The sequence below is a fragment of the Ailuropoda melanoleuca genome, chromosome 11, assembly GCF_002007445.2.
Source record: "Ailuropoda melanoleuca isolate Jingjing chromosome 11, ASM200744v2, whole genome shotgun sequence".
NCBI lineage: Eukaryota > Metazoa > Chordata > Mammalia > Carnivora > Ursidae > Ailuropoda > Ailuropoda melanoleuca.
In genome coordinates, this window is record NC_048228.1 from 17,957,000 (window position 1) to 18,101,178 (window position 144,179).

Here is a 144,179-nt window from a genome sequence, read left to right on the forward strand (position 1 = left end):
TACATCAAATAGTGACAACAACAAAACAATATGAAAAACCTTCATAGTCCTAAAAGAACCACCTTCCCACCACGCTCTCATATGTATACTCCTTAGCCCTGCCTTACTATTTCAGCTTAATTACCTAATGTAGGGCGCAATCAGAAACTAGCTAAGAATCTGGCGACTAGTGTTGGTATGTTATACTGAGAAAATTAAATCTCTTGTGTGAATTTGTATCTGAGCTTCAATGCTTTACTTACCAAGCTCGAATATGGATGGCAACTCTCCTTTTTTCTCTCCTCCTTCCCGGATACCTTCACCAAGTGGGGATCTCCCATAGAATTATTTGTAACAAAGTTATAAAGTAAACATATGTACTTTTGCATTTAATCAGACTGAGTGAACACTTACAATTTTCATTTTTCTCATTAACTCACTAACCTGGTTAGGGGTTCTTCCACTGTCTAATCTTTGTCAAGGGGAGATACTAGCCAGAAATGTCTAGTTTCCTGAGAAATTGAACAAAAAAAATAAGTTTAAGTTAGTGACCCTCTGTGGTGGGGAAAAGAGAAGCTCTCCCTCAAATGCCAAGCTTTCAGTTGTTTACAAATAGCGGCAAATTTCAAAGATAACCTGAAAGCACCTTGTGTCTCTTAGCATTTTCTCTGTTCCACCCATGTCTTGCTCAGTTCAAATGTGTATACAGAGAGAGCCAATATCGTGGGGGAAAATGTGCTTATTAAAATTATGCTTAAAACCGTTCTACCTCCTTCATCCATTCCTGTGTCAAATAACCCAGCATCAATCTCAAAATTAGAAAAATACTCTTGCAAAGTGCTTAGTATAATAGGGATTCAGCAAGTATGTGTCGAATTTAGTTGTTGAATAAGTGAATGGGAAAATTCCACTAATCTGACTTTCCACATTCTAGCAAATACATGCTCCCCTTACACTTTTCCACTGTCTTGATCTCTTTTATTTTTCATTAAATTTTCCACAATAGAATTATAAGGAAAATGGGGAAAATTCACATTGCCAAATTTCACAGCACCCAAAACATTGTATGAAAGGCAAAAGGTGAACAAAAGAAAAAAAGGAATAAACTCCTTGGTTGAGATGTCCATGAAAAAAGAATACTGAAACAGATTACCTAGGGTATTAGAATCTCACACAAGTATTTTGTGTTCAATTTTGTGTTGGTTAGTGTTTTGTTTCTTTTGTTCTTGTATTTTTCCCAGTTGGCTTTGTGCAGGAGATGATCAGACGTCATACAGTCTGAATACCAGCAGGGACAGGTATCCAGGATGAGTTAGACATATGTTATGGCAGCCAGCTCCCACGTAAAGCATATAAGTAAAACAAAAACATAAGAAGTGTGATTTGTTTAAGATGAATGAGTTGATTAGCAAGAAAATTATTAATAGGTTCCACCCGAATGTCCTCACAACTAATTTAGTGCTTTTTGACTTTTTATTAATATCTTTTTTTCTGCATGGATAATAGCAAATTTCTTATTGTCTTCAAAGCAAATTCTTTGTAAAATGAAATGTTCTGGTAGAGTTAATTCATGATTGTAAAGAAGTAATTTATGATTTATTTCAAAATTCTTATCAATATGTGGTTCACTGCATTCTTTTTGTTATAAGCAAAGATAAATAAGCTTATATTTAACTTAGGTATACAAATGAATGGATTAACTCATATAACTAAAAAAATCCGGTCGCCAGTTTCAGGTACAACTGGATCCAACGATCCAGAGCCCTGCCTTGAAAGCTCCTACCCGACAGGTTCGGCAATCCTGGTGGTCTGAAAAGAGAGCTCCCTCTCTGGGCTCTCGTGCTCATCACTGAATTAACCACTGCTGGCAGGAGACGGATTCTCAGACCGCCAAGCCTGGCTCATGCGCACATCTCTGTCACTGGGGGGAAGGATTTTCCCACCAAACTATATGGAACACAACAGTAAAGAGAGTTTCCATTATCAAAAGAAGGAGGAGGTATGCTGAATATGCACACATATAAAGATGTTCCTCATGGATCTCTTCTCAATTTTTTTTTCCAATGTGGCTCTTGAACTCTCAGTCTAAACTATCATGCTTATGTGAATTTGAATAAGAATCCACTCATCCCTGTTGGGCAGTGTCCACATCGCTATCTGCTGACAGGAAAACTATAGGCGGGAGGTTCCGATTTTCACTGACAACTACGGCCTTCTAGAAATAATCATTTACACAGGCTGTGATTTAATAAACCAGCACTAATGGCTCTTTCACACTTTTTAATTGTTAAAACATATCTAATTATGAAATATTAGAAAATCAACCGAACATTGATTCCTCCCAGCTTTACCAAATTATGGAGGGAAATAACCAGTTCTCTTTAAGATGAACAACATATCTTTTATAGGTTCCTTTTAATGTCATAAATATAATTATGTATAAGCAAATGATATTTACTTAGTAATGATAGCCTGATGAACTAAGAAACAAGTATTTGCCTACAGTAAGTTTCGAATAATCAACCACAACAAAAAGACATTACACTAGGAAATTTTTAACATATTTATACAACTATGTTGATAATTGTAACACTGTTTTAAAGGGATGATATGGAGATAGGAATTTACATGAGTTAAAATCAAATGAATTCGTCAATGTGGACAACTCCTTAGAAACAGCATAAAGGACTCTTTTCTATCTCTTCAAAAAGATAAATTAGTCTCTCCATTGGATGTCAGTATTGTACACTAAAATATCACTGGGACCTTTACCTTATTAAAAAAGAACTGAATATTTTACCAAGAGACTCAAAAATGAGCCTAAGTCATTTTACCGGCAGTCCAACTAAAGATCTCATTGTTTTTGCCTGGTGTAATGCCTTTGCGATGCTTTTGTTTCCAGCAGCTACAGAGTCCTGTTGGTTCAAAAATGAATGCATTCGAAAAACGACTTGAAAATGTCACCACCGCTTTGAATAACCTTCACAACAGCTTAGAGGAGGTCAGTACTCTGTCTAGGTTGGTGCACAAGTGAGGATGATTAATTTTTTAAAAGGATAATAATTCAATTTTAAAAGATACACAGTTACTCACCTTGAGTGCAAGAACCTAGTTGTTCATTTTGGAGGTGGTTGGCAGGAAGCTACACAATGATTTCTGAAACTGCAAACGGAGGTATAGAGCATATCATAATATATTTATTAAGGACTAATGCAAACCACATTGAGTTATAGGAAGGAAAATGTATTCCCCAGGGCTTAGAATTTACTGAACATGAAGAACTCAAATGAGATTGTTTAGTGAGAAGGAGGAGGACTTTTCCATACCTACGCCCCAAACAAATAAATCACTACTTATATCCTGGGAATGTTTTCAAAGAGACTATGTTTAATGATATGAGTAGTATTAATAACTGAGTTTATATTCACATGGCTTTTCTGCTTTACTTTTCAAATGCATGCCTCAGACTAGTCCTGCAAATACCAAATTTATGTTCAGGACATAATACGAGGTATCAAGGTCAGTTATCCTTGAATTGCTCTTTTGTGTTTACGACAGCAGCAGGGCGGCTTCGCTGAATGGCCAGCTTGTATTCATCCGCGAACAGTACAGAATAATTCCGTGCAACGGCATAAGTGCATCTTTGAAAGCATCCCTATTTCATTCCAGGAATAAGGGTCAGTGGGCTACATAGAAAAAAGAAGGCTTTCTTTCCGCGATTTGCCATCTGTTCATGCCGTTTTGTTGAAACTTTTCTTTGTTTCTGAGTCAGTATCGTGTGGCTAATTGATCAAATGTTAAGTGACTCAGAAATATGCAGCTATGTAGCTTTTATTGGAAACAGCGAGGCATCAAAGGAAGGAAGCAGGGTTTCCAGAGGTTCCCACATGATACATCTGAGATCAGACGTATTTAGGAGACATTTAAACAAAATTGCTTTGAAATGAGCAAAGGAACAAAATGTAAAAGACAGATACCTAGTCTTGAGTGGGGAGCATAGGCAGAGGGGCAGAGGCAGAGGGAGAGGGAGAGAGAGAATCTTAAACAGGCTCCACACCCAGTGCAGAGCTTAACGTGGGGCTGGATCTCACATCCCCGACATCAGGACCTGAGCCGAAATCAAGAGTTGGAGGCTTAACCAACTGAGCCACCGCTCACGAGTCAGGAGATCTAAGTGCTAATTAGTTTATCAGGAGATAAAAACCTATTAAAAATTATAGCCAAATACTCATCAATGTCAGTGATGGGCAAAGCATGTCAGAGTATGAAACCTGAGCAAGAAGAAAAAGAAACCCTTTACAAGACACAAATATTGGTCCTGATAAAAACTTCCTCGTGACAAAGAAAGCACAACGAAATCAGAGTAAAGAAAGCATATAGTGAAGGGCGCTGGAATAACTGTTAATCAATTGGGGAGAAAATTAGTTCAGGCAAATATCTCATTTCAAATACTAGAGTAAATTTATATTGGCTAAAAACTAAAATATCCAAAATAAAACAATATGCAATTAAAAGAAACCAGAGCTAAAAATGTATCGACACTCCGGAGGGGACACAATTGACTTTGTAAGTCTTAAAACAAGGGAAGAACTCATAAAGGAAACGACAGATTAGGAAAAAATTGAGGTATATGCACAAACATTGAAGACAAATAATATAGTAGGAGATATATTTGCCAAAAACTACTCAAACTTTACGAAAATCTTGAAGAAAAAAATTAAAACACTTAGATAAGAAAATACATTAAAATATCTTTTTTAGTGATGAAATGAAAATTAAAATCAAACTGAGACACTTTTTACTTAGCAGACTAGCAAAATAAGGAAAAATAAGCTTATTTCCTAATAATGATACATAGTATTCAAAAAAAAAGTACTAGTGATATTGTAAACCATTGAAAGTTTTTGGAAAGCAGTTTCACAATGCTTATCAAAAGCTTATCAAAAGCTGTAAAATATCCCTATCCATTGATCAGTTGAATTTCAGTTTGAGGACTTTATCCTAATAAAATAATGAAATATTCCAAATAAAATAATGAAATATTCCAGACACAAAGATATTCCCAAAGTATGTTTCTTAACAGTAAACAATGGGAAATACACAACAAAATGTTTATTTATATAAAATATTTATTTATATAAATATAAATAAATAATGATTAAGTTATGACATATATATTTTGATAGACTAGCTCATAAAACTACAACTGATAAATATAATCCTTAGTAGAGTGGGGAAATGTATACTCTACAAGCCAGTGAAAAAAAAAGAAAAATAATATACATACACCACCATGATTACACAGATTAAAAAAAACTTAATACTTTAACGAAGACAAGAAAATGTCCTTAAAACAAAGACATTTACATTTGTAGAGTTACATACTATTTTGCTTTGTTCTGTCTCTATTTTTCTAACTTTGTTAGTTCTGGTCTCTCAACCTTTCTTAACTTCCATTTCTTTACTTGAAAATTGTGTTGTGGGAATAGCATAACCAGGGCAGAGCTAGGCACATATTAATACGCAATTAGAGTGTTGAATCTGAAGATGTCAGTTGCAGCTGTAACATCTGTATTTTGGGGGCAAGAAGACAAAAATTTGCCCACTCTTCTGGAAAACAGAAGGGCCCAAGAATCACATATGACACCAAATCAGAGAAAAATTAACTACTACAGAAGATACTCAAAAGCAAAAGTAAAGGCTTTGTTTTCCTCAACCTTGATGAACACGAAGTTGGCATTAACAATACCTTTGTATGAGCCTATAAAACTCCTGATGGCCCAGCTATAGACACTCCTTCCCATTCACCATAACATCAAGACAAACATGAATGAGAACAGCATTATTATAGAGTGACTTTGAATTTGCTCTGTTTTTTGAAAAGTAAGTCATTACTTGTGACACACATTACAACTGGTCATACCCTTGATGTCTTTTAATTCTGTCTTTGAGTGAAGCTCTCACTTTTAGTTCCTGCAAGAACCCAGACTAAAATAGCTGGAAAATCTTTGAGAGGCATCTAGAAATAGTGGATAAAATTTGCCTTTCTAATAAGCATTCTAAATTTTTTGACATCAGGGTTTCTTGTCATTATAAATTTCCATAGGATTTTATATGACTGCATTCAGTTCAAACTCTGTCAATGCCAATTTCCTCAGCTAGACTGAGTGTGTGGCCATGAAGCTTTGAGTCTACTGTTCTCCACTGTCTTCCTCAATGCAATGTACTTGGTACTTAGTAAGCACTCAGTATGTATATGTATTTTTTTCTCAATTATTTCTGTTTATTACTTAAAGATCTGCACAAATAAAATACGTTACTTAGGCATGGAACACTACATCAAAAACTAAGGATGTACTGTATGGAGACTAACATAACATAATAAAAAAATTTAAAAATAATAATAATAAATAAAATAAATAAAAAGGAAAAAGTAGAGATGTGTTTGGCACTCGGTATATATTTTTGAATGAATTAATAAAAGTAATAACTGTCCCTAAAATTTTGGTCATATATTTCAAATATTTCATTGTTTTATGATTAATGCAATGGAGCTTATCTAATGTAAAGAAGATGTGTATCTCCCCTGAGAACTATGGTAGTTTATGTTATTATGTACTCCCTTATTACTTTCCTGTCAGTTCACAGGGTTAAATCAACATGGCTTAGTGCAGACTAAACATTTAATTTAATCAATACAGACACATTAATGTAGGTAAATGAGGCTATGAAAAATTGAGTTTGGATTTAAATGCCTAAAGTAATTAAATTAACTGGATGATTAACAAAATTCCAATTCCACTTGCAATATGTGAACATGGCCTTTAAAAGTATAATTGGGATTTTTTCCCCCTACTCTTCGATAGAATTTTGTTCCAAAGAGTCAATAATGCATATAGATAGTCACAAAAATCAAAGACAGTTGGGATTGGAAAAGCTTGGAGTTTGTCAAATGTATTTCATTAGTTTATCAATATTTTCATTCCAAAAATAAGGTTCTGAAGCTTAAAGATATTAAATAATTTAACCCAATTTTTGTTAGTAGATATGCATCTGAATATAGGCTCTGTCTAGAGCAGAGGTTTTCTGCTATTGAAACATGCAGACTCAAGCTCTGAGTTCATTTGCTAAAAATGTAGATATTTTGGGGGTGCCTGGGTGGCTCAGTCGTTAAGCATCTGCCTTTGGCTCAGGATGTGATCCCAGCGTTCTGGGATCGAGCCCCACATCGGGCTTCTCTGCTGGGAGCCTGCTTCTTCCTCTCCCACTCCTCCTGCTTGTGTTCCCTCTCTCGCTGGCTGTCTCTCTCTCTAAGATTTTAAAAATCTTAAAAAAAAAAATAGATATTTTGTCCCTCACAGCCTACTAAAAATCAAAGACTTCATAGTTTGGTGAGTTACCTTGCTTAAAAAGCATATAAAATGGAATCTAGATCAACAAAATTTGCAGCCACTAATCATAAGTACATGTGTACTCCATAATCCCAAAAACATAATGGCAATAAAATACAATGAATAATGGTAGATTACAGAACATAGAAAATACATACACAGGCCCTCCTATTGGCTTCTATCTAAATTCTGTTAGAAGTTTACATCACTGGGATTCACCTCATTGGAACAAATAAATGTGTTACTTCTGCTCAGAATCAGAGCCTATCCACATAAGCTAACTATAATTGCAGAAAGAAACATATTTATAATACAAGCTGTTGAACTAATTGTTTTTACTTTTATTCCCTACACAAATTTCTCACAAGAAAATATGAAAATGTTTAGTAAAAGCTGATTCTCTTTCCTGCCTTCCCCTGTATTCTTAACCAGGTTTAAAGTATTATTTTCGGAAGAAAATAAGTTTACTAAGTTTTTCCATTTTGTTCCAATCTCCAATTTATTTCAGCCTCTCTCAAGACTATATACAACATAGGCAACTCAAAGCTTTGAAAAAAGTGAATAAATAAATCTGTATTTCACCACTAGATGGCACCAAAGATTTGTGCAAAATATTAGCGACTCAGCATTTAGTCGTCTGGCTCCTGTCAGAAAAAAACGATTTGTTCTATTTCTCACACACTATTGATACGTATATGATGTATATGATATTGTATTGTATGTATGTATGTAATAATGTATATGTAGAATATAATATTTATAATATAATATGTGTGAATATAATTTCCCTCCAGTTTCATTAGAAAATGAGCAGAGGATGCCCCTTTCACCCATGATATACCCAACTAATGTGGGAAATTAACTCTAATTCACAGTTCACAGTGTTCATATCACTATGAACATTATCATGACCAAGATGAAGAATTTGGCAATTTTACAAGTTTAATTGCTTTAAATAATTTGAATATATAATCTTCATTCCTTGAATTTATTTCTACAAGAAATAATGAAATTATTTGCTTCATAAGCTTTTATGGTAGAATTCCTTTAAAGAGAAGACTTCAATGCCACATGTATAATTTTATTTGAAAATCCAATCTAATCATCTCTTTTCTTTGTTTTGGGTGAGTACAGTGAGTTTACTGGATTTCAACCCTAAAGACACCAAGAAGGAAAAATTGATAATAAAATAATTTAAATAATGAATAAGTTATCTTAAATATAAAGTTTTTTCTTTATAATGTGTTATCAGAAATCACTCTGGGTATTAAATACTTTCCCTGGATGTGCTTTGTAGCATATCTTTTTTCAAGACATAATGTGATATAATTGATCCTATTTTGACTAAGCATTTATTTTTATCTTTCTTTAACCACTCACTAATTATAATTTGCTTCCTAGGATCTAGATGATGTTTTTTTACAGCTTTCCCACCTTAAAAAGAATCTCTATATTTTGGAGAATACATTGAATATAACCAGGATGGAGCATTTAAGTTCATATTCATCACCAACTCAGTCCTTCCAAGAAAAAGAAAAGACATTTTATACTCCAAGACTGCCATTTGTAATATCTAGTCAAAATTTTGATGTTTCTGGTATGTTGATCATTGGTTATACTGATAATTTTGCTTTAGAATGATATTCAGAAAAGGGTGGGCTTGGTATATGTTTAATTCATTACCTAATCTTCCAGCACATTTTCTGGCACATTTTAGGTACTCTGGATGTATTTGTTGAAAGAATGAATAAATGCATAAATGATACATGAGACTAATCATGAGAAGACAGATGGGGGATTTTTCTATACCAATCCCTGCTTCTGTAAATAATCTAAATGCCATATGTAATATTAATGACAGTAACATATTGGCAGAGAATTTTAACATGGGCAATATTTTATTTCTGCAAGTTCCATTTGCAAGTAGACAGTGATTATTATCAACAATTCATGAATGAAGAAAATGAGCAGTCTGAGATGAGTTAATCGATCAGCTGAGTCACTGTATTTCACAAACTTTCTTTGAAACTTTAGTGTGGATATTCCACATTGCTTGCAACCCAATAATTTTGGTATTCAAGCCTATGTTGACCAGGGGCAGGGTTTGAAGGGAATTGTTATGCTTTAAAGGTTTATTTATATTTAAGGAAAAGATAGAGAGAACATCTGGATTGCCTTTGGTTGTCCTCACCCTTTATTGGAAATACAACTTCTTAAGGCTTACACTTATTCAACAATATTTATTTACAAGGATCATGTACCAAGGACCCAGCACTGAAGATCTCCGTTCTCATAAAAGTTGCATTCCAATTGAGAGAAATAAACATAAACCACAAAGAAGCAGCAGGATGAATAAGATAGGGTTTAGATAATGATAAGCTTCATGAAGAAATTAAGAAAGACTGATGAGATAATAAATGACTAGAGGACACCTGGATAGCTCAGTCAGTTAAGTGTCTGCTTTGGGCTCAGGTCATGATCCCAGGGTCCTGGGATCAAACCCCACATGGGGCTCCCTGCTCAGGGAGAGTCTGCTTCTTCTTCTCCCTCTGCTGCTCCCCCTGCTTGTGCTCTCTCAAATAGATAAATAAAATCTTTAAAATTAAAAAAAAAGATAATAAACAACTGGAGAAGAGTGGTTTATTTTATTTTATTTTAAAGATTTTATTTATTTATTCGACAGAGATAGAGACAGCCAGCGAGAGAGGGAACACAAGCAGGGGGAGTGGGAGAGGAAGAAGCAGGCTCATAGCAGAGGAGCCTGATGTGGGGCTCGATCCCAGAACGTGGGGATTACACCCTGAGCCAAAGGCAGATGCTTAACGACCGCGCCACCCAGGCGCCCTGAGAAGAATGGTTTAAATTAAGTAATCAGGAAAATCTCTCTTAGCAGAAGGCACTTGGACAGAGGCCTTGAATGAGAAAAAGAGGCACCCCCAAGAAGATCTGAAGGAGGGGAATTCCAGCAGAAGGAATCAGTGCAAAGAACTTAGGGGAGAAATGAGCTTAGCATGTGTGAGGAACAGAAAAAGTCCTGAAGGTTGAGGCTCAGTGAGCAAAGTGGAAAGTGTGGTCCAGCTGTTTGAAAGGACAGGTGATGGCGAGACCATGTGGGACCAGGTGGGCCACAGTCAGATGTTTGGGAAGCCAGAGGGGTTTGACAGGGGGGGTGAATGGCAAGGATATATGAAGAGGACTCTAGCTGTTGAGTAGAAACTAGATATTAGAAAGCCACGAATGGGAAGCGAGAGCTCTTTCAGGAAAGCTTTACGCATTAGGGTGGTGAGAGGTCATCATGGCTGAGATGGAGAAAAATGAGGGGTTTCAGGAAAACTCCTGGTGGTACAGCCAATAGGACTTAATTGTTTGATTGGAAAATGAGAACTATAGCAATCAAGGTGTTCGAGTGGGTGTGTTTAAGTACCATATACAACACTGGAAAATCTTGGGGTAATCTAAAAATTCTGTGTTTGCCTTTTTAAATTTGAAGTGCTGTTAGACTTAAAAGTAAATATGCCACATTAACAGTTAGGGTGGGAACTCTAGGAACAGGTAAGGGCTGACAGCATAAACTTGAAACATCAACATCTGTGTAATAACGAAAGGCATGGTGCTCTGTGGGATCATAGAGGGAGGGGGTTTTGATAGGAAAGAGAAAAGGGCCCAGGACTCCAGTTATGGGAAGCTCCAACCTTTAGAGGTCTGACAGCAGAGGGGCAGCCAGGAATCAAAACTGAAGTGGTCCTTGAAATAGGAAGGGGAACAAGACAGTACATCTTAGAGAACAATACTAACTTTCAGTTATTGAGATGTATTATTTGCCAGGCACCATTCTAAACTCTGTTCATGTGCTAAGTCATTTCATCCTCACAACAACCATGTGACACAAGTCAGCACAGGTACCATTCAATTCCTCCTTTATAGAAAGGAGATTGAGAAAAAATAAGAAAATAAAGCATCTCGAGAAAGAGGGAATTATGTCAAATACGTTGAGAGGTTGAGGTCAAATAAGATAAGGTTGCAAAGGGATCCTTGAATTTGACAAGACGGAGGTCACTGGTGATCTTGGGGGGAAAATTTTCAATGGACTAGTGAGTGTGGAAGCCCAACAAAAGTGGGTTATATAAAGAATGGAGAAAACTTTTGAGAAGTTTTGCAATTAAAAGAAAAGAGAAAACATAAAGTAGCTGGAGGTAGACACTGTATTAAGAAATTTTTTGAGATGGGAGATACCAAATCATATTTTTGTTCTGTTGGAGATGCATGAGGAGAGAAACTGATAGTGGGAAAGACGGTGAGTAATTGCTGTAGTAAAACTTTGAAAAATCGGGATGGGATCCAAACTGCAAGTAGAAAAGAACTGACCTTTGATAGAAGTTGAGACACTGAATTTTAACAATTATCAATGCAAACAGAATGTGGATATAGAAGTAGGGAAGGCTGGTAGGTTTGATGGTGAGTACATAAGGAAATCCATGCCTATTTCTATTTTATGAAAAAAGTATGATGTAAATTCATCTAAACATGAGGGAGAAAAGGGACTGTGGAGAGATTAATAAAAGAAAATGTAAAAACAGCAAATCTACTAAGAAAGGGTAGAAGCGTGAGCCATGTCATGGGTCCATTTAAGTTTGGGGTTATGCATATAATGCAAGACGGGTCAGCACTGTGATGCTCTCCATCGATAGTCCCCTGCGCTGCTGCAGGTGTCGAGTGGCTGGATGGTTGGGTCATTCCAGGTGAATAAGCAGATACGGTTGGGTTTCCTCAGGGAGTTTGATGAAGATCCACACCTGGAAGTTAGTGCAACGGTTAGTCCAATGCGTAATATTCAGAAATGTGTCTTTGCTGGACCAAAGTGAGACCTTTGTCTGTGTTCACTGCCTGCCTCTGAGGTGGAGATTTCCACTTTGTATGTGTGATGCTTATAGACCCATGACTCTCACAAAGTCCAGAGCCAGAGTGGTTTTATATTTTAAAAGTTTGGGATCTCAATTTTAACTCATAAGATTTATATAGGTTCAGTGAAGTGAATCACAGCGAGTTGTCCTTTCCTACTCTCCAGGACCTCCAGAACTCCTGGGGATCTTCCATTTTTTCAGCCTCATGGGCCCTTTCAATTCATGCCACCTGATATTTGATATTTAGTCAAAATTTCTTATAGAGTTCTCCAGTGGTTAGCTGTTGCTTGGGTTCTTGAGCTATTTGGAGTCATTCTTTTTATGTTTGTCATTGTCACCACATCTGCTTTAGCAGAGAGTCAGCTGAAATTACATTTCAGAATATTAATTGTACTAGAAATCTCAACCTGGGCACTTTCTACATCACACCTCCAAAAACCTCTTGCTGTCAAGTTTATTGTTAGACAACGGAGTCTTTGTGCCAAAGACAATGTCTTATTCAACCTGGTCTCCACATCACATAGTCCTGCGCCTAGCACAGAGTGGGAGCTCAATAGATGTGTCTTTGAATGAACAAAGAAGTGAATGATTCTGCTAAGGAGTCTAGGGCACATGCACAGACCACCACTGAGTCAAGAAGGGAGAAGGAAATGAAACGTTAACCTGTGGGAATAAGCAGGCCTTTCACTGTGTTTGCAACTGAAAAGATCATGGATTCATCCTTCTGTTCCAGATCACTATGACCCAGATGATTACAGAGTCAGAGTGGTGATTTAGACCTACATTTTGTTTGCCTAGATACGCTAGAATAGTATGTGACTATTCATTTTCTCACATCTCGGACCAGGGTCACTGACTGTTTTGTTCTCTTTGAAAAAAGGTGTTCCAGAACCAACAACACAAGACCCTAAAGATGTAGTAGATTCTGAAATATTAGAAGAAAAACCCAAGATAATGATTTCATTCATAAAGAGTCTGACAGGTAAGTTTCATAATGTGATGTACAGCTAGGTGCCCACTCTTATCATCTGGAAAAGATGCAACAAGAAATACTTGTCTCCCTCCCTCCCACCAACCTTATTTTTAGCAATATATAGCCTATAAATATTAAATGTCAGATTTTAATTTTATGTACATATGCTTTTTCTTTTGCTAAACGATTCAATATATTTTTATATATTTAACTCTAAAATAACTCTGGGGCTAGGGATGACTGAAAAGTACAATTTCTGGGGCGCCTGGGTGGCACAGCAGTTAAGCGTCTGCCTTCGGCTCAGGGCGTGATCCTGGCGTTGTGGGATCGAGCCCCACATCAGGCTCCTCTGCTATGAGCCTGCTTCTTCCTCTCCCACTCCCCCTGCTTGTGTTCCCTCTCTCGCTGGCTGTCTCTATCTCTGTCGAATAAATAAATAAAATCTTAAAAAAAAAAAAAAGTACAATTTCTTCATTTTATCCTGCAGTGCTACTATGTATAGTTTGTTCTATAAAATGAAAGGAAGAATCATATAAACTTAAATGATTCATATTCAAGTTTTAGAGGCATAAAACCAAGCCACACTAATGTGGGAGTGAAACTTGTCCAATTATAAAAACTTTTGACGATTCCTCTATTACCTGGATATTTGTGAATAACATGTTAATAGTAATTCATGAAAAGATAAAGCCTTCCAAATTGGGGGAAATAGTGATTAAAGAACTTAAGAAAATGACCGTGGGATCCCTCCCTCTTTGACATGGCTAAAAGTTGTTATTCTTCTGAGCTTTCCACTTGCAAATATATTTGCATGCACTTGTATTTTTTTAAATAATATCTTCATTAAGATATAATTCTATACCATATATTATAACACATAATTATGTATACAGTGTGTAAAATCATGCTAAACATGGTATATTGAATTCACGTTTGCCAATAAACATGGAAAACCAGTGTGTGTACGCCTTAATTTGTGACACCTATAACTTAACCAGGGCAACAAAGAAGAAAGGGAACTACTACACACACAGAGAGAGTTAGAACTAAGGTGATCTTTAAAGGATCAAGAACAATGTGAACTTGGGATGTCTGGGGGGTTAGTGGGTTAAGCATTTGCTTTCGGCTCAGGTCACGATCTCAGGATCCTGGGATTGAGCCCCACGTCAGGCTTTCCCTCTGCCTCCTCCCCTCAGCTCCTGCTCTGCCTCTGTCTCTCTTAAATAAATAAATAAAATCTTATTTAAAAAAAAATAAAACACTGAACTTAAAGAAACAAAGCTTCTCCCACTCTTCCCCTAGACTTGCCCCCTGAAGGAAGCATTAATGAGTTAATTCCATAGCCTCTGTTGAGAACCCAGCCTGTGCCAGATACTGACTATACATNCAAAACACTGAACTTAAAGAAACAAAGCTTCTCCCACTCTTCCCCTAGACTTGCCCCCTGAAAGGAAGCATTAATGAGTTAATTCCATAGCCTCTGTTGAGAACCCAGCCTGTGCCAGATACTGACTATACATCATCAATGAAGAGGACTGACGTGGTTGCCACACTGGAGGAACTGAAAGCCCAGCAGAGAATAGAGGACAATAAAGATGTGCTTAGTGCTAGGAGAAAGCTAGAAAGGAGGCCTTACTTGAGACAAGTGGTCAATAGATAAAACTAAATATATTTGTCTCATCATTCATAAGTTTAGCACTATTCCCACTTCCACATTCTCATCCCAGATCCAAATGTGCTGATATGGAAGCAGTAAGGCAAAAAAGAACTAGGATGTCTTTTCATTCATTCAACAAACATCTTGTGTGTGCATTCTATGTGTCTCAGGTCTGTGCTAAGTGCTAAGAAAGCAGATGTAAAAAAAAGTAACTAATACAGTGGATTTAATTGAGAAAGTACTATGTGAACAGTTATGATCAGTGGACACAAGTACAAGAAAAAAGAGAGAGAGAGAGAGAACTTGGGGTAGGAGCCATAACTCAGACTGAGAAATCTTCATCTAAGATGTACCATTGGAGGTGAGATTTGAAAAGCTAAGTGGTAGCCAAAAAAAAAGGGTGAGGACAGAATTGGGGAGAGGTGAGGAAAAAGAAGTTAGTGGGAATGGGAGGGATGGGGGAGGCAGATAGGAAAGACAAAAAGAGAAAACAAAAGAAAGAAGCAAGCAAGCATATATTTATTGAAGAGCATAACACATATGAGAAAAGGCAAGTTGCTTGAGGTGGCTGGTGAGACAGTGTCGTAAGTGGCAAAAAGTGTTTGAGGGCGTTGCCAAGCACCAAATACTGAAAGGCCTTATATGCCAGTCTTAAGTTTTACCTTACTGTGAATAGGAAGCTACTTAAAGGCTTTAAGTGGTAAAAAGTAATATGATCGGATTTGCAGGTTTTGACAGATCTTTCTTTAAGTTGAAGGGAAATGGTGTGTAAAGAAGGAAATCTGAACGCAAGAACAATTAGAGAAGTGTGTCAATAAGTCAGGTTAAATAGCCATATAAACTAAGGAAATGGCAAAGGAGTAGACCCAAGGGATACTAGGGAGATAGAATTAACAAGAGCTTGTTAGCGGATGGAGGTGGTGAGTAAGGAAGAGGCCTGAGATGATCCCAGGGTCTATGGCGTGTGTAGGTATAAATGCTAATGTCATTAATTAGGAGAGGATGTGAGAAGGAAGAAGAGCTTAGGAAAATGGGGACAAGTTTCAACCGATATTATTGCATGTATTCTATGTGCCAGAAACTTTTCTTCTGACACAATTTGATCTTTATTTGCAACTAAAACCCAAATGGATATTTCTAGCCAGACCTTTCTTAAGTTCAGATCTGTGTATTTGAATGTCTCCTAGATATTTTTATTTGTATATTTTGATGGCATCACAAAAACTCGGAATTGCAAAGCAGAACCTAGATAATGAAATTAGATCTAAGAGGAAAAGTATGTGAATTTTGTCATTATTTTGTTAGATCATGATTTTTTCACTAAAACTATAAAAAGGAAGAAAAAGGTAAGTGTGGTGTAAATACAAATAAATTAGAAGTGGCAAAATGATGAAGGAACTCTTGCTTATGGACAGTATTGTTTTTTCAACAAAAGCAAGATCATTCACTGAAACCAATGGAGATAAATTAGCAAATTAGAAGAACTGAGGGGAAAACAGTGAAGGTTTGAAGGAGTTACGGAGAGTGAGAAAGCCAAAATGGAGCAAACGAAATGATGAGTGGGTAACACTGACAGTGCCACTAAGATGAAGATGGTATTTTTTAGTAGCATTGATCATGGGGCTGTTTGATTTTTGCCAGGATAACTTACCAATCCAGGCATGGGAATGAAGAACACAGGTGGTTGGGTTGATCCAGGATTGACTTTTGCTACATGTGTACCACAGGAAAGTAGAAACAAGTGTTTGTGAGTATAGATCATAGATTTTTAAGTTAGAGTTCAAAGGCCCAGGCTTATTATCAAAGAAAATGTCTCAGAAGGAAACTTTTAGATTGAGATGAAAAAAATGGAACCGTTATGGGATGAAATACAAATCAAATGTAGTGGAAAAGGTACTGGAATGACAGAAGACTAGCCAGAGAGTGGGATATTCGAGTAGAATGTTTCAGAAGTGGGGTCTAGGTGATAAAAACAAAAAACAAAACAAAACAAAAAACCTGTATTTGCTTGGAGATGGTGACTGAAGAGGAAGAGAAGAAAAGGTCAATGGCTTTGACAACACAAGGGAAATATGATACTAATTTGTCAGATGGTCCACCCAATATTTGGAAAAACTTTGAAGGCCACTAATCCAACTCCCTTAAACTGAAACTTAAGGTGTAACCCTCCATAAATCTTGGCCAAGTAGCTGTCTTCCTAAGCATAAAATCATGACCCATAATAGAACCTCCTCCAGGAATTATTTAACTCCTGTTCTCTAAAGTGAGTGTAAAATGAGTCAGTGATACTTTTGTTTTTTATTTAATGACTTTTTTGTGTCGTTTGTATTTTTTACTTTTTTTCTTTCTTCTTTTTTTCTTTTCTTTTCAGAAAATAGTTGACAGGATTTGGAGAGAAGGAACTTTAGATTCCCTCTCAGTCAAATCACTTGAGCGAAACTCATAGAGGGAGGAACAATGGAGGTTGTAATGAAAGTTCTCTTAGGAGACATTTAAATTCCTTTTCATTGAAGAGGCATGAAACCAATCTCAATTTTCCCACCCCACCTACTGATGCCAGCCAGCTCTGTTATCTTAAACTCCCAGGTTTGGCAGTATATCAGACAGCTAAATCTTTTTTTTTTTTTTTTTTTTTTTTTGCCCTCATATGAATGTAGCCCTGGACTTAATATGCAACCTAACATAATTCCAAATATCAATATCTAGACTTGCGAGTTTTAAATCTATTAGAAGATTACACCATTATCAGCCTCTAGTGGGAAGAAACTCAAGTCTGTGGACTTCCCCAGCCTCTTTTCCTCACTTTCTCTCCAAAAAATGAATCAAGATCAAAGAAAAAAGTTTTACTTCCCTTCATCCCCAAGTAGGAGGAGTGCTGCTTACCTCCAGCTCCAAGAATATAATGGGCCCATTGAGCTAGAACAATCTAATTGAACCTGAGTAGTAAAAGGGGTCAGAAGACAGATGCAGGGGCTCTGCGCACAAACCTGGAACTTCTCCTAAGGCTCTGTCAGGACTCACTGCCTCACTCATCAGCAGAGAGAAGTCATTGAATCTGGGAAGAGAGCTAACTATTGAACTGATAGTTGGGTATCATGATTGCTTCACTGACTGCACTTTGTTACCGCACTTGGTTTCTTCAGCCATCTGGAAGTAAAGTTTACCTAAACTTTTCCCTCCACGCTTTTGGCAAGTTTAGAAGCCAGGAGACCTGATTTGGGGACCCTGGGTTGGTGTTTGAAATGATGTATTTGTGACATGGGGATTAATAAAAACAGAGTGATACCAGCTAAAGCAGACCTCAAACCAAAACCTGTAGGAAGAGCAAGAGTTAATCGCATAGTATGCATGGCTAGATTTAAAATCTCTAAAAGTTATGTAACATTCAGTTACTGTATTTCCTGTATCTTACTCTTGTTACTATAGTAATTTCTCTTTTCTTGCCATAGACAACATTCCACTGTAATCTCTGTACTCCATTTAACCCATGACCACCAAGATAATCATAATCCTTATTCTGTCACTATTATTCTTGGGCACTCTGTCAGTCAGTATTCCTAGGCATTTAATTTTATCACGTTAAGAAAAAAAAAAGTATAAATTGTTGCTTTTGCTGAATCCTTTCATTACCAGAACATACTCTTTCACATTTTAAAATGAAAAAAAAAATTCTTATTTCTTTTACTTCAAACCAGCTAAGAAGAAGGTGGACATATTGTAAGTATTTCACAGATTTCCTAAGCCAAGCACAAGTAAATTTAAAAGTGTTATGCTTTGGTCTTTCTCTACAATTTTGCTTGATAGAAGAGCTTATGCCAAATGATTGCAATGCGAGAAGCTCGATACTAATAGTTTTGAAAGCTGTGCCTATGACTCAGGTACAGGAACAGGTGTCCTGGGGAAAGTTGCTGAATAGCTCACGCAGTGCATATCGTGTCTGACAACGATAAGATGGAGATCCAAAGGGAAGACGGTCAGTTAGAAATATGTTTCCTCAGTATGGTGGTCATGTGTCCTTCACCCCATCCATGCTCGTCATACCAAACTGCCTGCGGGTTCCTGCTGAGAGTAACTCAATGCCTTTGACCACATGTCACACCTTCTGAAAGTTACCTCCATCCACTTCTTGGCCTGGTGAACTTCTCTTCGTTCTTTACAATTCAACTAAAACAACCCCCGGGTGGAACATTCCCTCATTCTTCTGTATGCTTCAATGGCACATTGTCTATACTGCATTACAATGTATATTCCATTGCTTACGGAACTGCTTACTTGCTGGTTTTGTCTCCTTGAAATCAGGGACTATGGCTTCTTCATCCTTGCATACCCAGGATCACATACAGTGCCTGGCACTTTAGAAACACAGAAAACAATGTTTGATTGTGTTTTAATAAAGGCAGTATTTATAACAGTGAGCTCGAGAAGATAATAAGAATTCTGACAAAGGCATGTTATTTAGTGGTGTTATAAATGAAGAAACAACATTCGATTATATGTAAACTAAAATAAATTTAAGAGATGACACCCAACTTAGCATAAGAGATGTCGGTATGTTCAGAACTGACAGCAAAAAGAGTGGGCATCTTTTGACGTAAAATTAAGAAATGTTAGACAAATAGGACATAGGAAATGAATGTAGTAAGCAAGGTAAGTCAAGTACTTAGAATAGAAAGAACATTACAATTAGTCAAATGGATGTTTTTAGTAGCATTTTAGGGGAGAAATTAGATCCAATAGATATCAAAAACTGTAGTATACCTGAAGGAGAATATTCCATTAAAATGTTTAAATTAATAAATGAAGTAAATATAAAACAAGACACTGAGTTTGCAGTAAACTATTAAAACACCACGAGAACACAGATAACAGAAGGATAATTATTAAAGTGCATAATCAGATAATTCAGAGTAGAATGAAGGAGAGGATAAATTGGCTGTTAAAAGAAAGTAAAGGAAAAACTGATTTGTTGAAGAAATACACAGCAAAACCCAAAGTGGAAGGTCATGATGACCTAGGTCTGTGTGAGAAACAGAAAACAAAACAAAACAAACAAAACAACCCAATGAGGACACAGTGCTGTTCTGAAAGGCAATAGGCATTTGGGTTGACACTCAAAATCTCAGTTGAAATAAGCAGTCTTTCATTTTCATAGATCTTCAAGTGTTTTTCTATGATGCTGACAACAATGCAAATGGATATTTAACTTATGATGAAATAGAGAGTCTTCTAGGAGAAGAGACACCAGAACAGGAGCAACTGGAGCTATTTGATGCTGACAATAACAAGATGTTCTCCTACCTTGAACTAATGAGAGCATTTGGACTGACAGGTAAGGGCCTTCAGAGGCTGAAATGCCAGTGAAGGTCAGGGAAGAGATAGCCTTGAATATTGTAGCCAAAAACTAGCAAGCCACCTACAGCTTACAATTTTTAGTTTACAAGATTAGAAAACCTCAAAAGTAACAACGAACATGGCATCCCCTGCCATACACGATAAGTGGAGAGACAACACATCATTCAGCTTAACTGAATGAATGAAGAATTTAAGTCTGTTGGAGTTTAAGGAAAAGCATTAAAATCTTCCTCTGTACTTGCTTAAAGGATTTGAGGATGGCGCTCTTTTTTTTTAAACATTAGCAATTAATTTTTTTAAAAGATTTTATGTATTTATTTGAGAGAGAGAAAGAGAGAGAGCATGAGAGGGGGGAGGCTCAGAGGAAGAAGCAGACTCCCTGCTGAGTAGGGAGCCTGATGTGGGACTCTATCCTGGGACTCTAGAATCATGACCTGAGCCACGACCTGAGCCAAGGCAGTTGCTTAACCAACTGAGCCACCCAGGCGCCCGAGGATGACACTCTTAAGATGAAACCTCAGAGCCTGAGTAGTAGAAAGTGATACTGTAGAGGAAACCAGAAGGCTACCATTCATCTAATAGAATAAAAAGGTTTTTTTTTTAAAGATTTTATTTATTTATTTGACAGAGATAGAGACAGCCAGCGAGAGAGGGAACACAAGCAGGGGGAGTGGGAGGGGAAGAAGCAGGCTCATAGCAGAAGAGCCTGATGTGGGGCTCGATCCCATAACGCCGGGATCACGCCCTGAGCCGAAGGCAGACGCTTAACCGCTGTGCCACCCAGGCGCCCCTGAATAAAAAGTTAAAGCAATAGAGATGGCATTAAATCATAGGGAATCTAAAGCATCTTGTAAAATTGTACTATTTCCTCCATCTGCTTCTTTTCTATTTCATTTTCGAAGAATCTATCATGGAAGGAATTTGAAAACATCTACCATAAAAATTTAGTACTTTCTTAACCAGCGATGTGAGGAACGGTAGACAGAAATATAGATGGCTATGAAGAAGAGGTGTCTGGTAAACTGAGAAAATTTTGACACAGAAAATAAGGGAACATAATTGAATTTAAATTTAAAAAAAAGAAAAGAAAGGAACATTTTTTAGCTCTTAATTCTTTTGAAGACATACTAGAGCTGACATCTGAAACTGGTAGATTAATAGGATAAGCTCGGTCATAAAATTAAAATTCCATGTAATCAAATGCTAATTCAATCTATTTACTTTAATAATTGAAGACTAATAAATCATTGAATTGCAGTCATTTCCCTCTTATTTGAGAAAATAAGTGCTAGCCAGCAGAGATATGTTTTGCGCTTTTCCATCTTGGTGTGCGCCAATACGAGCTGACACCCCCCCCCCCCCCCCCCCCCCGGNCCCCGCCCTGCCCGGTGGGAAAACTACATCCTCAGGGATCCTATCAGCTCGTGTTGAAGCTGCACGGCTAGATTAGCTACAGCATAGTAGGCCCACAAGCTTATCGATACCTGGATATCGCCAAAGTCTTGCATTTGCCAAATCCCATCCACTTCTCTGGGTTCTATATTCAAGAACTTTAAAGGTTTTTGCTTGCCTTTGCTCCCTCCCACCTTCTCTCTGGTGGGATAAATAAATAAAGAAGTAAAATTTTAAAGAAGATGGATTGCCTTTCCAAAATACCAATCGCATGGCTGGAGAAACCCTCCATCCAATTCAGATAAGCCTCTCTGGAATATCACTGAAATATACCCAGTGGCTGAAAATGCATTGTGAAAAACAGACGAGGCATTCTGAGGCAGTTTTCTATCTGAAACTGCTGCCTCTCTCCCAGGCGGCCTTTGCTACCCACACCTTTCTGTTTGTTGCTACAAGACGCACCTGCTGCGGCCCTGGGTCGAGCTAAGTTTTGAATGGCTGCCACCTCTCAGTGCTGGGCCTTTCTCTGGCCCTACCACACGGCTGGCTGCAGTTGTAGCATCTTCTGTTAATATCAGAGTTACGAGCAATAGTAAATGAGAGTCGAGAGAATCAGAGACAAAATGCACCCTGGCGCAGATCCTTTTAGGCGCACCAGTAATGAACGTAAGAGGCTTCCCAAGGCGAAAGGTAAGGTCTCTCTTCTTACAAACCAGTTGTACAAGAATTTTGACTAACCAAGAGGGGATTAAGAAAGGGTTTCCCCCCTCTCTCTCTCTCTCTCTTTCTCTCGCTCTCTCTCTCGCTGTCTCTCTCTGTCAAATAAATACATAAAATCTTAAAAAAAAGAGAAAAAAAAAGAAAGAAAGAAGGGGTTTCAAGGCATGACAGTTTAAAGATCACTGAGCTACGCCCCAAACCAGGTCAAGGGGTCCCATAGCCAAAAGGGCCAGTCAGGGCCCTGAGGGAATGCAGTGCTCAGGAGGCCACAGCCTTCCTCTCCACACTTAAGGAAGCCCTTTCTGCATATTCATTGTTCTTGATGGACCTCACATCCTAAAGGCATTCAACTAGAGCAGACAAAAGACTTTTTTTAACATAGCTGGAGATTTTCTTAATTTAGCCTTCTGTAAATTTGGGATTCTTAGGCTTCCAATTGTGTTTCCATAGTCTGTTAAAAACAACAACAACAACAAAAGCATCATTAGATTACATAAGCACAATCCATGCACTGTGCACCTGGAAATGGTAGGGCAACTCAGAAAACACTGAACACTGGAAAACCCAGGAGAGTAAACTAAAAGCTTGGAGGAGAAAAGTAGGGGTCAGGAGGTGGGGGCAAGGGGAGGAAATCAGGTTGTGCAGTACGTAGTTTGAAATTGGGGCGCCTGGGTGGCTCAGTTGGTTAAGCGTCTGCCTTCCACTCAGGTCGTGACCCCAGAGTTCTGGGATCAAGCCCTCATAGGGCTCCTTGTTCGTGGGAAGCCCGCTTCTCCCTCTCCTCTCCGTTCATGCTCTCTCTCAAATAAATAATTAAAATCTTAGGGGAAAAAAAAGAAAAAAGAAATCTGGGACCAGAGGCTGACATACTGAGCGTTAATTGTTTTCACACATGGTAAAATCGACCCACCCATTCTCTTGGATCTATGAAGTACCTGAATAAATTTCTTCCTTGCTTTCTTCTTCTTGAGGCCCCCAATGAGGAACTGTCATGTGTCAGCTGAATTCACTATGAGAGAAAATGTTATTCATAACCAGAATCTAAATCTCAAAATATTTTTTTTTCTAGAATAAATTAGAAGATGAGAAGTTCCAGAAAGAAGATATTCAGAGCAGTGGCTTGATTTTATAACAATTTCACCCTATCTTCACAATATTTTAGCAAGAAATGTTACGGAGCCACAACTAACCTGGTTGTTAAAACTTGCTAGTTCTTTTAAACTCTGTTCAGTTTCAAAGACGTTTTTGTTTCTTGAAATAGACTTTAATTCCATATAGTGGCCTTAAAAAATAAAGAAGGAATTTTCGGTTTGAGTTAATTTTTTTGGAATCTAGTTTCTGAAGAATTGTTTGGTATAATTTAAATGCTAACTACACACACACAGAGAGTTAGTATTAACATTACATATTAATATATTTTTACCACTTTGGTATATACATTACTAATATTTGCTTTTTTTCCTATTGGCCAAGGCTTAACTCATTTTGTTCACACTGGCATTTTTAAGCACTCTAGAACTGTCTACTTATAAGCTGAACTTCTTGTTATATCCAGAGGACAGAATCAGGATCAGAAACAGAACTGACCATTTCATCATATCATAGCCTTGGGCTTTTCTAGACACCTGGTCTCTAACTGCCAGTTCCTCTGATTTGTGAACAAAATGCACTCACCCAGAAATATAATACTGCACATCATCATTAACATGAAATTTAACATTACATGTAATTTACCTAAGATATTTATCAAAACTTCCAATTTTCTGCTAAAAGTAAGTTAATAGTCATGGACTTCAGTCAAAATTTCAAAAGGGTAACTAAAGCAAAATTAGCATAACTTTTTTAAAAATTTTCCTTTCAAACATATTAGTTATTTGACATTCCAATGCAGTGCTACAGTAAGTAAAAGAGTAATAGGTCTTTCAATAGCAAAATTATCTGTTTGTATCTAAGATCTCAATAGCAAATTACTCTTGGTTACACTGTCTTTTACTTATTTCTGACCTAAATGGAAAATTGATCTCAGTATTAGGACTAAGGATCCATGGCTTAGTAGAAATTACCTTTTAAAAGTTTGGATACTATATTGAATTCAAGCTAATTCTGTCTTTGTAATAAGGAATGGTCGATTACTGCACAAACTAGGTTACTGAAAGAGTAAAAACTAATTGTAGGTAGAAACCAACATAGCAATAAAATATTTTTAGTCATATAAAATTCAGTGAGAACTTCAGGTTTTATTAGTTAATAAATGACAATGCTTTGTAATACCCGAGATCGTTAATGTTGGGGTTAGACTTGAGTAGATTTACACTATTATAATTGTTTTATTTGAATAACATAATTTTACATGTAATTCTTGTTTTTCAGTCAACTTGGATTGCATTTGCTCTGTTGAAAAAAATCTGCTGGTTTTATTACACAAACTAAGCATATTTTCAGTAATCTTGTGGACTATATGGATTCTTTCTTAAATTATGTCTTACTTACCCAAAAGCAAAGAATGTCAATTATATATAATTATTGTGTGCCTTTCAGTTTTTATATTTCGACAGATAAGAGCATCCATGCCCTTTTCCCCCTAGTCCCAGCTTAACAACCCCAACACCCAAGTGATAGGGAGCCTGAAACATTGTGCAGAATTCATAGAAAAGTGACAATATGAAGATTTTAATCACATGGATTCCTGACACTTACAACTACAATTTGTTAGAAAAATGTTTTTGCTGTCTTCTAAACATTTCACTAACATTTTTGAATGAAACATAGATTTTCAACACTTGCTGAAAATCTTACCCTTCCAGAAATAAAGAATAAGAACCCCGTATGGCATATTTTACAGAATTTTCACCAACAGAATGCATATAATTCTTAAACTTTGCCATGTAAGATTTAAAATTTTTCTATTTCAAATTTTTTTGATTATACCAGTTATAAATAAGCATTCTCTAATGTGATTTAATATTTAGATACCAGCTGAATTACTTAGAAGCAAAAATGTAAATGAATTAATGATACTCTCAGTAATAAAACAGATCACTGAACGATTCTTGAAATGGTTTTGTTGCCTTGTTTTGGTTCTCTCACTTTTAAACCTTTTCTTTTCACAGTGGAGTCACTCAATTTTAGCAGCATTGTGGCCGTTGGTGGGGAGCTGGGCTGTGAAGAGAAGACACGACAACTGTGACAGTCTAGTGCGCCACGAGCACCTCGGCCGCCACCGGGGTGAACAGAAGACTCGGGAAGGGCTTGCTGAGTGAATGAATAAAACAGTTTTTCAAACAACAACTTTCAAAACCTGAAAGTGCAGCACTGTGACCGAGGTTAGTCTATTGAGGACTAACTACCAGACGGGGGTGCTCATTTCATGCTGGCCTTTACACTACAAGTTTTACACACACACGCACACACACACGCACACAGTGTATTTAAAACATTTAGTAGAGTGGCCAGTACACAGTGTGTGTGTGAGTGTGTATGCACGATAAACCCATCCAGTAAATATCACTATGCGGGGTATTCTAGGCCACCAGTGCCTCCACAGCACTTCGCACGTGTGTCTGCTATAGCCGTCAGCACTTTACGGTACAGTTACTTAAGCGTCCGTATCTCCCACTAGATCATAAGCTCCTTGAAAGAGACACTGACCCTGTCATTTGTAAATTCCCCTGGTATCTGGCATATTATCTGGTGTATGATGGGCATTCACTAAATGTTGAAAGAATGCCACTCTGCCTCCGGAGTTCCTAAATCCTAGGATAAATATATATATATGTATTTTTTTTTAATTCACTACAGTTGGGTATTTCAGAGAAGGTGCTTACCATTTATAAATAGTAATAGTCCACAAAATGTTCTCCCAGTAAAGTGAACTTCTTTCATTTTAATTTCAGGGCATGTATTATGCTCCATAACAACTAATTACAGCGTCTAATATGCCTAATTAGGGTGCAAGGCTGGAAGCAGGACACCGAGGCAGGTTATCAGAAACGATCAGACCACTCTCGCACAAATACTCTGAAAGTCTTGGCAGAAGCAGGAAATGTGGGGGGATAAAATCCAGGATGCTGCATCTTGACTCTGGAGTGTCTGTCTCCTGGCAGGGAAGGAGGTGGCAGGGGCAGAGAGCAGATCACAGAGCAGGCTTTGTGAAGGGCAATCCTCTGAGGATCCATGGTGGTGGCTTCTCGCCCCATTGGAGAGGGGTGCTGTATATCACAGCCTACAGGTGGGGTGGTAAATATGTGGTTCGGTAACGTTCAGAGGTGATTCTTTGAGGACAGTACCTCCGAGCCTACGTTGATAAACACCAGAGAAGACCTTACCAGAAAATGATCAAGGTAGTCTGAGATTGTCCTCAAATTTTAACACAAAGTTTCTATCTTCTCAAGAAGAATCTCTAACTTTCAACTTCAATCATAAACCATTGTTTTCATCCAAACATTGGCTCCCTTCAATCCCGGACATCCAAATTCTGCCCCTATGTCTACGTGGAGGGATATTAAAAGTTATGGCTCTAAAGGTAAAATGGATCGATGTCTTAATTCTCATTTGCATTTGATAGGATGATGACCAGCTATGAAAATATTTGCAGAAGTTCTTTTCAAAAAACAAATGAATAAATACCTTCTTGAAAACTTTACTTTATTGGAGAATCTAGCCCAAATGTGGAAAATTTAAAATCACTCTATTTACCAAAACTGGCTAACAATAAGCTTACTAGAAAAAAAAAAAGAACAACAATGATCAGTAAATGCCTACACTTAACATTCTTAATCTGGGATAATTTTAAGATCCATGTTGATGTACTTATAAGATAAATCCCTCTGTTTAATAATAATAAAAAAATTCCCATGTAACATTTTGTTTTTTACACTCATATACACATATAAAAGTTGGGAGACATGTCTTAGAAACATGTTTATAATGGATATACATAATATTGTGAAATAAAATCTGAATAAAAATTTTATTCCAACAACATTTCTCTATTTTTAAATCATGTTTATTGTTTAAGTTTTTATCACAGTGGAGATTAATTTATGCTTAATCATCCAGTGAGTGCCTACTGTCAACTCATCCAATTCCAAAAAAGTAAAGTCAACTCATTCATACACTCTAAGCCTGTTCCCATCCCACCATTCATTGCCTGTGCCTTTTTTCCCTTTTAACGGCAATATAACGATAAGATTGTGAAAAGGTATAACTAATAGGCTTATATGTATAATACCATTTCTTCAAGTATTCAGAGAGCAGTACATTTGTCTGCACTGTATATTAGAAAACTATTTGTGACATTATTTCTAAGTAGAGGAGAGTGGCTCCTGGTGGGACTGTAATGAAGTTGTATGTCATAGTGTATGACAAGGATTTACAGCATTCTAGAATTTTCACAACTCTTCCCATGTTAGTGAATGTCATTAGGTGAATGCATACTTCTACTCTCAGCTGTCAGACATGGGATCTCCAACTACGAATAAATAAAGCATACACTCAACATGTGTAGTGCAAATGCTACGTAAACAGAACGACATGGAATAAACTCAGAGTTGCCAACCAGCGAACGGTTCAGCCGGGAGGCCTTGATTTTATGATGTCCGTGACGTGCATCGCTCTTCTCCAGTGAACACTGTCACTGTTCCGTGTCAGCCACAATGACTGGAAAATGCTACTGAGGTGGGGGGTGAAGAAGTGAAGAGGGAACTAGAAACTCATTTTCACAAGCGAGAGATACAATTTCTCGGTCACTTCTGTTAAAACAGGTAAAGTCTGATCTGTTCACAAGATCTCAAACCTCTCAGACAAAGAAGGTACCAATATGGAGAACTGTAAATGTCCCATTTAATTAAATGTTGGCACCTATGTAATATGGATTGTGTGGCCCAGACAACAAAAAGAATGAAGAAGATGTTTTTTAAAGTTAAACTTTGGAAATATAACACCTGAATATTCAAAGATTACAATATAAAAAGCCATCAGTTACAAAAACATTCAAATGAGGGCCCCGTTTAAAGATGCCACATAAGCAATAATCTTCAGTACTCTGAACAAGTCAGAGCTTTGTAGCTTTGTCTTAATTATGCATTTAACGCAATGTTATTCATTAAAATGAAATAGAAAAAAACTATAAAATTCTTCCAGAGGCAAATTATTGGTAGGGGGAAAACAAAAGTAATATATGACAACCAACTTATACGTTTACTTAATTGCATGTATTTCTCCCCTGGAAGTGTCCACAGCCTACAAGAAAAAGAAAACAAAAACAAAAAGCAAAACAAAACAAAAAAACACAAACAAAAAACCCCCCCAAAAGTATAAAAACGGTGTCATTTATCTTTTCATTTTCTTCCACTGCATTCAGTTTTGAGGGAAAAGTGTTCTTTCATGGTAAAGCGTTCTGTGTTCACATATATTAAATTCTAGAAAAGAAACATTTGGAGCCTGTCTTTCAAATTCATTCTTGAATGTGTTGTACCTTCGACAAATATGCCAAGCAGGCAGCTAAAAATTCTCTTAATTAGGAAACACACACACGTACACACATACACACAAACAAACAAATCTTTTTAAGAGAAAAGAAACCATTCCTCATCTGGGACACACACGTATCAAGATTCAAAACTAAGGTCTGACATGGTCACTTAATTGATTTAAATAATTAAGGCTTCTAAAAGGTTCAGTGCCAAAACTCTCTGTATCAGTATTCGAATGAAATACATTTTTGCATTTTAGGTTTGTGCTTTTTACAGCCATCTTAATTTCATAGAATTTTGTTAGTAAGATCAGATAAGGGAGTGTTAGAATTGTTTCCCGACATTTTACTTTTAGTAGGTGTTAGACTAAATTATAGGGATAAAAATTCAGTGACTGAACAGATTTGTTACTATCCTGTGCGCTGTTGGCTCATTTCACCTTCTTTTCATGTTTAATATGGCCATTTCTTTTGTACTTGCCATTGAGGATTCCATTATGGTAATGTCCATTAACCGTGCTATGCTTATTTCTAGACCACAAGCTTTTGATTTTTCTGTAGATAAATTTTGTCACCCAGGACAAGAAGAAGTAGAACAAGGCAGCACCAAGCAAAAGCACAAAGGCAATATCCAGTAAAAAGTACTGACAGAAAGAGATTTGATGGACCGCGGCACGTAGGTGATGGGCTCCGTTGTGACGAAGAATGTAATCTATCCAATAGACAGTCCGATTGACAGGGTGACCAGGTTGATCCTTGTGGATTTCTGAAAGCTTCTGGGCCCTCTGACGGTAGCTGTGGAGTGGAGAAATAGAACACAGAATGATCATGTCGATACAAGGTTCAGTATCATGACTTTCTCAATCTAAAAATGAGGAAAAGAATAAAAGCAACTATTTTTATTAAATACCTAGTAGGTGCCAAGCACTGTGTTAAGTGCTTTAAACACAGTATCTTATAAATAAATTTTAAACAAGTGAGGAAAATGGAAATCGGAGAGACTAAGTGACCTGATGTAATTACAAAGTTGAGATTCCGATCCAAGCATTTCTGACTCTAAACCCCAGTTTTGTTTTGTTTTGTGTTTTGCTATGCCATACCTCTTACCCACACATACTCCTTCTCCAGTTTTAAATACTATTAGCCAATGAGTCTCAAGCAGGAAGAGAAGTCTATTTATTAGATTCTAAAAGAAAGAGATGAGAAAAAATGCAGAATTTTGTCCCAACACCTTCTTTAAGCAATGAAATTTAACTTTGCTCTGATTTAAAATAACATTAAGTGAAGCTGTGAGGTTATTATACTTGTTCAACAGAGGAAAAGAAGTTGAGATGCACCACTATGAAGCCATCCACAGATGACATTATATGTAGTACATACATATGCGTGTGTGTGTGTGTGTATACACACACATAACCTCTTAAAAGCTTAATCTGAAACCAGAGTACTTCTGTACACTTGAAGACTGCACAACTGGGATTTAATTGCAGTGTGACCTCTGACTATAGCGTGGCCTCTGATTAGGCCCTGTTTATATCTCGAAGAACAATGACAGCGGGATTACACGTGGATAATCCAACTTTTCGCTTTTTTCTGTAGAACAAATCCAATCTCAGTAGCTCTTGCAACTATCCCCCCCCCATATACTCCACTTTAGGGCTGTATTTTGCAAACCTTCCTTAAAAAGCTTGTAAGGCATATATCATTTTTCATAAAATCATGTCTCGAAAAAACTCAACTTCAAAAGAAGAGCCATAGAACACAGACAGAGGGATCCCCATACTCAGGCACCTGGGGTCATAGAACATATTGCTCCCGGTGCCAGAGCTGTGATCAAGACACTGGATCCTTTAAGAGGTCAGAGCATGGGGGCGCCTGGGTGGCACAGCGGTTAAGCGTCTGCCTTCGACTCAGGGCGTGATCCCGGGTTATGGGATCGAGCCCCACATCGGGCTCCTCCGCTGGGAGCCTGCTTCTTCCTCTCCCACTCCCCCTGCTTGTGTTCCCTCTCTCGCTGGCTGTCTGTCTCTCTCTGTCAAATAAGTAAATAAAATCTTTAAAAAAAAAAAAAAAAAGAGGTCAGAGCATGAAGGCAGCTTCTGAGCCCACATAAGGCAGCACAATGGACCTCAGCGCACTTGAATCCAGCCTTTTATATGAAAGCTGCATCATTTTACATGAAAGAATTTTTCTTATTGTTGGTTGTTTCTTAGACTATGGCAATGTTTCTCAATCCAGTGTTAAGCCATATCCCGCAGGTATAAAGAGAAAAAGCATATAGTCCTCCAAAATCTACTGTCATATGAAATGCAAGATCAATTAAATGTCATGTAAAAATGGGGGAAACTATTATGCTGTTTTAAAACTACACAAGCCAGCTCCCTAGATGACCCTTTGAGACTCAGTGGTTAACTGGATTAACTCAAGAAATCAAATATTGGAAAAAAGTAAAGATTCTGATTAGTCATGCACCTGAGTAAATAACTTCCTGTGTTTCGGTGATACTTGTCCTAGGGAAACTTAGCACCGGTCAATACAAAGAGCACCAGCTTTGGAATCAGACAGTCCTGGTTCATATTTCTACTCTAATAGCTGTGCAACTGTGGGCAACTTACTTAAGTTCTCTGAGTTTCAAGTGCCTCATTTTTATAATGTGAATAATGAAAACAGTCATATACAGATATTATGAGTATTAAAATGAGATGAAGAACACAAAATTTGACACATTTTAAGGACCCGATAATTGTTCCCAGTGGAATTTCTCCCTCAATTTGGCAAATCCTGGTAGGATGTTATTCAAGGTCATACATGGCTGGATTGCTATCTTTATTTCTGAAATTATAGAAGACATGCAGAAGGCATTAGACAGGAATCTAGAGAATATTTCTATAATTGGTCTATTGACAACTTCTTGGTAATGATCGGTTATTGACAATATGCTGTGGTATATACATTTCATCTACTTTCATATTAATTGAAACTTACCTGGGATTATTGATAACTTCCACCAGTGCTTCATATAGCTCTCCTTCCGTCACTGTCTTCCATTCTAGCAATATCCCCATGCCTTTTGCCTGGACCCGAGTCATAGTGTCATAGTGGTCTCCAAAGAGTGGGATTCCCACTACAGGTACACCGTGATACATAGTTTCAAAAATACTATTCAAACCACCATGGCTCAGGAAGGCTTTAATATTTGAATGCCCTAAAGAAGGATTAAAAAAGAAAACAACTTACAGTACTATGTATTACTCTAAAAAGAGATTTTCCAGAAATCTCATGAAAGTCAACACTATAGTAAATATACATTTTAGATACAGGATTTTTAAAGGCGTGATTTCACTGATTCCTGCTCTACATCAATTAAAATGCTTATTACATAAATAATGAACTGATTTGTATATATTAGTTAAGAGCCATTTTTAAATAGCTAAAATTTATAGCTTTAAGGAGTATATTAACAACTTTCCCTCAAATGCAAATATCAACTGACTGGCCACATCTATTTAAGTGGCCAGTAATAAATAGGAAGTCAACGAAAGCAAGAAATGCCAAAAATACCAGGGTGCAACCACAGTCTACTAAAAATAGACATCCACTTCTGGATACCCAAGCATTTATCTCCCTATATATATTTTTTAAAGATTTTATGTATTTATTCAAGAAAGAGAGCACAGAGCGAGAGCGCATAAGCAGAGGGAGCAGAGGAGCGAGAGGGAGAAGCAGGCTCCCCACTGAGCAGGAAGCCAGATGCAGGACTCAATCTCAGGACCCTGAGATCATGACTTGAGCCAAAGGCAGACACTTAACTGACTGAGCCACCCAGGCGCCCTGGCATTTATCTATATTAATAAGTAGAACACACTTGGTTAAAAAAAAAAAAAAAAAGTTAAGACGTGGGGCTGGACTCCTAAGTCCATGAAGAGTTCATGTGCTGGAGGGACACTGTATAGAACAAAGTATTTCCGACATTTAAGTCATGTCAGCTTCCGTGCTTTACAATTTTAGGGTCCAATTTCACAGTTTAGGTATATAGACAAGTAGGGACTGACACTTATAAAAATTAGTTGTAAGCAATGGAACATCATGTAACATCTAGTTGTCTCGGGGACAAAAGAAGATGATTTATCAAAATTAATGAGGTTTTTCAAACCCCAGATCTCCTCCTGAGCAGCCCGTACTGCATAAAGAGACCGAAAGCCTCGTATAAGGAGCGTGGGACAGAGACACACGGCTCTTAGGAAGTGTGTGCCATGGTCAGAAAGGGACTACAGCTCACAGAAACGAAGTTTTGAAATATTCACACACCAGGTACACAACAGACTCTGGCTGTTAAACCTTGGTCTCACCAAGGACCATCCCACCCCATGTCTAGCGGGGTTAGTCACTCAGTGTCACCTTTGCCTACAAAGAGTTGCTCAACTTGGCCCACCTAATGGATCTGTCCTCTCAGTGCATTTCAAACTTTCTATTCAGCAGCAAAACCTTTTCTTTGAACAAACCCTTACTACCAAGCTTGGCAGTGACAAATAAGACAGTGCTGGTGGGTGGAGGGCAGGGGGTGTTGGAGGGAAGGGGGGAAAGACAAGTGGTTTTCTTGGTTTCTCCTTCTCATCCTGGAGGAATCTTCTGATCACAGTTAATACCCAAGAGAGGACCCGCAAAGTCATACCTGGCGATAAAAAGGACACTAATCTTGGCAAAGGCAGAGAACTGAGATTCTGAGGAACCTAGAAGAGCTCTGAATTTGAGGAGGCCATTGGGTGTGGACCCCTGAGTAGCTACACCGTGCTGTACGGCCTCTCAGAAAAAACCTGTGAGAACATTCCGATGTTCTCAGACGGTGGTATCACGCTGCAGCACCCTGCAAGAGCTGGCCGTCAAGAGTACCTTATTGACATTTCCTGCTTCTTTCTACCTTCTATGGAATCTGAAGTCATACTAGTAAAGACATTTAAAAAAAAAAAAAGAAAAGAAAATGAAATACAAGTATTAAGAAAGGTAAATTGCCCTGTTTCTGCTTCAATTTTGTCATTTATAGAATAATATATATATAATGAACTAGATGAAAAGGAATTACATATATAAAGAAAATTCCTCACTGTGTTTTAGTTACAAAATTCAATTTGCTGGTTTTTAGGATGGGTCATTGTAGCTTCTCAAAAATACTTTCCAATAGCCTGTTTTTAAGAATATTGTTTAAAGACACTTACATAATCTGTTAGATTTTAGTGTTACTGAACAGATGATGGTCAATATTGCCAAAACTCAATAACATTTTTATAATTTCCTTAATACCTTAAAGGATAATATGGCAGCATGTTTTCCTAGAAACTTAATGAAATTACTTTACAGTTTTACTATCTAAGCTTATTGAACAGAGTTAAATTATTTATTTCAAATATCTTAAAAGAAATGCATATAATTATTATTTTTGTTTTTAGCTGAGGATCAGAATCCCCCAAAATAAATAAATCAAGTGTTTTTTTAATAAAGCATTTCAAAAATGTCTGGTGATGTAAAGGGAAATCTAAACAGATGAACCAAATAAAAACAAGATAAACTGACTGTTTCCTTGGCCTTCTGCTTCTCTGTGGTTTCAAACAAATGAATAACTTCGAATTTTTCTGAGTTCTCAGATACATCTGTAATAAAACTGTAACACAAATCTATATTTTCACTATTTTAATTTTACTACCTTTAGCTAATTAGTCTAATCAGGTATAACTTTATTCACTGCTAGTTTATATAGCTTATTAAGTATATTTTCTAGAAAATTAAAATTAGTGACTGGTCTAAAAATTTTAATTTATAGACCCAAATGATTATACTTGACAAATTATTTTCCAGTAAATAAAGATTTGACTTGTCAGTTTGAAATCTAAGATTAGATACTGGATGACATAGTGACTCTCTCATGAACTGCACACATATTACAGAAGACGTTTAAGTGCAAAAATCACATTTACACAATTAAGATCTAAAAGCCAAGTAAGAACCTACATGTCGCAGACTTACCAAGCAGGTCATTTTGTGGTAACCATTCTATGAGCTTAGTGTTGTTTCCTAGATTCTTTGGTTTGGTTCCAGAAAACCTAAAATGTACATCAGACAATGAATCTTTCAAAAATCAAACTTTATTCCTGGTACAGACTCTGTGGTTAAATTACTAGATTTAAAATAAATGTTAAATGACCTTTTGTTGATATCTTAAGAAGGAAACCATGCTTTAATACCAACAAAATTTTGATTAAGTTTCTTTTTCACATTTTCACTGACTGAGAGAGAAATAAAAAAACAAAACAAAACAAAAAAAACAAAACAAAACACCTGGCTATATTGAGATCTATTTTCCTTCAGTTCTTCTCACCCAGTTACAGAGATGGGGGTGGGGTGGGAAGCATCCAAATTAACCTGTGCTAGAAAGTCACTCTCCAGAGAACCCGGAAGGAGAAACACGAAGAAGCAGGGAGGGCCACACTGGGCAGTGGAGAGCTCCAGTCTCTGACACCCGGGGCCTAAGGGAAGGTGTGGGAATTGAAAGAAAGCAGGAAGTACTGTTCTCTAGCTTGGCCCCAGAGAGAGGAGTTCTGTGGGGAGAAGGATAGAATTAAGTAGTTTCTTGCCTTGATCTTTGCAAGATAAACCATGAACACGCTTAATGACTGAGGGAATGGCCAGAGTCTGAACTGAGCAGACACAAACTATCCTAAATAAAGCAGCAAGGTGCTTTCTGGGTTAAGCCTAATAGAGGAAATGCAATCGAACTGCCATCCAAAGGAAAAAGTCCTCAACAGTGGGGATAAAATATGTGTCCGTTTCATAGCTCAGTCAGGAAAAGTGGGAGCTAATCTTTACACAGTTGTTATAAAGGAAAAACCCATATGACTCAGACCCTTCTTGCAATGGCTTCAGATTTCGGGGCCGACGTTGTTCACTGCTGTATCCCCGGAGCCCAACAGCAGTGGCAGGTACTAAATAAATACATGGTAAATCGTGTGCAGGTCTGATGTTTACATGGTGGGTTGGGAGTTCCAGAGACAGACACTTGTGGGCAGGTCCTCCCAAGGGAAGCTGGGGGCAATCTATGGATCTGCTCTAACCAGCATTAACTGGCAAGTGATTGTGTTTTTTAAAACCTGGTCTTTTGGATAAATGAAATAAAAAGCATTTATAAAGAACAAAAGGTTCCATGAAATATTTTACCTGTTTATTCATTCATCCATCGTTCTTTACCTCATTCCAACACTGATTTGAAGGTATATAGAATATATCTAGAAATGCATGTAATTACAATTTTTTTAAATGACAATAACTAACAGAAGCAGAAACAGGATATAAAGCTGAGGGTAACATAAAAATGCATCCAAGACAAGGATAAATCATTCTGCATCATATTTTCCTTGTAGGCTATAGGCTTGATATCTCTTTCTTTATCCATCACAGAGTCTCATAAATTAGTCCCTAAATTTCAATACACTAAGAAACAAAATGAAAAGTCAGGGGCATCCTGCTAATCTTGCCGGGGAGCCAGCGTGCTGTGCTCGACCGCGACCTGCAAGCTAAGCAAAGGGACACTGAAAATCAACAGCGAAGAAACGATTGACATTATTACCTTACCTCCAAATCACTTTTTGGGGCAATCTCCCCAGAGCTCCAGCCAGTTTGTTAGCAATGTCTTCTGACAGATACTTGACACCAGCTCCGAAAGATACCAGGACAAAGCCATGTTCGTTAGCACCATTTACCCACCTCTGGAGATCCTATAAATCAAAATGCGGCAGTCAATTTTATGAAAGACCAATAGAGTTCAAAATCAGCTTCCTCAAGAGCCCTTTTTAAAAAAACTTCAGGTAATTTTCTTAAACAATTAGGAAGTAGAGGACATACAATTTTTCTTTAAATAACTGCTTTTGTTTGAAATATTTCATCTGACAACACCAACTGCAATAAGGAGAGTGAGTGGATGGCTAATTCAGTAAGACCAACAAATGACAACAAAAAATCAGTAGCTAATGGCCTAAGACCTCAGTCAAGACATTGAAACTGATGTTGAAAGCATGGTCAGGGATAAATTTGTATGAGAAGAGCGCCTGGGTGGCTCAGCGGGTTAAGCGTCTGCCTTCGGCTCAGGTCAGGATCCCAGGGTCCTCAGATGGAGTCCCCGCATTGGACTCCCTGCTCTGCGGGGGGTCGGCTTCTCCCTCGGCCTCTGCCTGCCGCTCCCCCTGCTTGTGCTCTCTCTCTCTCAAATAAATAAAATCTTTTTAAAAATTTTGTATGAGGATGCAAGTGAAAGATGTGGACTGGACATAAAACAAAAACATTAACTACCACCCTCACCCTCACCCAGGAAGATTTGTTTTTAGAAGTGGGCTGGCTTTATCTTAGTCTAAGCTTGGTAGTTCTCATCTATAAAGAGTCATACCGTGTTATATGATAAGAAAGAGAAGGAGTTAGCCAACAGTTCCACAGAGTCATAGGCTTAAGGGGTTTTACTATTTCTCTAAATAGTTCTCCAGCTCACAGAGAACACAAATCATACATGTTCTATCATGAGGCATCCAGGGCTTCTGGAGATCTCTGAGTGGTCGCTCTCCCTCATGGTGCGGGAAAATGCTAAATTCCCAAACCTGTCTTTAGACAGGCAACAGAGGGTGGGCCACAGCAGATCTGAGGTTAAGTAGGGACAACTCTAACACTGCAGGAATCACTCATGTGGGAGGATGACACATTCACAAATTTTTGCCTGTATGGTTGATTCATACTGAAAATGAAAGCAGTTGGTTTTAAGGGATACTATCCTTGCTTTGTTTTATTCTGTAGGGCACAGACTTGTTTTTATGGTATGTCAACCCCTCGAATAAGTCTTTGTCAAAGACACCGAGCTTCAGTTTCCCATATGAAAACTAATAGAGCCACAGCACTCTGAGGAACACATAATTCCACTGTAAGGAAAACAAACGTGCTGTCCGTTGACAACACCTTTGCCATAATACAGGCATGAAAACGGGACAGACCCACTCTGTATTCATGATGTGCAGCGTGAGCTGTCTCATGGACCCTGCAGTTCTCTCATTCAGGATGAATGAGTTACTACGGTGTCACCCACGTTCTTTGCATTTCACACCCCCTTCTGGCAAACCCTGATTCACCGCAGGGGGAAGGGGGCGGTCCCTGTCCAGTAAGAAGCATCACAATAGCATCACCTCCTAGCTCAATGCCAAGTATTCATAGGGAACGTTAGCCCCCGCCCCCCATGTCCTCCTTTTCCTAGCTTTTCTCTCTTTTATCACTTAATGAGATCTGTATTAACAACTCTATTGTACTCATTTTTAGCATGGAAGAGGGGGCCACATTTTTATGTCCAAAATGAGTTAGTGAGTAGTGTCATTAGATGTCTGGGATAATGATGGAAGGAGGTATTTACCCTTCTAGCTACTCAGTGAGTGAAACAGGCTGTGATTTTTAATAAAGCTTTCAATTTACATTCAACTACATTTACCAAGAATATCACATGTACTGAAAATATAACAGTGTTATCTGTGGATTCAAAGTAAGAAACAAGACCAAACTGATTTAAAATTTTCATTTTAGATACAGTCCTAAGCCAGATGTACTTAAAACAAATATGAATGAATGCTGCACGGTAGAATGACTCTAATACTACATTTTATCCCTATGGTTTGTCTTTAAGTAATTTATCGCCTACTACCCAGTTCTCTAAAGATTAAAATTTCAGGGTCAATGCCATTTTAAAAAAGCTTACATTGATATACTAAGCCTTATGGTAATATGTTATTTAAATTTTGTTTCCCAAGGACTTAAAAGGTCTTTGAGTTTCAACTGACTCTATGCAATAAATACTTCAGCTGTTTATTCTTTGTTCTGCATGATATAAAATTAAATCCATTAACCTATTTTTCTAGATTTTTTCCCAACCATCACTCATTAACCATTTACAAGAATATATTCAAGTTTATAGCCTTTATTGATATGAAAGGGAGTAGAGAAAATTTTACTCATTATAGTTCCCTTCAGGAAAAGCACTCAGCATTTTTAGAAGGTAATACTCCAATTGGCTTAGAATGAGGCCTCAAGGTGATTTCCAAACTGCTATTCCCTGGGCTGGAGGAAGAGGGGACATGAAAGGTCAGAGAAGAAACAGTGAGCCTGACACTGGGCTCCGGGACATAAGCCCCTCCCCCATGATCTCTCATCTTCAGCCTAAATTCACAAAACGTTTGGTCTGACTGATGTTTTATGGGAACACAGAGAGGCTGGGTTTTGGGTTTGGCTGACAAGGGTGACAGGCAGCAGGAGGAGTGGCAGGTGCCAGAGGCTGAAGGGATCCCGAATTTGCTGAACTCATGGTGAAGACCCGGGAACCGGAACTTCATGAACAGTGTGCCTGGCTTTCCAAAGGGCCAGAGGCCCCAGGTAGCATCTTGCCTCTATCTATATATGCAGTATTTTCTGGAATTTAAGACCCCGCAATTACAAAGTACAAATTCATTTTTTTTTAAAGATTTTATTTATTTATTCGAAAGGGACAGAGACAGCCAGCGAGAGAGGGAGCACAAGCAGGGGGAGTGGGAGAGGAAGAAGCAGGCTCATAGCGGAGGAGCCTGATGTGGGGCTCGATCCCAGAACTCCAGGACCATGCCCGGAGCCAAAGGCAGACGCTTAACCGCTGTGCCACCCAGGCGCCCCTACAAATTGATTTAATAACAACTCTTCAAAAAATAATAATAACCTTCATAATAAATGTGTTCAACTAAAAAAACACAAAACCCAATTCTGGATATTTAACACTATCAAAGATAAAGGTACGTTAGAATGTCCCTGCCTCCTCACAAATAACAGGTAAAAAGAGAGAGTAAAACAAAACACCTCATTTACAATATCAGCACAAACCATCTATATCTAAGAGTAGAGTAAGCCTAACAAAATATAGAACGTGTACATGAAGAAAATTTACTGAAGGACAAAAAAGAAAAACTGAGGAAGTGGAGAGATTTAACATGTACCAGGAGGGAAACACCAATGTCCTGAAGATGCTATTTTTTTTTTATAAAGTTAAGTCCGACGCATTCCCCACCTACATTCCGAGAGGACAGCTACAGAGCTAGAGCAGAGTCTAAAAGTCATCTGGAAAAGACAATGTACAAGGAAGGCCAAGGAGATTTTGAAAAAGAGCAGGGAAAGAGAGTTTTCCTTCTAGCTATCAGAATGCACTCTAGAATCTACAACCATCTCTACGAAATGTCCAGTTTTAGAAGAGACCACAGTGAAGGGGGCAGCAGAACCAGACTGCTGTCTACACAGGAACTGGGCATTTCCATCAGTGGGGAGAAGCCACCCACCACTGACTTGGAAAAAAATGAGGTTAGATCCCTCCACTAATATAAATTACAGAAGGATTAAAAAGTCAAAGTGAATTAAAATACATGAAGTACTTGAAAAAACTCCCTAAAAGATCTTTTCATTGTTTCTGGGTTTGGGAGGCCTTCCTGGTCCAGTCACAAATCCCAGAAGTCATTAAGGAAACACTGAGAGATCTGACTACAGAACAATAAAACTCCTAGAGTGTAAAAGACACCTTTTAAAAGCAAAATAATAATAATAGCAATACTAATAAATAGATGCAGAAATATTCTCAATATCCAAAACAAAATAATGAGAAAAATATTTCCACAACTTCAGGAAATACCCATTTCACAAATGGAAAGCAAATGGCACTCACATGGAAAGACGCTTAGCTTCACATACTAGTCGGAGAAACAAATTCAAATTGTTTTCATCTCATTCTCTGTAGTCTCTACAGTCCTTTTAGATGGTGTCAACATATAATTTAATCCATTTTAACTTAGAAAAATAATCAAACTCAGTATTTACCCTTAAGTATTACTGTTTTATAATTTTCTGTCAACTTTTTTGTTTTGCTATAAGGATAAAATGTCTTTTCCTAAATGGCTCTGGGTCTACTGACTTAGTTAGCAAACTTTTCCCACATTAAGATTATCTTTTATTTATTTTTTATTTTTTAAAGAATTTTTTAAAAAAGATTTTATTTACTTATTCATGAGAGACAGAGAGAGAGAGAGACGCAGAGGCAGAAGGAGAAGCAGGCTCCCTGAGGAGTGGGGAGTTTGATGTGGGACTGGATCCCAGGACCCTGGGATCATGAGCTGAGCCGAAGGTAGATGTTAACCCATCTGAGCCACCCAGGTGCCCCTAAGATTATCTTCTAAATACCATAGTTTCCTTTAGTAATTTTATAGTTTCATTTCTTGAATTTTTAATTCTTCATCATCCAGAATCTCTTTTAGGAGGAAAGAATGAGGCTGGGATCCATCTTTATTTTTAACCCAATGGATAGCCAGTCTTCTCAACACTACTGAATATTTCCTCTTGTCCTCATTAATGTAGAATTCTGCCCTCTCAGCAGATTTCTGAATTCTATTCTGTTCCATTGATCTATATATCTGGTTATTCCTGTGTCAGGGCCAAAGACTTTTATTTACTGTTATTTTATAACACATTTCAATATTTCCCGTGTTAGATTTCTCATTAGTTTTCATTCTGGGGATTTTACTAGTTATTCCTGTATTTAGCATCTTTTTAAAGGACTCTTCTTTTTTATTTTTTATTTTTGTTAGAAAACAGTGTATTATGCCAAGTTTTAAAAATCACAAGAACTTTGGCTACAGTTTTGTTAAATATATCCATGGAGACATTACTGCAGCCCCAAAAGTAGTAAATACTGCAGTGTTATATGAGTGAATTTAATTATTTTAACATTTCCTTTATCATTGCCAAGTATCAAGGGGAAACTTGGAGAACAAAAGAATTTTAATATGAACTTGGCATCGATCATTCTATTCCTATCTGCTCTGTAATATGTTGAGCGAGCTCAAAAATCCAGTTTCATGGTTTCCGGTACGTGCATTTGCAGAAGCAGACAACCAACAAGCCCCGACTCTTCTTTTTGAACACACCAACCGCCATTTACTAGCAGTAGCACTCCTTACTTACGTTACAGGGATTTGCGCATATACGGACAGAATTAACACTTCATTTCACATATCGTATCAGTTACAACGGTGCATTCAGTCCTTCCTGCTCAACCAGCCGGCACACCTGCAGCACGCGGCTCCACTAGATGGCGCAGCGAGCACGGAGCACGGGGGTCTGGTGTCTGCCTAGAGCTCCCCAGGCTTCTGACCCTCAGAACAGGTCCAACCCAGAGCCTGTATCTATGGTATTTCCTGCTCCTTGTCTAGGGGAAGAACGTGGTCATTTTCCAAATGCAAAGGAAAGCAAAATTATCACAATAATGAATCAAATATTAAGCAGGAAATCAGCAGTAGGCAGGTGCTTCCCTCACTATATTACTATGAATATTTCCATTCGTATACAATTAAAATAATCAATTTAGATACTTACGTAGGATTTGCTATAAAGTAATTATATATATATATATATATATATATATATATACATATACACAGCTTTTGAAAAAAGAACCTCACAATAAAAATTATCACTTTATCTTCTTGCAGGGTTAAGTTGTCTTAGTCCTTAACTGGAGAAGGCAGAATAAGGAAATGTGGATAACACATTTATTAGAATCAAACAGTGTATGTTGATGTATTTGCTTTCTTTATTTTTTATAATCGTGACCTGGATGCACAATGATTTGTTTTCTAGTACTGCCAGATTTCTTTTCACCAAATGCCTTGACTTGGTTATAGGGAGAATAAGACACTCTCCCTTGTTCCTTCCGTGGAAAGCTGTTCAGGACAAGCCGGGGGAAGTAGCCTGGCTCTGTGAGACTGGACAGGGGCTGGAACAGGAGCCAAGAGATGGGCCAGAGTTAGACAGGGGGAGCAAGTCACTCCCAAAGTACAAAATGTTTAATAATTTCACATCACATTTTTGACATGTTGGATATCAAGAAATGAAGGCTGTGAAAAAATATTAAAAGAAGGAGAGGGACACCTGGGTGGCTCAGTCAGTTAAGTATCTGCCTTCTGCTCAGGTTGTGATCCCAGGATCCTGGGACTGAGTCCTGCCTTGGACTCCCTGCTCAGTGGGAAGCCAGCTTCTCCCTCTCCCTCTGCCTCCCACTTGTGCTTGCTCTCTCTCTATAGTTCTCTCTCTCTCAAATAAAATCTTAAAAAAAAAAAAAAAGAAGGAGGAGGCGAAAGCAAGATCTTGAGACACTTAGAGAAGGCAATCATTGAGCGACTCCTTTTTTACATACTTCGCCGCCTATCCAAAGACGTCCTATTAGTTGTGGCCAATGTGAGAACCACCCAACTCCAGAAATGTAAAAGCAGATTTTTAAAAAGATAATCACTTCAGAACCAATGAAAGAACTAATGAAAAGTTGGCTAGTGCAGGCCCAGCTCTGTTCTGTCTAGGCTTCATTTTGAGGGCACAGGAATCTAGAGACCACTAGGCAGACTGCTCTCTGAGACCTGGGGGCAGACCGGGTTGCCGTGGTTAGTTACTATCACATCTGTCCTGATGGCAGCCTGTGACCCAAACATACTCTCTTCTCTCCCCACAAAATAGGAGCCTTGAGCGGGGGCCAGCACAGTTGAGAAAGCAGCAACACTGCGTCCTTTGTCAGCCACCTCCATTCTGAGACGAAGAATGCCTGGACTGTGAGAGAATCCTACATAGAGATGACGATGGGAGAAGAGGGACCTTTTTTCTTGTTTCCAACACCAACATCAATAGGCCTCTTTTCCCATTTTAAAGTGCCTAACATAAAGAATGTTCCGCTTTGGTCAGGTGGGCTGCAGAGAATTGGAATATTCATTCTGCAAAACACAGTAGGTAAGATAATAATGAACATTTTGATATAAAATGTTTTAAAGTTTGGGACATCAAACTTGATCTTTGGCTACTGCTAAGATAGTTAACCAAGACTCATTAAACAACAACAAAAAATTTCATTGAAGATATAAATATGAAAGTTGCCATTCAAAATGAAACGTACCAACCATTATTTGCACGGATCTGATTGGCAAAGAATTTGGTTCAAACCTCAGTTCCACAATTTCCTATGTGATCTCAGTCAAGTCTCCTATCCTCTCTCAAGCCCAGATTTCTCATCTCTAAACATGCTGATAATATTCACAAGGACATTGTGAAGATTAAATGAGGTCAAATATGTAAAAGTGCTATGTTAAGTAAAAATTACCCTGTTATTTTTTCCTAGACAGGATGTCTGATAAGCAATAGACTGAATACGGACTGAAATGATAGCCATGTTGAGAAGAGGGGAAAAAAAGTCATTCTGCACCAAGATATTTTCTCTCAGTTATACTCTGTTCACCATGTTTGAGATTCTTCTGAATAAAGCTTGTTCAAACAAATGATAAGTAGTACAAAAAAATATTTTACATGCAGTATTAATCTAGCTGTCGGTTTTTCAGAATATTCGAGGGACCAAGATTATCCAAAAGGCATAAGCCACAACTAACCTAAAGAAGCAATACGGTGATGAACGTCACGGTGATGGTTCTACTTTCTAAAAATCTCAGAAGATGATTTTTTTATTAACACACTGAACATTGAGGAGAACGAAATTAAGTACCTAGAAGCGTGCATTCATTTCCACTGGGATTCTGTAGTATCTTCTTTCTTTCTCATAAGGCTTTTAATTTTTGCCATTACAGTTACAATGAAAACTAGGCAAAATTTGAAACCTTGATTTGACTTTGAAGAGAGTAAAGTTTTCAAGGTTCTGAAGAACTTCCAGAAACTGCACACAGTCAGGATGTCCCAAGGTTACGATCATGACAAGGTACTGAGGCACGATGGAATGTATAAAACAATGAAAATCTCACCAGAAAAAAAAAAAGTCAGTCCAAAAAACAACATCTAAATCTTTCTTTGTTACAAAAGGAAGTTAAAAATCCAGAGATGTGGGGAGAATGAAAGAGATGTATGTTTATTTGCAACAGAGTGAGAATGAAAGGATGAAGATGCAGAAAGAGGCATACGTTTTCTGTGCACATCTGAGTGTAGCGTGCAGATGAGAGATCCAGAACATTCTTTCCTTCACAGTCTGCTGTCAGCTGAATGTTCTAAGTTTTGCTAGAATAAAAAGGGCATGACTATCAAATAGCATCCCAATAAATCAGGTGGATTTCAAAGTCCATTTATTAATTCAGCAAATATTATTGAGCACCTGCTATGTACCATACCTGACATTCTTTTAGTTTAGGCACTTGAGACATATCAAAGAACAAATGAACAAAAATTCCTATCATCAGAGAGTTTATATTCCTAACAACGTAGCCATAACCTAACTTTTTACCCTTATCTCCCATCAGGTTTGGACAGCTTATCCGCTCTTGGTTTCTCCAGATACAGCCTGCCCTGTGTGCCTGGGATTTCCACTTTACATCACTGTAATCTACCAAAGCCCTGACAAAGGATACTTATTTTCTGTTCATCTTCTCTGTGGGAGGTGCTCTCTCCCAGGACACTTATCACCTCACTTGTATGTGAACTTACACACAAGACTTTCTCTCTTCTTGGTGCTCACTACTAACTTTAAGAAATCAAGAAATCTAATAGTAATCTACATCCTTAGACAGATAAACAAATGCATTGCTTTTTTTTCTTTCAGTTACTTAGATAAGCAAAATTGTCTTTTCTCTAGAATTTGAGCCAACAAAAAGAATGTTGAACATTTTAAAGAAAGGTCTCATTTTTAAAATTCAACTTTAGCTACTAGGTTATATGGCTTGCCTAGAGAAAATAAAGGTAGGTGTGCCAGCCAATCTAGCTGTCTGTCTTCTTTCCTTCCAGGAAAAACCCAAAACTTTCTTTGTGATAATCACAGTTATGCCACAGAGACAGAATGAACAAGGCAAAATCCATGTCTAGGATGGAGGCAGATGAGTGAAACGCTGTAATAAAGTGAAATTCATACAAGGAGAGATTATCATGGGGTGTTTAGAAGAGATGAGGTGATAGGGGAGGACCAGACGAGGATCTAAACCAGGGCTGAGCTGATGAGAAGATTAAGGAATGAATGCATTGGAGTGTCTATTAGAACCAAAGACTTAGTGAGGGCTTGGGGGAAGGTGGAGGTTAGCATGATTTTCAGGTTTCTAGTCTGGAATCACTGTAGAATTAGCCAAGGGAAGAAAGATGTAAGGAGAGCAGGTCTGAGGGGTAGGAAGAAGAGCTTATATCTGAACATAATGAATTTGAGAATTCTGTGTCCACTTCTGTTCCAAGTGAAACTATCTAGAAAGCAGTGGGAACTATGAAACTTGGGAGGGAAAAATGAGCTATAGATATAGCTTTGTACCTCAACTATCTCAAGGGGAAACATGTAGGTGTTATGTAGACAACAGGACAGGTGGTCTCCTCATTATATCTTAGTAACACTTCCACTCACAGCACTATTTAAAACACAGTCCACTAGTTCAATACGTTGGAACATAAGAGTTGATGGTATGTGCCTATACTCCTAGTCTAGGCAACCCCACAAAAGATTAATTTCATCCTCTACTCAATCTGGTTCCTTTGGGGAGGATTCCAAATGACCATGACTCTCATTCAAGAATGAGTTCAACTTAATCTTGCCATGGCAGTCCCATGCTAGGGCTCTCCAGAGCACCTACACGGAACAGAAGGGGGATTCAGCACTGTTCAGACAGAAACGAACTTCCTGACTAGGAAAATCAGTGCCTTGCCCAAAGGGAGAGAATAAAAAACAAAACAAAACAAAACAAACAAAAAAGGAAGTTTGAGGAAGGGAGCTCATATCAATTTTGATATTTCTTAGAACTCAATAATTCCTGTATAAAATATCTCTATAACTCCCTGCTCAATCACAGAAAGCAGCTTAGAACTATAAAGTATGCCATTGCTATATGTCTGAATTAAGATGTCTTGGATTAAAGTTAAAGGCAAGAGAAAAGTTAAATAGCATATAGCAAAAAGAAACTGGAAAAAATTACCTAGAAGCTGAGTATTCATTATTTACTTCTGTAAGAGAAGAATGCATTCATTTTATTATAAATCCTAACTACTTGCTCTCCAAAATATTAACAAACCTGTAATCACCACACTGAGAAATACATATAAATCTACTATTTTTTACTTTTAAATTTAAACTTCCCTCCATCAATTTCAGCATCTGTTTAACACATTTAACTGCAGGTTATTTTTTAAATGGATACGGGGAATTGGTAAATAGTATATATATTTGCTAAAAGCACTCTAGGGAGCTATAAATTATTAATCATATGTGACCATTTTAGCAAAACACATGGGAATTACATCGTGTGGTAGACTGGATTTTTCCAGAAGTAAAGCAATAGCGGAGACCCACGTGTGTGTACCTTCAGAATGTTGCTACTCCCCAGTCAAGTGAGGCTCTCTGTGTCCACCCCTAAAAGCTGGGTCGGCTTGTGACTGCTCTGATCGATACAGTAGAAGTAATACTATGTGACGTGAAAAGCTAGGTCATGAGAAAGGTATAGATGCCACCTGCTTCTCCCTCTCTGGGAACATGCACCCTTGATGCCCAATCACCATGCTATGAGCTACGAGCAAATCCAGGCCATGTGGAGAAGCCACAAATAAGAGTTCTAGCTAACAGCCCCAACTCAGGTCTCAGCTGATAGCCAATATCAATAGCCCAACACACAACTGAATGAGCCTGAGGATGATTCCAGCTCCTACTTCTCAAGTCTTCCAGCCGAGACCGCAGACAACGTAAAGCACAGGCAAGTCATTCCTGCTGGACGCTACCTCAATCCCTCACCTACAGATGCTGTGGGCATTAAAAGATGGTTGTTTAGGTGGGCCTGGGTGGCTCAGTCGGTGAAGTGTCTGCCTTCAGCTTAGGTCACGATACCAGTGTCCTGGGATTGAGTCCCGCATCTGTCTCCCTGCTCAGCAGGGAGCCTGCTTCTCCCTATCCCTGTGGCTCTGCCTACTTGTGCTCTCTCTCTCTCTGTCAAATAAATAAATAAAATCTGTTTTAAAAAATGGTTGTTTAAATGTCACTAAGATTGTTTTTACAGCTTTAATAACTGAAACATTGCAAAGGATCTTTATTTGGTTACTTTCTCAAGAGGCACAGACAGATTTTTAAAAACAAGGCTAAGAGATCCATATGAAGTCCTAGAATTTTTTTCTCAGAAAAAGCTGAGAGAATAAGAAGTAACTATGGCCACCGAAAGCCTCATTTGTGACTTCAAACCCATCTAAATTGCTGCTTCTGGAGAAAATAAGATAACGAATAGACTTGAGGCCCAAAGAATCTAATTCTGAGCAGTGGACCTATGGTCTACATCAAGACTTCAATTGAGAAAAGTGTAATATTTACCTGGTATTTTTTCCAAAAGAATTCTTATAGCCCTGTTCCCTTTTGAAGTATACCGATATTACCAAGAATAGAGTGCACACCCTTCTTTAATCTGCAGGCATATTCATTTATTCAATAATTCAGTAACAGTTAAACTTTTATTGGTCAATTTCTATGTGCCAGGCACTAGGTGCCAGGAATGCAAAAGAGCAAGATATGGTTTCCTACCCAGTTCATAGTCCAGGTCAGGCTTCACAATAAGCAGCACATGAATGCTACCTTTGTCCTATTTCTTCCCTTTATGTTGGGGAAGTGGACACCCCGGAAATAAATAATATACTTTCGAACAATGCATTTACATTCAATTTCTGTAATTATAGTTCGGTTTTCTCTTGATTTTGGAGTTGAATTCCCAATGGAATGTGTAGCAACCAGCAATTAAAAGCTGTATGCAAATGGTTCCAGAACCAATTAGAAACACATTAGTAGTTCAATTAAATAAAATGTCAAAAATTCTTTGGCAACTAAAAAATCCCTTTATAGATCAAAGAAAATCTCTTTTTCTGATATTATAATACTGGTGTTTGGTGTTTCTAGATTATAAACCTACAAAGAGAAGAATAGTAAATGCAGAAATTGGTTAAAACCAATCAGGTTCATATTACTGCCAAGGTAAATCACTCAATTAGATCCTTCCAGGTCAATAATAGCATGAGAGTGCAGCTGAGTCAGTTTCTCCCAAATGTGTAAAAAAAAATGTATATGAAGCTAGACAAGGACTAAATACACAGTAAGATCACATCCTATGACCTCACAGATATTTCCATTAACTCTAGTGTCTTTCCATGCTGAGCATGAATACTGTACATGGACAGGAAGAAGGCAGGAGAGGTGTTTGGTTTACTTCTGCTGTAGCATGGGGTGAGTGACGATACAGACTGGAAAAGTAGGAACCAATCTACCCTTTCCCCTCAACCTCACTCCCCTTTTAGATAATCTATTTCCACAACTATTCAGGAAGTCCAACGCCTCCTATGAAACAGAGCCAATGACCCAGAGGCGTCTGGGCAATGGCGCATTGATCCTGGCATGAGTAGTTGTGCCATCTCAGGGAAAGCATTTCAACCTGGGACAAAAACATGCAGAGCCATGGTAACAGTGCCTGCTAGATGGTGTAATCTTTCATGTACTAACCTATATAAAGACAATTTACAAAACAAATCTCACCCACTGCTTGGAGAGAGAACAGGAAGATCAGAAAAAGATAAAACCCTAGCTGGTCGCAGCAAAGGCTATGTAAATGAAGGACAGACATCATAGGGCTGTTTGGGGTTGTCCCGCCTCTCAGTCCCTCTCCTGGTACGGCTCTTACAGGAGCACTCCATCCAATTATTCACTCTCAAGTCAGTTCTGTGGAACCAAAATTTAGATTCATTTGCTCTTCTAACTCGCCAATATCACGACTTCCTTCCATTGATACAATTAACCACTGTGCTCCCAAAGAAGTCTGTAGTAGAAGTCTATCTTTGAATGAGCCGCTCAAAATGTCTTTCTGGCCAATTTCTTTTTATCCTAATTCCTAGGCCTTCTCATAAAAGTTTACTGACCAATCCAAACCAGTATATTAAAAAAAAGTCTATTCAAGTATGGTCCGCTCAATGGCTCAAGTTTTTTTTNCTTTTTTTTTTTTTTTTTTTAAGATTTTATTTATTTATTTGACAGAGATAGAGACAGCCAGCGAGAGAGGGAACACAAGCAGAGGGAGTGGGAGAGGAAGAAGCAGGCTCACAGCGGAGGAGCCTGACGTGGGGCTCGATCCCATAACGCGGGGATCACGCCCTGAGCCAAAGGCAGATGCTCAATCGCTGTGCCACCCAGGCACCCCTCAAGTTCTTAAATCCACTTTTAGAACTTCATCCGTGAAAAAAAATCTTCAGATTTTCATGGACAATCCAAGGCCAATCTGCTTCTCACTTTCTACACTGACCCACATTTGATCATTCTACATCCTCATAGCCCGTCCCATCACTGCCCACACTGGTGACTAGGTTCACTGTGGTTCCCCTGCATCGTGGTACTTCCATCCAACCATATTGAACAGGACCTTCAAGGTCAGATCAAATGCCACCTTCTACACCAATCCTTGATCTTGCCAACTTTAAGAAATTATTATTTATGTCTCTCCTTTGATAGTACTTTATATCTCTCTTATGGTATTGTTTGTATTTGAACTTGTTATAAAATTATTTGTATAGATATGTGATCTTCTTTAGCAGACTATAAATTCCTTGAATATCAAAGCACACAAAACATTGTATTGACCATAATTCATGTACACTCAAACATCCATTGAATACTTACCTATCTGATAGCTTACATTAAATTTTCATTATTGTTTTGCTAAATCAAACCCATACAAAGATCCATCAACTTATAAATGGATTTATTCCAAAGGTTCGTTTGTAAATCTTTTTCAGAAATCTATGTATGTTTTCATAAAATGTTATTGTTATACATGGTATTTGGAATATTTAAAGTTATATTTTAGGACTTCAGTATATCATGGATCAATTATTAATTTAAAAGACATTTGGTAGATGTCTTAAGGACCTAGCTGTGATGCATAACATAATAACACTGCTCCAATGGGAACTCTGAGACAACAAATTCACATTCTCTATTCCCATTCCTGGACACCAGTGACTGATAGACATGCTATACCTGATCAAAAAAAAACAAAAAACAAAAAACAAAAAAAACCACTTCTCTGTATAGGTTTAACAGTAAGCACTTAAAGAGTTTATGAAACTGAGCTATGTTTGTAGCAGAGGGGGCATGAAGGAAATCCCTATCAGAGCGTGTAAGAATGAGAACAATAAAACAAAACAAAACAAAAAGAATGAGAGCAAAAATGATGCACATATGGAAACCAACCAGTATTTGCTTTAAATCTTAAAACTGTCTTGAATTTCACATAAAATTAAAACATTGGATAATTTTATATTGTAAAAAAGAGACATGGCTAAAGAAAAAAACTTAAGTAATACTCTAAGAAGAAGATTCTTCAAATATTCTCAACTGAGGAAAAATGGAAAGAATCAAGACTTGCCAAATCTTTTTAAGTCAAATTGTTGACATATTTTCTTGATATACGGGATTTATTTTACTCTGGGTCTCCAAAGAAAAATGTGTATGACAATCATCCACTAGAATGAAAAACAAGAAAACTAGATAAAAAACACTCCCTCCCCTTAACAGATATAAGGAAAAAGTTTACTGGCAAAGATCTCAAGTATCTCATCTCGTTCTGCAAATGATTCGGACAGAGTAACACGTAAAATACATTAAAAACCAACAACCAAGCATCAAAAACATCACCAAGAAATAAATTCTTTTAATGGAACTAGAAACCACAGTCACTGTGGTTGGACTAAGTATTTCATAAAAATGTAAGAATGCATGTATATCATTTTAAAGTAAAAACAGACAAGTTAACTCTAATATATTTGTATGGAGTAGTAGCATATATACTGCTTCAAAACAGAAGAGCCTTTAAAAAATGGCCTATACATAAGAGGAATGTGAATGTGGGAAAATTACCCAACAAATGCTATTAGTAATACTGTAATATTCTCCAAGAAGAGAAGACACAGGTAAGATTGTAAAAAGAAGGGCTCCAGGCCTGGCCAATTGTCAGTCATTCTGAAATAATACAACTCCAAAGGCAACCAATGTGACTCCATGACTGGAATCACTGCAAACAATTTAACACCTGGGAATTTAACACACAAACGTCAGGTCCTTGGGGCAAATGCAGAATCTCCATGTGAGCGCAATTAGGAAAAATCTCCGCATACCAACCCAAAGTAGTTAAAAAACAAAACAAAATGAAAGACAAACAAAAACGAACAAAAAACACTGGTCCAAAACACTGCTTTTAACGGACAGTTCACATACCATTTAAGTCAGTGCTTACTAAATTTAAACAATCACACGTAAATCTGTATTTCTCAGTGGGGAAACACCCAAGTATACCAGGAATGCACACCATAAAGCCATAAAATAAATACATTACCCTGGAATGTTAATTTTCACCCATAAATAACATTAAAATCCTTTTCTATAATAAAACGAATAAAGGTGTATCATTGTAGGAGAGACTTGTTAGTTGCCTCGCAATATCCGCTTCCTCCACTTCCTTAGTAACACTTCCCAGCTTGTAGCTGGACATACTGCAACCCAAGTAAAGAACACTTCTCCGTCTTTTGAAGAAGCTGAGCATGAGCGTGTGACCAGCCAGTGTTCTGGACAATGACATGTAAGCAGAGTGGGCCTTCCCGTGGCTGGAACGCAGCAGTCATCTTGATGGTGAGTAGGGGAGCTGCATTCCAGGACAGCAGGACAGAGGGCTGGTCCCTGCCAACTTGTCACAGCTGCCATACTACCCAGGACGGCCACCGCAGTACTTCCCTTATGTGACGCAAAAATCACTGCTACTGTGTACGGCTCCTTAGTTGTTTTCTGTTATTCGCATTGAAACGTGATCCTGGGGCGCCTGGGTGGCACAGCAGTTAAGCGTCTGCCTTCGGTTCAGGGCGTGATCCCGGCGTTCTGGGATCGAGCCCCACATCAGGCTCCTCCGCTAGGAGCCTGCTTCTTCCTCTCCCACTCCCCCTGCTTGTGTTCCCTCTCTCGCTGGCTGTCTCTATCTCCGTCCAATAAATAAATAAAATCTTAAAAAAAAAAAAAAAAAAGAAACCTGATCCTAAGTGATAAAATCATGAAGAGTGCAAAATAGAAGACTTCAAATAAATGTCCATTACTTATGGTTGACTGGACGCTGCTGTCGCACTATCACACAGGTGACAGCATTCATAACCGTGTGACACACAGGTCTGAGAAGGACTACAAGGCAAAGTACGAATATAATACTACTTTCTGGGTCATTTGGGTTGCTCTGAAACTAGAATATTCTACCTATATTATATTATCAATCCAGTACATCAGGGACCAGAGGCTGTACCTAAAAATTCAACATCACCCTAGCATCATAAAGCTTGAAGTCCAGCTAAAATTCATGTTATCCTACCAATTTATTTTACAGCTGAAGAAACTGAAGCAAGACATTAACTGACAGGAGAGCATGCAAAAATTACTTTAAGCTCCTCAGAAGGATCATGTTATGTAAATTGGGGGTATTAATCTAGGTAGTTCATAAGAAGCTGTTTTGTTGGTTTTTTTTTTTTTTACTTGCTCAGTAAAAAGATACTATGTTGTATTATATCCTCAAAGACCACATTTTCCCTTTCTCTTTGCAGTGCAGTGGAAGGAAGAGAAAAACGACACGCACCAAGAAATCTTAAGCAACTCTGCAACTGCTAAATATTTCGTGTTTCTTATTTTCTTAATTATTTTATTTCTTTTAATTCCTTTTGTTTCATTTTGTTTTGTTTGCTTTAGTGCATAGGTATTAATCCACCTGAAGCACTGCTAATGGAATTTTAGACTCATAAATATATTCTTATTTAATTACGATTCATGACAAAATTGGATGGAAAGTACATATAACTCATATAACTCAAATATCATTCTTGTATCATAGGGCAAGATTTAAAAAAAATAATAATGCTTTTCTCCCAACCTGTTACAGACAGCCTAAATATCAGTCATTAAACATTATGGATTTGACTAAAAGAAAAATAAATAAATAAATAAATAGGCTATCAGTGTGTCTGAGGTTACATATAAATGATACTACTCGGCATGTTCATGACATAACTCCCCTTCCCCAGCACAGCCAGCAGTGCATACCCTTCATTTCTCATACACTGTTGAGTATTGGTAACACACACAAATGGTACCATACACTGACCTGCTCAGGCTAAGCAAGCTTGATATGCTGTTATGGCATTCCATCTAATACAGTAAAGATGAATAAAGGGAATCAAAACAAGGAATCTTTCATTATATCCTCCAGGCACTGAACAGGCAAAGGTCTTTAGAAGGAAGGCTGAATTCATTAAATTTTAGAGTCTTCGGGGTAGAAAACTGCCCCAACTGGCAAACAGAAGACACTGAATTGACATACATTTAGCTATAAGCAAGAACACTATATTACGCAGAGGCTAGAACATCTGTTTGTGTTCACAACATGTCTTCCACAGTTCTGTCAATTAACAAGTCTGACTATAAAATGGAATGATGCCCGGGAAGCCCTCAACACCATGCCTCTTCATGGTAAGTCCGCACCAGACGACATCCACTCATATAATTTTCAAGGATCTTTGAATGCTTCCTCTCCTACAAGAAATTCTACAATGACTCTCCTAAAATTTTTGAACAATTTCTAGAGTTGCTAATTTAATTTCTCATTAAATGTTCTCTTCTGTCAATATAGCTTGAATTCCTCCCACACAGTTTCCTTATTTTCAATCTTGAAGATGGTTAGGATGCCCACATGTTTAATTACAGCAGAAACTGAACATGACTTTAACGAACTAATAACCAGGTTAGGAATATTAATACATAGAGACCCAAACGGATAGAACTAGCAGTATGATGATTCCCAGTGAAGCAGTGCATCAGAACGATAATGTAAGAGGTGAGCACACCACCTTCAGCTACGGACGGCCACGCAGACAAGTATACTCAGCACTACATACTAAGCACCCAGTACCATATCTTACAGATAATCAGCACTCAATCAACTTTAACTGAACAAAAGAAAGGAGATAAAGGATTATAATAAAGCAAGGACAGACCATTTTAGGCAGGTAAAGATTTAAAAATGTATAGACCACAAATTATAAGTTTCATGAACTCATTCATTCCATGCATATTTACAGAAGGCCTATAATATTATAAGTCCAGGGACACATAAGAGATGAAATAAGGTGCCTACCACAAGAGGCTCACAGTCCAATGAGGGGAAGAGGAGAAAATAATTACAATGCAATGTGATGTGCTGAAAGCGACTGCGGAATTCAAAAAAACGGTCCAGGAAGTCTTTCAAATGGAGCAATGTTAAAAATGGGAAGCCAATCAGTTGTGAGTAAATTGAGAGAGGTAACATTAGAAAGATACAAGCAAGCAGGTAGGCCCGACTACAGGTCTCAGATTTTTGAACTTGATCACTTCTGTAAGGGAATGAGAGAATGTCTCCTGAGAGAAATAACTTCACAGTGCTGTAGTACTTGAAGATTAATCCGTTGTTTTTAGGGTAGATCAGCCTCAGGGCAAAGAGCAAGGTGCCTGCTGGGGGAAGCTGGGGAAGCAGGTCAGCAGACTCTGTAATTGTTCACACGTGAGGTCACCATAATTTGCAAAAAAATGGGAGTGGAAATAAAACGGAACCTAAAGGAATAGATATCATTTCCAAGGAAGAACCAACCACCAGTATTTGCTGAAGCCAGAAAGAAAGAAACACTGAAGGAGTTTAAGAAAGATGTAGTTCATTTTTGATGTGCCATGGCTTCCAAGAGTTTTCAGTACAGCATTAAAAAAGAATGCCTCAGTTCGCCAAAGAGATTCCCTCTCTATAACTCTATGTATTATGCTTGAAGGCTGAGTTTCCATCTGAGAAACTAACATAAAAATTATAAATGCATTCATGCATCCAATGGGGATTCACGGAGTACTTACCATGCATATGCCAAATAATGAGCTCAGCACTATCAGGAAAAAAAAAAAAAAAAAGCTTGAGTGATTTATTTTTTGGTTTGTGAAATAGTACCTGACTCTAAAATACTGCCCTGAAGAAGCTATTTCAAGGCCAAGCATTATTAACTCACTCAGGAAAATAGGGTAACATTTTTTCTAAGCCTCAGGAGTGCCTTTTCGTCAGCACCAAATGGAATACCACAAACTACTTCTCCCTGATACCATATGGCTTAGCACTAGTTTTTTCCCAAGGATTTTCCTGTCTAATTGTCCCAATGTAATTTAAGAGGCTTACTTAGGTGCTTTATCCTTTGCCAATACTATGTAACTATTAAATTTTAAATTTACGTTGACCGTATTTCTCTCTGAACACGAGGGCCTAATCACCTAAGAGCTGCATTTGAGGTCACTGCCATTATCTTGCATCCAGACACTGTTTTTAGAACTTAATGTAAATAAAACATTCAGAGAGAGTGTGACCTTGACCATGCATCTTAGGTACTGGGCCCTGCCCTTCCACAGTTTTTCACCAGGGACCATAAGCCAAAATTATACAACTAAAACACCATTAAAATAACAAGAACCAAAAAGGTTTTTTTGTTTTTCTTTCAGAACCCCCAAGGGTGATTTCCCACTTTGGAGAAAAAGAATCCTTTAAAGGGACAGCTGTTTCTAGTTTTGTTCTGTTTGAAGTATGATACTGATCAGACATCACATACCCCAGAGGCCTATAGATAATAATTCACAAAAGAAAAGCACCATATTCTGCATTAAAAAAAATAATTCTCTAAAGGCAAGAGGAGAGTGTCTTTAAAGAGGTAATTCCACCCTATTAATTTTTCTATGACCTATGCTTTCATGGGTCTTTAAAACACGTTTTATTGAAATAAATACATTTTTTCTCATAAACCAACCTAAAGTCAAACAGCAAACTTATATCCCATCGCTTACAAACTAAATTAGCTATGAAAGAAAAAGGCGAAATAAATAAAATGAAGTTTTATTTACTGAATTGTTGAGCGCTAGTTTATCCAGCTGTCTATGCTGGGAGATTTATTATACAGCTGCTCATTCAAGTGAAAACACAGCAGTGGAATTCGGGAAGCAAAATAGTCACAGCCTCACAAGTTGGTAAAAAGAATAGCTAAAGAATCTCATACTGCAAAGAACATATTAATAAAATTCTAACTACAAAAACTGTAACAAAATGTTCACCCTGCTATAAATTAATAGCTAATGATTACTGAGCATCTAGAATAGGCTGGTCATGGCATTAAATAATGTGCTTTACTCACTCTGCTGTCCTATTTAGACGGTAAAACATCACTCTAAGGTAGAAAGTTTTCCCGTATATAGATGACAAAACTACAGGCTCAAAATCCTAATATTTCAAAGATATAAATGGCTGAAACAAACAAACAAATTCCACCAAGGTTAATGCACGTTGAAAAACCTCATTATCTTTCTGCCAGTCATTTCTGCATCTGACATTACAATTCTATTAACTATGTGAGGGCCATGTTAAGACGAGACTATTACTCCGCGTGTAGAGAGCACTAACTACCTGACCTACTACTTTACAAAGCATAATGAGCCCATTTCCTCCTCTTATTGATGCTAATTTATTTTTTCTTAAAAGGAATTTCCATATACTTAAAAACTATGAAATGTCCTTTTGTTATAACATTTCAAATTCACTTTTTAAATTATCAGTTATGTTGCAATATCTTTCAGTACACAGATGAATGGGAAATACAATGATACAAATTTTTGTTTTTCTGTCAAATTGCAAATGAAGATGAGAAATTTCTCATCTAATTCATCTAATTCAACAATCTAATAAATCTCCCTAATTCAGGCAACAGAGAAATTTAGACCCTATAATTCTTTCAAGTCTAACTGCATCTGTTTTATGTTCAAAAGATCTAATAAAATCCCAGGCATGTGAGGCTGGTTTAACATGCAAAAATACATTATTAGAATCTATCACATCAATAAGCTAAGACAGAAAAATCACATGATCATATCATAGATGCAGAAAAAATATCTGACAAAATCTAATGCATGTTCATGATTAAAAACTCTTAGTAAACTAGGAATAGAGAGGTATTTCCTCAACTTAATAACCTCTAGCTAATATCATGCATAATGGTGACAAACTAGAAGCTTTCCAACTTAAATCAGGTACAAAGCAAGGATGTCCCCTCTCACTATTCTTTTTCAACAGGGTACTGCAAGCCCTAGCTAATGCAATAAGGCAAAAAAAAAAAAAAAAAAAAAAGAGGAAATTTAAAAATATACAGATTTGGAAGGAAGAAATAAAACTGTTTATAGATGACATAATCATCTTTGCTGAAAATCCAAAATAACCAACAAAATAACTCTTAGAACTAATAAGTGATTATATCAAGGTTTTAGGATTCAAGATGAATACACAAAAGTCAATCACTTTCCTATACCAGCAACGAACAAGTGGAATTTGAAATTAAAAACACAGTACCATTTAAATTAGTAACCCCCAAATGAATTGCTTAGGTATAAACCTAACAAAATTTGTGCAAGACCTATATGAGGACAACTACACAACTCTGAAAGAACAAATCAAAGAAATACTAAATAAAGAAAGAAAAATTCTATGTTCATGGGCAGGAAGAATCAAAATTGTCAAGATATCAGTTCTTCCCAACTTTCACCATAGATTCAATGCAAACCCAATCAAAATCCCAGCCAGTTATCTTGTGGATATCAACACATGATTTTAAAGTTCATATGGAGCATCAAAAGACCCAGAATAGCCAACATAATATTGAAGGAGAAGAACAAAGTTGGAGGATGCTACCTGACTTCAAAACTTACTATAAAGCTATAGTAATCAAGACAGTGTGGTAATGACAAAAGAACAGACAAATAGGTCAATGGAAAAGAAAAGAGAGCCCCCATATAGACCCGCATACAGTCAATGAATTCTCAACAAAGGAGCAAAGGCAATGCAATGGAGCAAAGATAGTCTTTTGAACAAATGGACCAGATGGACATCCACATGCAAAAAAATGAATTAGACACAGAATTACACCATTCATTCACAAAAATTAACTAAAAATGGATCACAGATCTAAACGTAAAACACAAAACTACTAAACTGCTAGAAGGTAACATAGGAGGAAACCTAGACCTTGGGTATTGGGATGACTTTTTGGATACAATGACAATGACAGAATCTATGAAAGAAAGAATGGATAAACTGAACCTGATTAAAATTAAAACTTTTGTTCTGTGGAAGATAATTTCAAGAAAATGAAAAGACAAACCATAGTGTAGGAGAAAATACTTGCAGAAGACACATCTGATAAAGGACTATTATCCAATATATACAAAGAACTCTTAAAACTCAACAATAAGAAAATAAATACCCTTATTTAAAAATGGGCCAAAGATCTGACCCAACACCTCACCACAGAAGATATACAGATGACAAATAAGCATATGAAAAAAAGGTTCCAGATCATATGTCATCCAGGAAACATGAATTAAAATAACAAGGAGGTAATACTATACACCTATCAGAATGGCCAAAATCTGGAACAATGACAACACCAAATGTTGACAAGGATGTGGAGCAATGGGAACTCACTGAATGCTGTTGGGAGAGCAAAATGGTACAGGCACTCAAACAACCTCATGGTATCTTATAAAACTAAATATATTCTTAGCATATGATCCAGCAAGCACACTCCTTAGTGTTTATCCAAGAGAATGAAAACTCATGTCCACACAAAAGCCTACATATGGATGTTTACTGCAGCTTTATTGATAATTGCTAAACTTGGAAGCAACCAAGATGTCCTTCAGTAGGTAAGTGAATAAATAAACGTGGTACCTACAGACAATGAAGTATTTTTCAGCACTGGAATGAAATGAGCTGCTGAGCTATGAAAAGACATAGAGGAACTTTAAATGCATAATACTAATTCAAAGACATCAATCTGAAAAGACTACATACAATAGGATTTCAACTATATGACATTCTGGAAAAGACAAATCTATAGACAGTCAAAAGGATCAGTGATTGCCAGAGGTTGGGTGAGGAGGGACGAACAAGTGGGGCACAGAAAATTTTTAGGGCAGTGAAACTACTGTGCATGATACTATCATGATGAGTTGTCCATTATACACTTGTCCAAACCCGAGACCATGCAACATCAAGAATGAACTCTGCTGTAAATTATGGACTTTGCATAATTATAACGTATCAATGTAGGCTCATCAATTGTAGCAAACATACTACTCTGGTGGGGGATGTTGACAGGGGGAGAGGCTATACATGCGTAGGGCCAGGGCATCTAAGGGAAATCTCTGTACCTTCTACTCAATTTTGTGGTGAATGTAAAAGAGTTCTTTAAAAAATTAAGTCTTTTAGAACAATTTAATAATTTTTTTTCTCTGCCCTTCTCTCTCATTTTTCTATCAATTTACTTCAACGGTTAATCCCTTATTTTATGAATCAGTAAATACTGTCAATATACTTGGGTCTTATCTCATTATAACGCCACTCATATAAACGTGTATGAACAAGCCTCCGTCTAGCAACCATCAAAATCTGTAGGCACCAAATATCCTTTCTTTCTTTTCTTTCTAATTAACATTATATTATGAAAAATTTATAGACCTAATATTTTAGAAATGACTAAAATAACTTTCTCACCACTTGTATGAATTAGAACCTTGGATTATGTCACATAGGACAGTTACCAGACCAAAATTTATTATAATCCAACTCAAGTATTGCTTTGTTTGTGGAGATAAAAACAAAGTGAAATTGAGCAAAGAGGGACAGATCTCTTAGATGGTTGGAGGAATGAGAAGGAATACATTAGTAGTGAAGTGTCACTACTAATGTTATTTTAAGATAACATTATTATCCATGAAGATAGCAATTCCACCAATAGTAGGCCCTGTGTGGTTCTTTGTCAGCAATTATCTATCGCTTGACAAAGATTCATTACAAATTATTAATTCAAACTTCATCCTTAGCTTTTTGAAAGGCTATTAATTTTAGGTATTAAATTTGGATTTAAAACCTGTCAGGTTTTTTAACACAGCAACATCAAAAGCTTAGCAGAATTTCTCCACAGAAATTACTCTATTGATTGACAACTCTTATTGATTGACAACAATAATTAAAGTGTCACAAAAATTAAGCCTTCACTTTTAAGGTGGGACTATCCTTTTGGTGAAATTTTCTAAGATAGATCTTCGAATTGAATAAAATCCAGCAATGCAGCCGTTCCTGGCTGGCTCAGTCCATGGAGCATGAGACTTTCGATCTCAGACTTATGAGCTTGAGCCCCACGTTGGGGCTAGAGATAAGTTTAAAAAAAAATCTAGCAATATGTGACCCATACATTTGTTTTACTCTAACATTATTTTTTAAAATATTCTATTTATTTTGGATGGCAGCTAGTATCTACTGGAGTAAAGAACTATAACTTTGCTCTTGAAAAATATTACATAAGTGGGAACCTGAGGAATGCTTTACTTCTAAGAGAAATTCTTAGAAATTCTTCTCTTCTAATATCTCTTTACATGAAAATTATCAACCTAGGAGATCATAATAGTGAAAGGGAAAATGCACGAAAGGTCACACAAAAGTAAAGTAAACAATTTGTGTTTTATGCCTCCAATAAAGCATCCATTATCTCCATTCCAGTTCAATGTTTACCTGCGATCCACTTCTCCTCTCACCAACCGTTTCTGGGAGACAACACTAGGCAACCAAGGGAAACTAAGTCTACACGTGCCAGGTACTTACAATTTACCTTGTGTACTTTTTACAACAAAATTATTTTTCTTATTTCATGGATAAAGAAGCTGAGATTCACAGAAATTAAGTAACTTGCCCAATAACCTAAAACTAGTAACAGTGAAATCACAATTAAAACAAAGGTTTGCCTTGTGTTAAAATCTGTGCCCACAGGTTTGCCTTGTGTTAAAGCTGAGGTACCAGGAGGCCTCCTTAGGTCAGTTCCGACAAAGATGGTTTCCAAAAGTAAAAGTCAAGGAACCATAAACAGAGAAAGGTAAAGCGAAGAAATGGGAAAGATCACAGGGCACAGATTCGTCATTCCAAATTACCCACAGACAAGCAAGGCTGCCTCTCCCTGCACCACTTTCTGAACACAAAATCTCATTCTGACTCTCGGCCTCAACTGGGTGTCTAGGCATAACGGGAATATGAAAGTCCTTGTTAAACAAGAGACCCAGGGACATCAGAATGCCCCCAACATCAGCTTTCAGGATGGCAAGCTCTTTCAGTAACCTGAATGCAGGGAATGGTTAATATACTATTTGGCCATGGCATTTAGAACAACACCTAATTCTCAATAAATATTTGGTGACAGAATTGATGGATGGATGAAATGAGTGAAGGGAGTCTGATAAAGAGGGTGGCAGGGCTCCAGAGATTGCTATCCTTCATTTCCACTTGGGGTTTTCTTCCGCAATTGGAACTGGCACTAGATGCCCAGCGGGCTATAAAACTTCACAGATGGCATGTAAGATCTTTTGGAGTTTTAGGAACTATGAGGTTTTATTCTGTATTCGCAGCACCTAATGGAGTACCTTGCCCATGGTAGGCACTCAACAGATATTGCTCAATAAGTGAATGAATGAATGAATGAATGAATCAAAGATATCGGTATGAAGAGGACTGGGCATTTTCTTTTATAAGGATGAAGAAATGTTCTCAGCCGAGATCCCCCTCAGATTAGAAAAGGTCTGAGAGGGGCGCCTTAGTGGCTCAGTCATTAAGTGTCTGCCTTCGGCTCAGGGTGTGATCCCGGCGTTATGGGATTGAGTCCCGCATCAGGCTCCTCCGTTGGGAGCCTGCTTCTTCCTCTCCTACTCCCCCTGTTTGTGTTCCCTCTCTCGCTGGCTGTCTCTCTCTCTGTCAAATAAATAAATAAATAAATAAATAAATCTTTTTTAAAAAAAGAAAAGGTCTGAGAGCCCTAGAAATCCTCAGTGCGTGCTGGATGGAAGCTAGAAAACTCCCCTGCGGTTTAAAAGCTGTCTAAGAACGACAGCTCAACCTGAACATGGATGCCCTGGTGACAGACAACCTATAAAACTGGGTGAAATTGTAAAATGAAAAAGAGAATTCATTACTCAAACAAGCAGCTTGTGGGAGGGAATAACTTCCCAATAAGTAGAGAACATTAAGCATGAACCAAAAATCAGAATAATCTAAAATGTTGGCCTTGGCGGTAGCAGAAGGTTCTCGCGCCCTGTCAAAGAGATGAGTTTTAAAATGGGAGAATGCATACTGCCTCATACATGGTGACTATCAATGAATTACGGAAATGACAACAAAAGACAGGAAAAGAGAGATGGAGGGGCAGGGGAGGGGAGAGAAAAACAGGTGACTGCACCTCAAAATCTGCCTCGTCTGGGGTTTTCCTTACTATTCCTTTCAAGGAGTTCTAGTTCTGGCTGCCCCAAAGGATCTTGCTGTAACGCAGTGGTCTTGCCCAGCAAGCATTTCCATAGCACAGATCCAGAAAAACTACACTGGAACATTCTTAGTATCCTCAGGGAAAAAGCTTAGTGGACCCTGTTCCTTGTCCCTACGTGCTACTGCCAAACTCTCTCCAGGCACCTGTCATTTCCATAGTACTTCCAAACGTCATTTAATGTGATTAGAAGTTTAATATCTGTCTTTCCCACCAGAGTTAAGCTCCTGGAGGACACAAGACCGTTTTGCTAAATCCTGTGTTACCAGCAGCTAACGCAGTCTCTGGATTTACCGAAGTGCTCAATGCGTATTTGTTAAATGAATGAATAAATGACCTAAATATTTCTAAGTCTTATTTTATGGTCAGATAATAATGATAAAAGCATTTCTGATGTTTTTAAGTGAATAAAGCAAGTACCACATGTCTTCTAAGTCTATATTGTTTGTATTCTATTGGAAAACTGGTTGTAAAAAATCTGGCAAAATTTTAAAACATAATATTAATCTGACAGAAGGGACACAAGAGGTTACATATTTTGAACTGTAACTTCAAAGTTTATTTTAGCCCAAACTCTTCGTTTTGCAAATGAATAAACTGGGCCTGTCTTGATGAAGTATTTTTGAATTGCTTAACCTAAGTACAAATACAACTATCGGAAGCCTGTTGTGAACTGCATCATTCTGGGTCCTTCGGTTTACATGATAGCTAAAGCCTACTGTTAGTGAAAGTACTTATAAAGGGCGCTATGCATTTCTGTCCTTGATTACACAAAGAAAAATATAATATATAATATTATGTATATATTATATATATATTATGTATATATTATGTATATAATACATGAACCCAATTATAATTTGTGTCACTGTAAAAGAGAGATATCCTCAGTGTCTACAACACGGACTGGCCCCAACACTAAATGGCTATGCTATAGTCTTGCTACAATTATTCTGGTAGGGTCTCCTTTTTCTGTCAAGTTATTAAATTGTCACTTTTCACTGTTTTCAGCATGCCTATCTCAAAAATGTATTTGTTCTTTTAATCTTCAATGGGCTTGGGAATAAAATAACCAAGGTGTTTCTTTTTTTTTTTTTCCAAGTTTATTTTTTTGTAATCCGTACAATCCAATGTGGGGCTCAAACCCATGGACCCAGACATCAAGAGTCACATGACTGAGCCAGCTGGTACCCCCAGGCAACTCTTCATCTTGGTTTCTTGCCTCCCGAGATTTTCAAAAGATGAACTTTAGTCCCTACTTTCAAAAAATAAGGAAATTGGGTCAAAATATTCCAAGGTCTAGAACATTCTCAAACAGTGTGATTTTGTGTCATTTATACATTTGTCACTTAAAAGCAAGTACTAAGCTTTCCAAAGTTACTTTTCCTGAAAGCATGAATTAAAAATAAATCTAGGGGCACCTGACTGGCTCAGCTGGTAGAAAGCGCTACTCTGGATCTTGGGGTGGTGAGTTTGAGCCCCACAATCGGTGCGGAGATTACTTTAAAAATGTATGTTTTAAACGTGTAAGCAGTGCTTGTTATTTGTCAGTATTCTGAAATTACTTTGCAAAGCAAAAAAATTATTTCGTAAAGTGAATTAACTTAATTTTATTTTTAAAAAAATGGCACAAAAGGAGAGGGGTCCTGGAGCCCGGCCTCGTGTTGGGTAGCCAACAGCTTTGCCAGAACACTGGGTGACCTGTACCCAAGCTGTTTCACACGAACATAAGCAGAGTGAATTGACTCGGGGCGGAGAAGACCTAAAGGTATCTACCGCGAGTCAAGTGTACGAACTTTAGTTCCTGGACATCTGGGCATTTACTCTGGCTTCTCAAACGTCTTTTTGACTTGCTTGTTTAGCTCTTGGTTGTCATCCAGATAAATGAGACTGCCAGAAAAAAGTGTGTTTGTAATTGGAGTTCGCAGAAGAAATGGCACCCAAACTCAGATCACCACTAAATGTTCTCTTAAAAATGCAGCTCATCTTAGGTAAATGATTTATCTTTTAAAATTCAAAATGTACAGTGCCCACATAATGCTTCAATAATCCTCTGCTTTTATGTAATGCTCTATAATTTATAGATCCCTATAAATATTATTTAAACTGATCTTTAGTGAACATTTTTGATATAGACAAAAATCTTCTCCTTTTACCAATAAGAAACCTGCACCTGAGAAATTCTCGTGGGCAGGCCTCGTGATGACAAAGCTAGTAGGGGGCAGACATGGGACCCACACCCCAGTCTCTTGAATCCCAGGAAGCTTGTGCTATGCAGGGACATGGGTTTGATCACGAGTCAGCGGAGCAGAGGTTGTCTTCAAAGGGGTCGTTTACATACTACACTACTATAAGTGCCCTTGTTGAATTTCAGGTGATAACGATCTCAGTACTTCCCCAAACGCGCATTTCTCAACGAGGAAATATTTTCAACAAAATCTGTACCATTTAAACATTCAAAATGTATTCAAATATTTTCTGCACGCCTTAGCTTCTCAATGTAGTAGTATTACTTGTCTGGCCTATTTAATCCCCAAACCAGAGAAGGGAAAGTCCAGTCTACAAGAGGGTTAAACATGCCTTATACGAGCATCACGTCAGGCATGGTAACATTCCTGTTACCTCTGAACTCACAGTGACTGTGCGATCAAGTGCTGGAAAAGCTAAAAATGCTGCATTTTCTCCTCCCTAGAAAAAGCCTGAATCCTTCAGAGCATAATCACTCATGTGAGTGAGCAATAAGAACTGCTATGAAGGATACCCAGAGTGTGCCCTTCATCCTCCGGACCCATTTGGCTCTGCCTTTTACTAACCAGACTAATTACGCTACTAGTATTGATTCTTCTGACTTAGGTCTTACTGTCACTAGACCTCCGATTTCAGTATAAAATATTCACTACTCCTAGAAAGGTAATACGTTAAATTGCTATCAGCCATTAACACAGCACTAAACAAATTTCTTACACCTGATCTTTGCTTCAGCTCACTGCATTTGATATTTAGGAACAAGGTGGTTTTAATAAAAGAAAACGAGACGGGGATTTTGAAACATAAGGCAGTCTGAGCCACAGTAAGGTTGACTGAGTAAGGTGCTACCGAGGGGTTCCTGGCGCCAGGGTTCAGAGTAGGCATAAAACAAAGCAGAGGGGAGGAGAGCAATAGAAACTTCCCATGTGTTGGGGGGCAAGGGGCAGTTGCTGAAAGGGAGCAGAAAGAGGAAAGTGAAGAACAGAAAGAGAAATCGAAACGCCGCATGTAAACTTGACAGTTTTTACTAAGGCTGGCCATATTTTAGAGAGATTGTGGATCTCGATGAAAGGATGATATTGCTAAATTATTCCTAGCAGGTTAAAACATTTTGTTAAAGACTGCCTGCTTTACATACTCAACACAAATGCTTATTAATGAAACCAGTAATGTGTAAAGATTATTTATTTATGTTTTTCAAACAAAAATGGTATTGTATCAACTCCACTGGGTACGCTTTGTCCAGTTTGATGTTCTAATTAGCAATTCTTAGCATGATTAAATGCTAAATACACAGCTGTGTGAGGCTTCAGCTGGTAGTAACCAGTAGTGCCTAATACTGACTTTTTAAAAGAGAAAAACAAAAGTACTCAAATACTGGATACAAAACTTTTGAGGCCTTATTCAGCTGAAAGAAGGAAAGCTATCAATATAAACAGCAATTATACATTACATGTTAATAAAGCTAATAGCTATGTCGTGCTCGTCAACTCTGTTCAAAAGCTCTTTGCACTAAAAGAAAATAAGCCTAGCCTAAGTCACTTACTGGTCGAGCTCACATTATTACTTGTTACATATGGAGCGCCATTAAAGCATCCCAATTTACAAAAAGACTTTAACTTTTTTACTAAGCAAGTGTAGAGAGACAAACTATCTCCATTCAAACATTATTACAGGAAACCCATGTACTTTTTGAAAAAATGAACTCTTCTGCAATCACCTGAAAAAAGGTTGTGCATCACTGAGTGCATAAATAACTCCACTCTCTGCTTCACTTCCTTCCCGAAAACACCTGACACTTCTAAATAGCTAAAAACAATGGAGATTTTTCTATCTTGATAACAGAAAAGTGACCCAAATTACATGTGTCCGTATGAATTACTACCCTTTATTTTTTTTTAATTTCTACCCTTTAAATGGTAAAGATCCTGTAAATAGATCTCATTTGAAGTTTTATTTATGAAGCAAGTTATCTAAGGCTTAACTGAGATAACTGTAAGTTCAAAAAAAAACCCCAAAACACAAATGCATTGTTTGGTAGGCCTAGTAATTAAAACAGGTCAGTCTTACGTGCCTCGGATGATTGGTAATTCTCAATCTTTCACATTTCTAACTAAGCCGAGTTTTTATGCCTCTGAGCTTTGGCAGCGCAGGGGGGGGAGTTCTCTCCTTTTTTAACTACCCGATATAATATTCAGCTAAGTATGAACTTTACCAAAATGAAATCCAATTTGCAAAGGCTTTAAGCATTTTCCTATAATTTCAATTTTTGCCTTTCGGAAGAAACACATTTTGCAAAATCTATTCACAGATTATCTATCATAAAAAGCTGAAAGAATTTTTCAAGTAAGAAAAACCAAATTATGTATGTGGCTCGATGTGCCTTAAAATTATCTTTAAGATTACAGTTTAAAAAAAAATGTTCAAAAGAAGTGGTAATTCAAACTATATTCTCTGAAAAAAATGCACTTTCTGTGTTGTATAAAATAAAACCAGTGGTTTGAATTTTTAATCATAAATTTTTTATAAGTCAAAAACTACTTATCTTAATACTATTTCTAATTATTGCTTATGATTTACTAGAAAATCAAAGTTTCACTACATAAAAATTGTAAAAATCCTTTTCTACTGCTATCCCTGTCCATTCTCTGTGAGCCTCCGCCCTCATTAACTATGACTTAGACCACGCCTACATAGAGAGGTCTGCTTGACTTTGGTTCTGTCAACATAACTGCACCAGAAATCAAAATGTTTGAAGAATATAAACTGTATATTAATGTATGTATTTTAAAGCATGGTGCTCAAAATGTTCTATTTCACACCATCACTGAAGTGGACGAAACTTTTATTAAAAACTAATCCAATTCCCACCCACTGACCTGACCACAATTTAGTAATAAAGAAACTGGGGCCCAGAAAGATAAAGCGATCTTCCCAAGAACTTCACTGGAAAACTTAGATATATATATTCTCCCAATTCCTAGTGAGGACTGAACCAGCAGATGTAAGAGGATGTTAAAGGAGAGCCTAAATTTAGTGTTCTGTTGCTATTTATCTACTCGGCAAATAACCAAAATTATCCAGTGACATAGGACCACCTGTACATGTCCCCAGCTAACTCATGGAAAACGTAATTCAGCAGTATGATAACTGGTGGACCGTTCCTTCTTGAAACACTCATTTTTAGATTTTAAATCACCACTTTTTCCTGGATATTCTTCACTTCTTAGGTCATGACTTCCCAGAGTTCTTAAAGACTTGTCTTCCTTTACACAGCCTCTACATGGCTGAGTGTGGGTGGCTCGAACCAAAACCCTCCTTTCTATCCACACCTCTCTGTAAGTTCATTTATTCCCAGTGCTTTAGTTCAGTCTCTTGGAAGATAACCCCCAATCTGAATATCCAGCCCTGACCTTTTCTATCAGGTCTATGATCATATCTGCAAAGGTCAATTTGACATTTGTGCTCATAGATCCCCAGTTTCTCAAATTCAATATGCCCAAACTGAACGGTGCCTTTTCTCTCAACAACCCACTCATCCCTCAGTCTTTCCCACTAAGGAATGTCTTCTGCTGGTTACTCAAACAGGAAACCTGCTGTTTTCTTAGAATTCCCTTCATGAAACTCCAATCCAGTTAATTCTACCTCCCAAACACACTTAGAATCACCCCTCCTTTCACCAGCCCACCTCTTTCCTGAGAGAAGGCAACATTCACTCAGCTGGTCCTCCTTTCTTCTCTAGCCCCTTCTAACAATATTTCTCCATGAAGCAACCAGAGAAATTCTTTCCAAAAGGAAATCCAAGCATATTTAAGCTCACTGAATAAAACCCAAATCCCTTAGAGCGTATAAGGCCTTCTGTGACATGGATCTCTGCTCAGTGGTCAACATGTCCCTGAGCCACCCTGCCCTAGTCCCTTGCCTTCAGCTCTTCAGCCTCACTGAACTCTCTCAGGTCTTCAAAGTGTACCTTAGGATGCTGTGTTCATTGACAGGAATGTTCTCCTCCCACAGCTGGCTCCAACTTCTCATAAGGCCCTACTTTATCTCCTGAGAATACTCCTTCTCTATCAACGCACCCTGGTGGGTTTCCTTCATAACACGTTAGTGCTGAAATTATGGATCTTACTTATTTATTTACATCTTTATTAATTACTTACAGTCTAAGTGGCACAACAGAGAAACTAGGGCTTGCACTTAATATCACTAGCCCAGTGCCTGGTACATATTAGGCTTTCAATAAACATGCACTGAATGCATAACAAAATAGCTATCTATCCCTGTTACGAATGGCCATCCCTTTGTAGTATGCAAAAGCTTCTCACTGCCCCACCCATGAAAAAGTTCTACATGGACTCTGCAGTGAAAAAGACAATGTCAAAGCTGGCTTTGCGCCTCATGATGGCCTGAAAATGGTAGTCAGGTTAATTTCATTAGCTTCAAAGTTTTAGTAATATTTATCCAGCCACTTGAGCTGTTTTTCACTTATAAAAGCTCTGGGAATCTATAGGATAAAAACAATTCTTTCTCTCCTTTTCCCTCCGCAACTCAGGCTCCCTTACACAAGCTCGCTCTCTCGGAAAAAAAGAAAAAAATGAGCTGGGATCCCCTGCTCCCAAAGAGTTTTGCTTCCTCCATTACTCTTTCTGAAAGATTTTCAGTTTTTTAGAACCTAAAAAAGATTTAGATTTTCTTAAAGATCTATGCAAATTCAATATTTTCAGTTGCTGTTAAAAGAACTCAACTCTAACTCTAAGTATAAAACAATTCAAATGACATTTATTAAATAGTTATTATAGTCAAAGAACGTAAAATCGAGTCAGCTTACCTTGGTAAGTTTATTTTTACTATATCATATATTTAGGGGAAAAAAAAGCAGAAGAAAATCAAGGGGAAACAAATAATATCTTCCATAGGGCATAAAGTTTCCCCTCTTATCTGAAAACCATAATTGTCCTGAAAAGCTACCCTGTCAAAAAGCCACCAAATGAAATAATCTAATTATATGCAAATGCCCATTTTAATAGGCACTCTTCTCTGAAGTAAAGTTTTTAGGAAAAAGGAAGACATGCCTCTCTCTGTGCCCTCCTTTCTTTATCTCTCGCTCCCTTTCTCCCCTCACAGCACCTTCATCTCTTATAGCACTTACGGTAACGCATGCTCTGTTAACAGACTAATTATATTTATATTGATAGAATCAGAATTCTTGCACCTCTTACTAAAAGTGGTCTCTATAATAGCAATAAATGCTGCTTTACAAAAATATATCTTGACAGAAAACCAAAAGAAAATGGTGGAGGTACGTGTATCGCATTCTGTGCTGCATTTGGTAGCACAATGGCATCTGACTGTACAGAGGGTCTCTTGGGCTATCACTGCTTTGTGTCCCAGGTGTAAAAAACAGGTGTTCTTGCACAGATACCCAGCGTTGCACAGCATTGTCATTTTCTTTTGGCGCCCAGTTCCCATTGCTGAGAACAAGCAATGGAGGGAGAGCAGGCATTGTGAGGACCCTGCAGCCCTCTCCCCTCTGCTCTGTGAAATGACCTTTCATTGGCATTACGCAAGGAGTTTTCTGCGCCACTCTGATTTCAGATGGAATTAGAGCACGTTCTGGATTAAGAAGCCCCTGAAAAACTGTGCCATGACTTCAGAGCCTATTTCTCTTTGGCTGTTTATCCTGTTTTCTTGCTACAAAAATACACAGTACAAAGCAACTCTCTGCCCCAGGTTGACTCTGGGCATATCAGACAGGGCCCGGTATTTTGCTTAAGTACATGTTTAGGATTTGCAAATTTATGAGAGATGCCTTCAAAGTAAAAAGGTAAAGTGGTTCTCACAGCATAAAAATACTTCCTGAGTAAGCAAGCTGACACAAAGAATGGCCACTAAAAAATAAATCCTATCTCATATTTTGTATTTATAGTATGTCAACAATGGGTGGTGAGCATTTATAGAATGCTATGTAGAGTGTACGGCATTCTCCTCGCTACTAAATTTTGGATATAAGATCGTAGGTAAGAAAAAATATTATCTCAGCATATAACTTCTTAGAATTTTAGAAAACAGGCATTTACATAATATGACTTTAAAATCATAGCCTGCTTGGGGCACCTGGGTGGTTCAGTCAGTTGAGCGTCTGACTCTTGATCTTAGCTCAGATCCTGATCTCAGGGTTTTGAGTCCAAGCCCCATCCTGGGCTCCACACTGGGTGTGGAGCCTAATTAAAAAAATAAGATAAGATAAGGTAAGATAAGGTAAAACAAAACAAAACAAAACCACAGCCTGCTTTATTCAAGTTCTGTATATTAACCTGAGACAGAATATTTTTAGAATGTTGTAAAAAAAATAGTGGAGATGAATGAAAATAGGGAAAAGAGTTGAGGGTATTAGTTCTGAAAACCCTGCCTATTATGAACATGGCTGCACAGGGACATTCTATTTAGGACTGTATCGTATAAGCAACAACATCATCTTAATTTCACAACACAGAAGTGTAAGATAATAAGCTCTCCAAATGTACAACAGAATCCAGGACTTTTCTAGTTATTGAAATACATGAACACACACACACACAATTTACACTGAAAATAACTGTCTAAAAGAGAGAAAACCTATAATGATTAGGGGGAAAAAAGATTCTCATGCAAAATATATTACATAATATAATTAAAATCTAGAGATCACACAGCTTGTCTGCAAAGTACAGTTGGTCCTCAGACCGGCAGCATCAGCAACACCTGGGAACTTGTCACAAGTTAGTATGCCCATCCCAGACCACTAGCTGGCCCTACAACCCATGTTTTAACAAGAATAGTCACGGCATACTGATCTAAACAATACCGAGGAGAGTAAATACAAGTGGGGCAAGATATAGAGACATAGAAGTCAGGATAAAGATTGGGGTTGGCTGCTGAGTCTGCATTCTAGATCTTAGAAGAAAACCTTAAATTTATTTTATCTTATTTTTTTAGGTTTCTAGGTTATCTAATCTAACAATGTAGTTTACAGGGTCTGAGTGTGGAGGAAAACGTGAGGAGAGTCTCTGTAGAAGGCAGGCAGTCATTTCTTTGCCCTAAGCTACTTTAGGAATGGAAAGCACCGGAAGTAGGAAAATGGACAGGGGCAGAGCCGGCAGAACAGGGGTTAGAGTCCCACCTCCTCCAAGTAAAGGACTGAAAAACCACAGACAGAATCACTGAGCCTAAAGAAGCCAGCATTCCCAAGTACCATGATGCCACTCCCGTAATTCTCTCACCCTTGAGAAAGATACTTGTCTGCTTCTGCTAATTTCTTACAAGTCAGATGGGCTAATGCCCACACATCTCACTTGTCCTCTTCCATTTCTGTGGGAAAGAGGATGAGAGAGAGGATGAAGGAAAGAGAAATGAACATCCCCAAGATAGAAGTAGAAGGACCAAGTGCCAACCCTAAAATAAGTCGAGGGGAAGCATTAGAGACTTCCTCCATATCCCTCCTTCACCCTGAAACCATTCTATTCGCCATGTGGAAAATAGCAAGGGACAGTGACTCAGTAATTAGAGCTCACCTTAAATGACAAGAGTTAACTAAAACAACAATAAAAGCAACAACTACCACTGCCAGCTACTGCCATGGCTCTCCTCTATCAACCACTCTGAGGGAAGTCCCGCCATCTGCGCTGTAATGAGGCTGACTCCCTTATCCAAGAGTCCTATTAAGGCCAAGATTAAAAGTCAAGACCATTTGGCTGAAAAAGCCCATGTTTTTCCACTTTGCTACTTCTGCCACAAGCTCCTGGAAAGTTGGTATTAAAAAATTCCATAAACAAAACTATGAATCAGGTAGTTTGTCTGCAAACNTAAAAGTCAAGACCATTTGGCTGAAAAAGCCCATGTTTTTCCACTTTGCTACTTCTGCCACAAGCTCCTGGAGAGTTGGTATTAAAAAATTCCATAAACAAAACTATGAATCAGGTAGTTTGTCTGCAAACTGACACTGACTCTTCAGAAGCTCCAGTTCACTCCATCCTCTCCTTCAAAATCTACCCTCAGGAGTTGGTCTGGCAAATTGAATTGACAGTAGAGATTTTAATTTCAAAAATGGAACTTGTTTGGTTTAGAATGAGAGCATTTGCGATGAATTATCATACCAAAAAACTAGTGCCAACAGCAATTTAATTATGAAAATTATAATTTGTAAAGATGATCAGTTAACAATATTTCCTTGGACACGGCCAGTGTTTGAATTAATACCTAAACGAACAATTCTGTAGGGCATCCTAAAGCTTAAATACGTAATAGCAGAAGAGGAAGGTGTTTAAAAATCATACCAGACTCTGCAGCTCCAATTATGNCCTTGGACACGGCCAGTGTTTGAATTAATACCTAAACGAACAATTCTGTAGGGCATCCTAAAGCTTAAATACATAATAGCAGAGAGAGGAAGGTGTTTAAAAATCATACCAGACTCTGCAGCTCCAATTATGTTTGGGTCTCCTATCATATCATGGCATCTCTGTAAGCCCATAATGCTTACAGAAGCAACTGATAAGCTATTTAAAACTCCAGGGCTGCTCAGAAAATTATCATATCAGTGAGGTGAACAGGAAGTTATTGATGGTTCTAACAGTGCCTGATTTACTTCCTGGACAGATTCATTTAGCAAGGTAATCTGGTTTCTCACCACAAGATAAAGACAAAATATATGATCAACCTGTAAAACTTTTGCAAGAAATATCTGCAACAACATTGTACATTAATGACTTCCCATAGCAAATCTATCATTTCTGCCCAGCTTCCACGTTGCAGTGAATATTTAAGTTCAGAATTAGTAATTGGAATGAAATCATCTGTCTCTCCCAAACATTAGAGTTATCAATTTTCTGATCCCCACATAACTACCAACAGCACAGTAATACTACACAGATGAAGACATTTTACAAAGTTCTTTGTGAGTGGTGGCATTCAAAATAAGAAACCAGCTATGAAGGATATATATTTTGATTAAATGACACTTATTTAAAAGTGGACATTTTAATCAATATGGTACAATGATTATAATCCCATCTCTAGCTTTTTATTTCATGATAACATAATTTATATGTTACATGGTATTAAAATGGCCTTAATTTTCCACATCTGCTATAATCCTGGATCAAGTCTGTTAGCCCCAGTGACTCTGGTCCCATTTCTCAGCCTAGACACTTCATTCATTGTTGGGGAAGTCCACTTTCCATTACCATACGTAATAGTAAGTAATGGCTTCCAGGCAAATCAATAAAAACTGAATATAAAAAGCCATTGTTTTGCTCCTCAGTGTTATTCTTCTCATAACCTGCTCAGCTCACAAGCAGTTAATCTAATGAATGTTGCCCAATGTCTCATTTTCCCTAAAACCTTTCTCTGTGAAGGAGTTCTGGCAATAACAAAATGACAAACAGTGAGTATTTCATGGCCCTGTCCTTGGCCTCATGCTCTTTCTTATCTATGTTTATCTCTTATCTGTATCTATCCCCAGGACTGTTTCCCTAAATTAAAAATGTCTCTACAACTGGTGAAATGAAGATGCCCTTTATGCTCCTAGCCTGGCAATAAAGCACCTCTGAGGTACACCAAATGAGTACCTCATCACCCCAAAACATGTCTCAAGACAGCAACAGGTGGACTGATTTATACTCCTAACCCTGATCATTTGCATATTTGGAACACAGTAGAGACCATTTAGTTCACCAACTGAGTAATGTATGATGATCTTTTGTCAATATCAATAACATTATGTATCAATTCCAAGCCATTAAAATAACTTAGCCTGGAATGTTTGGTCGCTTAGTGGCTGGGATGGGATGTGTACATAAATTGGAAAAAAGCAGATAATGGCCATAATATTAACATGGTTGTACTAGCTGAAACCTTTTTTTTTTTTTTTTGGCAACTATTTCTATGCGATGCAGTTCATTTAATCTTAAACATTCATTGAATTCCTACCATTTTCCGGATACTCAGGGTACGAAGATGAAAAGGTAGAGGATCCACCCTTCGAGGCATCCACACGCTAGTTAGGGAGAGAGCCATGTGAAAAACCGAAAGTTAAAGTACAATCTATTACGTGCAAAAATAATTCGGGGCTGTAGAAGCAGAAAAGTGGGAGAGATCAGCTTGGCTGGCAGGGTCAGGCCATTTCAGTCAATAAGAAATCATTTAAAAACGGTCACCTGAACTATGTTAACTCTAAAAATTAATAGACTCCTAAGTAAATGTACTATTCTTTAGTTGTATTATTAGTCCCCCTAATAAAACTGCTAAAAGCTACAACGGCTCTCTATTAGATATTATTTCATTCACATTTAATATTTAAAGGACCTAGTCAAATAGGGATCTGTTTATAGACCTCCTTCCCCTCCAAGACAAATGTTCTTTTTTAAAGAAATGTGTATTCGTGTTCTCTGCCACCCTTCAATGACAGAGTAGATGTGATCCAATCCAGACCTCTTCTCTTTCACTGACACATTTTAAGGACTCACTCTAGGCAGTCAGGTAGTAAATAGTATGATAAGGTAGGCACATTGCTAACATGGATTTTAAAATGATTGCATTATTAAGGCACACAGCTGCCTCACTTTATGCCAAGACAATACTTTGTAAGCAAAAGCATTTGGATTCTGGATGATTGCTATTACTAAATTTCTTAAGCATAAGTAAGGGTATGCATGATTTAAAATTTGACTCTCATGTTAAGTCCTCATAATCTTTGAGATATCAAAGAAAGAACTGAGAAATATTTGTCTTTGCAGTTTTGTATACACTATAAATGTGTAAACGAGTTATAGAGTAACAAGAGATGTAGGCATCTTGACAAAATATTCAATCACAGCAAAATAATCCACATTTTACTTGGCTATGCCACAAACTAGCTTAATGGACTTGGATGAGACATCCGAACTCTCTGAATCTCCTATGTGACAAATGAATGGACTATTCTCTGTATTTTGAAGGGGAAAAAAATAAAACTAAATTAATGGGACTGAACTAGATGCTCTCTAGTTTCTCTGGGCTCAAACATTATGAAAGCTACTAAAAAGTGTCTTTTAGAAATTTTCTGTACCCTTCATCCCAGGTTTTGAAATGAAATCCCACTGTCAAATCATTTCCAGACATCTGGAAAACCTAATCCATTCCCAGTGTAAAATACCAAGGCAGTTAACAATTAAGCTGTTATTAGTGAATCATGTGTTCTAAACGGTCACTTGCTAGGCCCTATTATTTTAGTGTCACAACCATGACCTGTAAATAATACAGGCATTTGAGAAACTCATTAACTTGTAGAACCCTGAGGTACAGTTTATCATATCAGACAAATCCACCAGAGAAATCCCGGTAGGAACACATGTGTTCCTAAGCATATAAAGCCTCACCAGAGTAAGAAATATCTGAAAGGGTAAGACACCTCATCCTTCAAAATACTCCCTAGTGAAAAACTCCATAAACGGCATACTGAAATGAAAATGGCCCTTCAGACTTATGACCTAAGATGTTTTCAGTGATTACAATAGACTTAGCTAGGTCTACATATAAAACGCACGCACGTGCCATATTTGCATGTATCTGTGTGTGTGACCTCACTGGCACAGCCAAAGTGGTCACTGTAAATAAAAAGCACATTTTCAAAAGAATCATTACAAAAAGCCGAAAGAGGAAACAAAGAACGGGGAAGCCCATAAAGTAAGTCAAGCCAGTATCAAACTAGAAATTATGCAAATCGGAAAACATTTTGAGTAATAACCTTGCCTAAGGCTCCAAAATCGCTCAAAAGATGCTTTAAAGTAAAATAAAATAGTGAAACTAAGAGGCAGATGGATCCATGGGGGAAAAGATAAGCTTGGGTTACAGGAAAAAAAGAAGCATTCTCACATGCTATGTATCTTAATGAAGGGTAGACGACAGAAACAAACAAACAAAACGTAAAATATTATTCTGTACTTGTGCTATGTAGTTCAAATTGCTCCAACTCAAGACAAACGTGCAGGGACTGAAGATTCATCAGAACATTCCTTTTCATCATCCATTCCTTCTTTGATCCGGTGACTGAAGAAGGGAGACAGCCCCCAAACAGAAACAAAAGGAGCAAGGCAGAAGGGCAGGGCTCTGGCTGGGAAAAAATGAAGACCTGGAGGGAACAGAGCTGATCTGTGTAACGTTACGAATGACTCCGAATGACTCGGAGTAAAGACAGATTTGCTTATCAAGTCTTCTAGAAGCTACTTCTCAATCTGATTTCCACTACCTTAGGAAGGGGAGTTAATACATCACACGGTGAGTCTGGCAGAGAATATTTAAGGGTTTGAAATGGGCTTGGATAACTTCATGAATGGCTGAGAAAAGCTGAGATTAGTTCCTATCCTTTACAGTTGATGGCAGAGAGAGCTGTGCCCTCACAGCTTCCGCTGGCCGCAGTGGTTTGAAACGCTAGGGTGGTATGGGCCCCAAATCTGGTAAACTCTATTTTTTCATGTTATTTGAAATATATCAAGGTATTATCTATTAAATGTACTTCCAAAGGATTCGACAAGTCTACAAGTTTTATATTCCAGTCACATTATTTCTCCATGAGAAAATTCTGCCCAGCGATTGTCCTTAGCTGACACCCACATGAAAACATCTGCATATGCTCTTCAACACGGCCCTGACAAATTTTGTTGATATGTAGTGACCAGAGATTTAGCGGAGTTGTTGTGAGTGTGTCTTTCAGATTTTTGAGAGTAGAAATAGTTTCAATAGAGAGCAAAGTCATAGAACAACTTCTGCTTCCAGGTAAATGCCATCAGATGTTGAGATTAAACCTAGAGAGCAAGCCCAAGGTAAGAAAACCCTACAACAACAGATACACAAGTTTGGCTCCTGTGAGTTTGAGTTACCTCATACAAAACAAACTAGGATGGAGAAAAGAACACAAGGGATTCGCTGACAGCTCAACCAGAAAAAGAATTTAGGTTTGACTCAGATAGGAGACAGGGTTTTGCTAAAGTGCAACCAATTCCATCTTTGAATGAAATCGCAACCGGCAGTATTTCTTTAAAACCGTTATAGTTGCTTATTAAAAATTAGTTGGCTCCCGAGTTTGATAGAAGTTACTACCTCATTTTCATTGTTGGACCTACGCTTTCTAGTGGTTATGACTGCTGAAAGAAGACCCGCTCTTCACATGGATTCTGTTTATTTGACTTCAGGGAACCTGATCTAGGCGTGGAGACCGGTGATGGCGCTTTCTGGGAGACAACGGAGCGAGCTCCGGGTTAAGGAAAAGCAAAACCACTTAACGCTCATTAAAGCTAACTAACCACATTCTCCTCACATACTACAGTTATTATTTAATCAAGTCTATTTCCCAGCCCGTCTATTGCCCATATGGCAGAATGGCCCGTCAGCATCGTAGAGACGCTCCATGAAAGCAGGCACGTGCTCCAGGGGAATGGCGCATCCACACGGGAAGGGACCTCACAGTAGCCTCCACGGCCTTAGCTACTTTTTAGAGTAGCACTTGTTAGCCAACAATAACCAATCCCATCTCTTCCAAAAATCAAAGCTGACCGATTGACCTTTATATTTAGAAAAGGTCACCAAGGAGGTGGGCAAACCTTACTTCTGGTAGCGGGCCGGCCGGTTTGGTGAGGATTCCTCCCACATACACAACGTTAGGCAGGGTGGGTCTCGGGAACTCCAGAGCCACGTCTGTACACAGCATCCACAGACTGGACCCATGGACCAAGTCGTACATGGACTTCTCCGGCAGCAGGTTGTACTTCTGCATTATCCTTTCGTATTTGGGAAGAACCAGAAAGCTGACCCCCAATCTGGAAATGAGGTAAACACCGGTATTTTTCATTCTTTGCAGCAAGTTCATGTGGTCTGTGAGGAGTGAGTTAAACTCTGGGACGTAAGCTAACGGGGCGGGAGCACCCACTTCCGCGGGATACCAAAGGCCAGTTGAAAATACAGCATATTTAACCCCTAAAAGATGAGCTATCACAAATCCACACATGTCATTAGGGTCCACCAGCAGCAGGTCAAACTTCTCCTTCTTCAGACCCTGAATCAGGGCCCGGTTGCCAACCACCATGTCACAGTTCTTGGTGTAGTGATCCAGTATGTCGAACAGTTCCATTGCTGTCAATCTCCCAGAGAAAATATTCCGCATTTTGGACTGCAGGAACGCATCCGAGGTGGTACTGTTAAAAATCCCTGGGTAGCGCTGGAGGCTGTAACGATTAGATGGCGCGATGTCTCTGCCTTCGGAGAGAAGAAACACCGTGCGGTGGCCTCTCTCGTGCAAGGCTGAGGCTAGCGTCTTGAAAATGTACATATGGCTTTCAAACATAATTGGCGGCACGATGATGATTTTGGCAGCCTTTGCTATCCCAACAGCACTCCACAGGAGCATGAAATACGGAGTGTAAGACTTCATAGCTGAAATGACAACCAGAAAACTACTTAAAACAAAGTACAATCCCTATTTTCAAAACCATCACAGAGACTTTTTTTCCAAGCACCTCATGATCCAATACTTTGTCTAAGGATCACTGTGGAAAAGTATCCTAATACTGGTTCTAATTATCTATTTTTGAAAGGTAATTCTTTTAAAGTATAGACTGACAGCAAAGCTGACAGAAACTGAAATATATTTAAAACGCATCCATTTCAGAGCACACGACTGCATCAACAATAGAGAACTAGATTTTTTTTTGAGAACTAGATTTTTGAAAATCTGAAATAAAACTTCTGTAAGATTGAATGTCCAAAGATCTCTCTTCTTTGAATAATTGCTGTGAGATATCTATGAAACATCTGTTTATCTTTTAATTGAACATCAACGTTAATCCCAGGAAGAAGAGCCAAGATTTTTTATTTCTGGGTGCATTAGCATGTCTATCTCTTTTTAAATCATTTTATCACAGCAGTTACACACCTAATTACGACCAAAGCATACCAATGAAAGATTACGTTTTAAAAAATAATCCTTTCATGTAATGGTTCTATAGAAAAGACGTTTTTCTACAGGAAAAATTATCTTTAGTGTGAATTTCCCCTTTACCTAAATACCCTTATGTAACCTGGCAGTGTCTATTTATACAATCTCTATCAATTTGCCTATCCGTTTCAGGGCATTAAATGAGAAACTTTTAATAGGAAAATTCAAGAGAGTTAACTGGATCTCTGTAAATGCTTATGGAAGAAGTGATGATGAACGAGTATGTCCCAGACCAAACTTCCCTGTGTTCTATCTGTAACTCAGGTGCAAAGGGCAAGTTAGATGATGGCTGCACACGTGACACCTATCACTTCTCCTACCCTTTCATGGTAGTAGATCACGTACAATAGAGTTGTCTTCTGTCATTTTTCAGAAATATGTGCCCAACCTGTGGGGGCTCTATAGTGTGCCAACTCCCCCTACCCTACCCAGTATAGTTTTTACTTAGATTCTAAATTAGCCTCCAAGTAGAGAAAAGATCTAAACAATAGCTACCTATGCAAACTGGATCTTTTTACTTGAAGGAACAACTTAAAATAGATTTCTATGCACATCACCAAATCAGTATCTATTTTTACTAATTATCACATATTAACCATCCTGCTCGTACAAATTCCCACCATCTAAATGCAGTTTTAGCAACTATACCTTCTCAACATTCAAACACTGCAAGCAACCTAAAAAAACAAAAAAGAAATCAATAGCAGGCAAATGATCGATTCTTCCAATATTAAGATTAAACTACGAAATGCGTTATATTTCCAGGTGCCTTTTCCCTCTCACTCCAGAGAAATTTTCGAACTATTTCTAGATGAGTTGACACTATACCGTTAAGAATAAACAGAAGTAATGCACATTATAAGCATATTATTATATGCTAAATGATGCTTGAATTAAATGAGGGCTTTAAAAAAATAAATTTGGAGAAAACACTATCTCTATAGCAATGAAGTAAGTTTATTCTATAATTACAACATCAATAAAGAAAGAAATTAAATAGCCAATCTTGAAGGAAATTTTCCGGGCCTTTGCTCTACTGTAGTGTCTCTCTATTGTGTCTCTCTGGTGCAGCTTTCCAATTCCCAGGAATTAAAAATTAGGGATTCTCAGTAGACACGTTCTTAATTCTAGGAATGAGATTTATGCAGACACGGTTATTGCAGCAGCTAGAGTTCACTACTGTGATTTAATACTACCTGTCACTGTTTGCATGGCCAAGAAGACGGACCAGTTGATGGACCAATCATAGGAACTACTCCTCCCACTCTGTTTTGCATCTAGCTGAGCAGTGAAAACACAGTTCATTCAGCTACAGTCAAAACCATTGCTTTACCTATCATAAATAACTAAGACACAAAACCAAAAATAATAGTAGGAAGCAAATCCTTTCACTGAGCTTTTTATTCTATTCTTCCTTTTTTATTTTAATATTTTATTTCAGCAATTACTACAAAATAAAAAAAAATCATAGAAAATGGATTTGGATTTTTTTTTAATGCACAACTGCTTACGTTCGAGAACAGCATTGTTCAATAGAGCTTTCTGCGAATGTGAAAATGTCCTATATCCTCACTATCCAATATTAAGCAGCTGAAGTGTAGTTAGTGTGATTGAGGAACTGAATTTTAAATCATAACATGTGGATAAATTAATTTAGTACTAGTAGCTACAGAAGTAATATAAAGTTAGAAAAAGTGCATACATTCTGTATATACAGATTCCCAAAGTAATTATGCAAACATACCAATGGCTGTGTGACAAAATATCTTCTAAAAACAATGTCTACTAGGTCTTCATGAAAAACTACTAATCACCAACAAAGCAGCATCATTTGTACAAGTGTGTTATTTTGTTGTTCAAATACAAAACCAAGTATGTAGGACCACAACAGCACTTTAATCTCATAAACATCACTGTGGTGGATAACAGAATGAGTAACACAACTACCGACAAACGGTAAGATTCTTGCTAGTCCAGACTTATCAGAGTGTGTCTACTGATAAGCTGGAATTCATTAATATTAAAAACTTCTGCTCTGAGAAAGATAATAAAAAGAGAATGAGAAGACAAGCCACAGACTGGGAGAAAATATTTGCAAAAGACACATCTGATAAAGGACTGTTTTCCAAAATACACAAAGAACTCTTAAAATTCAACAATAAGAAAGTAACCAACCTGACTCTGGAAAAGTCCAAAGATCTTAATAGACAACTCATAAAGAAAATATACAGAAGGCAAATGAGTATATGAGAAGATGCTTTACATCATGTGTCATCAGGGAAATGCAAATTAAAACCACAATGAGGGACCACTACACACCTGTCAGAATCGCCAAAATCCAGAACATTGACAATGCCAAATGCTGGAGGGAATACGGAGCAACAGGAACTCTCATTCACTGCTGGTGGGAATGTAAAATGGTGCACCCACTTTGGAAGACAGGTTGGCGGTTTCTTACAAAACTAAATATACTCTTAACATACGATCCAGCAATTGTGCTCCTTGGTACTTACCCAAAAGAGCTGAAACTTATGTGCACACAAAAACCTGTATACATGGATTTTTTAGCAGCTTTACTCATAATTGAAAAAACTTGGAAGCAACCAAGATGTCCTCCAGGAGGTAAATGGATAGATAAACTGGAATGGAGAATTACTAAGTGCTAAAAAGAAGATGAACCATCAAATCATTAAAAGACAGGGAAGAAACTTAAATGCATATTACTAAGTGAAATGTATATTACTTATAATATGCATATAAAAGTGTAAATAACAAGGGATTTTAATTTAACATTTTCTATAAAGGACATGTATTACTCTTAATAAAAATAATAAGTGTTGGTTTTAAATAATACATGATGAAAGTATCTCATCTACAATAACAAAAAAGTACATAAAGTACCTTTAAAATGAACTAAAAAGTATATTTGTTTGCTATACTAAGTATGACAAGCCTTTCCCTAAAGACATATACATAGAAATAATACTAAGTGTATAGAAATATTCTATTATTTTAACGAAAGATGGTATTTGGAAAAAGTCAATCCTTTCCGTATTATAAATAGACTGAATAAATTCCCCATGAAATCCCACTAGATAGTTTGTTTTGTTTTGTTTGGAATTTGACCAAACTGTACCCATGTTCACTTGTTAGAATATGCAAGAAGAGGGAATACACCTTTAAAAAAGAAACAGTAAATCGCCTTGGGACAGCAAGGTAAATATTAAAGCATATTTTTAAAAATAATTAAAACACTATGGATTTAGCCTCAGAATCCTACTTCAAATAAATGGATCAGAGTAGGTAGCCTGTAAGAATTCCTTGAATAAATATGAACATAACATGAGATGAAGGGAGCACAAGTAGATGAGAAAGGAATAACTTATTTGAAATGCAATGTTAAAAATTGGCTTTATATTTGAGAAAAAAATCACTGAATTTTTTACCTTAGACTTTCCCCAAAGCAAATCAGACAGAACAGTGTTATTTTTTTTTTAATACAGCCAATAAAAGTGTTGAACTTTAAATGATCTCTGGAAAGAGAAAAGAACGATCTGAGCATAAAGCAGAGAAAGAAATCCTTATTACAAATACTATTAGATTTAATACTATTAGATTTGACTACATAATCATAAAATATTTTTGGAATGTTTAAAATATCTGGGGCAAGGTTTCCAAGATGACTGACTGAACCCAAATGTTTCTACTCCTTTTTTCCTAAAGCTTCTTTAGAAATGATAGGAAAACATACAAAAAGGGAACACCTAACATCACTGAGAATTGGTATGGGGAAACGAGGTGTGGGCTGGGCTACAGTCATCAGTGTAACGGATTTTTGACAAATTTCAAGAAAACAAATGCTAAGAATAGCTTATTGAGGAATAAAAGTGACTGAAGGAAGTCATGACCCAGAACGCACAGAGGAGGATCCTGTCGCGGAGGTGGAAACCACTTCCAGAAAGGCTGAGAGCGTCAGTGGACAAGCCTGGGTCCTGGAGTAGTGGGTGGAGCAGGACCAAGGGAAGGGCTCAGGAAAGAGGAGCCGGGCAGGTTTCCCCTCTCTCACATCTTCCCTTCACCCCCAAAGCTGAGGCAGTTTTGCACTTACTCCCCAAAGTCAAAATGCACATCAGTTCTCTAGATAAAGAGATAAGCTGCCTGCAGAGTGATTAGAACTGAGAACTCAGGGTAAGACCGTCCTAAGGCTGGCATGAGGGAAGTGGCTTTGGGCTCCTCCTTGATGCACCCTGGAGAAAGCGCTGCTCGCTGGACATGCCGCATCCACGCACACAGTCTGAACCCAACCTCCAGTTAGATGCAAGGAGCTTAAGTCTGCTGAATGACTGAACAAAACAAATTAGATTTTTCTTTCATAAAATTAGCAAGGGCATCATTTTTAATGGTAACGCAGTTTTAGGCAGACGGTGAAAATATAAATTAGTGCAAATGTTTTGGAAAACAACTGGAACATCATTTGACATGTATGTAACTACTCTAAATCAGAAATACCAACATGTACGTACAAAGATATTCCTGTATTCGCTTGTAACAGCAAACAGCCAGAAACCACTAGGAATCCAGCAATAGAGTATTAATTGAATCATTACACATTTTACAATAGAGTCTTATAGAACCATCAAAACTATGTTTTAAACATTTTTAACATGAGAAAATGCTCATAACATAAAAGAAACAAAATTATATATATATCACATATATACATAAAATGATTATATCAACTCACAAAGTAAATAGCAAACTGTCATCAGTAGTAAATCCGGATTTTCAAATTGAGGGATTTTGTTTTCTCTTCCTACTTTTGTATTTCCAGGCTTTTGAAGTTTTCTACCAAAAATATATAATATTTATAACACACTCATTCCATTTCCATGCCCCTTTAGCTGGAGCTTTACTCCACTCCCACTCTTGGAGTCAAATGTCTTAAAATATCATGTCTACTGCGGGGCTCCACTTACTCCCCAGATGGTTACAGCCTGGCATAGTCTCCACCACCGTTCAGCCCAAACACTCATTGTTAAGGGCACTAAGTACCTCATAATATTCACACAAATGCCCTTTTCCCCCAACACTTACCTAATTGGACTTCTCTCTAACCCTCTACACTAATGCTCCCTTTTCTCCTCCAAATTCTTTCTCGGTTCTGAGATGCTACTGCTACTTGACTGCACANCCACAGACTGGGAGAAAATATTTGCAAAAGACACATCTGATAAAGGACTGTTTTCCAAAATACACAAAGAACTCTTAAAATTCAACAATAAGAAAGTAACCAACCTGACTCTGGAAAGGTCCAAAGATCTTAATAGACAACTCATAAAGAAAATATACAGAAGGCAAATGAGTATATGAGAAGATGCTTTACATCATGTGTCATCAGGGAAATGCAAATTAAAACCACAATGAGGGACCACTACACACCTGTCAGAATGGCCAAAATCCAGAACATTGACAATGCCAAATGCTGGAGGGAATACAGAGCAACAGAAACTCTCATTCACTGCTGGTGGGAATGTAAAATGGTGCACCCACTTTGGAAGACAGGTTGGCGGTTTCTTACAAAACTAAATATACTCTTAACATACGATCCAGCAATTGTGCTCCTTGGTATTTACCCAAAAGAGCTGAAACTTATGTGCACACAAAAACCTGTATACATGGATTTTTTAGCAGCTTTATTCATAATTGAAAAAACTTGGAAGCAACCAAGAGGTCCTCCAGGAGGTAAATGGATAGATAAACTGGAATGGAGAATTACTAAGTGCTAAAAAGAAGATGAACCATCAAATCATTAAAAGACAGGGAAGAAACTTAAATGCATATTACTAAGTGAAATGTATATTACTTATAATATGCATATAAAAGTGTAAATAACAAGGGATTTTAATTTAACATTTTCTATAAAGGACATGTATTACTCTTAATAAAAATAATAAGTGTTGGTTTTAAATAATACATGATGAAAGTATCTCATCTACAATAACAAAAAAGTACATAAAGTACCTTTAAAATGAACTAAAAAGTATATTTGTTTGCTATACTAAGTATGACAAGCCTTTCCCTAAAGACATATACATAGAAATAATACTAAGTGTATAGAAATATTCTATTATTTTAACGAAAGATGGTATTTGGAAAAAGTCAATCCTTTCCGTATTATAAATAGACTGAATAAATTCCCCATGAAATCCCACTAGATAGTTTGTTTTGTTTTGTTTGGAATTTGACCAAACTGTACCCATGTTCACTTGTTAGAATATGCAAGAAGAGAGAATACACCTTTAAAAAAGAAACAATAAATCGCCTTGGGACAGCAAGGTAAATATTAAAGCATATTTTTAAAAATAATTAAAACACTATGGATTTAGCCTCAGAATCCTACTTCAAATAAATGGATCAGAGTAGGTAGCCTGTAAGAATTCCTTGAATAAATATGAACATAACATGAGATGAAGGGAGCACAAGTAGATGAGAAAGGAATAACTTATTTGAAATGCAATGTTAAAAATTGGCTTTANCTTATTTGAAATGCAATGTTAAAAATTGGCTTTATATTTGAGAAAAAAATCACTGAATTTTTTACCTTAGACTTTCCCCAAAGCAAATCAGACAGAACAGTGTTATTTTTTTTTTAATACAGCCAATAAAAGTGTTGAACTTTAAATGATCTCTGGAAAGAGAAAAGAACGATCTGAGCATAAAGCAGAGAAAGAAATCCTTATTACAAATACTATTAGATTTAATACTATTAGATTTGACTACATAATCATAAAATATTTTTGGAATGTTTAAAATATCTGGGGCAAGGTTTCCAAGATGACTGACTGAACCCAAATATTTCTACTCCTTTTTTCCTAAAGCTTCTTTAGAAATGATAGGAAAACATACAAAAAGGGAACACCTAACATCACTGAGAATTGGTATGGGGAAACGAGGTGTGGGCTGGGCTACAGTCATCAGTGTAACGGATTTTTGACAAATTTCAAGAAAACAAATGCTAAGAATAGCTTATTGAGGAATAAAAGTGACTGAAGGAAGTCATGACCCAGAACGCACAGAGGAGGATCCTGTCGCGGAGGTGGAAACCACTTCCAGAAAGGCTGAGAGCGTCAGTGGACAAGCCTGGGTCCTGGAGTAGTGGGTGGAGCAGGACCAAGGGAAGGGCTCAGGAAAGAGGAGCCGGGCAGGTTTCCCCTCTCTCACATCTTCCCTTCACCCCCAAAGCTGAGGCAGTTTTGCACTTACTCCCCAAAGTCAAAATGCACATCAGTTCTCTAGATAAAGAGATAAGCTGCCTGCAGAGTGATTAGAACTGAGAACTCAGGGTAAGACCTTCCTAAGGCTGGCATGAGGGAAGTGGCTTTGGGCTCCTCCTTGATGCACCCTGGAGAAAGCGCTGCTCGCTGGACATGCCGCATCCACGCACACAGTCTGAACCCAACCTCCAGTTAGATGCAAGGAGCTTAAGTCTGCTGAATGACTGAACAAAACAAATTAGATTTTTCTTTCATAAAATTAGCAAGGGCATCATTTTTAATGGTAACGCAGTTTTAGGCAGACGGTGAAAATATAAATTGGTGCAAATGTTTTGGAAAACAACTGGAACATCATTTGACATGTATGTAACTACTCTAAATCAGAAATACCAACATGTACATACAAAGATATTCCTGTATTCGCTTGTGACAGCAAACAGCCAGAAACCACTAGGAATCCAGCAATAGAGTATTAATTGAATCATTACACATTTTACAATAGAGTCTTATAGAACCATCAAAACTATGTTTTAAACATTTTTAACATGAGAAAATGCTCATAACATAAAAGAAACAAAATTATATATATATCACATATATACATAAAATGATTATATCAACTCACAAAGTAAATAGCAAACTGTCATCAGTAGTAAATCCGGATTTTCAAATTGAGGGATTTTGTTTTCTCTTCCTACTTTTGTATTTCCAGGCTTTTGAAGTTTTCTACCAAAAATATATAATATTTATAACACACTCATTCCATTTCCATGCCCCTTTAGCTGGAGCTTTACTCCACTCCCACTCTTGGAGTCAAATGTCTTAAAATATCATGTCTACTGCGGGGCTCCACTTACTCCCCAGATGGTTACAGCCTGGCATAGTCTCCACCACCGTTCAGCCCAAACACTCATTGTTAAGGGCACTAAGTACCTCATAATATTCACACAAATGCCCTTTTCCCCCAACACTTACCTAATTGGACTTCTCTCTAACCCTATACACTAATGCTCCCTTTTCTCCTCCAAATTCTTTCTCGGTTCTGAGATGCTACTGCTACTTGACTGCACATCACTGTCACAAGATTGGGGAAAATCCAGAATTCAAAGGCTCTAAACAAATTTCATTTTGCATATCAGCCCATCCTTTCTTCTTTATATTAAAAATTATTTCTCTGCTTGCATGCAAGACAAGAAACAATGTCATTTTTAATAAGAGTGCCCACCTCTCACCATAGGGAAGCCAGTCAACATGTTAAGTGTAAATTAGCTCAGCAAGGATATCAGAGTAGCACTTTACTTGACTGCTGTGTATCCAACACTCTCATTTGCAAAAGTGATCCCTCTGAGGCCAAACCCTTAGAATACCAGAAGAAATACATTAGCTACATTGTCCCTGCTCCTAAGCCTCAAGGGTTCACTTCAGCTGAAATTCGACAACAGAACACCCCAATATACCACTGAGATTTTTTTTAAAGATTTTTATTTACTTTAGAGAGACCGAAAGAGAGAGAGCTGGGGGGAGGGGCAGAGGGAGAGGGAGAGAGGGAGAGAGAATCTTTACTTAAGTACTCCGTGCTCAGCACGGAGCCAGACACAGAGATTGGAAGCTTAACCCACTTTGCCATCCAGGTGCCTTTACTACTATGATTTTTTAAAGATTAAAAAAAAAAAAAAAAAGACTTCATGAATGCCTTATTTTCCCCATTTTCTCAAACAGGAATCTAAAATACCAGAGTATAACACCTACCTTACTAGACCTCTAGCAACCTTATTTAAAATATTATCTCATCTACTTATTAAAAAAAAAAGTAGAGAATCACCAGTAGCTACCACATGAAAGAATCATTTCTCTGGTTTTTGCTATTTGAGGTTAAATCATGAATAATGCTGAACTGCAAAGCATACCTGAGGATGAACGATATAGGAAAAAAATGGCAAGCACCTAAACTATAACAATTAAACCAAGAAACAGGCTTTTAACTAGAGAACACACTGATGGTTACCGGTTACTGGTGGAGGGGAGGTGGGTCGGTGGGGGAGAAGTGACCTAGGGGATGGGGATTAAGAAGCGCACAATAGCTAAATCCCGGAAGGAGCCGAGATGCCCTTCAACAGATGACTGGATTAAGAAGCTGTGGCCCATATATACAATGGAATATTACTCAGCTATCAGAAAGAACGAATTCTCAACATTTGCTGCAACATGGACGGCACTGGAGGAGATAATGCTAAGTGAAATAAGTCAAGCAGAGAAAGACAATTATCATATGATTTCTCTCATCTATGGAACATAAGAACTAGGAGGATCGGTAGGGGAAGAAAGGGATAAAGAAAAGGGNGAGAGACTGTGGACTATGAGAAACAAACTGAGGGCCTCAGAGGGGAGGGGGGTGGGGGAATGGGATAGATTGGTGATGGGTAGTAAGGAGGGCACGTATTGCATGGTACACTGGGTGTTATACGCAACTAATGAAGCATCGAACTTTACATCGGAATCCGGGGATGTACTGTATGGTGATTAACATAATATAATTTAAAAAATCATTAAAAATAAATAAATAAATAAAAAATAAAATAAAAAAATTAAAAAAAGAAGCGCACTTGTAAATGAGCACAGAGGGATGTGTGGAAGTGCTGAATCACTATACTGTGCACCTGAAACTTATATCACACTGTATGTTAACAAACTGGAATGGAATAAAGACTCAAAAAAGAAACAGACTATCATTTTAAACAAGAATTGATCAGTGTTTTTCCACTAGAGGAAAAACAAAATAAAGGCTAATGGGAAATCCAAAATCATGTCTGTATGCAGTGAATTCAGCTATTTAGAAAAATGAAGTGGATGATTTAGTCCTCAAAGCAGATTATGCAGTCTGGTCAACTAAACAGCTAGAATTCTCAGTACTTTTAAGTTTCCTTGGCATTGAGTATTATGAGGACTGCAATAGATGAAAAAATATATCAATCATAACTACCACCAGAGGTCAACCTTGGTATACATGAAATACTGTTAGAATAATTTCATCTCTCTTCAAAACACCTTTTATAAGTAAGCCTAGGAAAATACCATCCAGTAAAATGAAAAATAAAAATCAAATCCATCAAAGACTAATTAGGCATCATTACTAATGCTTTTAAATAAATGCCAACAGCATTTTTCACAGAACTAGAACAAATAATCCTAAAATTTGTACAGAACCACAAAAGGCCCAAACAGCCAAAGCAATCTTGAGAAAGAAAAACAAAGCTGAAGGTATCACAATCCAGATTTCAAGATATACTACAAAGTCATAGTAATCAAAATGCTATGGTACTGGCACAAAAATAGACACATAGATCAATAGAACAGGATAGAGAGTCTGGAAATAAACCCACACCTACATGGTCAATTAACCTGTGACAAAGGAGGCAAGAACACACACAATGTGTTCTTGTGTGAAAAGACAGTCTTTTCAGCAAGTGGTGTTAGGAAAACTTAACAGACATATGCAAAAGAATGAAACTGGACCACTATTTTACACCACCCACAAAAATAAACTCAAAATGAATTAAAGACCTAAATGTGAGACCTGAAACCGTAAAACTCCTAAAAGAAAATATGGACAGTAATCCCTTGGTAATTAGCCTTACCAACATTTTTCTAGATATGTCTCCTCAGGCAAGGAAAACAAAAGCAAAAAATAAACTCCCAGAACTACACAAAAATGAAAAGCTTTTTCACAGCAAAGGAAACCATCAACAAAATAAAAAGGCAACCCAGGGAATGGGAGAAGATATTTGCAAATTATATATTCTATAGGGCGTTAATATCCAAAATACACAAAGAGCTGCTACAACTCAACACCAAAAAAAAAAAAACCACCCAAACAATCTGATTAAAAAGTAGACAAAGGATCTGAATAGACATTTTTCCAAAGAAGACATAAAGATGACCGACAGGCCCACAAAAAGATGCTCAACATCACAATTCATCAGGGAAATGCAAATTAAAACCACATGGAATATCCCCTCACACCAGTCAGAAGGGCTAGTAACAGAAAGACAAGAGATAACAAGTGTTGGTGAGGATGTGGAGAAAAAGCAAACCTTGTACACTGTTGATGGAAATGTAAATCAGGGCAAGGCCCTGTGGGAAACAGTATAGAGAGTCCTCAGAAAATTAAAAATAGAAATAGCATGGGATCCAATAATTCCACTACTGTTTATTTATCCAGAGAAAATGAAAACACAAATTTGGAAAGATATCCGCACCCCTCTATTTACTGCAGCATTATTTACAAAAGCCAAGATACGGAAGCCACTGAAGTGTCCTTCAGTAGGCGACTGGATGACAATGTGGTGTATATGCAGTGTATTACTCAGCCATAGAAAGGAACGCGATCCTGCCATCTGCAACAACATGGATGAACCTAGACGGTGTTATGCTAAGTGAAACAAGTCGGAGAAAGACAAACACCGTATAATTTCACTAATATAAGGAATCTAAAAAACAAAACAAAAGAACAAACAAAAAAACGGACTTTAAATAGAACAAGCTGGTGGTGGCCAAAGGAGATGTGGGGGGATGAAATAGATAAAAAGGTCTGAGAGGTACAAACTTCCAGTTATAAATAATTAAGTCATGGAGTTGAAATGTAGAACACGGAATACAGTCAATAATATTGTAATAACATTGCGAACACTGAGTAACGTGTAGAATTGTCTGATCACTATTATACACCTAAAATTAATATAACACTGAATGTTAATTCTACTTCAATTTTAAAAAGAAAAAATCTAATTTCTGCATCCTCTAGCACAACTTAATCTTCAAAAGGTTGGAGAGTTTTAGTCAAATTAGGTTACTGCTTTATTCCCTTTGCTAACCACGTAGTAAGTACTCAATAAATACTTAGTGAATAAATTGACTGCAGTTGTGATTTTGAGCCGGGATATGTAGTTGCACCACAGGCACTGCCACTAACAGTCCCATCTTTTTCTTTAATCTTAAATGAATGAAATGGGATTTTATCAATTGCCTGACTTCTCAACAAAATTCTGAATCAAAAGCTTTTGCCTGAGGCGCTGAAGTTCATGGCACATCTCAACTACGGAGCAAATTTCTAGGGTAACGGGCATACTGCAGACGGAGGAAGGAAGTAGCCAAGTACAGATTCCATTTCAGCTTTTCCTTAAGTCTAGGGATCTTTTGGCATCCTATTTATTAACTTCTTACACATTCAATATGTAAGTGACCCCCCAAAATGACCATTATATTAAATAACAAAAGAATGTGACAAGAAGCTGGAATTTGTTGGATGCCATTATAGGCATACGAGAGTCAGCGGTGGCATGTATTTTTCGCCTCTTTCCTAGTAATGGAATCCTCTAGTTTAGCTTGGCTCATGGCCAGAAAGACCGAAGCCATTTCCCAACCTCTCTAGGAGCTCCTTTTAGCCCTTTAAATAAGTTCTGGTGAATGGACACGGGATCCACGCAGAAGTGATACGGGTAATCTCTAATTTATGCCTTCAGAGGTTTCACTTTCCACCCTCCTGGCGGTGGCAGGGGGGCGTGGTAATGATTAACATCCCCGGGCACGCAGGCAGACGTGTAGAGCAGCAATGCTGCAACAACAAAGCCGCTGGCGTGACGCCGGGCGAGCCGATTATCAGCCCCGCCCGGCTCACGCCCATGACGACCATTCTCCGTGAAGCAACTCAACTACGTGTTTCGAAGCCGCTGTTACGTGGAGTCTCTGTGTCCAGCCCTGGGGTGACTCGCCGTCCTGCCTTGCCCAGAACTGAGGGGACTTCCCGGAAGTGGAATGGCAGCGTAATGATCTGGGCCAACGGGCACAAGCTCAGCCCTTATACCCTGACATACGACTATCAATAAGCAGCAGATCTCAGAGAGCTGTACTATGGACCTTCCCTGCCTTCCAGGCTTTATGAGCATGATCTCACTGTGCACGGAGACTCCACGCCCAGGAAAAGAGTTGTTCCCATTTCAGGGAAGGAGAAGACGACTGAGGAGGACCTGAGCAAGATGGAGCATCTAGTACGCTGCAGACGTTCACATCCTCAACCGCGTAACCCACTTTTACCCCACCACGTGAAGAAGAAAATAAAGCTGAAAACAAAACACGTTGTAACTGTGGGCAAACTGGGAGGAAACTCTGCTTTATTGCTGGAGAACTGGTCAACAGCCCAGGCTTACGCATTTAGTTTCACAGGCAGGCAACAGCTTGTGTTCTGAAGTCAGTGAGGGTTGTCTTCTTGCAACTAAACTACTGAAAGGCAGGAGTCCCCTAAAATCACACTGTGAAATGGGAACACCCTGACTGAGGACGGGAGGCTGGCAAAGTCGACCACTTTCCCACATGAATGGTTTTGAGTCATTCAGGAAAATCACAGATACTTACATAATTGTATGGGCGACTTAACTGCAGAACTACAACTGAAATACACTAAATGCAAAGGAAGAAATTGGGTTCCGTTTCACAAATTTAAAAATAAATAAATCCATCCAAAGCTACTTGTCAAAAGCTTTTAGTGAAAGTTTCTAACACAGTCACTTGCGTATTTTTTTAAATTTTGTTTGTGTCTAATAACAAAATCAAAAGGCACAATAGAAAATATTCTATTATTAATACCACATTCCTGACGATGCCACGTCACCTTAAAGAAAATGAGACTAACATAAATTTCTAAAGGAACCACACAAGCAGATCTTTCTTTATACACACAAAATACTGAAAGGAATAAACCAATAGCAATACCATTCAAAAATTTTAATTCTGCACCTGGGACTTAGACATGTGCCAAGGGGCAAACCTCCTTGTGAAGGAGCGGTTATAAAGAATGTTTCTGTTGTTCTTTGTTGTTCTTGTAGCATTCCCTTTTAGCTGCACTTACCACTTTTCTACACTGCCAGTATCTTGTCAGACATCTAGTACACATGGTGAAGCTGTCATGAGAAACCCAATGCTAGTCCCTTATCAGTGAGAGCTGGCCCAGGCCCTCCTGGGCACTGCTCCGACATCATCAGGTGGGAAGGTAAGATAAAAAAAAAAAACAAGCAAAAGGGGAAAGAAAAATAGGATGATATGGATACCAACAGACACTGCCACTCAGTACCTTGTATAGAATACATATCAAATTCATGCTCAATACTAGTGATTAAATATAACTATATGAAACACACAAATTTAATTATCTCACAAAATAGTCCTCAAATGTTTGTAACCCAAACAATCACCTGGGGTGCTCACTAAAAATGCAGATTCTGGGGTTTCTTCATCGCATATGCTGTTGACCCAAAAATCTGCATTTCTAATAAGCATCTGGAGATTTTGATGCAATTCAACCACCAGATTGAAAGACAAGAATCTACAACCCAATCCTTATGTGCATCAAGAGAAACACAAGTGATTCAAAGGGCATGTGGATCTGAGACATAAAGACAAGAGTTCAAGCTCAGTTGTGCTGGGTACTCAGAAAGCATAACGCCCAGCTCAAGATCTTGAGGGGCTCAGAAAAAACAAGCAAGCAATCCCAAAGAATATGTTTTTAATGTCCTGTTATAAAGTACCTATGATGTCTCAGGAACACATGAATACAGTTTGAGGAGTTTATAAGGACACGACAGTACCTTTCAATTTTCAGTTTAATATTACCTATTCAACTTTCTCATCACCTAACCCTGCAAATTACAACATAATTTGAAATATTAGTGTACTAGTAAAGTATTAATCAGTGTCACACTAGACAGATAATCTAAATAAACTTCATTGTGTATTTAAAATTTTGGTTTTTCGGATATATGTCATACTTGGGTAACCTAAGACTGTCTTTTCAGGGAGCTCACATTTTGAGCTGTTTACCTTATGAAAATAATATCATTTTAAGTGACCCTATAATGAAGTCTCGATAATGCAAGAAAAAACAAAAATATATATGGCATGCGTGTATGGATTCCCTGATCATTAGCTTTTGTAATTTGGACCAAGTCATTTAATTTTTCTGTGCCTAATTTCCTTCTCCTGCTAGATAAGGCTATGACATTAGATGGTCTTGGAGATCTTAAAAAACTTACTGAGAAAACGGATTTAAAAATAGGCTTAATGAGATTGATATGGTTTGGTTCATTAAAGTAGTTAAGACCAGATAAGTAGATACTAAGGGAAAAAAAAATGGAGAAAAAGGAAACTCACCCCAATTTTAAGCTTTATGTTATCAAGAATCTTTAATGTGAAGGCAAATTTCATAGAGATACCATTAAAATGCAAATTCTGATTCAGTATGTCTGGTATGTGGCCCCAGATTATTTATTTCTAAGCTCTCTGGTGATATGGGATGATGTAAGTACATGGACTGCACTTTGGGTAAGAAAGGATTCAGGGTAAAGCCAAGAAGTAGAATTAGGAATAATAAAACCGGATTAATAACATGGTCAACCAGTCAACAATACAGTAACCTACTGGAAAACAAATTATTTTCTAAGCTCACAAACACAAAAGATTAATTTGCTTAAAATAATGGAAGGACCTGATCTACCGATATAACTTTTTATAGGACTATTATGTGGTAGGGAGCCAATCTTTGAACATAAGGCTACATTCCAGTGGCTCTCAACTCTGACCATACATTATAATCACCTGGGATGCTTTTAAGAACTAGAGATGCCTGAAAACCCTACCAGCCCCTAGCTTGTCAATTAAATCAGAATTTCTGGGGATAAGACTTTGGTCTTAGCATTTTTTTTTTTTTTTTTGCTTTTGCTTTTTTATAATGCCCTCCAAGAAATTACAATACTAAGAACCACTGGGCTGCACTTACCCAAAGTCATAGCAAAACACACAAAAGTAAACAACTAATCCAACCCATGTTGGTTGTTGTTTTTAATAAACTAAGGAGCAGAGTGTGTGTGTAGGAAAGTATTAACAGGAAAGCATTTTGAAATCGAGATCTAATTTTTCTTTGTCCCTAAAATGATCAGAAATGTTTTCATCACATGGAAAAACGGAATTGATTATATTTAGTATCAGAGATCAGTGGTTCTCCAACTTCAGCATGTATCAAAACCACCTGGAAAGCTAGTTAAAACAAAGACTGTCGGCCCTGTCCGCCCAGTTTCAGATTCTAGAGATCTGGGATGGGCCCCCAAATTTGCATTTCTAACAAACTCCAGGTGATGCTGATGCTGCTGGTTCAGGCGCCATTTCCAAAAATCACAGAGATAACAGTTTGCAATTTTAAAAAATGCAATTTTCGTTTTTAATAAAGAAAATAGTGGCATTAAGACACTTCGGATCTTTATCACATAACCAGGTTTTTAATTTTTCTTTTAAGATTTTATTTATTTATTTGACAGAGATAGCAAGAGATAGCATGAGCCAGGAGAAGAGGAAGCAGCAGACTTCCCGCTGAGCAGGGAGCCCAACATGGGGCTTCATCCCAGACCCTTACCGACTGAGCCACCCGGGTGCCCCTATCACATACCCAGTTTTAAAATACATATGATACAGGAATAGTGTGGGTTTCTTTTCATCTCCTCAAGACCAGCCTGGTACAGTTATCTCCATGCAACTGCATCATGTGATCAACATTCAACAAACAATAAGGAAATTCTTTGTTTTTATTTTGATCTCATCTTAAAACAAATGAAAAAAGTTTCATAAATGAGATTGCATGAGACTTTAAGTGCTTATAGGTATATGCTTTCTTAAAAGAAAACTGATGTTTGGTTAATGTTTTAAAATGTTTCAGTAGGACTTTTTAGAATTCTCTTTTATTGGGATTCTAATTCGTGGAATACAGCGAATGTGGAGGAGATCCAGAACAAATTTTCATCTTCTCCCACAACAAGACAAATTTGCATGTGGGGAAACAGCTTTTTTTCTTTTAAGATTTTATTTTAATTTTTTAAAGTAATCTCTATACCCAAAGAGGGGCTCGAACTCAACTCATAAACCTGAGATAAAGAGTCACGTGTTCTACCGGCTGAGCCAAACAGGTGCCCCAGGAAACAGCTTTTCAAGATATCATTACACGACATTCTTAAGGCTGCAGAAATGTACCAGGGTCACAAAATATCACAGGATTGTTTCTCTTCCTTATTAATATAATCTTTTTGTTAATATCACTACTTTAAGTGGATTTTTAACATTATCTACATTAACATTATTAAGAGTCACAAAATAAATTGCCAAGTGATGTCTTAAACACGTTTTAGAACCAAAAACGTCTGCACAAATATAACCAAAAACAAATCAAAACAAAAACCAACTTCTGGATATTTCCCTATTCAATTCCTTGGATGTTCACATGAACAAACAACAAACTTTCCCAACGCTGTCTTATAAAATACCTGCATAATCTCTAAGAGAAAGTTATTATGGGGTATTAGATGAAATAGCAAAGTTATATTATTCCCCAGAAGAGGAAGAGTTTGGTAGGCTCTGTAGAAAGACAGAATGCATTGCTCTGATGCTTCCTTACTAACAGGTGAAAATACAGTTTTGTGCCTTCTTAGCATCAGAACTATACTTGGTAGTCAGCATAATGAAGCAAGTCCAGAAGTCTTTTGTATAGCATTGCCATTGTTATTAGTCTTGGAAACATAATATATATATACTTGAACACTGGTCCTTAACACATTTATTATGAAACGATACAAAATATTTTTAAAATATATATTTTCATTTAAAAAATGTCAAAGGCCCAATTTGAAGACTAAAGTAACTGAGTCCAAATCCTCTCATTTGTAAAGAAATGAGTTCTCCGGGGGGGCAGCTGCCTAGCATCACCTGGCTAAGTCTGTAGTGACTCGCTGGCAGAGTGGGACCCAGCACTCAGGTTTCCTGGGTCCTAATCCACTATCTCTTACCTGTAGCATATAAGACTCTCCAAAGTGGCCAGTGCCATATGTCAGATAATAGACCAACTTTTTCTGAAATTCTGAGATACGCAAATCCAAAGCAGTTTCTGAAAAGCCTTAATAATGACCTTCTTAAACCTTTATACATAAACTTTTAAATTTTATACTAGATTTTTGAGAATCACCATGTATTCCGGCTCTAAGGCAGAAGAGCTCTATCATATAATGGGCTGCTTGTTGAATGAATGGCTGAATTAATTTGTGTACATTACAGATACTCATGGTACAGACCTCCAGGAATCAACATGTCTGGTTCAAAACGTCTCCCCTGCCATGCCCTTTGGGCAGAGAAGTATAGGAACAGAAATGCATTTAAGGAGTATCAAAATTGTAAGCTGAAGTATTTTTACTGGTAAAAATAATGGTGAGAAAGCATAAGGCAATTAAGGTCCATATACAGGCTGAACAACTACTATACAGGGTGATTTGAATAAAATGACCAGCTCCTATGTTAGTGATAGGCAGACCCCTCTACCCCCCCTCACACACACATTTACCCACACCCCTCCCCCCAATCTGTAACCCAATCACTAGGATCCCTCTGCTGAATTCCCCACAAAAGACAGGGACTTTATCTCCAGAAGGGCCTGAAGGTGTAGGAGGAAAGAGAGTGGAACAGCAGAAGGAGCAGGACAGCCAGAGGAACTTGTTTCTGTATATTTTGCATAGTTGTGAAATCTGAACAAAAAACGATATTCCTAAGCATATGCTAAGGTCTAACTGATCAAAATAACATAGTTACCTCCCAGTGCTCTTAAGAATTTAAAAAAAATTGTTTTTAGCTGGCAAATAGCAGAGTCAGGCATCATTTCTTACAGTCTTACCAAACCTGTTTATTTTCTTTTTAGTTTGGCTGAAGAGATTCCTCAAAATGTGCTCTTATTCCTATCCCCACTCCTACTGCCCTGCCCAGAAGCAGACAGAAAAGGAGACATTTCGAACCAGAGAATTTTGCCAATTACCAAAGGAGGAAATAAGCACAAAGGAGGGAGAAAAGAACTCCGCCTGGACTGGTGCTTTGAATTAACTGGTATAAAATGTCTTATCTGAGGGTGGGGAGGAAGGGAGCAATTCAAATGCCTCCTAAGTCAGATCATCTGTTTCTCCAATTACTGTTTCATGACATGAGACATGCTTAAATTCAGATATAAATACAAAATAAAAAACTAAATACATGTAGTATCTGTCAAGACTCTACAAAGAGAGAGTACCTAATACTTCAGCGCTAGACTTGCAGATCTGTATCATCTATTTATAAATAAAAACGCAATACATGAGCGTGAAGAGCCAACCATCTCAGGGTAAAGGGGAAGAAAATCTCCATGAGTGGGTAAGGAGACTCTGGTGGGATCTAAAGAAAGACTTATTTAAAGGTCATTTCACTGAGGTCCCGGTTTCAGCAGGTGGTGAGCTGTATCTCCAGGGCCCCGCTCTAGGAAAGAAGCCTGTGTTCCAACACCAAACCCTCACGGACTGTCCTAGTGACCTCCAGAAATTACTTGAGAGCTCCGCGCCCCCAGGTCATGGTTTGTAAAACAGGACTCCCTCCTGGACAGCGCTCAGGGGCAGATTGAGGATAAAATGTTAAGAGTGTATGAGTAAGAGATTTACAAGCTACAAAAAAGCTGTATGAATGCAATATTTTACTATTGCTCAAGGGAACTACACACTTCCAAGACAAAGTTAGTGTTAAGAGATGGTAACTACATTTTCCCACGAATATTCCCTGGAGGCCCCAGCCCTGACCTAGTAGAGTATTCCCTACATTGGATATTGAAGACCACAGGTGTTCGCTTGTTTTAATTCATTCTCAGATCAAGGCTTACACAAAGCCTAGAAGGGACACTGAAACACTTGTCCTCTTCCTCTTGCTGTTTTTTTTTCCCCCTCCACTATTGTTTTTCCTTTCCCTCTGTTCACGTTGTTCTAATTCCCTATTACTTCTTTCAGTTCCCTTTACTCTCACTCTAGCTCCGTGAATATATATTCTCACAAATGCCCCCAAAGTCTTTCAAAACCCTGGAGAAAATAAGAGTCAGTGATCAGCATTAATATTCCTTAAAATAGTTTCACCCTTGACCTTATCCACAAATTTCACTGCTTCCCCCCCCTCATTTAAATAGACGGGCAAACCTGTTTGACTAGTTTTTCTCTAAGTCCCGCTCTCCTGATTGGCTGGTGAGTACAAATGAACAGCAGGTACGGCAGAACAAATGCAAAAGCTATGTAAAGGACAGTGGCCCTTCTGCCTAAGAACCCACGGGGTAGGGCCCGCAGGTCGTGCCCTGACTATCCAATCTTAGAGCAACTCTCTCAAAACAGGAAGGCAACACTATCGAATCATTCATTCCACTGCTGGTTCAAAACAAAAAAACAAAAACACAAATCCTTCTGTTGTTGTCTCCTCTTTAGAATAAGGGATATTATGATGAGGCTCACATTAAGCCTTTATCTTAAATTTAGAAGTTTAGGAAATTCTGGTGGACGCAACCACATTCAAAATGAGGTACAGAGGTGTGCCCGAGTTTGCTGCTGGTGTGGGGGTGGTGTGTATTTGCTTAAGTAGATTGGGAAAATTTGAATTTGCCAAACAGATTAATCCAAAGAGGATTCTTTTTATGGAAAGATTTACTTTGATATTGCTTTAAATAGCAAAGTCTCTGGGTACACTGATATGCTTAGTGTCCACATTTGTCCACATTTTTTACTGTAAAATATTTCAAACATACAGAAAAGTAGTATAAAGATTAACAAACATCTGTATACCCATCACCTTTATTTTAAGTTCTATACATATGATCTGGTTTATAAAAAGTGAATTTTTATACAACTTTTCAGGAACATACAAAAAATAGAGCAGATTTGTACACTTGATTCTACTTCCTTAAAATTTTTTTTTTTTAATTCATGGGGATATAGTATTAAACTAAACTCTCACTTGGAGGAAAATCAGCACCACGGTTATTATTTTAAAAAGCTCGTTATAGCCAATGTAATTAGCTAAAAAATTATAACTCAATGTCTTAAAAACATTTCAAGTATTGAAATTGAATTGAAAAGGTCAAAATAGGGGCGCCTGGGTGGCACAGCGGTTAAGCATCTGCCTTCGGCTCAGGGCGTGATCCCGGCATTATGGGATTCGAGCCCCACATCAGGCTCTTCCGCTATGAGCCTGCTTCTTCCTCTCCCACTCCTCCTGCTTGTGTTCCCTCTCTCGCTGGCTGTCTCTATCTCTGTCAAATAAATAAATAAAATCTTTAAAAAAAAAAAAAAGAAAAGGGCAAAATAATTTTACATAGATTTTGTATTAATGATATTCCAAAATCGAGCAAATATTTACCAAATCGGTTATAATGTAAATTTTTTTAGTGAACTGGAATACCTATAGATGTATTTCTGCTATCTAAATCAAGCTGGGGCAAATATAATCAATACAGTGAGTATTTTGATTACTAACAATATAGATAAATAGCACAGAACTAAGAGCAAACCACACAGTATCTCTGAAATGTTCCTAATTACACATTCTTTCCAAATGTTTTAATACTTATATAAATTTCCAGCCAAGGAGTAGGAACTGACCTATGCTGTCCTAGATACCCTGTCATTCATAAATCCAAAGGTTCCATTGTTGTTTGGCTCTGCACTCCCAAATGCTAATCTAAGGATGGCACACATGTCCAAGTCAATTTCAACTTGGCATTTGTCATCTCCCTAAGTCAGTGCTGAGCAGGACTGTATCTAGTCTAAAACTGAGTTGATGAATATACAATATGAAAATACACAGACCACTACGCTTTGCAAGAATGAGACCAGACACTGTGAGGGAGTTAGTGCAGTGGACAAAAAGCACCGAAACTCAACCTCAAAATAGAGAGGTCCTGGTAAAAAAAGTGTGGCTAGAGAATTTCAAGTAAAGAACATCATCAGAGATGAAAAACCACACAAATTAAACACATAAAAACTATACACATAAAGATTCACCTTAAAAATACTGAACATTTAATTTTATATTACCCAAAAAACCTTCATTAGAAATTCTAAAAACTATGTATATTCTAAGTGCTAGCTATCTAAGTGAGTGACACATGGTGAATAACAGTAAGTATGTGTTGAAACATACATACTAATTTAAACTAAAAAAGAAAAATCAATATTATTTATAACCAATTAATCAATCACCAATATGCCTTACGACCAATTAGTAAATAATATGCATTATGTTCAACTGTTGATCGGTTCCCAAACCAGTTCCTACGTGCAAACATTTTCTCAAAATGCTCTTGAATTACAGGGTGAAAAACGCATACACATATTAAAACAGAAATCTAATTTTAGATGTTTATCTCCAATATAAAGCATTACTTCCTCCAAACAGAGAAAATCCTAAGGAAAAAATAGGTATTTTTAAATACTTCTATAGTACACCTAATTTTTTTAAAACACTTAATGAATCAGTCCTTCTCCTATTATACAAGTTAATAATTGCTTCCCACAGTGTTGACTTTTAAGCCCCTGTAAGATACGAAGTGCCTTCTGAATCATCAAATATTAAATACTTTGTTCAGTTTCAATATCATTTGTCTTGGTTTTTGTTTCTGTTCAGACTCTTTTAAAATGAATAATCTATGCCCTTATTAATTTAACTAAGAAACTAGAACTCACTTACACTACCAGAAACTGTTTAACAAGACATTTAAAATGTCTATGATTCGATTACCAGATGCTTTTAAAAAACGACCTGTATGCTACGGAACCCTCCCGGCTGGTAGAAGCCTGACTTTTCCTGAGGATCCCAACAACCCCCCAGAGCTCTTGCAGTCCCCACCCTCTCCTCAAGGGATGCCTTCCAGTGCTCTCTCTGCTCCCTTCAAAATTTCCAATTGCCCCTATTCTACTGGCTTCCCCGCCAAAGGCTATAAATCTGATCAAGTTTTCATCTTAAATATACCTTTAATCATCCTCCTTGAACCCTGAAAGCAAGTACTGCTGAAAGCAAGAGTCTCTATAGACCAACTAATCACTAAATCCAAGTTCTGCTTTTCATAAATACCAGCTAGCATTTACTGAGCACAAACCAATGACCTTCTAGGTACAGAGCTTGCCAGACTTTATCTCCTTTGATCCTCACAGTAGCCACTTGGTGTAGGCACTTTAATCCTCTTTTTATAGATGAGAACTACGCTCTAAGTTCAGGGTCACAGAGTTTACTCAGAAGCAGAATCAAGATTGTCTGATACCCTTCATTTTAGGACCTGATCTTACTTCTTGAACTTCTTTCCTCCTTCAGCTACTAAAAAGCTGTTCTCCCCTCATTCTCCTCTTGCCTTTCACTCTGTACTTCTCATTCTTTACCGCTCCCTTTTTTTCACCCAACTGTTACATTTCAGGATTTCCCTAGGTTTCTGTCTCCCTCTTACTCATTGTACCTGACCTGGAAGGCATATCAACTTCCTTTTTTTTTTTTTTCAACCACCCATGTACTGAAAACTGCTCAGAGGATCCATGATCCATTCCTCCATCCATCCATCCATCCATCCATCCATCCATCTATCCATTTTTCCACCTATCTGTCCTTCCATCCATCCATTTATCTACCTTATTTATCTACTCAAAACTCCTGTGCAATGATCCACTGGACACTGCTCTTCAGTTGGGTTTTCTGAGGTACTTCACACTCTTTTTCAAAACTGAACCCGATCATCCTTGCTCCTGCAACCTGCCTCATATGTCACCGGCCTACCTTAACATCTATGTGACCAAACTCTTTTCTTCATCTCACTGTTCCCATTATGGTATAAGGTCCTCAACAAGATCACTCCAATACCTTCTAAACCACCATTCTTGTCTCACATTCCTCAGATTCATCCTTCTAGATGCCTGTGAGAGCTATCTTTGCATCATATCACTCCTTTGTTTGAAACAAACTTGAACAGAAAATGGTGCATACTCCTTATGATGGCAAACAGTGCCCCATGACCTTGCCCATGCCTATACTGACTTTTACGTCACCTTCTCTATGAAGCCTCTCTAGTTTTCTGATCATTTCTAAAAGCCTGTTCTGGGCCCTCTGCAAATCTTTATCACAGCACTCATAGACCATACGGCGTTATATTGCACTTACTGAAACTAGTTTGTTTTCAATCCATCTAACCTCTTAAACCTAGAGCCCTTCCAGGGCCTTCTGCGTAGTATTATTCCCAGAGCATAAGAGCATAGTGTGCTTTTAAAAAATATTTGCTGAATAAAGGAATGAATGCTTGTGAAATGCTTTAGGTTAGGAAAATGCTGATTACTACTGTTCTCCAAGACTAAGTTAAACTAATTTATTCCAACTAATTTGATTATGTAGCTCCTCCATAGGTAGATATGCAAACCAATATTGAAATGATTGACTTCACTTCAAGTATGGTGATCAGATTACCCAAACACACTTTTCACTCCAGAGCAGAAAAACATGACCAACATTACATATGGCTAGCTTTTTCGACGGCAGAAAGTGGTATAGAAAACATCACTGTATTCGTATTCCTAAACAAGGGTAATCTGGGCCTGCTGTAAGAAAAGTAAACTTTTTTTAAGGGCTACTCCAACTTTTCAGAAAAGCAAGACTTTTCAGTAGAGTGAACTGTCTGAAATGAAGACATCCTTCTAAAGATCTCATACACAAAACATTCTGTAAAACAACAACATTAAAACCATCTATAGAGAGGCCATCCTAGTCCCACTAGGAACCTCAGCCATACAGTTTACAATCCAGCCCAGAAATAAAGCATGAGGACAGCAAGTACCTGTCACAAAGTGCACAGGCTTTATACTCAGGCAATAGTCCACATCGTTTCACAGAAAAAAAAGACAACAGATAATATAGCAGCAGGACACACTCACAGCCTGACAGCAGTAGAAAGTGATAGCTGATAACAGAAAGAGGACCCAGAAAAACCATAAAAAGAAGAATAGTTCTTCTGTCTCCAATCTAATATTTCAACAGGGCCGACTGAGACCATTTACTATAAACAAAAACAGCTCTATACACCTCAACGAATAGCACTATTCAATTCTTTATGAATTCATGCTCATAAAGACAAGCCAACAAAAAAATTAACTTAAATCGAGGGAAGCAAGTAAGAGTGTAAGATTTAGAAATTATTTAATAGCTGAATTTTTAATTTTCAGTAATTAATTGATCATGGGAGGGATCAGCCATGGAGAAAATGCACTCATGTAAATAAGCAAAACCCAGATAGTATCAATATCAATAAATGGAGTATTATTATATATTACAAAAACTATAAAAAGTTCTTATTCTCCTGGTATAGTCTGAAAATCTAGCTGAATTAAACAGCACTGACTCAATACTATTTGATAAATAAATACATACAAAACTTTGAAAAGGAGTTTGAGAATTGGGAATGTAGTTATTTTCTTCCTTTGTCATCAATATTTAAGTGGTAATTAAGCTGATAAGGTATCATGAAATGTTTTAAGTAATTTAAATTAAATGTTAACTGTCAAACTCTTTACACAAAAAACAGATTTTATATGAAATAAATTTTTTTGTAAATATCTTTATTTATTCCACTGGTTTACTTAGCCTAATAAGTGCATCACATATAGTACAACAACCATAGAGCTCTGGAAATTATAGATTTAAAGACTTTGAATCTCTACAGTATTATCCAGAAAAGTCAGAACTTTGTTTCTACTCAGTTATGCCCAGCTACTAAAACACTATTAAGCTTTTACCAAATGTCAACGCATCACTCTTCACTGTAGTCTTTAAACAGTCCTATGGCACTAAATCACACACTAGATGTCACCTTTATTTTCTGGGTGGCAGGCAAATCAAATAATACTGAGTATTTCCCTCTAGAATTATCTAGAATAGTTACTGAACAGAGTTACATTCCTAAAGCAAAACCTCAAACTACCAGGAGATAGTTTTTACAGAAGAAAATTAAATCCACTGTTTTCCTCTCTGGGACTGAAAACAAAAAACAACAACAAAAAACCCCACATGCTGATTTATGATTTAGCTTAGTTAACAAATTCTGGAATCCCTTATCATATGAAATTGAAGTGCATGACTCTTCAATTAATTTAAAAATCTCCAGAGATTAAAATGTGATTAATCCTAATATGATTAGAATACCAGTTAGAAAGGACTTTCTATCCTTCCTTCAAATGGCAGTCATTTTTTCCCCCTAAGGATATAAACCACAGTAATTCTGAATGGAGACCTTTTATCGAATATGAAATTATCAAAAGAAGAAACCACAGCACGCTTGGCATATAGCCAAACAGCCCCACCTTTGGGCTATTAATCTTGAAAAACTCAATATACAAGGTGACAGCCTGAGAGGAACTGTTTTTAGAGTAGTGCTTTTGTTTGTTTGTTTGATTTTTTTCTGGGTGGAACCCACCTGAAATAAAAGGCTACCTCTAACACTGACTCATGATAGAGGTGACTCGGGGTCATTCCTGCTTGAGAACACCTCCCACCACCCGTCCTCTAGAGATACGCCCTCTCCTTAAGAATGGCTGTTTGATGTGATCAAGCCTTCCAATGAGTTAGTCTGCGGGACTCTCAGAAGTTCTCCCACCTTCTTCCCCTCCCCAGCGCCCCGGGATGCTTTCAGGTGACGGGAACCAGCGGTACAGGTTCAGGTTAGAGGCGGTTCTTTCCCTAAGGAAGTGCTGCAGAGTAGTACATTCACCATACTCAACTTTATCAACCTAAAATTAAACCACTGAGTTTACACGTACAGTTTGGGTACGCCCCTCCCCACCGCCGGTCCTTTTGCCGGGTCGCACTGCACATACTTGCGCCTTCCGATGCGGTTCGCCTCCTACAACCCCAAATCACGCAACCCAGGCCCCCTCGCCGCTCCTCCAGCCCGTGGAAGGCGCCCTACTTCCTGCAGCACGTCCTTCTCGCAACTCCTCTCTAACCTCGGCAGCCCACACAGGCTTCTCTAATGCAAGCGCACGCCGCATGGTTTTTTCAACCGCGTGTGAACCCGCGCGCGACCCTGCCACCACTACACATTCCTGGGGGGTCGCGCGGGCACGTGGGCTCCGGCAGATGCTCAAAGGTCCAGAGAGAGTGTGAGTGTGTGTGTGTGTGTGTGTGTGTGTGTACGCGCGCGAGCGCAGCCCGGGACACTCCCCACCCCCAACACACCCAGTTTCCCTTTAGGGAGAGGACGAAGTAGAAGAGAGAGGTCCGAAACTTCCCGGTCCCCCATCCTTGCCAGCAGCCAGTTCCAAGGCCTTGGGGCTCCCCGATGCCCATCCCTCCAGGGTCAAGTGCAAGGTCCTCCGTCAGATCCGCGCCAGGTTATCCCCTCCCATCTCGAGTTCAGCACGCAGGAACTCAAGAAGACCCTCGAACGGGTGCCATATGGGAGAAAAAAGGAGTACGGGAGCTATCGGGGACAGCTGGGAAAGACCTCCTCCACGGTCCCTCAACCTTAACCTTTCTCCCTACCCCCACCCCCACTCCTCATTCCCTATCTCACTCAGCCCAACCCCATCTGCCCTTTCCGATCCCAGCCCCCCGCCCCTGGATCGCAGCCATTCGCCCTGCACTCACCTCCGGGAGCAAACAACGCCCATCTCCTCCTCCCAGCCCGCCCCCCTTCCTCCCGCTGGAACGGCGCGGTCCCTCTACTTACCTCGGCTCTTGGCTGCTGCGCGTGAGTTTGAATGTGTCTCTGCCGCGTAATTGTATCCGGGGACAGAAGGGACCCGTGTTTGTGCGCTGGATCAGGTGTCGTCGCCTTCGGTGGTTTGGGGGCGTGAGGGAGGCTGTAGAGTTAGTCTGTTAGCTTAGGACGGACTCACTGGGCTCACAATTGATGCAAAGCTTTAACGGTGCCTTCCCTCGGGTCCGCAGCGCGCCTGCTCCTCTGCTGCTTCCCGCGGGTGGCCGGGCCCCCCCACCAAGCCGCGCCCCGCCCAGCGCACCGCTAGAAGAGCTGGAGCGCGCCCCTCTCCTCCCGCGTCCGGCTCAGCCGGGCGCGACGCGGATGCCACGCGCTCAGCCTCGCATCACACGCCTGGGTCTGCGAACGCCTTCTGCTCCCCGGGCCGGGGCATGGATGCGGACGCGCCTTCGTGCGACGCGCTCGCGGGCTGGGCGAGGGGCAGGTCCTGGGACAGGGATGCTCGTCCGCGGAGCGGCCGTCGGCTGGCAGGCTGGGACGCTCGGGAGCCCTCCGGTCGCACCCGAGCTGGGAACCCTGGGACTGGCACGTGGCCCCGCCCCCTGTTCCCCCCGCGAGGCGTGCTCTGTGCCCTTTCTGCCACCACCCCTCTGATCCCCGCGCCCGCCTTCCCCCCCCCCCATCACGCTATTGCGGTAGGAATCAGCGTGGTGGTAGCGTGCCTTCTCTCACCTTCCCAGCCTCTTAGACTACTGTGCTCTTCTAGAACCCATTAAAAAGTTGAACTTGGGCAAGGAGGTAGAGGAAATACGCAAAAGAAAGAGAGGGGAGGGTTAGGTGATCAGGCACCTGCCTTGTGAATCCGAAAGCGTTAAAACAAAATAAACAACAACCACCACAAAAACTCGAGTTTGGGGATCCCGGAAAAAGTAATTTGGGTTGCTGGGCTCAGTAACATCCCTCCTCGCAGGCTCATGCTGAAAGGGCCATTTATGCTTTGCATGGTTGAGTCTGTGGCGACTTTATCCTTACGAATCTGTGTTTGCCAGCAGCAGATCCTTGCCAAGTTGGCGTTCCGGCCAGGAAGCAACTTTGCGTACCCAGGCCTGCTAGAGCAGCCTTCTTGCGGCGCCTCAGACCTGAGAGTCCAAGCGCCTTTAAGAGTCTGAGGGTAGATTGTGAGCTTCCTGGGAACCAGGAAAACCTAATAACGTTGTTCGATTTCTCTAAGCCCTATCGGCATTGTATTCAATTCAATCTATTGTATTCAATAGATAGATATACGACGTGAGCAGAACTGTTTATGTTACGACTTTCAGAAGAGCAAAAATCATGTTGGGCATACACTCCAAAAGTTAAAATGCCTCCACTGCGCACAAACGTTATACGTTTAAACACTGGAAGTCAAAAAAAATGCCAAGTCAGGCTATTCTTTCCTTGCTCCGAACCGAATTTTGGAAATAGGTTGGGACACTGCACTTAGATAAGAAACCGGAAATTATGTTTTATTGTATATGTTATAACTTAATGATAAGTGGAGAAAAAACACTAATATACACCACTGTTCTTATTTTATTAATGTTCCTATATTTAATAAGTCCAGGATCTAAACCCATGTGCTAAAGAATGTTCACTGATACAGAGAGTTTCAAATGCCGAGTTCAAAAAGGAATGTGATTTCCGTCTTCGCAGATTAGAAATTTGAAATATTGTGAAAAACACTAGAATTATGTTCTCAGTCTTTGTACCTGGAAAAAGATTACCATGCCATATATTTACTTTTTATTTAACTGGCATTAAAAAAAAAAAACCCTAAAGGGGCGCCTCGGTAGCGCAGTCATTAAGCGTCTGCCTTAGGCTCAGGGCATGATCCCGGCATTGCGGGATCGAGTCCCACATCGGGCTTCTCGAGTCCCACATCGGGCTTCTCGGCTGGGAGCCTGCTTCTTCCTCTCCCACTCCCCCTGCTTGTGTTCCCTCTCTCGCTGGCTGTCTCTATCTCTGTCAAATAAATAAATAAAATCTTTTTTAAAAAATTTAAAAAAATAAAAAAACCTAAAAATAATAAATACTAAAAATAGCAGATAATGATCTGACACAAGAGAACTTAAGCATTTCTTTAAAAACTCTTTTCTCTCAAGGGTCAAGCTTCAAGCAACTGTTAAAGCAATTGCAAGCCATTGTTTTGATAATACACGTGTAAACTCTTGGTTAAAAAAACATCATTAGAAATTAAGCAGAAACTTTATCTTTTATTTTATGAAAAACCTTTCTAAAATTCGAGTCACATTCCTTTGCTTAATAAAAGCATGTAGGGGCGCCTGGGTGGCACAGCGGTTAAGCGTCTGCCTTCGGCTCAGGGCGTGATCCTGGCGTTCCGGGATCGAGCCCCACATCAGGCTCCTCCGCTGTGAGCCTGCTTCTTCCTCTCCCACTCCCCCTGCTTGTGTTCCCTTTCTCGCTGGCTGTCTCTATCTCTGTCCAATAAATAAAATCTTTAAAAAAAAATAAATAAATAAATAAAAATAAAAGCATGTAAACTGACCATCATATGAGATTTTTGTTAAACTTTTGGAAAGAAAATGCATTACTATAGTGTATGTGGATATGTCCCTGTGTATTGTTTCTGTGCGCTCTCTAGTGCCTTCCATAGTCTTTATCTAATGATTATTGAATTTCTCACAGGTCTGCACTCAAGGGACATTCTATAACTTAAAACAAGTTAACTCAATCATTGTATAAATAGTTGAATTACATTTTCGAAGTTTGTAAGTTATAAAAGAAATTGGTGAGATTCTCCTTTTAAAAAAATCTACCAGCACCTAGCACTTAATATCATTGGCTGAATGGCTGTATAATGCAAATAATGAAAGCATTTTCTACTTCTCTTTAAGATAGAATGCATATTTCCCATATTTAATTCATCCTCCAAGTTCCCATTCAGATTCATACCAAGTCCTCCCTATCAGTTTTGTGTATAAAATGCTGAATTGGACAGCATATCTATAGTAAGGAACTTCTAGCCAATGTGAAGTATGATAGTAAAATTCCTCATTATTTCTATAAGCATGTGTATCAGTATACTCAACTCTTAATTTTTTAAAAATGCTTGTTATGAATCTTTAGCCAGTTGGCCCTATGTGATTTTTTTTTTAAAAAATAAACCATAACCTATGAAGGATATTAGCTTAGCCTGGTGATTATTTACCATAAACTCTGGAACCAGACTTCCTAGAATTGAACTTCAGTCAATTATAAATGGCATGATTTTGTTATCAGTTGACCCTGTAACACAGACTATATAATGTAGAGTACAGCAGAATGGATTTAGGTTCAATCATGGGAAGAAATATGGGTGGCTGTACATTCCAACACCTCTTTGCTAACATTCCCAAATATTCTAATATATTGCAATGGGGCACCATATGACTTGAAAGATCACTGACTTCACAAAGAAGACCTTTGAGTTCTGCTAAGACCCCTTGAAATAGGACTGTGTATTTTGGAGCTGAGTGTATCCAAAGACTCATTAGGTTTAATTTGATGCTGCACCCCCCCCATAATAATAATAATGATTCTTATGGCTTCTACTTGAGTTTTCAGAGTGTATTCCAGGCACAGTGCTAAATAGTTAACAAGAGTGATCTCATTTAGTCCTCATAAAAATTCTGGAGGTAGGTACTATTATTTTCCCTTTTGAGGGTAAAGTAGCAGAGAGCTGGAGAATGACACTTACTCAAGATCACAGCTGGAAAGTAACAAAACTGGGAACTGACGTTTGTGTGAGTCAAAGATGATGCCCTGAATTACTAGGACTATTCAGACCGGATCTCATAGTGCAGTATAAATCTTGGTCAGAGAAAAAGTTGAAATACATAAACACAACCTGGCCATTTGGAGAACCCTTGAAATTCAAGAAGCACATAATGAACCCAACCTGTCTTGCTGTGTCTCCTCTTGTACCCCGAACAACGGCTCAATGAGCAAGCCATAGTATGGAGATGTTTCATGATAAAAGGGGTGTAATTTTCGATGTATCCAATTTTAAATCTTTGCCATTATTTTAATTCCTGTTTCCTGTGGATTCTGACCTGTTGTATTTATAAGAACACTAAACCCGAGAGCAAACAGAATGAAGATCATGCACAGAGTCTGTAAGATAAAAACAGGCACACCAAAAATCTTCCTTTAAGTTACAACTATACACTATATACTAATGTGCCCTACTCCATGTTTTCATATATGCAAATTATTTCATTTTTTCATGAATTTTAGTATGTGCAAAGTAATTTTTTCATTTTTCATCATAATTCAATTTTATTATGCATTATAGACAATGTTAGAAAATGTTAATCTATGGATCAAATTGTAACAGAAGAAAGATTAGAGGAACAAAGAGGGATTTCTGGAACTGTGGAAATGATGGAGATGGCTAGATCGCATAACAACTTCCAGATTCTCATCAAAAGATTTTTTGTAATCATCTAAAAGAATATCTCATATAAAAGGCAAGACAAAAAAGCTTATGCTTTTAATAATTTTGACTATATGACAGTGGATATTAGCTTATTCTATATGTCCCTCTAAAGCAATATTTATTTTCATGCTTAGAAATTGTCCTCAATGAAACCTTGCTCTCTAATCTAGTACCCCATAAGTTAAATCTTTTAAAATAATTTCCAAAACTTCATGATGAACTCCATTCACAGTTAGCTGTAGAAAACTTACAGGAGTAGCAAATCATGGCCTTTGGCTTTTCAGAACTGGAAAGTTTGCTATACTGGATCCTTATATAGCCCTATATTGAGTCTCAGTGACACCAGCCAAGATTTTAAAGAAGAAGGTGGTCCTACATGACATCAAAGATAAAGCTGTGTCCACGACCAGTTCCTTTCCCACCCATTTTGTAGGTATTACTTATTACAGCTTTTCTTTCTTTTTTTTTTTTTAAGATTTTATTTATTGGACAGAGAGAGACACGGAGAGAGAGGGAACACAAGCAGGGGGAGTGGGAGAGGAAGAAGCAGGCTCATAGCAGAAGAGCCTGATGTGGGGCTCGATCCCATAACGCCAGGATCACACCCTGAGCCAAAGGCAGACGCTTAACTGCTGTGCCACCCAGGCACCCCTGCAGCTTTTCTATATTTAGCCTGTAATGCCTTCTGGAAATGAAGAGTTTTATAATATATTGCAATTATAGCACCATAATTTATTTGACCTAAATACATTGCAAGGTCCAGCAATACCAACCAGGTCTAAAAATTCCAGCGCTAGGTGAATGTAGTCATGTTTACCATATCTACTTTATACTTTTATAGAGACTAATCTTCATCCGTATCTTTTTTTATCACTCTTCTATGGCAGTACTTAGATCTATTGAACATAATTCTAAAATATCAAAACTTCCTGACCAATATTACATCACCCTGATACCATGGTCCGTGTGCTTCCCAAAGTAAACATGAATTAATCTGTATAGTCAACTTGCATTTATTGGGAAGGTTAAAGAAGACACCCAGAAACCACGATTTTTTTTTTTTTTTGGAGTTATACCCTCTGCCTTTCAACATAAAGAACTAATTGTATTGTTTTCAAAGAAGAAATAGGGACTTGCCTTGGCAGATTGGTATAAGCAATTATGTGTGACTTTTCATGTGGTTATCTTGGGATCACAGTGCTTCAAAAGTCACGTTCTCAGGCCATATTTCAGCTGCCAGATAACACTGTTAAGTATATGCCTGTCCCTAAGTGCTAGTTCGAAGATTCTGTATCAATAAAAGTAATAAATACCAAGGACTTTGGCCCTGGTGTTCTAACTTGTTATGTTACCTGTGTGTGTTTTACTTTGTAGTTGGAATCCCGTGTTGAGTATGTCTGTTCTTGCTTTGTTTTTCATTCATTGCTCCCCTTACTTTTGTGTAACAAAAAGTACGCTGTAGTCAATAAACTGTCTGAAGGAATATCCCATAAAAAGGGCAATTGGGTAGGAAAAAACCCTACTTCGGTGACAGGATATTTCTATAATGTGAGGATATCAAGATTGTGTGGATCTTTCCAGGGCATAATTAGAAGCTGAAGTTCTTACTGTAAAGCAGACGCAAACTACTTTTAAAATTGTTTATAAAATGTGATAGCTAGGTATGCCTAGTTATATTTACCAATTCCCTTTCCTTTCATACCATAAGTAATCTTCTGTACCAGACCTTCTTCCCAAAACCATTTGGTTAAATTCTTCCTTACCATTAAAACCTATCTAGAACTTCAGATACCTATTCTAACCCTGATCAAGTAGAAATTTTTATAAAACATGGATAGAGTAAAATGGCTTTCTAAGTTTGTGCTTTCACATAACCTCTCTGTTTCAAACAAAAACAAATGACTGATAAAATACAGAAGGAAAAAAAACATACCAATTAGACATAGAGGAGTTAAGAAACAAGGTAATCACCCTCCTGAACTAGAAATAGAACAGAAATGCAAGTAGGGAGCCAAGCTGGGGGCGAGGGCTGGGACTTCTGGGACTGGACACAGATGGTGGTCTTGGGATTAAAGGTGCTTGAAGCAGACAGACCCCAGGGTAACCCCATGATTCTCACCTTCTGGCATCATGCTTTCTATAATTCCCTCCCTTTGTGTGTGGGTAGGACTTTGTCTCACTTCTAGCCAATAGAATATGGCAAAGATAAAGGGATTTTTCGTATGTTAAGGCCCCAAGTCTGGTGATGTTGAGTTAATCAAAAGGGATATTATCCTGGGTAGGTATAACTTTAAAGGTATCTGGTGAAAGCTCTTAATACAGTAACTGGGCCCTCCCTAAGGAGAGATCCTCTCCTTGCCGGCTTGATAAAATAAGCAACCATGTTGGGGGAGTGCTCATGGCAAAGAACTATGGGTAGCTTCTAGGACCTGAGAGTGGCTTCCAACAAAAAGCCCTCAAGTTGTTGAGGTCCTCAGTCATATAACTTCAGAGACATGAATTCTGGCAACAACTGAATGAGCTTTAAAGTATATTCTTGCCCAGTCCAAAGGTAGCCTGGCCAACACCTTGATTGTAGCTTTGAGAAACCCCTGGTCACAGAACCCAGCCAACCCACACTAATTCCTTACCCACAAAATGGTGAGATAGTAAGCGCGTGTTGTTTTAACCTACGGAGTTTGTGGCAATGTGTTACATATACAGCAATAGGTAACTAATTCAGTACTCTGTACAGGAAGAGGATAAAGCCGGGTCCACTCTTTGAAACCAGGGACTGGGCCAAGACTTCCATACATGTGAACAGAGTCTGAATAAAAAGGCTGGAAGTCTGGCTACATAGAAAGCAGTGGCTACATGGATGTTTGCAGACTCAAAACTAGGAATCAAATTAAGTTGCTAGCTGACTGTAGTGACTGGACCTTTGATATCCCCAACATCTACCCATAGCAGGAGTTTGAAAATGCTGTTATTAAACTTGGTTCTGGATTGGTGGCTCAGGAGTGTCAGGTAAAGCAATTATAGACACTGAAAATTAGGCAGGAGAGGCAGACCAACAGAAAAAAATCCCTCTTCAGTTAAAGTGCACTAAAATCCAAAGACACATGAAGAACTCCAATGTTAAGAAAAGCAAACAAACAAAAACCACAGTGCTCCAAGCCTAAATTCTTTGTAAATAAAATTAATCTTATGGAATTATTTGACAAAGTCTTTAAAATATACTTAATGAAGGAATAAATCTATTAAAATTCAAAATAAATTCCTTTGAATTAGTAAAGTAAAAACCTATCTCAAGGCAAGTTTAAACATGAAGAAAATGGAAATCTTAAAAATGCATTCTATGGGATAAATCCTACATATTTGTGAAGAGAAATTGGTAAATCTTAAGATTGTTCTGAGAAATTACCTCAGGATGGAGGAGAGAAACACACACACACACACACACACACACACTCATTAAAGTTAAGAGACCTGAAGAATATATTAATTCAATGATAAAGGTAACTGGAGTTTTAGAAGAGAAGAAAGAAGGGAATATGAAAAGAAATAAGAAATAATAACTAAGAAATTTCCAGAATTGAAGAAAGACTAGATCCTCAAATCTTAATTCTTAACTTGTGTCAGGTTGTTGGTAGACAGTGCAGATAGCACCTACCAGAAGAGACAATGTAATCAATGACTAAACCCTGAGGAGATCTTATAAAATTTTAAATTCTCAAGTCCCACCCCAGATCTACCAAATTAAAAACAAATACAAAAATGTGTATTTTAGAATATCGCCAGTCTTCCTCCCCTAAACTCATAAGTCCAGTCTAATTATGAAAAAAGCATCAGCTAACCTCCAATAGAGAGACACCCTACAAAATACCTGGCCAATATTTCTCAAAACTATGAAAATCATTAGAGATAAAGTCTAAAAAACTATGACAGTAGTGAGGAGCCTAAGGAGAAATGATGACCAAATGTGATGTATCCTGGATGCGGCTCTGGAACAGAAAAAGAATATTTGATAAAAAGTAAGAAAACCTGAATAAAGTATGGACTGTAGTTAATAATCATGTACTAGTATTGGTTCATTAATTATAACAAATGCACCATATTAATATGAGATGTTAGTAAGGGGAAGTGGATGTGGGGCATATGGGGCCTCTCTACTATATTATCAAGTTTTCTGTAAATCTAAAACTATTCAAAAAATTTTTTAATCATTAAAAACAAAAGCTCCCGATCCTATTTTCATCATCAGCCAGATTTCAGAATTCTTTCTTTCCCTCCCTCATGTTATAGATAAGAAAACTGAGGCACACTGATTGTAAGCATTTGTCTAGTTGTGATAATTTTTAGAGCTAATAGAACTTATTAAATTATGATTGTTGTAAGTTGTGAATATGCATTTCTTTGAAATATCTTAGAATTAGGGGAGCCTGGGTGGCTCAGTTGGTTGAGTGCCAGACTCTTGGTTTCAGATCAGGTCTTGGTCTCAGGGTTGTGGGATTGAGCCCCTGGTGGGCTGCACACAGGGCCAAGTCCACTTGGGATTCTCTCCCTTTCCCTCCCCCTCTTCTTCTCCCCTGCTCTCAGGATTTCTCTCTCTCTCTCTCATTAATACATACATACATACATAAATTAAAAAATCTTAGAATTAGGGGCACCTGGGTGGCACAGCGGTTGAGCATCTGCCTTCGGCTCAGGGCGTGATCCGGCGTTATGGGATCGAGCCCCACATCAGGCTTCTCTGCTATGAGCCTGCTTCTTCCTCTCCCACTCCCCCTGCTTGTGTTCCCTCTCTCGCTGGCTCTCTCTATCTCTGTCAAATAAATAAATAAAATCTTTAAAAAAAAAATCTTAGAATTAGCACTGATTTGGATTCTGTACCTATAACTGAACAATAGCAATACAATAATCGTAGTTTAATTACAACAAATGTTTATTTTTAAGACCCTTGAAATGGTAATGAGAAATGGAGTGGATTGCAAAATCAGCCCCCTGGAATATTAGATCGTATTAAAATTTGTGGCTGAAATACTTTTTCTGCACCATGTCAGCACTAACACATTGTATATGAAGTTAATGAGAGGCTTACATTCCTCAAAGAATAGGAAATTCTTTCTTGCTTCCTCTTTTCTCATTAATCCCCTCCTCTCAAGTATTTCCTTAAAGCATTCTACCTTTCTTCAGACCCACTTTCTGGTAGCTTCATAGAAGAAAATCCCCTCCACAGAAAAAAGTCACAGTCTCCCCCAGCATGTGCATCAGCATAGTGTGTGGTCAGCAGTGATTTTTTTATTTGCTCTGCCTGTTAAAATGCCTCCTTTTATGTTAATGGCCTCAGGAAGCAACCTTGGAACTTTGGAATTTCACTCTGGTACTGCCACTTCCTAGGTGCGTGTGAACTGAAGCACATCATACAACTTATCAATGCCTCATTTCCCAACTTGCAAAGTGTCAATAAAAGACCTACTTTTCAGAGTAGTAAAGATTAACAAGATAATATGTAAGAGAACTTTCTAGAGTCTCTGGTACTTTATAAGTCACCAAATCTTTGGGAATACTTTCCACTTTCTAAGAAGCCCTAGCTATACTGCATGGGGGGAAATGATTAGCAATTTTTCCGAGACTGGCTAAGCCTTGACACAGTGAAGTTGGAAATAGCCAACTCTAACCGAGGTGAGGCCAGTCCTGGCCTTGTAGGTTGTTGCTTCTTTTCCTCAATTTATTAGGCATGGTGAAAGTGAACAGACTATTCAACAGCTGCTTTTCTTTACAAACTCAATTTTACTGTCATTTCTGGGAAACAACTTGCTTGCATATACTTATGCAGACTCTGAAATTGAGTAGAATGAAAGAATAATATGATGTGGCATGACTGCATTAGCTAATACACCAGCATCATTACCTCACTGTGTTAACACCAAGTTCTGGAAATTTTCCGCTTCGTGAGCTGGCCTTCTGAAACACTTAGAGCCAATACCTCCATTTCCTTACCATGGTATTTCAAAAGATGCATGTTTTATAGTCCAGAAGTTCAACATAAGGTATTTTTTAACTGCTGATTATCAATTAAACATGGACCGTCAAACCTCCACACTGTGTTATGGAATATCCAGTTTGGTTCTTATGCTTGGAAATCCATACACACTGGATTTTTGTGACACACTGAGAGAGAAATCTTGGTGAGGTGGCCCCTAAGGTTTTCACAAACATAGTGGTTATGAAATATTTAGCTACATTCATTCATTCACTTATGAAGATCTATTAAATATATTCTCTTTTAATACAAAAATGATAAAATACTGATCTTTGCTCTCTAGCTCACAGCTTACTGAGGGGATTGGGGAGGAGAGAAATAGGGATAGACAGACAAAGGGAAGAACAAATAATTGCTATAAAACCAGTAGAACTAACAGAGTAATGTGGGAACAGAGTCTGAAAAATGTCTGAGAAGGCTTTCTTGAGAAACTGACATTTGAGCAGAATTTGATAGCTAGTTTATTGACAAGCTAATCACAGCTACCATTAGAATTTAATCTCCATGAGAAGAGAGACTGGTTTTTTATACTCACTGTTATATCTTCGGGGCCTAGTATACCACCTGGTTCAAGGTATGCTAAAAATCTTGCATTAAATGAATGAACAGATGAATGAGTGCATGGCACCAGAAGCCCGTGCATGAAAATATTTACTCCCTGGACAGCTGAGCCATACCTAAATATATGTGTGTTCACATAATTTCAAATACAGCTAGAGTCAAACTGATTAAATATGTGACTCCAGTCTTGTATTTCAAATTTCCAGGGAGGGCATGAAGAATTTTAGGAAATAGAAAGGATCTGATAATAAGAACAAATAACTTCCAAAAAATAATCTGAAGTTAAGAAAGAGAAATGTAGGCCTTCTTCTTCCACTAAAATCCCCCCATAAACACATACATTTACATGGTCTGTTGGGCTGGACCAAAATTTAACAAAAGATATATGATGCGATAAAAACCCACACAAAACAACTTCTTGGCTCAGTTGAACAGAAACAGAATGAAGAAAAGAGGAAATTGATTGCAGATGTTCAATTATTCCTTTAAGATACAGCCCAAACTGACTACATTCCATTGTAAAATTGTCACTCCAGCAAAACTAGTCTCCAAGTTATGGATATGTGCTGTGTGGAAGAAATTATATTACAAATGTAGAGAGTTATGGAACATACTCCTCCCCATTTCCATTTTTTAAAAAGCCTAACCATCATGAAATTTAAACCCCTTTGTGAAGCATTCCTGGAGCTATCTCTCCTCTTTTCAAGTACCAATAGCTCTTTGGTCAGATTTTTACCTTGACAATATGGTGTGTAATTATTAACATACATGTCAAATTCCAACCAGGATGTGAGATCTTGTGCATATAAACTATATCTTTTCATTCTTGTATCTGACCCCATATCTTCTAACTTCCCCTTACATACAAATAAACAAACCTTTGGTGAGTGCTGAAAAAAACCTATAACCTGATATATTACAGCTGACCCCTAACCAAGGCAGGGGTTAGGAGCGCTGACACCCCAAATACGAATAGCCTACTGTTGACTAGAAGCCTTAGCACTAACATAAACAGTCAACTAACACAGAGAAAGCTAGAACTAATCTTGAAGAGTTGCTTTTAGGTCCTGAGACACAGTTCTTAGGAGTATTTTCCGTAATGAGAAATCTTTGTCTTTTGTGAATGAATTTGCTTGTTGGAAATAAATGCCTTTCTGAGCCAAGCCTGGTGAATTGGGTATAGCATGTCTTGGTCAAAAAATAAAATGACTAAGAAACATCTGATATGTTTCATGTGGCTTGTTAACATGCTCTAGAAACAATTCCAAATGGGAAATTCCAAACCTAATTTGAGAAATGGGAAGAGTTGAAGTGCATCCATAAACATAGTAAAAGGACATTTTTTAGATAGTTACTTTTGAAAATATTTTAAAAATCAGTTAGTATATGTATAGTCATCTTGAAATCAAACCAATTTTAATAATATTAACCTCAAACATATGGTTCAATATAAAATGTATATTCTTTTTTTTTTTTAAGATTTTATTTATTTATTTGACAGAGATAGAGACAGCCAGCAAGAGAGGGAACACAAGCAGGGGGAGTGGGAGAGGAAGAAGCAGGCTCATAGCAGAGGAGCCTGACGTGGGGCTCGATCCTATAACACCGGGATCACGCCCTGAGCCGAAGGCAAATGCTTAACTGCTGTGCCACCCAGGCGCCCTATAAAATGTATATTCTTGAAAATATATCTTAGAAGTAAGATTCTCAATTATTAAAGACGTTTATCCTAAGTGCTTAGGACATAGTAGGCATGAATGCTATTGGATAATTGAGTGATTCAGTCAATCTCAAATAAATAATAGGTTGAAGAATACTTGTTTGGAAATGGTAATTTTTAAATTATAATCTTATGATTATTATTTGATAGTAAATGTAGTCTTCCAAAAAACATGGAGTATTTGGAAACTCGGCTTTTAGAGAAGCAGCCTACTTAAGTATATCATAATAGAACCTTTATTTTTCTACTCTGCCTACTACTGTCATAACCAAAGATATATTCCTGTGAGAGAAGCTTCTTAATACAGAATAATTGCCTAGGTTTTTAGAAGTAATATAGATTACATAGATCCAGGATTGCAAATCTGGTGATGGATTTAGTCTGCAATAGTGGTCGCCACAACTAAAACATTACAAAATAAGTAATCAAGGTGGTTGGCACAGCCCTAACGATTTAAATGCTTTGCACCCCCTGTACATGGCTTAATTAATAAGTTAAACAATTAGAAAACTACTACGTCATTTAGAACTTTCTAATTATGGCTGACCAGTACTATTTATGGAAATTACCCTGAAGCAGCAGTGTAGCTTACTAAACAGAATGGCTGGGTTTAATGTTAACTGCACCTGTAAGAAGGGAAATCAGTTCACAGAGAGGGAAAAATCAGTATATCTGAGTGTGCCTTCTAGATGCAGAGCTACTCTTATCTTTAACTCAGTACATGATAAGAACAAGCAAATATAAAATAGTAAAAGATGATCAAGTGTTTTGAAAATATAACTAACATTGTATTGGTGTCACTTTTGTTTTCCTTTAACCTGTTGCATTTCCTTACTTGGTTTTCCCAAAAGAATTATTTTAAGTTTTCCATTTACATAAGCATACAACACACACACACACACACACACATATATATATATATATATATGTGTGTGTGTATATATATATATATATATATATACACACACACATATTTTATTACAACACATCCCCTCTGGGCATCTCAGAATGATGTATTTTTTTAAAGATTTTATGGGTTCATTTGAGAGAGAGAGAAAGAGAGAGAACAAGCTGGGGAATAGGCAGGGAGGAAGCGGGAGGGGGAGGGAGAGAACCCGTAGCAGACTCCACACTGAGTGCAGAGTCCGACGCAGGGCTCTATCCCAGGACCCTGAGATCATGACCTGAGCCAAAACCAAGAATTGGGCACTTAACTGACTGAGCCACCCAGGTGCCCCTTGAAATGATGTACTTTTTTCACAAGGACCCTCAGTTCCTGCCTTTCTTCAAATTGCTTCCCTTAATACAGTATAAATGCATAAAGAGCTGGAAACTAGACTGGATTGTAGATTGCTAAGAGTATACCAAGAGTATAAGAGGATTCCTTTCCCTTCACCTCCTTTCCAACTTGTTTCTTGTGTTTTTGATTTTAGCCATTCTGACAGGTGTGAGATGATATCTCATTGTAGTTTTAATTTGCATTTCCCTGATAATAAGTGATATTGGGCATCTTCTCCTGTGTCTTGGCCATCTGTATGTCTTTTTTGGCAAAATGTCTGTTCATGTCTTCTGCCCATTTTTAATCTGATTATTTGTTTGCTGGGTGTGGGGTTGTATAAATTCTTGATGCATTTTAGAGACTAACCCTTTAGCAGATATGTCATTTGCAAATATCTTCTCCCATTATGTAGGTTACCATTTAGTTTTATTGGGTTTTTTTTTGCTGTGCAGAAGATTTTTATTTTTTATTTTTTGCAAGATTTTATTTATTTATTTATTTGAGAGAGAGAGAGAGGGAGAGAGAGCACAAAGGGAGAGGGAGAAGCAGACTCCCTGCAAGCAGGGAGCCCGACATGGGGCTTGATCCCAGGAGCCTGAGATCATGACCTGACCTGAAGGCAGATACTTAACTGACTGAGCCACCGAGGCACCCCAGAAGCTTGTTATTTTGAGGTATTCCCAATAGTTTATTTTTGTTTTTACTTCCCTTGTCTCAGGAGACATATCTAGAAAAATATTGTGACAGCTGATGTCAGAGTCATTACTTCTTGTGTTCTTTTCTAGGATTTTTATGGTTTCAGGTCTTACATGTAGGTCTTTAATCCATTTTGATTTTATTTTTGTATATTGTGTTATAAAGTGGTCTAGTTTCACTTTTTTGCATGTAGCTGTCCAGTTTTCCCAACACTATTTGTTGAAGAGAATTTTCCCATTGGATATTCTTTCCTGCTTTGTCAAAGATTAATTGACCATATAATTGTGGGTTTATTTCCAGATTTTCTATTCTGTTCCATTGATCTATGTGTCTACTTTTGTGTCAGTACCATACTGTTTTGATTACCACAGTTTTGTAATATAACTTGAAGTGATATGCCCAGTTTTGCTCTTCTTTTTCAAGATTGCTTTGACTATTTGGGGTCTTTTGTGGTTCCATACAAACTTTACGATTGTTTGTTCTAGTTCTGTGAAAAATGCTACTGGTATTTTGATAGAGGTTGCACTAAATCTGTAGATTGCTTTAGGTATTATGGACATTTTAACAGTACTTGTTTTTCCAATCCATAGAATATCTTTTCATTTCTTTGTGTCATCTTCAATTTCTTTTCTTTTCTTATTTTTTTAAAAAGATTTTATTTATTTATTTGCCAGAGAGGGAGAGAGAGAGAACACAAGCAGAGGGAGCAGCAGGCAGAGGGAGAGGGAGAAGCAGGCTCCAAGCTGAGCAGGGAGGCTGACGTGGGGCTGGATCCCAGGATCCTGGGATCATGACCTGAGCCGAAGGCAGATGCTTAACTGACAGAGCCACCCCAGGTGCCCCTTCAATTTCTTTCATCAGTGTTTTATACTTCTCAGAGAACAGGTCTTTCACCGCTTTGGTTAGGTTTATTCCTAGATATTTTATTATTTTCGGTGCTACTGTAAATGGGATTGTTTCCTTAATTTCTCTTTCTGCTGCTTCAGATTAGTGTATAGAAATGCAGCAGATTTCTGTACTTTGATTTTGTATCCTGCAAATTCACTGAATTCATTTATCAGTTCTAATAGTTTTTTGGTAAAGTCCTTCGGGTTTTCTATAGAGTACCATGTCATCTGCAAATAGTGAAAGTTTTACTTCTTCCTTACCAAGTTGGATGCCTTTTATTTCTTTTTGTTGTTGATTGCTGTGGCTAGGACTTCCATACTATGTTGAATAAAAGTGGTGAGAGTGGACATCCTTGTCTTGTTCCCTTCCTTAGGGGAAGGTTAGGTTGTTTATAGATTTTTCTTGCTTCTTGAGGTAGGTCTGTGATGCTACGAACTTTCCTCTTAGAACTGCTTTTGCTGCCTCCCAAAATTCTTGAATCATTGTGTTTTCCTTTTCATTTGTTTCCATGTACTTTTTGATCTCTTCTTTGATTTCTTGATTGACCTACTCATTGTTTAGTAGCATATTATTTAACCTCCATGTACTGTGGTCTTTCCAGATTTTTTCCTGTGGTTGATTCCTAATTTCAAAGTGTTGTGATCAGAAAAGATGCATGGTATGATTTTTTAATTTGTTGAGATTTGTTTTGTGGCCTAATATGTGATATATTCTGGAGAATGTTTGTGTGCACTTGAAAAGAATGTGTATTCTGCTGTCTTAGGCTGGAATGTTCTGAATATATCTGTTAAATCTATCTGGTCTGGTGTGTCATTCAAAGTTGCATTTCTTTGTTAATTTTCTGTTTGGATGATCTGTCTGTTGATGTAAGTAGGGTGTTAAAGTCCCCTACTATTATTTTATTACTATTGATTATTTCTTTTATGTTTGTTATTAACTTTTATGTATTTGGGTCCTCCTCTGTTGGGTGCATAAATACTTAAATTTTTATATCTTCTGCTTAGATTGTTCCCTTTATTATTATGTAGTGTCCCTCTTTGTCTCTTGTTACAGTCTTTGTTTGAAGTCTGTTTTGTCTAATAAAAGTATTGCTACTCTGGCTTTCCTTTGACACCCATTTACCTGATAAATATTTCTCCATCCCCTCACTCTCGATCTGCAGGTGTCTTTAGGTCTAAAGAGAGTCTCTTGTAGGCAGCAGGTAGATGGGTCTTATTTTTTTATTCACTCTGTCATCTTGTGTCCTTTGATTGGAACATTTAGTTCATTTACATTCCAAGTAGTTATTGATAGATACGTATTTATGGCCATTTTGTAACTTGTTTTGTGGTTGCTAATAGCACATGTATTTTATAAAGTAATAATGGTCTAAGACAAAGTATGATTTATTAGGTCAGAGAATAAGAGATCATTAAAAACAGGTCTGGAATTGAACTAAGAGATCTAGGTGTCCTGGCCAATGATATTTTGTACGACAAATCATACCATGTGTGAAAACCAAATACACAAATTAAATTTATATTTTATAATTGTTATTTCAATTGTAAAAAAGTCAGGAATGTCTAGAGGTCATTTCACACTACAATAATAACTCTGCCAACACATTCGTAGCAATAGTTCTTTGATCTCTCCAGCAGTCAAAACTAAGGATCAAGAAGGAAAAAAGTGTGATGCAAAAGCCTTTGAAACATCACCCAATAACTGCTGTGTGCCGGAGTGCACAGCTATTCGTATACAGGATTCTGAAAGTATATATATGTAGAGATAGATACAGATATAGAAACTAGATTATTATTACCCGGATTAGTAGACATATTTCACTTCCTTTCCCACTCTGTAATCTCTGTTCCTGTACGTCAAGTTGCTCAGCTGATTATTCAAGGCCTCAATATATGATAGATACTAATCTTACCCAGACATACCCTGAGCTATAATAGTATAAAACTATAGAACTATACTTTCCAACAAGTATATATGGAGCTTTGATGACCTACTCAGCACTCCACTGAATTCTCTAAGATTGAAAAAAACAACAAAACCACAGATGACATTCTCCTAACCCTTTCAAGAAATATGACTAAACATGCTCACTGTGTGGCCTGAAGATCTTTAATATGTTTTTGAATGCTAGCTTTTACACTGTCACTAAAAAGGTGCCAAACCTTTTGCTTGTAAATTTTTTTAAGATTTATTTCTTTGAGAGAGAGAGAGAGAGAGAGAGAAAGAGAAAGCGTGGGAGCATGCATGCATGCACCCTGGGAGGGGGAGTGAGCAAGGGGAGGGACAAAGGGAGAGAAAGAATCCTCAAGCCCACTCCTCACTTAGTGTGGAGCCCTACATGTGGCTTGATCCCAGGACCCTGAGATCATGACCTGAGCTGAAATCAAGAGTCGGATGCTTAACCGACTGAGCCACCCAGGTGCCCCTGCTTGTAAATTTTTTATTTTAATTTTATAAAGTATGTTGAGTGCCTATCTTCCCTGCAAACTTTGCCTGGCTAGCCTACTCAAGTCTTAAATTTCTATTCCTTGGAAAATATCCTCTGAGATCTTGTTGAGTTTAGTTGCCCATCTCTGTTATATTCCTATATTCCCCATATCCTGGTCTTTATACTACTTTATTGTAGTTATTTAGCTGTCTCTGTCCTCTGCTAAACTGTAAGTTCTATAATGACAGAGACATGGTACATAATGGGAAAATCGTGAGGTAATGAATAATAGTAGATACACTTTCAGAATTCTGTTGCTCGAAATGTGCATATTAATTTACAGATATGTAACTATAAGTACAAGTCTTTCCCTGTACTGGACGCATATAAGTTGAAAACCACTGATCTATAATACAGTCAGAAATTTTACTTAAAAGAAATCAGGGTACATCTTGCTATATATTACAAATTAAAATTTTAATATATAACATTTATTAACACATTTATCTGAGGCTATATGCTAAGCAGTTTACTTCATATTGAGTTTACTTCCCACAAGTCCAAGATGTTAACACTGTTCCTATTTTATACCTAGGACAAATTAATTTTATCAAGGATAAGTAACCAAAGATCACATAGCTATTAAGTGATGGGGTCAGGAACTAAATTAGGGCAATCTACTTGTCCCAGCTCTTATCTACTGTGCAATACTTATCACTATGCTACCTGCCCAAGTTATTACCTTATCTCCAAGCTTCAAACAGCCTTTCTTTGCTGTTATTTGTGATTCTGAAGCTGAGAAGCCACATTTCTGCTTCTCCAGCTGGACCTATGTTAGACTTGGCCAAGAGGAGGCACAAGAGGGCGACTGCAAGCCTGGAGGAGGAAGATGGGGCATGCTCTTTTCTGGCTGCTTCCTGTGGGCTCCCAGTAAGGCTTCCTGTCTGCCTGTGTGTGCCGCAGGCATTAGCCTTGCATGTTTCCTCACTCCAGCAGCAGAAACCCTTTCTCTAGATGCAGGAGAATCAAGTTTGCAGTAGTCCAAACTACTTACAGAACCAGCTTCATTAAACTCCTCTCCTCAGGTTGTGTGGGTCCCTGTCCACCAGGCCCTTCCCCTTCGAAATTGCGTAACTGTATCTCTGTTCCCCCAGTATTGGACATGACAGGTGCTTCCTGCGCTTGCAACCTCCGAGAAAACGAGAATTCTCCTTCACGGACCTAAATAACAACTTTATACTTTAGTAACATTCAAGCTACTGAGGTTCTCTCTTCTCACTGGATCTTGACCCGTTAAGGTCATACACACAGCTATTACATGATACTCAGGAATTAGAGTTGGGCCATTCTACCAGCCCCCTCTTCTCTACTGTGAAATACTCTTAGCACCATGCTAGCCTATATGAAATGTATTAACTTGTCATCATTTTCTAAACAATAATGATAAAAGAAGAGTAAAGAAATAAATTAACAAAAAAAATTCAGTTCAAAGCTTAGAAACTGTCAAATAGAAATCTCTTGGTCATGCAATCACGTGGACTTCTTTAAATAATCTTTTCACTATCTAGTACAGATAGGTATGTATTTTGCTAGCTGGATTACCATCTATCTATCTAGATAGAAAGCAAGCTGTATTGTGTAGCTAATCTCAATTACATAGCTAACATAAAGCTAGGAAACACTAACTAGTCCAACTCCTGATTTGGGCTTTCAGGTATTTGATGGAGTCAAGAATCATGACTTTTCATATCTAAAATGGATAATCAGCCTGTCTGTATTTTTCCTGTACAGAATAGATGCCATAGGGAAATCTGTGAGTGAATGTGATATTTCCGTGTTTGAAGTTACCATACTGTTGCCGCTGTTGCTGTTACTGTTCTCCACACAATTCTAACTATAAGTTTAAGTGAATTTTTCTTCAAGTTCTCATATTTGGAAAATGTTTAACAATAAGTATGGCCTTAATTTGATCATCAAATGCTTTAATCACTTATACGCTAGGTACAGAATCAAGTTCTGGTTGTACAGTGGCTAACAAGACAGACCATGCAGTTCTAGCACTGTCCCACAATCTAGCAGGTAAAATATATGTGAAACAAATGCGTATTTTATAAAAAGTATTTAATATTTAACTTTAGGCCATCTATTTCCGAGTTGTTTGGGGGGTCCTGGTGCAAATAAGACAATACCTTTAATATACTACTGGATGATAGTAGTCAAAATTTTAAGATTTTTTAAAAAAAATGAATTCATTATCTCAAATTCGTGAATTACATGGAAAACTCAGCAAGATCAAGGAGCTACAAAGTGACTTACATGCTGATAACCTTACTTTCCCTGATTTTAGGCCATGCCCCAAACTTAAATGTCTATACATAACCAACTATATTTTTGGAGTAACAGGGTGTTCATTGATTCATAAGTCGTATCCACCTTTCATAAGTACAGCTCTCTCAATCCACAAATTAAATATTTTCAAAAGCTTTCTTCAGTATTACTACAGAATTGCTTAGTTTCACTCTGTGAAAGGTGCTGTAACTGGGAGGAAATGAGAGCAGGATTAATATGTGCTTTTGAGCTCCTACCATTTATTGTCCTCTCTTGTACTCCATTCCAGGCAAGATTTAAAACTACAGACTGAAACTTTTGCTATACCCAGGAATCACTCAGGAAGCTTGTTAGATTGACACATTTCTGAACTCCACCTTCAGGTCTAGGGTGTGGCTCAATAATTTGCATTTTCGATTTGGTTGAGAAACTGTCATGCAACACAGTCATTGCTTTGAAGATTAGCTAGATGCACCAGAGTGCGAGTGAATCAGAAGATAGGTATGATATGGAGCCAGGATCTAAAACATAATGTAAATTAAATCCACACGGGTTCTGATATCTTGGAAAGGTGGTCATTGTCACTGAAGATAATCATCTGATCATTGTTCTCCGAACTTGCCTGGTGATTAGAATCAGCTGGGGACCTTTGTAAAGCGGTTCATTCCTGGCTTTGTCTCCCAGAGACAAAGTTGGTCATCAACTTCATCTGCCCCCACAGAATCACCTAGGGAACATCTTAAAAACCCAGATATCCAGGCCATACCACAGACTGAATCAAAACCTCTAGGGGTCAACTGGGGCATTAGTTTGTTTTGTTTTAATTTTTTCTTGAGATATAATTGATACACAACATTATATTAGTTTTAGGTGTACAGCATGATTTAACACTTGTTTATATTGCAAAATGATCAGCACAATAAGTCTAGTTAACATCCATCCTCACACATAGTTACAAATTTTTTTCTTGTGATAAAAACATTTTTTAAGATTTATTTATTTATTTGAGAGAGAGAGCGAGAGAGCACCATGAGAAGGGGGGAGGAGAGGGAGAAGCAGACTCTCAGCTGAGCAGGGAGCCCGATGCAGGGCTCAATCCCAGGACCCTGGGATCATGACCAGACCCCAAGGCAGATGCTCAACTGACTGAGCCACCCAGGTGCCCCAAAAACTTTTAAGATTTATTTGCTTAGCAACTTCGAAATACACAATGCAGCGTTACTAATTATAGTCATCATACCATACATCACATTACATCCCCATGACATATTTACTTTATAACTGGAAGTACTTTTGACCACCTTCACTCATATTGCCCACCACCTCCCACCTCTCTCTCCCACCCGCACACACACTTCTGATAACCACCAATCTGTTCTACGTGTTTTGTTTTGGGAAGTTGCTGTTTTTAGATTCCACATATTTATGAAAGCATATGTATTTGTCTTTTTTCTGTCTGGCTTAGTTCACAGCCATAAGTAATTTTTAAAGCTTCCCTGTGATTTTGGCATATAACCAATAGTGACTATGCTAGAGCTTGATTCTGGTGGTGACCAAGAATCAAAATTTTTAGCAACAGCTCCAGGTAGTTCATATGAACACCAAGTTTGGAAGTTATTAAATTTGATTTGCAAGGAGCTATTTGGAGTTATTTAAAGAAAGAACTATCCACATTTGACCAACTCTATAATACACAGTAACAAAAGGTTGGTTTCTCTTTATTTGGGATTGATGATTCCCACATTTTTTCTTTTAGACTCTTACTTGTGTCACCAACAACTGCATTCAATATCTATACACATGCACACACGTATGCATACACATACACTGTAGATTTGTACTCATATTGTGAAATAAGGGCTAAACATACAGATGACATGTCATTACCTTAAAAAAGATTTACTGCTACTCTACTAATGAAATATTACTTCCCTGGTGGGTGATTTTTAGGGCGTAGTGTTAAAATTGCATTCCCTGGTTTAAATTTACTATTCATCTTCATCAAGTCCTTTAAAAGTTAAAGTGGAGTAACTTGTTCCTAAGAAGAAAAAGTCCCACCCCACCTTCCATAAACTGGAACACAATGTATGTTCCACTGAGTACAAAAGAACTGAGAGGTTATGTCTTAAACCCCATCCAAGAGGGTGAAAAGTTACTTGCTAAAATATTTCGATGATATCCTACAACACAAACACCCGTTGCTTGATTCCAGGAAATCTTAACTTTGACTGCCTCCATCATGTTCTGCAATCACCTCAAAGAATCTTAAGGTCTTAAATCTGAACTGAACAACAGAGACCTCTGCCCTAGTCTAACTCTCATGTAGGAAAGAAAAGGCAAATAATGAACAAATCAAATGCACTGATATGCCTAAAGTCTCACAGGGAGTTAATACCTGATTTCCTGACTCTCAGCCTAGGACTCTTAAACCCCCCACCATTGTCGTCTACTCTCCCAACCCATTCATCTTTAGGCTACTTGCCGTTGAACACTCTAAACGGTAGTAGTTTAGGGGGATCGAACACCCCTCCTCATTCACCTCTGAGAAGTACAAAATCAAACATAATACTGTGCTAAGTGGGCAAGGCTTTTATGATTCAGAAGAATTTAAAAAGGTCTTCCTTTTGTGCCCTTTGAATAGCTTTTCTATCTTTCCATTCTCTTGAGCCTTTCAGGGGTAAGAACTGGGCCTGAGTCAGAAAGAAAAAGACATGAGCAACTTACTAAGCTTCATTCTAGCCTTTAATAAAGAGCTTCCACATAACACTATATTAACTACACTAGAATTAAAATTTTTTTTAAAAAAAGACATTTCACTTTCTTTTTGAGGTAAGGACCTCATAAACAGAGTACATGTTCGGGAGAATGGCCTGTTTTTTAATCTAGCCAAGGATTTTCCAACTGGCGTATATTCTTTGGTATCCTAGAGTTCTCTGTGGGAAATTAAAATTAATTTTAGTCGACTCTGCATCTTGTGGAAGACAACCTTTTATCCTAGTACCAGCATTTGTGTTTGTGTTCATAGGTGTGGTCTCATGAATTGAAGGCCAAATAACAACACAGAATGCTATAGCAAGAAAAGTTTTGCCGTACTTCAAGTAAAGAAAAATAGGAGGGTAAGTGATTCATTGTAAAACACGTGGTAGGATAGGCTCTGTGGTAGTCAAATTGTATTTTTACTAAAATTCGATATTTTGTTGGTTTGGTTCCACTTCTTTGTGCAAAACAATTTAAAATACTATAATTGGTAGCATAATAGCTCATTCCAGAGAGTCTTACCTAAAATTTTCCTCTCTCATGTTATGGAATCATCTTGCAGAATTACTTTACCTATAAGTGAGGTAATAAAAAGGCCAAAAAGTAATTTTTTTGTTCCCTTTTCCAGCAATCATTGGATAAGATACTTTATTCCAACAGATTTCATAATTGTCATGATACATACCTTTAAATGAGTAAGAGTCCTATAAAGTTATCAAATGATACTCATTAAATTGTCAGTTGTATATTGCTTGAGGTCAGTTTGACTGAGTAGGAGATATGATTATACAGACTTAGGAAATGATGACGAAATAAACTCTCCTCGTCAAAAGTTCAAGTTCTAGAGTTAGGATGCCTCAATCTAAATAAATCTTAGTTCTTTAGAGTCTGGATTATTTTACTAGACAAGTTACTGAGCATGTGTCTCTTAATTTCCTGATCTGTAAAATGATGATAACAACAATGTCTACTTCCTAGGGCTGTTGCGCAGATTAAATTAGCGATGCATGAAAAACACTTAGAATGCCGTTTGGTGTATACTGAATGCTCAAAAAATGTGGTGGTGGTAGTAGCAGTATTGAAGGTAAAGTACAGAAACATTTAAAACTGATTTCACGTCCTTCTACCATTTCTACCATAAATCCAACACTAGCGATTAGGTTCAGTAAAACAGCATTATCTTTCCTGTCAAAGATATCTGGATTTAATTGAATTCAATTGGTAAAGAAGGTGCTGCCTTTGGACATAGGCAAGCATGTTAGAGACGGTCAATATGCTTCAGGTTGAGGAAGGAGCATAAAGAGAAGTATTAAACAAATATTCATGCTAGTTTGATTTGAATGGGGCACAGTATTATATAGTACAAGACAGAATCAAAAGGTAGTTTTGTTTTCATTCATTTATTTAATACATATTTACTGAACATTAAGTAAGTACCTAGCACTGGGAATTTTTTTTTTAAAGATTTTATTTATTTATTTGACAGAGAGCGGGAGAGATCAAGAGAGAGAAAATGAGCAGGGGGAGGGACAGAGGGGGAGGGACAGAGGGAGGAGGATGGAGGGAAGGGGGGAAGACTGAAAGGGAAAAGCAGACTCCCTACTGAGCTGGGAGCCCAACCCTGAGATCATGAGCCAAGCTGAAAGCAGATGTTTAATCAACTGAGCCACCCAGGCTCCCAGCACTGGGAATTTAAAAACAGGAGTACTGCTTGTCTACTAAGCATATAAACATATCATTACATTTACTTCCAGTGTTTGGGGGACTCAAGAGGAAATGAGCTATGGGAGTACCAGACAAAGCTCCTCAAAAAGGGTGATTTGTCATATTTGTCAAAGGGTCTTGTAGGTTAGAAAGTTTCTTTCCTATGTGAGACAGGGTTGGGAAAAGTATATCAGGTTGCAGAAAAACAGGAGGGAGAGGAAGAGAGAGAGAGAGCTCTCTGTTATCTTTACTTATAAAGACCTCATTTAACGTCAATTATTCTATAAAGGCCCTGTCTCCAAATACAGTCAAGTTGGGGGTTACACTTCAACAGAGGAGTGTGGGGAAGAGAGCACAAACAGTCTGTAACAGATGGGTAAGGCTTTGAAAGAAACATAGACAGGAAGGGAAAATGAGTAAAGGAATGTAAGAGAATAAAGAATAATAAAGTTGTCTCATTCTTTCGGTGTTTAACTTAGGCAAATTAGAGAGGAGGGGTAAGCTCCAGCTTTAAGGTTGTGAAATAAATTCAGAGGAATTTGCTATTTAACTATGGAATTATCTCTGCATTGTTTCTTAAATTTATCAGATAAAAATCAACTAGAATATTATTTTAAAATACAGATTTCCTTGGAGATTCTGTGTCTCTTGATCTGGGTTGGGCTAAAATTTTTAACAAGCCTCTTGAGAGATTTATATAACTTCCAGGTGTAAGAAACTAGAAAACAGGGAGTTAACTAGGAATAAAAGGATTGGACGATAACAGTGAGGACTCAGCACAAAGATAATCTAATCACATAATTTTCGTAAAGATTATTCATAGCCAAAGGACAAGTGGATTTGGTTGAGTGTATCTTGAACTAAGGATTGGCAGAAAGGTTGGGCTCAGGTCAAGGGCAAAGGGAATCTGACGTGTTTATGAGTGTACTGTTGAAATGTTGATCCATGCATTGCAGGCTGAACAGAGATATAGGAGTGACGCCAAGTAGGAAGAATAGGCTTGGGCAAGGAAGAAAGATTAAGGGGCTATTGTCCTGAAAAATAATGAGGGTTGTGTTTACTGGGAGACTTAAAAGAACAGGAGGTTATATTAAAAGATTTCAGAGATCAAGATTTCAGCAGTATAGTGGATTCTGAATTTGTATAGACACGAATGCCATGAAAAATGGCATTAGCAGTTCTTTACTTCCCTCAAATCCATGATCAGTAATGCTGTCAAGGTGTTCTTTGTTAAATGAAAGCTGGATCATACTTCTCTGTGTCAAACACTTTTCTAACTCCCCACTGTCTAAGGTAATTTCAAAACCCTCACCATGGGATTTGAGATCCATTGCTGCCTGCAAATATGACATACCATCAACACCGTGCTGCCTATACACATCCATGAAGACATTCATTCATGTTTTGCTTTTGATTGTGTGGTTCCCTCCGCCAAGTCTTCTCGGTAAAAGAGCAAATCCATTTTTTTTTAACTTCTTCAGGAAGGTTTTTGTAAAATATTCTTCTTTCCTACGCCTAACACACGTTAGTTCATCTTTTCCTCCACTATTCCATGTTTATATCATGCACAGGATTTGTTGTTGATGTTAATGCTGTAAGGTAAGCAAGGGTCATGAACCAAATACTTGCAGAGGGTGTATTTGAGATAAATGCCACAAATAGGTACGATGAAAGACAATGCATGCTCAGGTGCTCTGTTGTAACCAAGTATAACACCTACCAGTTAAACTGCCTTTAAAAACATTGCTGGTATAACAAAAGAATCAAATAAAATACATCCAAAGCACATATTATCCTCTTCTGCTACATGGGTCACAGCATGACTGAAACAAGAGATCAGCATTGAAAAGAAGCAAATAAGAAATGCAATTTAAATTCTGGGTGGAAGGCAATTATACAGATAAACAGTGTAATGACATGATTAATTCAGTATTTTAGGATAACAATACCTAGATGATCCCCTGGTACATGTGTCTCTTACTCAAAAAGGCTCAAAATAAACTAATGACTCAGAATTGTTACCCAGCAAGGAGCTGATGGAGTGAACTTTGTTTGAACTGGGATGTAGAGACCTATAGAGTCCAGCTGTCACGTTGTTGGCTCTCCCATCATATTGGCCTTAGCTGACAGAGACCATGTGATGTTCCCCAAAGTTATAAACCTTCTTCCGTGATTTATTTATCAGTTTATGGACTGCTTGGAGTCAGCTTTGAAGAGAGACCTTTAAGAGCTTGTCAGAGGAAGCAGGTTTTACAAGAGCTCTTTCAGCTATGTCAACAAAGCACAACTTCAATTATCTATATTTTGATGGCCCACAAATCTCTATATCCAACCAAGATTTCTCTCATGAGCATCAGAGATATATACCCAACTTCCTCCCGGACATCTCTTTGATGACACCACAGGTATTTTAAACTTAATATGCTCAGAAATGAACCTATCATTTACCCCTTCATCATCAGAAAGAAAGACAAAACATTGCTTTTCTTCTTGATTAGCTTAGCTGACCAATGCAGAGCCTATGAGTCATCTTGGAGACCTCCATTATTCTTCTGCTCCTTATCTAACCAAATTCCAAGTCTTATCAATCTATCTTCCTAACTACCCCTCAGGTCTACCCCCACAGGCATAATTCCAGTTTGCTCAGGTAACTCACAGACTGACTTTGGCTCTTTTCCTATCTATTCATTTTTTTTAGAAAGGTTTTATTTATTTATTTGAGAGAGAGAGACAGACAGAGCAGAGGGAGAGAGAGCACGAGGGGGGTGGAGGGGCAAAGTCAGGAGAAGCAGGCTTCCCGTCAAGCAGGGAGCTCCACGTGGAGCTCAATCCCAGGACCGCAGGATCATGACCTGAGCCAAAGTCAGATGCTTAACTGACTAAGCCACGCAGGCCCCCCTTCCAATCGATTCTTGACACCATAGTCAAAATAAGTTTTCTAAAATGCAAACCATAGGTTAAAGCACTTTCTCTCTCTTACTATTTTTAGAATGAAGGTAAGAACTCCTTAATATGGTCAAGAAAGGGGCACCTGGGTGGCTCAGTCGGTTAAGTGTCTGCTTTCCACTCAGGTCATGATCCCAGGGTCCTGGGATTGAGCCCCACATTGGGGGGGGGCGGGGAGGGGCATCCTTGCTCAGCAGGGAACCTGCTTTTCCCTCTCCCTCTGCTGCTTTCTCTGCTTGTGCTCTCTTGCTCTTTCTGTCAAGTAAATAAATAAAATCTTCAAAAAATACATGGTTGGGGTGCCTGGGTGGCTCAGATGGTTAAGCGTCTGCCTTCGGCTCAGGTCACGATCTCCAGGTCCTGGGATGGAGCCCCATAGCTGGCTCCCAGCTCAGCGGGGAGTCTGCTTCTCCCTCTCCCTCTGCCTCTCCCCCTGCTTGGGCTCTCTCTGTCTCTCCGTCTCTCTCTCAAATGAATAAATAAAATTTTAAAAAATAATAAAAAATATATGGTCAAGAAAGTCTTGCTTAGTTTGATTCCTGACTACCTATCCAGCATTTTTCTGCTATTCCTTCCTTCAGCCCCCAGACATTTTTTGATTCAACAAATATTGAGTGCCTAATATATGCCAAAAGTTGGGTGAACAAAACAGGCAATGGAAAGATAGAACATTTTTAATCATATAAATACAGTATTACATACTGTGTTAAGTGCTATGTAAGAAAAGTAGTGGACACACTGAAAGAGTATTAGGAAGTGACATCATTTAGATTGGTTATCCAGGCACCCCAAATCGGACACTCAAGCCATAGCTTTCCTGTGGGACTCTTCCTTCTCCATCAATTCACTCACTACCACCTCCTAATCTATGTCTCAGCCTGTATGGTACTTCTTCCAAGAAGTCAACTCTGAGACCCAAAGCCTGGGTTTGGTACTTCTCTGTTCTCTGCAGTTTTCTTATCATTTGTATTATACTTGTACGGCTTCCCTAGTTCAATGATAAAGGGACTCTTGTTTTTTTCACTTTGGATCCATAACTTCTAGCACAGTGGCTATTCGAGTGGGTCTTCAACAAATATTCCTTGGATCAATAAATGGAAGAATATTGCTGCCACTGACAGGGAACTAATGTTCATGAAATGTTCTGCCCGTTACTACTGCTGCCAAAAGATTAAATCTTGTAATCTTTCCCTTGTCCAGTTTACCCAAAGATCAACCCCGTTTGTCTTAATTATTTGACATATGGTGCCTGACAAGTTCAAGAGGGTAAAAGACTACAAGTTGTATAAACGGACGCTTCTGAAGGAGTTTTTACTTGGCAGCTGTATTATAAATATAATCTTATTCTGTCTTCAGCTCTATTATCTCCTGGCAGCCATCTTCAACCTCACCCTATCCATCAGAGATCAGCAGTTTAAGTCCTCATCAATTGTTTGATCTCACATTAACCAACCTGAAACGTTGCAATAAAAATCCACTACCAACCTGACATATCAGACAGGAAACACAGGTAACTTTGTGAAACATCATTTGTAAACCGTTGAGGAGGCATAACAGAGACAAGTGGTAAAATTTAGGCCGTCTACATCATAAATGGGCTAATGGGTGAGGTTGATTCTTTGAAAAATAGATGAAATTCATAACCTAATGACTTCATTTCTGAATCTAGGTGTGTCTTAAATAGATCATCTGATGTAAATCATGTTACCTATTGAGAACAGACTAAACAAATTCATACAAATCAGCCAGTTTCCATGCCCTTAACATCACTTCTTGGTTTACGGGGCTTGGTAGGCACGGGGCTGCCTGGTGATTTGTAGCTTTGGCACTCTCCCAGACCATTGCGGAACAATGCAGTTGATAACCCTTACTCTTTTGGCCTTTTCTTCTGAGCAGAAGATCCAGCTCAGCTATATGATGAGGTTAGGAGGAATGGCCCATAATTTCATCTCTCCCTACCTCTCAATGCATAGAAGACCTGTGATGGAGCTCACAGAGTTCTAATAGTGCATATAATTTCTTGCTAAGGAAAGTGTGAGGAAAAAAAAATGTGACAAAGTAGGGGCGTCTGGGTGACTCCGTCGGTTAAGCATCCAACTCTTGGTTTTGGCCCAGGTCATGATCTTAGGCTCGTGGAATAGAGCCCTGAGTCAGGCTCCCAGCTCAGCTCAGAGTCTCTTGAGATTCTCTCCCTTTCCCTTTGCCTCTCCCTCAGCTCACACTCTCTCTGTCTAAAATCAAAATAAAAAAAAAATCTTTAAATAAAAAAATGTGACGAGGTCAAGTTTAGTTTTGACAATGATCTGTTATTGAATTTTAACATTCAAAGGTGTTACATGATACAAACTCCAAACACTATACTATTTATTGCCTAAACAACTTACCTGGATGCCTTTATTCATGCTATTTCCTAGAATGCTCTCAATATCATCATAGTTTATATATCTAACTTCTACCCACCTATCCTACCTCAAATGCCAAAATGACCATGAAATCTCAGATTTGCTGAGCTAGAAGTGATCTCTCCTTATCTGATTACAGCTTAACTGCTGACACTAAGTATAAACATCTGAGCTTTCCTATGGGTTAAATTTCTTGAAGTCTTTGTACTGGTAGGTGTTTACAAATATTTCTTGATTGAATAAATATTAAATTACATGATTTGATAGAGTAGATTACCTCAAGTTCTAGAACTTTGAGTTAAACCTGTGCATTTGGGAATGTCAACATTCTCTAACTTTCTGCTGCACTAAGGAGCTCATATTCAAGCTTAGAGTTGAGAATATTTCTCCGACCACAGCTTTCCCCTCCGTCCCCTGTTTCTCCACCCATACTATTAAACAGTTGTATTTATTGAACTGGCTAAGTTTGTTCCTGCCCTGGATGATTTGTAATAGCTATTCCCTGAGCCTGGAATTCTTTTCTCCCGAATTTTCTCTCTCTCTCTACATGACTGGAGTTTCATCATTCAGGTGTCAGGTCAGATACCCCTTGTTCAGAGAAGCCTTACTCAACTGCCTAAGTTCAAGTAGCCCAGTCAATCATACCACTATACTTGATTTTATTTCTAGTACTTCTTACTAAATGAATTTATATTGTCTATTTATTTGTTTCTTGGCTTCTTTTCCTCCCTTCAATAGACTGAAACATCTATGGGAGAAGAAATCTTGTTTGTTTTTGCTCCTATACAGCCAGCTCCAAGAAGAATGTTTGAAAATGCTCAATAGGTAACTGTTGAATGAATGAATGAATGAATGAATGAATGAATGAGTGAATTCCAAATAGAAGTGCTTTTATGTATATTTTTAGAAAAGCATCAGGGCATCCAAAAGCACAAGGTTTTATTTGCTGAATTTTCACCAAGGAGGTGGCCTGGTTTAAATTCTCTGCCTGGTCGGAACTTGAGGCATGGCATCTGCAACACCTGATGAAGCGTATTGGCAACTCCATAAAAACAGGGTAGGTCCTGGACAGTACATGTATTTCCAGGCACCTAGCACAGTTCGTGGCATTAAGTGGAGCAAAATAAGTGGAGGATTAAATATGTGTAGCTTGATTCTCAAACTTTGATTCTTTATCTTAGCACTTATCTAATTCTTAACAGTAATAGCTATCATTCCTGGAACAGCTACTCACTAGATAGGTACTTTATGTATTTTATCATATTAATTCCATTAAATAACCCTTTGAAAAGTATTATCATTACCATTTTATTTTTTTAAAGATTTATTAATTTATTTGAGAGAGAGAGAGTGCTCATAAGTGGGGGGAGGTGCAGAGGGAGAGGGAGAGAGAGAATCTCAAGTAGACTCCCCGCTGAGCGTGGAGCCTGACACCGGGCTTCAAACCCACGACCCTGAGATCATGACCTGAGCCAAAATCAAGAGTCCCACACTTAACCGACTGAGCCACCCAGGATCCCCTGTCATTCCCATTTTAAAGATGAAGCAAGCAGCGAGTGACTATTTGGCATTTAATGCAGATCTAATTCCTAAATTCATAACTGTCATTTAATTGGTCACATTACCTGTTCTTATTAGACTAAAACAATTTTAAATTTACCTAACCATTCATTTGAATACCATAATCTCAAACTTTGCTAAATATTTACTAATTCTCCTCACAGCAAATAACTAGTATGTAGCATGAATCCATTCTTAATATCAAAACAAATCAATAAGTTGTTGCTGTACACCTAATTTACTGTAATTTTTCTTATAGTTTAATATGTAAAATAGCTTTATAGCTTTTGTGATTATAAAAAACAGACACTGAAAAAAATAAAATATAGAAAATATGGAGAGGAAAACACAGCTTAAAATCCCATCTTAAGTACTCATAAAATTGGGGGCACGTGGGTGGCTCAGTCGTTAAGCGTCTGCCTTTGGCTCAGGGCATCATCCCAGCATTCTGGGATCGAGCCCCACATCAGGCTCCTCCACTATGAGCCTGCTTCTTCCTCTCCTACTCCCCCTGCTTGTGTTCCCTCTCTCGCTGGCTGTCTCTATGTCAAATAAATAAATAAAATCTTAAAAAAATAAATAAATACTCACAAAATTTTACATAAATGGAATCAAATTATGTATGATTTTTTTCTTTTATTAGATTTAATGTTATTCTACCATGATTACAAAAAAAATTAGGCATTATCATATATCTTTGAGTTTATTATCCCCATCCAATATATTGTAAAAAATAAATAAAATTTTTTAAAAAATGTAAAAGTATAACAAATTATTTTAAAAATCTAATAGTGATGGGGTGCCTGGGTGGCTCAGTGGTTGAGCATCCCACTCCTGGTTTTGGTTCAGGTCCTGATCTCACGGGTGGTGAGATTGAGCCCGGCATAAGGCTCCACACTCAGCACGGAGTCTGCTTAAAATGCTCACCCTCTACCCCTGCCCCACTCATGAGCACATACTGTCTCTCAAATAAATACATAAATCTTAAAAATCTAACACAGTGAAACTTATTCTGACATCATTCCGAAGTAGTTTAACTAATCTAACCCCACTAAAACTTAATTGGCTTATTTTGTCAAGTTTGGAGTCATATATGCCTCTCTGTGGCAAAAAATATACAGAACTCTTGCACACGGAGTTACATGCATATTTATTCAATACAATGCAAAGCATTGAAGCCCGGTTTTGTTGTTTTCATTTTGTTTTGGTTTTTTGTTTGTTTGGGCTGTTTTTGTGATAACGCTCTTTCTTTTCTGCTACCTTCCAATTTTTGACAATGATATTTTTCACCAAGGATCAAAATATTGAAGGTACCACTGGTTCCTCCTCCCTTACCTCCCAGTATCCTTTCTTTTCCATCTCATTTGCCACTGTCCAATGCTAAACCTTTAGAAATCTGAACCTGGGATATTGCAATTCTTATATGTCTTGTACCCACTCCATCCCATACTGTATATTGTATCATTGTCAGACAAATCTTTCTAAAATATACAATTTTTATAGGATTAAACTCAAGTATCTTCATCAGACATTCCAGGCCATCTGCATCCTGGGCTCAACCTACTTTTCTCAACTACATGGGCTCTACATTACATTCAGACAACTGTACACAAATTTTCTTTGTTTAGTACCATTTCTAGGAAAAATGTTCTCTAAGTCCTTAGTATCCTTTAACACTCTGATATCATCTTGCCCTGAAGATTTCTCTGATTACCCCGTCTAATCTATTTCTACTTTAGGCAGGTGTCTTCCATAGAATTCATTCATTCTGACAAGGTATTTATTGAATACCTCTATGTACAGACACTGTTCAGGGTACTGAAAATATATCAAGGAATAAAATGAACAAAATTCTCTGACTATGGAATTTTTGCTTTTCTGGATAGACAATAAATATACATAATGTACAAAGAACTTGTGTAATATGATATAATGTGATAAATGTTATTTTTAAAAATTAAGAGAGAAAGAGAGGGAATCATGGTTACCAGTGTTTCTAGCAATTTTTAACAAATTGATAAGTCTTTCTTAGAGGCCAGCAAACTTTTTCTGTAATGGGCCAAATAGTAAATATTTTAGCCTTTGTGGACCATAAGGTCCCTACAGTCACTATTTAACTGACATTTTATTACAAAAGCAGCCTGTATTTCAATAAAACTTTATTTATGAACATCAAAATTTGAATTTCATATAATTTTCATGTGTCATAGAGTATAATTTTTCTTTTGATTTATATGTTTTTCGACCAAAAAATGTAAATCCATTCTTACCTTGTGGACTGTGCAAACACAGGCAGAGGCGAGATTTGGCACGTGTGTTGTAGTTTGCCAACTCCTATGGAAACAAGTGAAAGGCCGAAATTAGTAAGAGACTTGGGGACGATAAGGGAGCGAGCACACGGATATGTAGAAATACAGTACTCTAGGCAGAGGGAACAGTCACTGTAAAGTTGCTGAGAGGAGGGAATGCCTGGTATATTCGAGGAACAAGCAGTAAACCACTGTCCTGAGGCAGGTTGGGTGAGAGAGAAATTAGAAACAGGTAGGAGATGAGGAAGGAGAGGCAATAAGGGTGAGATTGAATAGTAGGTCATTTAAGCACTTTGGCTTTTACTCTTAATGAAAATTTGAGTCACTGGAAAACTTTGAGCAGAGAATATGATTTATCTACAATCACAGATGACAACCATAGCTTTTTAGACCTAGAAGAAAGAACATAAAAGATTATCTAGTCCCCACCGGTCACATAGGCTTAAACTCAGAGAGCCAACTTTAATTGAGGTGCTACGTTGGCAAAGATTCTGAGCCAGAAACACTTCTATTATCAATTGGCAATTCCTGCTCAGATGTGGGGCTAATGGTGCCATGCACTTGTGGTCCTCACCTAGTCTAGCCTTCACATCTTCACCACTAGGACACACTGAGCTTCCAACATAATACACGATTTGTTCAACACTATGTCTAAGTAATGGCAGGACTTCTGATTCCTAGATTAGTGAATCTTCATTGTATCTTGATCCTTTCTTGTGTCAGTTTTTACACTTAGGGCACTAATCAATACGTATGTCTCCTGGAGAAGCTGAAAAGATACTCAACTCAAAAGCTGTGTGGAGATGAGGATGACCAATGCAAATTTATTTCCTTATATCTACAAATCATTACAGTTTATAAAACATTTTTATCTTTATCTTATTTAAGCCTCAGGATCCTTCATAATCCCATAAAATTATCCTGGGGCCCTAAGCATGGAAGAGCAGGCCCTCCAGGCAGCTCTTAACTTGAACTGCATTTGCGTGGGATCACTGAGATTTCTTTCTTTTCTTTCTTTCTTGTTTAAACAATTCCATCTATAAAATTTAGCTTAAAATATTACCAGGTTATTTCATCATTGTTACTAAAATACTTCTCAGTACATTTGGAGCTACAGTAAGGAAGAACCAAAGGTTCCAAAATGTTTAAGCTTAGAACTTGCCATTCTTTCTGTGCATTGTGGGGGAAAGGAGGAGGAGTTTGTGCTGAGCTACTGTGATGACTAATGAAATTTTTATTCTTTTCAATAAGAAGTGCTTTAACAATTAGGCTGTGTTATAATGAAATGTTCATTTGTCCAAACTCTGATTCCTGGTCCATCAATACCTCTTTGTAAGAGGTACATCCCTAAAATATGCCTTTGTCTTGTATGGAATGCAACCAGAGGCGTTCAGTGCAAGGACTCTCAGTAACGCAGCCTAAGTGAACAATGGGGCTTCAGAAAAGCTGAATTTAAAATGTATATATATATATATTTCTTCCTGTATCATGTGATATTCATTACCTGAGTAAATGATTATCTAAAACAATGGGGAGTGAAACTTCATGTTTTAATGTGATCATAGAGAAGTATTTAAAAATCCAAATTATATGGTAAACATATTTTACATTCTCGTTATGAAT

At 38.0% G+C, this 144,179-nt stretch overlaps 1 protein-coding gene across 1 annotated transcript; it reads right to left on the reverse strand.

The window, feature by feature from the left end:
* Positions 1 to 27,047: 27,047 nt before the first annotated feature.
* On the reverse strand, positions 27,048 to 109,025 carry UGT8 (UDP glycosyltransferase 8). The gene is made up of 6 exons (XM_011237404.3): positions 108,486 to 109,025; positions 79,224 to 80,047; positions 36,458 to 36,600; positions 34,856 to 34,932; positions 31,823 to 32,042; positions 27,048 to 29,632 (listed from the first exon to the last, which is right to left on the reverse strand). The coding sequence occupies exons 2-6, from the start codon at positions 80,043 to 80,045 to the stop codon at positions 29,269 to 29,271; spliced, it is 1,626 nt and encodes a 541-aa protein (XP_011235706.1). The 5' UTR covers positions 80,046 to 80,047; positions 108,486 to 109,025; the 3' UTR covers positions 27,048 to 29,268.
* Positions 109,026 to 144,179: the final 35,154 nt, after the last annotated feature.

Excerpts from the sequence above, each read along its gene's own strand:
- UGT8 (XM_011237404.3), bottom strand. The coding sequence starts at position 80,045 with ATGAAGTCTTACACTCCGTATTTCATGCTCCTGTGGAGTGCTGTTGGG. Across the intron at positions 34,933-36,457 it reads CCCCAAAAAGTGATTTGGAG|GTTTTCTGGAACCAAACCAA; the intron begins GTAAGGTAATAA and ends TGTACATTTTAG. Across the intron at positions 32,043-34,855 it reads ACCACAAAATGACCTGCTTG|GGCATTCAAATATTAAAGCC; the intron begins GTAAGTCTGCGA and ends ATCCTTCTTTAG.